Here is a 121,896-nt window from a genome sequence, read left to right as displayed (position 1 = left end):
AAATTTAAATATAATTACTAAGAAATATAATAAGATAATTTAAGATGCTCCACCATCGAGTGTAACATGCCTTGTTCGGTTATACTACAAACGGGTAAGGAGTACAACACTACTTCTCCCTACAATTCACTGATTTGTCAATTGCGATTCTCAATCAAATAACTTAGATACAGATTAAAGATGGTTGTGAATCAGCATAAACAGCGCAAGATGGGAAAAAATCATTCACATTTCACAACAATTAGATTCTGATACTTCCCCAAAATTTGAAGGTCAGCAACCACTTAAAGATTGTTTCAAGCACAGGTTGATTATCAGAGAGGCAATTTTCCATCAGACAGATTAAAGAATACTATTAGTAAATAAAATAAAAACTAATATAAACATTGAAATGACATAGTTTTCCATCGACATTTTGTGCGCTCTGCAAAGATTAACACTGACATGGCAAGAAATCCCAAAAATGATTTACATTTCCCAGCCCTAGCCGCTAAAGAGCTTCGCTTGATGTTCTCCATAAAGCAGTAATGCCTCGTGGTCTAATTCTGATGAGCATGCCATTCCTTGAATTTATTCTAATTCCTAACCACCTGAATCAATCCCCTATCTGGATGGAATTTCAACAAGAAACAATTTTCAGTTATCAAATCTTCGAAAAAAATGTGAAAATTAACAAAATAAAATAAACAGATAAATCAAAACATCATAGCCCATAGGGTGGAATCAAGGAGACAAAATTGTAACAGACATGTACACAATCTGAAGACAGAATGCTGGAATTTCCCGCCAACAGCATCACATTAAACTCTCCGGCTAACCAAATCCAAAACCTTCACTTGCTTCATGAATAGCAAGCAGCAAACGTTCTTGAAGTTGTTCCTTGGAGGTATACTCAGGAAGGTCAAGCTGGTTAAAGCTGAGGAAACCCAAAAAAAAAAAAAAAAAGGATATTCCCACATTAAAGCACTTTCCAGCCGCCAGATTTCCAAAAACAAAAGGACAAATATTTCTAATTGAACACGCATCATTTATTCTGAACCAACCATGTGTGAGCTGAGGGCAACCGCTCAGGAGCTCCATACGCTTTGTGAATCTGAAATCGTTGAGGACCAGAAATACCCTGCAATGCCTTGAAGCCCTCCAATGGAACCTGAAAACCCATAATTTGGTGTCTAGTGTCTTCGATAACCAATTTGATGCATTTTAAATATGAGAAGACTAAACCTAAACCAATTAAAATTTATCAAGTACAACACAGTTGTTAGTAGCAAGTAGGCCTCCACATAAAAACCTACAGAAAAAAAAAATAATAAAACCTACCTGAATTTCATAGAGTTCAACAGTTTTGCAGGTTCAGGTTGAAAAATATTCAAAATTGGATTTCTTGGGTGGTTTTGATTTAAAGGTCTAAGAACCTGTAATAACCCAAACTGATATGAGAAGTAAAGCTTACTTATATTTCTACACTTCTCTGAAGGTTACAGACACATGTATAAATAGGGAGACACCCTACTTTTATCCTAAAACAATACTTTCTTTCCAGTTTCCACCTGTAGTCCTTGATTATCAAATCATCCTAATTTATCTGCTCGATCTTCAGAAGCTTGCAGCTCAATCAATCTCCTTAAGCCTCCCCATCTGCTCTAATACTCATTTCCTCAACCACCCTCTTCACATGTATGAAGAAACTATCAACACCAGTCACCAGTAAACCACTTTTGCATGTACGGACTAGGGGGGGAAACTATCATATTAAAAATGATGCAACTATAAGAACTCGTCTTCTCTCTATCTATAGGTTTACACTGAAATACCATGGCTAGTTGGCCCATACATTTTCTTTCCCATTTTTCCATTTCATCTCTCACTTCTGTCTTCTACAGTTCTTCCCCTTCATAAAATGCATATCTACAAGAGATATTGATTGCAAGCTCAATTTGCACACCTTCAATTTATGAAATTGATTTTTCCTCGTGATAATGTTCTTGATTTGTTAATTTGGCTTTTAAATTTTAGTTATATTTGGCCTTCTTTATGATGAAGATACCTGATTGCTATTTCAGGTTCAAATTCCCAACTCGAAATTATTAATAAACCAATGAACTTGATTATGTTGGGTTAGCAATTTTCTTTTAAAGTCGATTAGGGACATAAATACTAATAATAATAAAAGCTGTCCAGTCAAGCAAATATACCTCAATAAATCCAACTGGACCCATGAACACCCCTAGACTAGTAAGGTGCATAGCTCAACAAATTACCTTTGATGTTCCAGTAACAAATTGTAGCAGTCTTGCCATGTCTTCCTTGTTAAAACCTCTAACAACCTCCCAAAACCATTGAACAACACTAGATGCTGCAGTATACCCAGTGTACTCAGTGCTGGCTTTTAGATCATCCACTGCAACGAGAATGATATCATTCAGATACTTGCAAAGAAAACCAAGCAAGCTACACATCCAAAACAAGAAAATAAAGCCAACTCACAATCAATTTCAGGAAGCCCACTTATTAGAAGCTCAAGCTCTTTATCATTAAAAATGGAAATAAGCTCCCCAGGGATCAATTCATTGAACCCTTCCAAGAAGGAATTGATTTGAGGACGAATAGCATTTGTCAAGATATGATCAGCAACAAGGTCTACATACTCATGCTTTGTTTCTTCTGTAACCCTTATATTTCTTCCTCCAGGTTTAAGCTCATAATCAGTAACCTTTTCCAAGCAAATAATGCAAACAAATATTAGCTCAGGGACCAGATAAAACTTGAGAAAAGAAAAATCATGTTTAATGGAAATATTAATCTCTTATTAGCCACAAACACACATGCACAAACCAAAGAACATTAAATAGTTAACATATTTAGAATACCTCAGTTTTCTCATAAAGAATGTGCTTTTCTTCATCAGCATCCATGCTGAATGTCAAGTCAGGTATATCACTCACATCATTCTGAAACAAATTACATACAGAAAGAGATAAAAAGTGTCACTCCTCAAAGAGAACACAAATACTTGCTGGTGGTTAAAATGATGGCATAAGAGCAAGAAAGGTATCAGAGGAGAAGACCATAAAAAATTATACTTACCTCCAACATCCATTTCAAATTCTTGTAATAATCAGGATCAACAGCCTCTATGTCATGATAAGTCACCTTTACTCCAAGAATGTGCTTGTAGAAAGATCGTGTAAAATAAACATCCAAAAGTTGCCCATCAAATAGTGCCTTTGCAACCTACACAAATGACCATAGCATCAACTTCAAAAAAGAAAAAAAAAATCTAACATCACACCTCATGAAAAGGGGAAAAAAAAGATCAAAAAAAAAAAAAAAGATACACAGAGAGTTCAGATATCTTAAATGTTGGAGAATTACCACACGACCCACAAACTTGAAGTAAGAAAGATGTTCAGTCTGATAGACAGAATTAGGGTTTGGCTGGAAAGTCGCATTATTCCCCACAGTTGTGAAAAGCAATGCTCCCTTGTCAAATATAACCCTTGACAATAGTTGATACCATTCTCTTGTCAAACCTCCAGCATCAATACCCTCTTCACCTTGGAATTGTACATTCAACCGTCCCTTCAGATCCTGACTAGGTCGCATCCTCAACTGATTGTATGAATCCTCCAAAACATATGCCCGCCGGACACTTATCCGCAAAGGACCAGAGAGTTGTTGTTCATGCTGTTGCCTTATTCTTGATCGGAAATATGCCCTTTTGTTGTCAAAATCTATCAGTCTTGGTGCTTTCAACATCATAGAAAGTGATTTCTCTAACAAGCCAGGATTCTGTCTTATAAAAGTATTCAATAGCCGGCGATGCTTCTCAGCAAACCTGGCAAATGTGACAGCACCACCAACCCTTCTCTGAGAATCTTCACTGCAAGATACAGTCAAGGAAGCAGAACCACCAGCAGACTCCTTCACTTCTCTTGCAGTTACAATGGCATGGTCTTGCTGCATGATGGAAATGTTTGCTTGTAGTTTTTCACACAAAACAAAGAATGCTTCAATGAAAGGTAGTAATCTCTGGGTTCCAGGAGGAAGAGGAGAAGAAGTCCCATGCACATGCTCCCCCATATTTATGTTGGACATAGTTTGACTAAATGAGCCCTGACCCAGCTGTGTCTCAGTCACGCTAATGCATTCACTTAGTTCTCGCCACAAAGGTTCAAGTGCAACATTTAAGTGCCACATTGTGGCCTGCTCCTCCTGTTCTCCATCACTCTCGAGCCCTGTATTCTCATTAACACTGGATGAGGTGAGTGAGCTGAGTGCTTGCAACACACGTAAGATTGCTGCCCCAGCCATGGAACCAGCACTAAGACCCAGCATCTGTGTATTACTCAGGGTGACAAGCTCACTGACGGCTGAATTGCTCAAGCCATGAGCCAATTCTGAAAGCTCTGAACTGAAGAACTTCCGATGGGATGCAACAACTGAGGCCAACTTCTTCAGCACTTCTCCAGCTAGCATATAAACTTTATCTGACAACCTGAATTAGTTAATGGAAAAGGTTAGTGATTTATTGATTACTTATTGCATCAGTAAAAAACAATGTGAGACAAAGTGCAGAGGACAATGGGAGATAACTGTAGAAAGGAAGCAGACACATTAAGTTAAATCGCTGATGACAAATTGACTAACGTAGCATGCAAGCAAAGTAAGAACACAAGTCAGAACATTCAGATATAAGGAAAAATGCTCGAATAATACCCCTCACGACCAAGAAGGCAGCACAGATTGCGCAAATCAGGTAATGGCAGATGGAGGAATACGTTGCTTGTACTAAAGCTCCTGTTCCCATCTGCAGTGGATAACTCAGCATTGGTTAACTTATCTTCTTGACTAGATTCTTGTTCTGGTTCGAGTGAAGGATCAATATCACCTGAAGCTTCATTCACAGTTTGCTTTTCAGATTTTGCTGTTGTCGGTCCAGATAGGGCATGGCATTCTAATCTTGATGCAGCTGTGTAAATTACTACTTGAAGCAATCCCATAACCTGCAAGATAAAGAATTTATTACAAATAAAAAAACTAGTATAGGAAAACAAGCAAAGTACAATTTTAGTCAAAGCTGTAAGAAATATACAACTCAAAATATTATCCAAGCCACTACTTGAACACAAATTAAATTAAGAAATGGCCAGGAGAATTTAAAAACCACTTCAATGGAAGATTAGTTATACCTGCTCAAGGTGTGCATTGCTGCGTAAAAAAAGAGGTCGATTCAAGAGCTTTAGGAACAGTATCAAAGGAACGTCATCTGCATTTACCAAAGGTTTTGATGGATCACCACCACCTTCAATTTTCTCCTTCCCCTTATCCATCTTAGCTTCCAAATAGTTTGGACTTAAATGCTCTGGGACTATTGAGGGATCCAAATAGAACAACATATTTGCTATAGATGAATGATTTGTAGCCAAATATGTCAAAATTTCAAGAATTCGATGCAAAACCAAGGGAGGAAGTCCTGTAGGGTAACAACATCAATGATTAGTTGAATTTAAAACAGTGAGAGAATAGTGAACACAAAAGGCCATTGAAATACCATCCAACAATTGTGATCGGCCATAAACAACATTTGACTGGCAGCCATAAAGCCTCTGGGAGTTGACCATTGCCAGTCCACTAAATGACCCTTCAGCCTCAGGTTTAATCATATCAAGCATAAGTCGAACTAAAGTTGCCCTTGTAACGCTATGTGCACAGAGGTTTAACAGAAGTCTTTGCAGAAGGCCTTTCCCAAGGGGCTAGTCACAAACAGAGAAAAAAATAGCCATCAAGTTAACACAACATTAAAATGCTCTGGAAACGTAACACTGCCAAGCTAACTGAAAGACCCTTCTTGTTCAGCTACATAACAAACTTCATGAAATTTGTACAGTAACTCCAAGACTCCAAACAAAACAATTCCTCACACATGCACGACTTTATTGATAAAAGAACCATTTAAACATACTCTTAAAAGTAGAATTTTGACTGAAAAAAGAAGTATACTACACCTAATTTTAGACGTGTAAAGTTTCTAATGTACTACTGAACCAGAAATGGGTAAAAATATTGTGCCCCTCCCTTTACTTCCATTCTCATATTTCTTAGTTCATTTCTTTGTGATGTGCTAGACAAGAAGAACTCAACTGTTAAGACTAAAATGCTTAAAACATATGGGCAAGAAGGATTATTTGCCAATGAATCATAATGTAGAAATCACCATTTACCTGAGACAGCCGTAGGAGGCGGATCAAAGCTTTCAATGCATTGGCATCCAGAAGTGGCTCACCTTCAATTTCCTTAACCTTCATGCTATTTGCGATTGCAGAAGCTGTCCTCCTTCCAATGGTCACTCCTACACCCCTGTCCATCACTGTCTGCCTATCAGACCCCAAACCATTTCTACGACTAGTCAATCTGTGGCTGCCTCCAAAAAGGCTGCGAGCATGATAATGACTCATTGCCCGATCCCTTAGCATTTGGGCTTCAGCAAGCAATGGAGAAGGTAATGCTGATAATACAGCTTCTGAAGAAGTCAAAAGTACCTGGGATAAAAGCAAATTACCCAAGGGTTATTACCACTCAATAATTAATGAAAAGAAAAGTTCATAATGCAAACCTCTTCACGCAAATCAGCAGGGAAAGTGGCAATTATTGAAGCATTATCCATGTCAACAGGCTGTCCTTCAGCCTGCTGTGCAATCCTCTGTGCTCTCTGTTGGGCCAAAACTTCTGCTTGAATATCTGGAGGAAGGGCAGCCAAAAACTCAGGATCAATATCATCAACTGGAGGTGGTGTGTAAGTTGGAGGTTGATCAGACTGAGCTTGCTGGGAAGCTAAAACTTCCACCCGTAAATCTTCGGGTAGTGCTTCCAAGAAGGTTGGATCAATTGCATTTGCACCAGAAGCCTCGTTATTTTCACTAACTTGGTCAGCCTGATTAGTTTCCTGAGCAACCACTGTATCTTGCCTGGACGATGGCTCATCCACAGCTTGCTCAGAAGCATGAATTGGTTGCTCCGACTGATCTCCTTCAGCATCAGTACCATTCATATCAACATCAACATTTGAAGAATCTAGATTACCCATTACAAAACCAGAATCCATGAACACATGATTATTGGACGGACCATCGTTTCTTGCATGGCCATCACAACCCACAGCTTGAACAGGCACATCATGGAGACTTGCAGGTGCTTCTGCAACTCCTTCACATTGCAGAGCAGTATAATGTTCTGCAGATGAGTTAACAGGCTCTGGTATTGTCTCTACTTGATCAATTGCAGTTCCAATGCCTTCCCCAATTTCCATGTTATCATGACCATTTGGTGTACTATTCAGCGAAATTGTTTGAACTGACATTGGCTCATGAACCAGCAGACACACACTTGCGCCTTCAACTGGTGATGAGAGATTGACTTGCTCTTGGCCAGAAACAATTTCAACTGTAGGATTAAGCTGATGTGTCGCTTCATTACCACTTTCTTGTTGCTGAACTTCAGTTTGCTGGCTGCTAGTGTTATCACCTCCCAATACTACTTGGCCATCATTAGATGGAGGGTCATTAGATGGTTGACTCTCTAGTGCTCCTGAATGATGGGACTGCCTTTCAGCATGACCACTGACTGGAGTGAGACTGCGCAAGTGAGACAGGAAGGTTTCCTCTATTGCTTGTGCAATTACAGCACCCTGGGTACTTGCCTGTGGCTGACCATCATCAGTCCACCGACCATCCCCTGGACCTCTTCGGCCCTGTATCTGCAATGAGTCCATACCTACTGAATAATCAGTCAATGGTGGGGGTGCTGCACTACCCAAACGATCACCAAAGAAACTACTTGGCACATGATCATATGGAAGAACAGGAGCATCAAACATGTAAAAGTGAGCTACATCAGAACTACCAGCTGAAAGGGCTTCTAAATCCCTCGACGAATGTCCACCTGATGACCACATAGAAACTAGATCCCCTGATTGTGATGGCCTTAGGAGAAGTGGATGTTGAAATCCATTAGATTCGGAAACAGATCGCTCAAAGGATGACCTACCACTCTGACGCCGGCGCTCAAAACCCAGAGGCCTGCGAAGACCAAAAAGGTCATCTACATTCACCCCTTCAAAAGGCTCAGCTGCAACATCAATTAGACTGCTTGCAGCTCCAGGTTGGCCAAGTACCTGTAAATGATCTAGCCCATCAAAGGCTTCCCTCCACCTTACCTCTATGACACGATGCTCATGAAAATCATCATCTTCATCAATCATCTCATCATTGTAGTCATCCCCCAAACCAGTATCATCATGGTCTTCCACATCAGTATCTGCTAGAGACATCATGCCAGTACCATCTTCAGCAATATCCTCATCCTCATCCTCTCCATCATCATCATCTTCATCCTCCTCACCCTCATCTCCCATGTCATCATCTTCATCACCCATATCATCATCTGCCCTATTCTCAACCCGAAATGTCATATCAATTTGGTCAGTGTTCTGTAAAACACCACCTTCTTCCATTTCTTCATGCATGAAATCCATCCCAATCTCCATAGGTGGGTTGCTGGCCATTGTCTCTTCCACTTCTATCCTCATATCTTGTGGAGCAGACTGATTTGGATGTGCATCAAGATTACCCTCACTACCCTCACTTTGATTAGGAACTTGGCTTTGTTCTTCAGTCTCCTCTCCATTTGGAACTTCTGCTGTTCCACTGCTATTCTGATTATGTTCTACCACCTCAGAAGCTGATATAGTTGTCTGATCGATTTGTCTTCCATTTGATGCAATTGTTTTCTTCTTGTTCAAACCCTCAGATTTAAGAACTTGCTCACTGGCATTTGCAGCTCTTGTGAGGCTTTCCAAAGCCTTGAGTAGTAGATTAACAATCTTGGGAGCATCAGGATGGTCCAAATCAATTACCTGGAGAATACCTGTTAGACATTGCACCATGCCCCCATCTATCATGCTTTTTGCAATATCCGGTGAACATCCAGAACCAGGTAAGTTGCTAGAGGATGCATTTTTTGACAAAATAGAATACAACAAATCAGCAAATGCAAAAACTTTTTTATCAGGCACTAGCATGCTTTTACTTGAATTGCTCTCCAAGTTTGAGAATGACGAAATAGCTTTAACAAGTTCAATAATCACTCGCCTCCGCCCTTCCCCAGATCGGCCACATAGAACCACCAGGAACCATGAAGCCCTTTCAGACAACTTGTCCCTCCATTCATCAGGCCGTGCAGATTTGTCAGTGGATATTGGAAGCAGCTGATGCAAGACATGATAAAGTATCCCACCATGCCCTGGCCTATCTGTTTGACTAGATCCACGGAGTTGACACAATTCTGAATCCCGCTTCAGAATCACCCCAACTGCATGCGCATACATAAGAAGAATTTCACTCAACAACTTGAGAACAAAAGTCACCTTGGCCATACCAGCAGATCTTTCTGATTCAGATTCCACTTTCCTTGTTTCATCAACCTTGGATTTGCCCTTCACCTTGGTAGCAGGTTCATCCACCTCCATAGAAGTTGAGTCACTTGTACAACCTTCCTCATTTTTCGGCAAAGGATATTTCAAGACAATGTCCAGAAGCTGATCAATTACTTGAGTAAGATTGGCAGGAATCTTTTTATGGCCTTTGGCACATTTACCTAAACCATCATGTACCTTGTTTTCAGAAATCCGGACAGATTCTTCCGCACCTGATGCTTTTGATTTGTCCTTTTCCTTCTCTTTTTCTTTTGATAACACCACAAGGGTCCTCCCCCCTGATGATTCCAACTGACAAACTGCGGCTGCAGCTTTCATAAACACCACAGGATCTCTAGAAATAACAGGTGCCATTGTTGTCAAAAATGTCCGTGCGTTAGTACGCCCCACATGCCTGTTTCCACTCAAAGTTTGCCTTATCTCCAATTCCATAGCAGTTTGCAGACTCTGAGGATCTTCAATGAGATGTCGAATGATAGCAGAAGCAACTCCAGGGAAAAAGCAACTCCATGGAATATTAAAAAGAGCTGCTAAGCCTCCATTTTCAAGAAACTGCAGTGCCAAAGCATGAGTTTTTGTCAAGCGAGCACATACCTGCAAAGCAGCCTGCATTATGACAGCGGGAACATGTTGCTTCATCAAGTCACAAGCAAGTAGGAGCACCTTATGACTCTCTTCAATCGTCAAATAACCAGTAGACTTTCCCAATATTTTCTCAAATGCTGCGCCAGTTTCTTTCACAGGAACATTTGAAGTCATTTTTCCTTCTAGGATTGATGCAGGAACTGAAGAATCTGGCAGAGATCCTGTCTGAGTTCCTTCCAGAGCTTCAGAAGAGATTCTAGGCCTGAACTGCAACATATTGTCCAAGATAAGCAGTAAAGCACTAATGCATTTTGGGACAAGAATCTCACTAGTTGATGCATTGCTAGCCTTGAAATTTGTCAGGATATCTATTGTTGCAGGTATGATACCATTCTCTGCAGCAATTTCACGTATGGTTCCATCCTCAAAAAGAAGCAGTGCTAAAATATGTGATATCATACACAATGCACTAGAATCCTTTGAAAAATCCAATGGACAAAGTTTTAGCTGCTGAATAAGATAAGATGCCACCTTTGGACGATCTTCTCCTTTGTTCCTGTTGCAAAGGGTCACCAGCAAATCTGTCAATGAGAATGCCATTGTATCACTACTCTGAAATAACTTCACTGATGCTGCAAGAATATCATCAACGGGAGGTGCCTTCATTTGTGCTTCTTCTGTCAGTAGATCTATTGGCCTATCTACATTGTCAACTTTAGATCCTTCTGACGAGCTCCCTAGTGACAAAGCAAGTGCCCGAGCCAGTTCATCATCCTCCTGCACAGGATCCTCAGTGTGACTAAAAAGCCACTCCATGGCCATTTCAACACTATTTGTTTCTACCCGCCTCAATGCTTCCTCAGCTCTTGCCCTTGAAAAACCCATTTCTACAATGGTTGCAATGGTTCCCTCATCAGGAGGAGGTGGCATGAACCTTTGATTCGTGCTTCCTGCAACACCACTGCGATTCTTTTTTACATCTCCAACACCAGAGTAAATGTGTGTAACAACTGAAACAATAGAAGCAATGAATCCTGGACTACAATTTGGAAACATGGGATGGTTCCAGACAGGTAGTATCACATCCAGAACCTGAGATTGCAACATGCGAACAAAGACATCAGGATCCCTTGGAACAGGAAACAGACCAATTGATAAACCAACTGCAACTGGTTGGACAAGCAGCTGGGCCTGGGAAGTAGAGGTTGCAGATAAGAGTAAAGAGGAATTGACAAAGTACTCAAGCACACGACAATAGCTTTGTAATGTGTCAAGCAGCCATGAACTGTGAGAGAATTTATTTCCTTCACCTCCCTTCTCATGATCTGCAGTAGGCATTGGAAAAGGGTATGGTAGAGTCCACAATAATTGACTTGTGGCTTCAAATGTGGTGAGCAGCTCCCTAAAGGTTCCATGTACATAAAAATTATTAACCATTGCTGTGTAGCAAGTTCGACGCCTACTGTCAAATGTGAGAGTTGCCATATCATCCACAATCTTTCCAAGATATCTACATTTCACTGACAGTGACATATCAAGCCCAGAGGTAGAATACCCAGAGAAACTGAAAGCCTCAAGAAATATTTTTGCCAGGGCAGTTCCAAGGGTTTTTGATGCTGAACTCAATGATCCAACATCAGCTCTACGACGGTTAGGTGATGTAAATCCTTTGACAAGAGCTGTGAAGAAAGAGCGTAAAGTGGATGCCAACTTGTTCAGAATTTCCAGGACAAGAACATCTGGACTTATCTTTTTCACATCCTGTGATGATGTCTCTGGTACATTTGTTGGAACTTCAGAATCGATGTTTAAAGCATCCAGGTGGCGACCAGTTCTCCCACCACGTATGCGTGCCAATCCATGTCGACTACGACGGTGTAAGCCTTCTCCTGATCGAAGAACTGAAAGAAACTCCCGCTCTCCACTCCACAGGGACTGCGAACCATTCCTAATAGAAACTGGGTTCATGTATCTTACAACTGGAATATTTGCATCATCATCACTATCTCTTCCAGCAACATTAGAGGAAGTTGCATCTGAATTCTCAGTTTCTTGATCCATATGCCTCTTCTCATCCACTTTGGAGATATTACACAAAGAAATTTGCCAAATTATTTGCCTGTATGTCTTCCCAAGATCCTTCAAAACATCAGCATCTGCAGAGCCTAACTCAGAGACAATAGTACTAGTCCCCTTCAACAAAAAATGGGACAGAGAGAGTATACCCTCAAGGCTGGAAAAATATCTCAAAATTTTTGTCTGGTTAGCAGATTCAACCGCAGCAAGCTGAGTTCCTCCAACTGAAACTAAAAGCTCATTTATGCATTTCAGATGTTCTCTCAAGAATGAGCATACTGCCCGAGCCAAAGAAGCAGAATGCTGCTGTGAGAAGTTCTTGAAGGCAATAGAGATACTCTGACCAATAGATGCTGAAAGGGGCATTAGAGGCAAGTTAAATAATTGCAGAACAGCATCAATCCCCTTCTTCTCAATAAATATACGGCATGTGTCAGCATTCTGAAGAATTGTTTCAAGAAGACGTGCAGCATTGCTTACGCAATCAGGAAGGAATGATTCAATATTCACTATTGTAGCATCGGAAGTCAATTCAGTGGGATGCTCTGAATTATCCGTTCTGATAGATTCCCTATCATCTGATGGAACCGAACACTTTTCTTCAGCATCAGTTTCCATAGGAACAGGAGTAGAGCAGCAAGGAGGATCTAAGGATGAGCAAGGAGCATCACCTCCATACCCAATTTTTGAAATGGCATTCAAGATTTCAATAAGCATATCCACTCCAGGTCCACGCAAAGAAGAAGCATGGCGCATTAGTTCATCCAGTCCAGTAGACAAGGACCCTGGCGTCTCACCAGCGAGGGCACGCAAATGTGTTCTAGATGTAAATATTTTCACAAAGCAACTCAAAGCATTACGATCTTTTACTGCCTGCAGACCATTATTGTTCAAGCACAAGGCATCCAAACATTGAGGTATGCACATTATGGCTTCTGCAGAGCAGAGAACACCATCCATTATAGCATCTAGGAATGCAGAAGGAAGACCAGCAGCATCTAGTACAGAAAAACAGGTAGGATCTTTGTGAATTAGATCACTCATAACAGTTGCTGCAAGTGAAAACACCCCACCGCCAAAATCTTTTGCTCTTCTAAAGATTATGCATAGGCATTGCGGCAACAAACTCTCTTCAGATCCATAGACACGAGAAGTGTTACCAGGGGCATATGTTCCAAGGGATATAGCACGCAATAAATTTTTCATAAGTACCCGCCGATGATATGACACCAGTGCCCCAGAATACAGAGGGTGCATATTATCTAGCTCAGAGGAAGCAACTGAAACTGCTTGCAGACTTCTCACCCTCAAATCAGAATCTTCACCTTGTTGCTTTGAACTATTTTCTACATATGCAACTTCTACCTTCAAGCGAGAGATGGTATCATCTAAACCACCCAACTCTCTGAACAGTGCAGCAGCTGGGTTACTGAAATCCATGAAAGTTTCTAGAATATGCACTGCTGTGCCAACCAAATGCAAGTGTTGAGGATCTGTATCCTTAAGCAGAGGCAGAAGAGTAGGAATAAACCCTGCTTCACGCATGGCTGAGCAACCTGATGATGATGAGACCAAAACAGTGACAAGAGACAATAAAGCCTCAGCAAAAACAACAGACCATTTTGATGTACCACTGATAACAGAGTCAATGGCTTTCTGCATTAGGCTAGATAAGATGCCGCGATGCCCACCAGATGTGACAGCAGCTAATGCAGTTGGCTGGCGGGACCGATCTTGAGAAAGAGCAACCAACGATAGGAGACATAAGATTCTAATTTTCTCAGGAACTGCATCTTCATAACTCAGCAGCGAAACTAACTCATTTACAAATTCTGGCTCAGAGTTAAAAAAGGAAACTAGGTCATCAGCATCACTACTTGCTTGAACAAGAACAATGAAGGCATACAGTCGAATGCATGTATACTGTTGGCGAGAAGCTAAAGAGCCAAAAGCCCTTGCAAACCGCAATCTTGTCAACAGTGAGAATCTTAAACTGGGTGGTACTTTGTACTCTGCAACTAACTTATTCAAAAGCTCTAGATCTGTTTCTGGACGAGTATTAACATTCAGTAAATGAATGATTTGTAGACCTCGATTTGACTGATCTTCAGTGTGGTTCTCACTTAATGACTCATCCAGCGCATAGAACTCAAAATGGAGTGTGCAACCTAACTCATATGCAACAGGATCGCACCCATTTTGCACAGTACATGCAATCAATCCAAGACCCTCTTCCTTTCCACCCCAGCCTTGCGCCAGAGAAAATAGCTTTGCATTCAGAAAAGAATCTCGAATGGAATATTTTCCAATAGTTTTTCTCAGAAATGCAGCCAAAGTCTGCAGGCAAGCCTCTATCACATCTGCATCTGTGGAAGCAAGAAGGAAAGAAAGATGCTGCTGCAACAACAAGAAGAGCAGGAAACCAAAAATGTTAAGGAATGGGGACAAATAGAAAGAGAATAGCTTAGAAGTACTTGATACTTGTTTATAAAACAACTCAATGAGGACTACAAACAGAAAACAAGATATCATATAAATAATACAGCTCATTATAATAAAAATAGTTACCCATTTACCAAGTGCAAAACACAAAGGAAGTACTCCAAAGAGAAAAGAATCTACCTCATAAGAACTATAAAAATGCTTATTTGTGCAATTCTCCAAAATTATTCTGATAACACGGAGAATTTGAAGAACAGCTTCTCTAGGAAAGGGAGGATCAGATTCCAAAAAATTGTCCTCAACCTGCAGATCTTTTCTTTGTTTTATGTGCTTCTCAAAAAATGAATCAAAATGGTTAAAAAGATCAACCCAATGATGAAAATCTCCCTGCATCAACAAGAAATACGCATAAATAGAACAGCCCATTGACAAAAACTGTGCAACAACTAATAACAATTGATTCTTTAACAGATAAAGGCTATAAAATCACCTTATCGAACTCCCATACAAAACTTTTTAGGGGTTCTTCTATATTCTCGAGTGGAGCAGTGGTAACACTGTTGATGAAGGACTTAATTTTGGAAGGCTGATATAAATAACAGAAAAAAGAACAGTTACAGGACTTGAAGGGATCAAAATATCTTGGGAAATCAAATTCCAAAAAAAAAAAAAGCAAAAATATAAAAATGCAACCCAAAGCCAACTGAATAACGGATAAAAAACCATCTTGCACTTCCAAAACCTTATTCATTTCCTTTCCAATTGTCTAAAAAGAGTTCTTCAATTTAAACAATACCATGAAGAAAAAGATTCCACTGCTTAAAATTTATAAATTAGCAAGAAAAAACAAGCATTGGATTGGTATGCACAACGTATAGACAAAATGGATTAAGAAAACTAGCTACAAACAATAACTAAAAAGTACTCCAACTATAGAAATAATCATAATTCAGCAATCCAATCCCCAAAAAAATAAAAGTATTTAAAGAAATAGAGAGAAACAACTAAAAAAATAACCTTTATATCAACTTTATTATTACCAAACAATCAAAGTTCAATACCAACCACTTAAAAACCAAATAGAACATTGAAAAATAGCACAAACCCTTTAACTAACAAAGTGAACACAATTTACAGCTCAATAAAAAGTACTACAGGAACCTAACATATACATAATATTGGCAAGTACACTGACCACTTCCAAAGGCCGCCTCCGCTTGAGCTTCATCTTGAATCAAAAAGCATTGCAGGAGCAAAAAGAAAGCGATCGAGAATCGACCAATTCTCCAAAATCGAGAATCGATCGATGTACCAAAAGGGAACAAAATTAGCAACAAATAGTAGGCAATATCAAATTTCAACTACAAAAGTAGGGTTTTTCATTCACTTTTCACAGTGATCGGATCCCACTAAAAAACCATAAAGAGGAAAAATAAATAAGCGATGATTAGAGATTAAATATAAAGAAGGATTGATTTTGCAATAAAAATTAGGGGTTTTCTATAAAGATCGAGTATGTGTTTTGTGTATATATAATCTATATTATAGAGAGAGAATTGTAAAGATAGAATGACAAAATAGAGGCTTAGAGAGAAGTGGAGAAGAATTCTAACTAAGAAGAAAGCTAAGGAGTGTTGTCCTTATATCAGAGAAAAGAAAAGCAAGGGAAAATCCAGCACCAGGAAAGAAAAAATTAAAATTAAAAAAAAAAAAAGTTATTTTGTAATAAAAAATATTATATTTATTTTCTTAATATAAAAGTTTTTATTTTATTAAATGTGGATTTTATAGTTAGATTATTTAAAATAAAGTAAAAATTAAATTTTATAGTTTTCTGATATTTTATAAATTATATGTATATTTTTATAACATAATTAATTAATAAAAATAATTACACTTTATAAAATATAAAAAATAATAAATGAAATTATTCTTTAGTTATTAAAAATAAATAATTTAATTCGTTGTTTGTTTATATAATATTTTATTATATTTATTTATTAAAAAATTAAATGTACTCATATTTTTGAAATATATTAATATTTTATTAAAATAATTATTTCATAAAAATTACATAATATTTTACTTAACATTTATGAGATAAAATGTAAAAATTTCTTAAGTTTGAGATTTCTTATGTAAAGTAATTTCATTTTATTTAAAATATATTAACCATCAAAGCCACCACTTCTAAATAATAAAACCAGTTCTCATTTTATATATAAAAATAAAGTATTAAAATTAAAATAAACATAAAAAAAATAGAATTTATGAATGACTAATAATTTTTATAAATAGAATAATTTTATATACAAAAAAAAATAACTAAAATAGAATATGTAGATCATAATTTCAAAGCTCATAGTATGTTTTTATAATTTTTTTTCATCACATATTCAATATGATAATTTTAAATCAATTAAAATAATAACTTAATTACTAAAATATTTATAAATTATTTAAAAACTATTAATGCATATATATTTTTTTATTCAATCGTCATTTGTTTACATTATAAATTGATCTGCTTTTGTTATAAAGTTGAAAAGGATTTATTTTATTTTTATAGTTTGGACAATGAAAAAAAAAAAAAAAAGAATTCCAAACTTTGGGTGACTTGTTTGGAAGGAAGCGTGTGATTTGGTGGGAGTTTCTTGGTGAGGAAGAATATAAAAGAGCTTTGCGTTGCAGCTTTTATTCCATGCACATTAACAATCGGTAGACTAATAATAGTACGAGAAAGTTTTTATGAGCATTGACTTGCAATAAAAATTAAAATATAAGAAAATTTGAGATTATTATTGATTAATCTCCAAATAAAAAAAGTTTACAGGCTCATGTACAAATTTAATCATATGATATGAATTTAGCTTTTATTTAGTAGATCGTAATACCATAAAATAATCTCAAAAGAAAAAATTTAATTGCATTATATTGAGACTTAACATTTATTAAAGTTTCAAAAAACATAAAAAGGGGGGTTAAAGTTAGTAAAATTTCCCTTTATCATTACCCTTAATCACTATTAGCATAAGCCAGTGACAGGCATGTTAAAGTCTCAAATATGTTCGTGTGGAAGTTTCTTAATCAAAGGGTAACAGATCCCATGAAAAGAAACGATAATTTCTCCTTAGTCACGGTGGATACCGGAAAAAGGTTCAAGGAAGAGAAGGGATGGCATTTAAAGTAGATGATTCCTTACTTTGGCTCCAATTAATATTTAACCACTCACGTGCACAGGGTTGCTACCATGAACCTAGCCCGTTAGGCATCATTGCTTTGAGCTAAAACAAGAGCATCCAAGAAATTTTCATTTTATTTTATTTTTTTAAAATAAGGAAGAAGAAATATTCATTTCATTGTTCAAATTTAATAATTAAAGGACCCAAAAAAGCTATTTTATTTTATTTTATTTCACCAAAAAAAAGCTATCTAAGATACATGAGCATTTGAAATGTGATAGGCGAGGGTTACTCTCCCAAAATAGATACCCATAATGTACAGTCTACAACCCAAAGCCTGCTCTCAGTACTACCAACTCCCCCAATGGTAATGACTCACCAAATTATACCAATAAAAATGGAGAATTGTAATAATTTTAGATATTGAAAAGAGTCGGCAAACTCCCGTGAAGCAGTCATCTGGAAGGCTATAGAATAATCTGTCCTGCAAATCCAACAGCAAGACCTAAATCAGTCAACATTGCAATTAATGGTTTCTACTTCGGTCCTTTTTTATTATAAGAGAAATTTTGCAGGAAACAACCTAATAAACACTCTAAAAATCCCCCCCGCAATCATGCTTCAAACACATGGAAAAACTGTTCCTTGTTCGTCACATGGCACGCTTGAAATGGACACACAATTCCCCTTGGTTATAGGATGTCTCAAATGGTCTAATACTTGCAGGGCTACTTCAGTAATCAAAGCTTGAAAGCACAAAACCTCATGCAAAAAGTGAGAAAGTTGGATCATAAGGGAGCACATCATTCCTTAATTACCTTTACATTTTGCCTGGGGAAGATCCAGGCATTAATGCACCATTGAACATCAAAATACCGTTGCATGTCATTTTTGGTTTTTTGCTGCTGCAGCCTGTTTAAAAGCAGAGAATCGTCATTAGAAAGTCAGGAATATGAAAAATGAAAGAAAGTGCACATTAAAGAATTTAATCATGGCAAGATAATATGGTTTCTTTCCTCCTGTTCCACAATGACACAGCATACTCAGAAAAATGGTTATCTGCTGCCACATAAATGACGATCTAGCTTTATTGCGCATAAAAATAACAATCTAATCCTGTCATGTCAAACTTCAGCAGTAATGCTAATCCTTCTTCACCACAAACACTGATACCAATTATCACTTTATCATGCAGAGCATCTCATTTTGCAAGCCATGAAAATTCATCTTAAGAAAGAAGCAAATAAACAGGCTTATAGAGCTTCTAGACATATTAGGCACAAATATCATAATGTTAACTTTGAAAATGCATAGCTTCCCAAAATTAATCAATATGTACCCATGGCTTAAATATCATTAAATCGTAGAGAAAATTTGGCACCTATGAAATGACTTCCCTAACTTCACTTAGAAGCCACACAACTTTCAACAATTCTACCAACAAAATTAATGAAAAACTGTAAAAGAGGGAAAGTAGATTGCCCAAAATAGAGAGCTGTGCAGGGTTGTCCTAATTAATAAAAGCTAGAAAAATATCCTAAAGCCATATCTAGCCAAAAAGGTAAGTTCACAATTATTAGTTTTTTTTTCTTAACATCCTGGCATCTCAATCTTCTTGGCCTTTCCTTCCTAACCATAAACTTGAATCAAATCACTCATCCATATGGAAGTATTTACAAAAACTTTGTTATGTGCAAGCCACTTAGCCACCCTTCCTTTTATCGTTGCATCTTAAATTTTACACAGATGCATTAATTGATTTGCTGAATCATATATAAACTGAACTGCAATTGTGCAAAAAAAAGCCATCATCTAATGCAGAGAAGCTGCTAGCTATCATAACTACGCTAATAACTATTACAACCTACATATGTACACGCCATGAAGTAGACTACAGCAGATGGCAAAGCAAAAATCCAAGACAACAGGGAAAAAAAAAAGGCAATTTGAATTATAATTCAATGATAGAATCTAAGATCCTCTCAAGAAAAGAAACAAATAAAATAACAACAGGAGTTATAACAATGATCTGACCTTTTGGAGTTTCTCTAAGACGGAATCTTCATATGCTTTATAACCAGTGCCAACCAAATTATTTAGGCGAGCAGATTCAGCGGACTGCTGCACACTTGAAAGCTCTGTTGCAGTAGCTGGTTTAACAGGTACAATTAGAAGAGGATTAGATAGATTGCCAGAGACAGTTCCCATAGCAGCAATCTATCAAGAAAAAACACCCATTAACTAATTAGAAAGATGCCAAAAGTGCAGATGAGAAAAATACACAAGTATAATAATGTCGTAGTGATATACTTACAGCTGCTTCTATAGTTGCCATTTGAACAAGTGCAGAGCGCTTTTTCTTAGAACTGCTGATTACCACATCTTCAACCTCACCAAACCTTGAAAACAACTCTTTCAACCTTTCTGAAGTATAATCCTCACCACCTTTGTCCCAAGAAACCTTAAGCATCTTCTCCCTATCTACATTACTCGCACCCTCCTTCGTCACTCCTGCTGTCTCTTTCTTTAAAGCCGATGCTGCAGGTGCTCTTTTATTTGCATGCATTGCACGTATTCTTGCTATCTCTTCTTTAAGCTTCCTAGTGATCCTATCCTCTTCCTCCCGAGCCCTGGCAGCAGGGTCTGGTGCAAAGGCAGCCCGCTCTCTTTCTTCAAGATCAGAAACCATCTTTTGCCTCTTTGCATCCTTTTGAGATGCGCGAACATACCTCTCCCGCTTAACTCGGAGGAGATCATCAAATAATTTGCGCGCTTTCTCATCCTTGAGAATCTCATATGACGACTTGAGCTTTTGAAAATTGGCATGGGCATTTGGGTCATCTGGTCTCTTATCTGGGTGCAACTCTAAAGCCTTCAGCTTGTATGCTTTTGATATTTCCTTTTCTGTAAGCTTAGCCCCCTCCTCCCCGGAAGGTAGCCCTAAAACATTATAATGATCAATATCGACATCCATATTCTCTGCCACAAAAAATATACCTGAGATTCAAAAGCCAATTATGAATTTATTTATCAGATTCAATCAAAAAATTTTAAGAACATAATATGAAAATTTATGAATGTTGAACTGAACAATTCAAGAATAAAATTTGGGAAATCAAATTCAAAAGAACAATAAAAGACACAAAAAACCAACTGATAAAGGACATAAATCCATCTAGCACTGGCAACACCTTATAGATTTCCTTTCCACGTGAAGGCAACTACATTGTCTTGCAAATGAACTTCAATTCTTCAATTTGAGTATCCCCATGATGAAGCAGATTGAGTAGACCCATCAAAATACAAATGGCATATATGAAACTTCATAAGCAGTATGAAAATGAGTAAATAAGCAATTCTAGGGTTTATATTCGTATAAATGTGTGAAGCACCCATTCCACAGTATTTCAAATATAGTTAATGCTCTTTGTTTAATTTTGGACAAAAGAAAAAACCAAATGCAACAGATAAAAATGGATAGAGGTAGTATAATGTTAGGGATATGGAATAATCTAGAAGAAATTATAACAGAAAGGACAGCTGGAAAGAATGGGGAACCTGAGCAGCATGAGAAGGCCAGCTGGAAAGGAGAAAGAGGGGAATATAAATAGAGGAAGATAATGGAAGCAGGGGATGTTTTTGATAGCTGGAATTTCTCTATTGTAGGAAGACACCTGAATCCTTTACTCGACACTACGGGTGGCCAATGGGTCAGAACCAGTAATTCCGGTTCAAGGTTCAGGGGGGCCAGAACTGGAATCGTAGGGTCTCCCTCGGTGCTGGTTCTGATCAAATCCAACAGTTGAAAATTTTTTTTCCAAATTTAAAAAAAAAGAAAAAAGAAAAATAGGTTAACCGAATTGAACTGGACAATTTCAATCTGGTTCAAGAATGGTTTTGGTCAAACTATTTTCGTCTGGTTTTGTTTCCAGATTGGACTGGTCCAGTTCCAGTTCCAGTTCCAAACAAGACCATGGCCTCGCCTTTGACCTAAAATTTCCCTATTCATTTACTATGATTTCAATTCTAATGTAATCAATCTATACACAACTGAAAAATTCAACAATCACATGATTCACTGCACATAGCTGATCCCTCAACTGAGAAGAGTAATAAGTCAATAGTTCAACAGCCAAGACAAAAACCACTCCAACAGCTCCAGAAACCTATTTTATCAGGTTGAATGGGTTGGATGTGGCTCTATTAAATTTCGGGTTACACTAACTACCCTCAAGTGTAAACCATTCTACGTGAAAACATTAGCATAAACATGAACAAAGTTCTCCATTTCAAAAGGAATAGAAATGCAATCAAGGGTAAGAACATTTGCAAAACAAAAAAGTAACAAAAGGAACAAAATAGAAACAGATGGAGCAGCAATTTTGTTTCCCTACAAATACAATAAATCAGACCCTATGTCCTCATATATTCATAATTAATACAAATACCTTCAATTAATTGTAAAGTCACAAGCAATAAAAAGACCTTCAAATTGAAATTCGCAGAATCCTTTCTGCAAAAAGTGGATTTTATATGACTATTGCGTACCTGAAACAAAGATTGCAGAAGTAGATATTCAACTTGTTTGAGCTACTATAGAGCTCCAATTGAGGCCCTGATTACAGGATTGAGAAACCGAGAGGCAGAAGGAGAGGACAAAGAAACTAGGGTTTCAAAGAATAAGGGCTAGTTATTTTTTGGGGGGAGGGGGGAACGTTCGCTTATTACAGCTTCGATGATGCTAAGGCGAGTACACAAAACGGTGGCGCTTCAGCATTTTACTCCTTCGGAACGGGTCGGGTTCAGGTGGTTTTGGATATTTGAAACCTAAGCCGGCCCAATCCGATTAAACCGGTACCTGAGCGAGCCGCTAAATAGCGCCAATCATCCGCTTTGCTGCTCTCAATAGTTAACAATGGCGCACGTGCTTTCCCTCCATCTTTATCTCTCTGCAGATACCCGTAAAAATGCTCTTTCTATGCCACTCAAGTTCTCCAAGAGAACCAACAAACCCAACAAATCGATTTCTGCTCTTAGAAAACGTGAGTTGTTTGTTTGTTTGCTTAGAAAATGTAGAAAGAAAAAATTTTTAGCTTCTTGGTGGGAAGAATGTATTTTCTGGTTATCTCAGTCTTTTGTTATTGTTATATGTTTTCTTAAGGATTAGAATTTCTTCTCCTGTCACAATTTTGTGACGCTTGTGACTGTGAATTTTGGAATTTTGGTTTATTTGATGATAGTTCGCCGTTGCTGTGTTTGAAGAGAAGTATAATTTTTCAGGTCCTCTCAGTCCCTCGCACAAAACCCAGAAACTGAATTTGGAGGTCTCTCCTCATAGAGCTGGTATTTACGTCCTCTCTCTCCCTCTCTTTCTCTCTCAATGCAAGTCTTTAGAACTGAAATTTACTGCTCACTTTATTCTTCTTGAAGGTTAGTTAATCAGTTAAATTTTGCTTATCTTCGTACTACATTTCACCCCGTGCGTGCGTCTTTTTTGTTTCTTCTTCTGAGGAATGGATTGTAGGGCTTGTCGTACTTTATCCTTTTCGTGCATTTATGTGGATCCTTCTATGGTTTTTACAGTGTCTGCTGTGAGATTGATGAGAATAGAGATGGGTGGTGCATTTGCTGATCTCTTGAATGAGAAAGGAAAAGGTTCTGGTGATAATGAGATGGGGTATGTTGAAAGAACTCTTGGGTTTCGAACCAAGGATTTGGATGATCGTGATCTTAGATTGGTAATCGTTTACTTTGTTTCAATTTTTAATATTTTTGTTTTGAAGGCACTTGCTGTAAAATTTAGAACAAATTTCTAGGTTTTCTTCCTTTCTTCTTTTTTTTCTTAGCCATGTGATGTAGATGTGATTTAGTAAGCTCTTGGATTTTCTCTTCTTTATTCCTTCACTTTTAAGACTACGTAGGTCACAGAAATTGTTGGAGGCACCATTCGTTGGAGAAGATATCTTGATCATTTAATTTGTTCATTATGCCATGATGAGAACACGTTTAGGAGCATGGAACCTCTTCTCTTGCAGGTGCTTTAGCGTTGCTCGTTTATTTTATTTTTTAAATGTTTCTTATGGGGAGGCATGGAATGTAATATAATTGCTTTGTCATTTTGTTCTGTCTGATATATATTTCTCAACCTTCTTTGTGTGTGAAATTTCCAAATGTTGATTTATAATCTTTTTGTATTTGATGGTTTTTCTGGATTGGAGGCTAAACAAGTGATATTTATGCTTTTGATGGCATCAAAATGGGCTGTGTTGATAGCTGTGTTTTCTGTATATGTGTTTGATATCCATTTAGCAGTATGTAGGCTCATTGTCCCCTTTTTACTGATATTTAGTTGTTCTTTGTTGTGGAGACATTGTAGAAGTTATGAATATGATGAATTAAACTGTTTGACTATTTTATTTGTAGAAATGCTTGAAGAGAAATTAACAATAATATAGATATTGGGACCTAATTTTCTTACATTTTTCCCCTATGTTCTTAGATAATCCGAATTGGTTCTTATGAGATTGTCAAGCTTGACATGCCACCATATGCTGTTGTGGATGAGGTAAATTCATTAGCACTTTTTGTTGGGGTCTTTTAGTCTGTAGTTCTATATATTTTGATGAAACTAATATATTTGAGAGAAATTTTTGTATTTTTCATATCTTTCAATGATTTTGTACATATGCCTATTTATACACAAAATTCCTATCTTTACAAGGAAACCTAATCTAATGGAAACTAATACAAATAGGAAACAAGATATACATAAGGAGAAAGAAATAATAATCCCTTTAATGTAGGGATTGAGATTCCAACACTCCGCTTCAAGTTGGTTCATGTATATTACACATGCCCAACTTGCAAACTAGAGGATGAAATATTTTGCTGCTGAGTCCCTTGGTGAATACATTGGCTAACTAATCTTTAGAAGTCACATGAAAGACACTCAACGATCTATCAATAATTTTCTTCTTTATAAAGGAGGAGCTATGACCTAATATTAGCAAATACCTACTTTTAAAAAAGAGAGTCACATTTAGTGACTTCAAAAAGTGGGCAACATAGAAGCTACTTCTATCTCTCTCAATCAATTTGGTTTCATATCTTTTCATTAGAAGCTTGATGGAGAAATATAGAGATGGGAAAGAGAGATCTACATGTTTTTTTATTTTTTTGAGAAGGAATATGATAGTGTTCCAAGAGAGATCTTATGGAATGTGTTAGAAAAAAAGAGGGTATCTATTAGGTACATACAAGTATTGAAAGATATCAGTGATTTTCCGATCTCAATTGGATTACGATGTTAAAGGTGATGAGTGGCCATATTAGACTAGATAAAGCCTTAACTTGGAGGAGAGTAGTACAACATTATAAAGTATCGATCAATTTCTACATGTTTGGTTCGATCGTGCTGTACTGGATTGTGGACCATACTGATAAAAGCTTTGTTATCACAAAACAAGTATAAACTATTTGTTTTTTATAGTTTCAGTTCTTCTATTAACTTTCATAAGCACAACAATTTACATATACCTTGAGCCATAGCTCTATATTCAGCTTCTACACTGGATCTAGCATTCACACTTTGTTTCTTCTCCAAGTGACTAGGTTACCACCAATAAAAGTACAATAACCCGTTGTTGACCTTTTATCATCAAGAGATTCAGCCCAATCTACATCTATAAAGGCTTTTATTTGAAGATGTCCATGCTTTGAGAAAAGAAGTCCTCTACTAAGAGCAGATTTCAAATATCTTAGAAAGCGAAAAACAGCTTCTAAATGAAATTCACGAGGATCATGTATATTGACTCACCGGACTTACTGCAAACGCTATATCTGGTCTAGTGTGTGAAAGATAGATCAATCTGCCAACTAATCTCTGTTATCTCCCTAAATCCACTAACTTCTCAACTTCAGCTTGCAATCTATGATTTGACTCGGTGAGAAACTCTGCTGGTTTACGGCCCAACATACCTGTTTCTTCCAAAAGATCTAATATGTACTTCCTCTGAAAAATAAAGATCCCTTTATCTAATTTGCCAGCCTCTATTCGAAGAAAGTACCTCAATTTTCTCAAGTCCTTAATCTCAAACTCCTATGCTAGACGTTGCTTCAGATTTGCAATTTCTTCCTCATCATCTCCTGTCACTACTATATCATCCACATAAACAATAAGTAATGTGATCTTACTTTTACAATGTTTTACAAATGAAGTGTGATCAGCATTATTCTGACAGAAGTCAAAAGAGATCACATCCTTGTTGAATGTGTCAAACCATGTCCTAGGAGATTGCTTTAGGCCATACAAAACCTTTTTGAATTTGCAAACCTTCCCTTTGGTTTTTTCATCTACAAATCCTGAAAGTATTTCCATATATACTTCTTCCTCTAAGTCTCCATGCAAAAAATCATTTTTGATATTGAACTGCTATAATTCCTATCAAAATTTGCTATACAAGACAATAAAATCCTGATGGTGTTTATATTTGCAATAAGGGCAAAAGTTTCCTAATAATCTACCCCATATGTCTGTGTGAATCCCTTTGTTACCAGTCTAACTTTGTTTCTCTCAATTGAGCCATCTGCTTTGTACTTTACAGTGAACACCTACTTGCATCCAACTGGTTTTTTTCCATCAGGGAGACTAAAAAGATCCCATGTCCCATTTTGTCAGAGCCTTCATCTCCTCAACCATAAAAGTCTTCCATTTTGGATCAAGACATGCTTCCTTCTAACCCTGTGGTATAGAAACAGAAAAAAATAGACAAGACATAAGCTTTATGGGAAGGAGACAAGGAGTCATAGGAAATAAAATTAGAAATAGGATGATTAGTACAAATCCTGACTCCTTTTCTGAGAGCAATAGGAACATCAAGATCATCAATAGCAGAATTCAAATCAGAAATAGAATTAGGATCATTAGGAAGTAAAGGAGACTCACCACATTCTTCAGGAATTGATTGCAGAGATGCTGGTTGATCAGGTGTATCAAGCTCAATGGCTGTATCCGTCTTATTCTGAAGAATATAGGTTCTCAAATCCAATCTACTCAATCTCCCTGAGGTTTGAGGAAGGGGTTGGTCCTGATTAGATGGCTCATTACTAAGGTGTGACCCAAGCCTAATAACCTGGTTAGGAAAAAATACCTCTTCCTTTTCCTCCTTATACTCCCCCTGAAGAGATGATTTAACAAGGAAATAAGGCTCAAATTCTCTAAAGGTAACATCCATACTGTCAAAATATTTTCTAGTAGGAGGATGATAACATTTATAGCCCTTTTAAGTATTAGAATAACCTACAAACACACATTTAAGAGCTCTAGGTTTTAACTTCTCAACATTTATTTTGTGAACAAAACAGAAACATCTAAAAATTTTTGGGAGAATAGTATAAGAATTGTGATCTTATAAAACCTCTAAAGGGCTCTTAAAGTTCAATGTTCTTAGAGGCATTCTATTGATAAGATATATTGCAGCAAGAATTGCATTCCCCCAATAAGGTGTAGGTAGATTCATAGTAAACATAAGAGATCGAGCCACCTCTAATAAGTGTCTATTTTTTCTTTTAGACATCCCATTTTGCTCACTAGTCTTGACGCTACTAGTTTGATGCACTATACCATTTGAATCCAAATAAGCACGAAAAATGTCATTAACATATTTTGTGCCATTATCAGTTCTTAAAATTTTAACCTTAGCATCAAACTGTGTGTAAATCATTTTGTAAAACTGTTGAAAGCAAGAAAATACTTTACTTTTTTCTCTCATCAAATAAACCCATGTCAGCTTGGTGTAATAATCAATAAAAGTGAAAAATCATCTATATCCAAATAAAGAAGTAGTTTGGGTAGGTCCCCATACATCAGAATGAATAGTCATAAAAGGGACCAAACTTCTATTATCTGTTGAAGGAGAAGATTGTCTTGTATGTTTAGTAAATTTACAAGCATCACAAACTAGTAATTTCGAGTTACAACTTCTAAATAAATTATGATATAACCTTTTTAAAGTAGAAAAAGATGGATATCCTAATCTCCTAAGCTACTAGATAATCTCCTCATTAGTACTCATAGTCTGTCCTAACAAAGCCTGGTTTGCTTCGAGATTTGAGGAACTACAACCGTCATCTAGAAAATACGGACCATCTCACAATCTACCACTACCAATCATTTTCCCTGTTTTCAAATCCTGAAATATGCAATGAATAGGAAAAAATTCAATTTTGTAATTAAGAGCTTAAGTAATGGAACTGATAGATAAAAGATTAATAAGAAAACTAGGAATACGAAGAACTAAAGTGAGATTTATATTGGGAGTGCATGTAATAGAACCTTTACTAGAAATGTTGTTAAGGAACCGTCCGCTGTACGGACTTTTTCTTTTCTTGAGTATGGAGAATAGGTAGAAAATTTATTTGAAGAGCTCGTCATATGTTTGTTTACTTCAGAATTTATAACCCAACAAGATTTGTCAAGATAAACATTACTTGATTTCAGTGTTATTAAAGGCGTGAGAGGCGCCCAGGCGAAGCGCCTCTCTGCCGCCTCGACTGGATCACCCCTCTTGGCACCACTAGAGTCGACGCCTCAGGCTGGCGAGGTGAGGCGAAGCACCAGGCAAGCTAGAGGCGTCGCATCTTTCAAGCCAAGTAGAACCCCTTTTTTTATTTTTTAAGACAAAAATATAAAACCCTACTTACCTGTTGCCGACAAAAAAAAAAAGAGTTGCATTCTCCAGGAGCTGTTGCGTCAAGTCTGTCTTGTCCAGGTATGTCTCTCTCTCTCTCTCAACTTCTTCTTCCTCCTCTGTTTCCGTTATCTTCTTCCTCCTCTCCTATTCTTATCTTGGGAAAGCAGCAGCACTGTAGTAGTTTTTTTTTTTTCCCCTTTCCTTTTCCTTCTTCTTCTCCTTCTCCCTTGTTGGCTTTTTCCTCCTCTATTTGCCCTATTATGCTGTCAGTACTCAGTTACAGCAGTTTTGCTTTTTTTTCTTTTTTTTTTTCCTTTCCTTCTCCTTCTCTCTGGTTTGGTTGGATTTTATTAATTAGTTAATTATTTGCTATTAATTTAATTGTTTTACCTTTTATTTTTATTAATTAATTGTTTAAATTTTATGGATATTATTGAATTAATTATTTTACTTGTTAATTAGTTGATTATTTAACATGGGTATTGTTAAATTAATTATTTTACTTATTGATTGGTTGATTATTTGATATGGGTATTGTTAATTTAATGGTAATTAATTTATCTTTTACTTATTATTATTGTTAATTTGATTAGTTTTGCTTTTTATGTTGTTAATTAGACATTAGGTCTCATTAGTTGTTTATTTTATGTAGTAATTATTATTTTATTGTTAATTTGATAATTTTACTTTTTGTTCTTATTAATTAATTAATATGAGTATTGTTAATTTATTTGTAATTAGTTTACTTTTTAATTGTTATTCTTGTTAATTTAATTAGTTTTGCTTTTTGTCTTGTTAATTAGTTATTTATTTTATATAGGAATTATTAATTTATTGTTAATTTGATTATTTTACTTTTTGTTCTTGTTAATTAATTGTTTAATTAATATGAGTATTGTTTATTTGTTTGTAATTAGTTTACTTTTTAATTGTTATTCTTATTAATTTAATTAGTTTTGCTTTTTGTCTTATTAATTAGTTGTTTATTTTATATAAGAATTATTAATTTATTATTAATTTGATTATTTTACTTTTTGTTTTTGCTAATTAATTGTTTAATTTATATAGGCATTGTTAATTTGTTGTTAATTAATTTACTTGTTACTTGTTATTCTTGTTAATTAGTTGTTAGTTCGATTAGTTTTACTTTCTTTTCTTGTTTTTAATTAGTTGTTAAATTTATATGGGTATAATTTGATTACTTTACTTTTTATTCTTGTTAAATAATTGTTTAATTTGTTTTTTATTTTTGTTAATTTTTTCAATTTCTCTTTTACATATAGATAGAGCGTAAATAATGTTTTTTTTCTTTTTAATATGCTTTTTTCCTTATCAACTATTTAAAAGTATGAATTTTTATGTTATAAGCACACACACACACACACACACACATATATATAATTTAGGCAATTAAGGTTATGGCGCCTTGCTTCAAAAAGGGCCTCCCCTCTCGCCTAAGGTCATAGGGTACTCTATCGCCTTAGTATCGCTTTTCGCCTTAATAACACTATCTGATTTGATAAAATTGAAAGAGCCAATTGTGAAAAATTGAGATTCAAGTTGAGACAACAAACGCTTTAGAGATTGAACTTTTTTATTAGAAAAAATGTCAATATCATTTGTTCTTTTAGAGTAATCCACTGTTTCAGGCATATTCACTTGTGGTCAGATCAAGGACAATGGTTGGGTAGAAGCGCAACACATGAGGAACAATTGAAAAAGTTGGAGGTCTATGTGCTGTGAACAATGCCGATGATCAGTACCCTTGAATAGTGCACGTAAACAATACACGTAAACAGTACTAAACCTACCCTAATGAATCGAAAGCTCTAATATCATGATGAAACTAATGTATTTGAGAGAAATTTCTGTATTTTTCATATGTTTCAATGACTTTGTACATATGCTTATTTATATACAAGATTCCTACCTTTACAAGGAAACCTTATTTAATGGAAACTAATACAAATAGGAAACAAGATATACGTAAGGAGAAAGAAATAATAATCCCTTTAATGTAGGGATTGAGATTCCAACATATATATATATATATATATATATATATATATATATATATATATATTGTGAGGCATAAAAAATGCTTTTACCTTGTCTTAACATTTTACGTTTATAAAAGATTACTCTGCACAAAATTTAACTGCCAGTTGGAAGTTTAATAATCATTGGCCAATTTATGATTCTATATTATTCATGTATTTCAGTGATTTGAAGAAGAATTATACTGGTGCATGTTGCATTTGCTACAATGGCATAACCTATATTTGACTTCTAGGAACTCAGAATTTTGAGTTTGGGAATTCTGTATGTGCAAGTTGTAAGTCGGTTAGTTTTGGGCTAGGCCATATTCTGGCTTTAGTATTCATTTGGTCCTTCTTTTAAATGGTCTCTTGCCAATGCAATCATATGCCAGGGAGTTTATCTATTTGGTTGCATGTTTTTACTTCAGAATGTGAGACTTGCAAAAGTTGCCCTTAGACCTGGCGCTGGTAACATGGTCAATGGGATTCTGCGGAAGCTAGTGCTGCTTAAGGTGTGCTATCTTGTATAACTGATCTCACTAAAGGGAAAAGAGAATGTTGTTTTATCTTCATATATGGTAAATCAAGTGGCGAGGTTCAAGAATTAGGAATGACACTTTTTGTTTTTGCAGGACAATAACACACTCCCTCTCCCAAAACTGGAAGGTGATGATCGTGCACAAGCACGTGCCCTTGCCACTCTTTATTCTCACCCTGTGGTGAGTTTATAGTTGCTATTTGATAACATTTACTTTTCCTTTTCTTTTTTTTTTTAAGAATATACTTGATAACATTTATAAGATAATCTGAAATAGCCACAGTTATAGCTGATGCAATTTGAACATCACAATTTATACGTAGACCCATCATCAAAGAGATGCTTGACCATCATAATGTCTCCTTAGAAACTGATTCTGTCAGATTTTTGTGGATTTGAGTGGAAATTCAAGGAAAAATTTTCTATTTACAGAATGAACAAAATGCTGAAGTTGGGAAACTTTCATCACTTGGCATTATTACTTTAAGCTTGGGTAAGTTTTGAGAACTTCATTAGTGCTCAGGCAAGTTGCTAGGTTTCAGCTGAACATAAAGCTAAAAATATGTTTCTAAATCCTTATTCATGTACACATGTTCATATGATTAGGGCCTTGGAGTCAAAATCCATGCTAGAGTCCATCCATCTAACATCCCTGTTTTATGTGATAAGTTGATTGGCTCTGAAAGGTAAATGAATTTATGCTTCATATGCTATGTTAAATAGTGAAGAAGCATCCTGTTTGATATGCATTTAAAGTATAAAGCATGCCTTTGTTTTGAGTTTTCTCTCTCTCTCTCTCTCTCTCTCTCTCTCTCTCTGTGACAAGATGAAGATAAATATCATGCTAGTCACCTAGATTAACAGGATAATAAATATGGACCATGTGCTTTTCATGCTTATGTTTCTCCTTATTATTTCTTATAGTGGATGGTAAGGCGTTGGACAAAGTATCATGGGCAAGAAGAAGCAATTATGTTGATGGAGTGGAACAACAGTGAACCCAGTTTCAATTTGAGGTTTTCAGCTAAAAGTTCCCTTTTTTTCTTCGTAAAACTATGTCATATTGTTCTCATAGCTTCTTCTTTCAACACTGATCTCAGGGCAAACAGTGGGAAAGGAGTGACTAGAGATGACCTTGTAATGCAGCTTAATTTGTTGAAGGTGATTGTGATAAGCATATTCACGTGCACTCACATAATATTTTAATGCTTTGAAGATGAGTAAGTTGCTTTCTCATTTAGTCTGTAGGAGAGGAGAATAATAGCATTCTTTGGCAATTGTGTAGTGGGATTGCTTTTGCCTAAAAATTGGGAGTATGATACCATGCACATGAACACACGGCACACGCACACAAAACACGTGCATATGTAGATGCAGACACTGAAGAAATATTCCCTGTTTTATCTATGTCTTCCAGCTCAATAATTATTTTCAATCATTTATTTTCTTCTCTTTTCTTGAATGCCAGGTTCCTTGTGAGCTTTCTTTGCATTTGGATTATTTTGTCCGCATTAAAAAAGGAATGCAGGTATTTCATGATGTTCTCAGTCATAAATCTTCTTCTTATACTTTGTCCGTATCAATGAAACTGTTGTCACAGCTTTTGGTTACTTCTGTGCAACCTTAAGGTGCATACTTTGTGGTTTTCCAATTGGAATGGAACACATAAAGATATGTGCACATGTCATGCAGACATGTCAGCATGTGCACACAAATATCCTTTCTTTAGCCAAATTACAAGGCTTCTAAATCTAAAGAAAGGGAACAGCAGTGATGCGCGCCTGTAGTTGTTTTATATCAAGTTTCTACATTGCTTTTTGATGATGTTCAGTTTCCTGCTTGCTTTTACTGATTTCAGATTGTTATACAAGCTGGATTGCTGAAACAAGGCCTCTGTTCTGTTCAGGATGAGAGTGCAGGTTGATATTTGTTCTCCCTTTCATATATAGATGGATCAGAAACGGGTTTTGTGGGGGGGGCCGTGTGGGTATTGTGGTTGGTTTGAAATGCAAGCTTGAGACTGTATGGTTGGCGGAGAGTAGGATATGATACTATAAGATCTCAAAAATTTGACATTTTCTGCATGTTGTACTTGTGCCTGACCTGAAACTAATAGAAGCTAAAATGAACTCTGATTGCAGCTTAATAAAACCACCCCCGAAAAGGGGGGTGGGGAGCCAGAAGATAAAAAGCATCAATATTCATTTCTTTGTACTTTCTTTTTTCTAGTTTTGCTCACTATGTAGTTGTAATGGAATTTTGAAAGTTCTGGCCTTGTTCATTGCAGGTCTAGTAGTTTCTGTCGTGAATCCTCAACCTGGTGAAAGCATTATTGATTGTTGTGCTGCTCCTGGAGGAAAGACACTTTACATGGCATCTCTAATGGATGGCCAAGGTATTTTTAAGAGTTGCTGCTCTCTTTTCTGGTATACTTCCAAGCTTCCTTAGCTAGCTGTGCTTGGCTTGTTGGTCATATGCCTATGTCCTTTGATTGTAAATTATTACTTTTTATACTCTTGTCACTGTATTCATCAAACTCTCATCAATATGGATATGGTGTTGAATGCTCAAGTAAGTGGCCACCTAGGATGGTTGATGTGGAACAGTTAGTATGGATTCTTGCAACTTAACCTATTATTCCACATCTTGGTAGTTAATCAAGTGTTTCTGCCAAGTCATAAAATTTTCCAATGGCAGCATTTTCTTTTTTTGAACTTGGTGTGTAAGCTCTCTCTCCTTCTGTTTCTCCCTGCTGACCAAGATTATATCTCTCTTTATGAAGATTGTTTTGCATTTTGACAAAACTGTTTGATAACACGAAGCTTTCTCCTTATCACCAAGCTTTTTGTCCAGCCAAATTTTTTCTTTCTTGACTAAATTATTATTATTATGTTCTTATTCATTGATTTCTGGTTGATCAATTTTATATAGTGCGGTGATACCTTTTTGGGTTATAGGCATGGTATATGCAATTGATGTAAACAAAGGCCGGTTGAGAATCCTTCGAGAGACAGCCAAGATACACCAAGTTGATGCTGTCATCACCACGATCCCTGCTGATCTTCGTGTCTTTGCTGTGAGTTCACTACTCTGTAAAAAGCTGAAACTCGTACGAAGAAGTCCTAAATGGATTATTCCCTTTTGTCAAACTTCTTAGGAAAAATATCCAATGAAGTCTGACAAAGTTTTGTTGGATGCTCCTTGTTCTGGGCTTGGTGTTCTCTCCAAGGTAATTGTCTGTAGATCTATTTAGTAGAATGATCAGTTGAAAATTTTGATGATATTAGGGAATTTTATATATTTTGCTGTTTTAAATATTTGATATTTGCCTCTTTCTTTTTTTTTCAATGGCTGAAAACATAAATTGCCCCTTGTACTTCCACTGAAAAGTCTGGTAGCACTCCATACTTTTATTTTGATCTACTGATCACCTCAATTATATTTTTGTATCTATTAAACACTAATTTATTTAATCAACGAGTTATGTAAATGAACACAGATAAGGACAAGTGAAATTACTATAATAATGCTAATGTGAAGTTTTGATAATGTTGTTATCTGTAAGAGTTGCCAATTGAAATACAGAGAAAGAGAGGGGAAAAAAAGGCGGATGATGAGTGAAAAAGTGAAAAAAAAAAAAAAAATGAAAGTGATATCAATATTCTTAATTTTTACTGTATCAACCTGTGTGTGATAAATGTACCAATTATTTGTTCAACTAAGTATCTATCGGTTATAAAAATAAAACTATAAGGGATAGGTCACAATAAAAGTTGGGGGGTCATCAAAATTTTAAGGTAAAATTCAGGTGTTAGTTTATGTATTCAGACTTTTTTTTAATTGAGAATACAAGATCCACTTATTGATTATCTTTTCCTATTCAAGAAAGCGGACTTGCGTTGGAATAGAAGTTTGGAGGATTTTGAGGAACTAAAAAATTTGCAGGATGAGCTCCTGAATGCAGCTTCCACGTGAGATCTCAAAATTTCCTCTTTCTCTTATTATATGCTCTTTCGCACACACAAACACAACATGAGCATATGTTTTTGTTTAAACTAATACAACATGGTTTCTGGGGAAGAATCTGTCGACACTTTTTATTTTTTCATAGTAGATGCAATGTAAAATGCAGTAGCTACCAAGGAAGCTAAGACCTTATTCCTTGATTAAGCACATTATTTCTAATGTGTTTTGCCTTATGAAGTATATTTTTCATTTGCAGACTGGTAAAGCCTGGTGGAATTTTAGTATACAGTACCTGTTCCATAGATCCTGAGGAGAATGAAGAGAGGGTGGATGCATTTCTTCTCAGGCATCCCGTAAGACTATTGCTCATTGTTTTTAATGTCTATTAGTGTTTTAAGCTAACACGATTTGAAATATGCAATGTCCTTAAGCTAACTAAAAGATCATATTTTTTCTAATTTTCTTTTTTTTTACCATTTCTAACTCTAATGATGAGCATTGAGAATTATTTAAGCATCAAACTGGTGTAGTAAACATCTTATTCTTTTGTCTGTTGTGTCAGGAATTTCAAATAGATCCTGTTGACGGATATGTGCCACCTGATTTTGTGACGGAGCGTGGTTTTTATTTCTCTTTCCCAGTAAAACATTCAATTGATGGAGCCTTTGCTGCTCGTCTGGTTAAGACCTAATGAAGGACTGACTATGCACACATTTCTCTTGAAAGCCACTGCTACCCTTCCTGTGACCACACTCCATGACTGCTAGAAGCCTTTTCAGATCCTAATTTTTGTCAAATATGTTGAAGGATGAGAGGAATGCAAGTATAGTGACTGACTATGTAATTTCAACTTTTGTTTTCAAAAGGCCACTTTAGCTCCTCAAAGTTCATTTGTTTTGGGATCTCCCCCAGAAAGCAAGTTATGCCCGCTTGACATTTCACACTTCACATGGAGGCCTTCATGTGATGCTTGGAGACTCTCTGACGGTTGCTTCACCATTGGGATCGGCTGACCTGTAATGTATATATATATTTTTTATTTCAATTGATTTTAATTAAGACTCAAACTCAAGTATTTATAATTTTAAAGACGATTTTAATATTGCTGCTGAACTAAGCTTATTGGTTGAAATGTAATCATTTTTATTATGAAAATAGGAAAGAATCGAATTATATTGGTGATTAGCTTAACTGGGTTTGTGACCAACCCTAAATATTTTAGTTTGTAATAATCCTCCCAACTGAATTATTTATATCAATAGATTTTAATTTAATTATTAATTAAAATTTTAATTTATAAATTAATATATTATTAATTTATCATTTTTATTTTATGATTCCCCTCAAAAAAATTATACATGTATTATTAGTTTATAACAATAATATATATCTTGTTATTTATTAAATTGTTATCCCAAAAGCATAAAACCAAACGACTGCGTTTAACCAGCCGTGTCATCATCTTCGACCTCTAAACCCCTGGGCAAACTCCACGCCATGCTCACAAGATGACCAGACAATGGCCCCTTAGGGCTTTTTCTGGTGCGCTATCACGTGCATACTCCTCTTCCTCATCTTCGCCGTTCCCTCTGAAGCACGTGGCCAAATTGAACTTCGAATCCGCATTCTGCGAGCTCAAAAGCCATGTTGGAGCCGCCGATTTCGTGGCCATCGATCTGGAGATGACCGGCGTCACCAGCGCTCCCTGGCGAGAGTCCTTCGAATATGACCGATACGACGTTCGCTACCTCAAGGTCAAAGATTCCGCTGAAAAGTTCGCTATCCTTCAGTTCGGCGTCTGTCCTTTTCGCTGGGACGCCCACCACCAATCCTTCATTGCTCATCCGTCGGTGCTTCCTCCTCCTCTCTTTCTCTCTCTCAATGTTGATTTGGTTGCTTAGTCGAATGTCTCATTTAACAGGCACAATTTCTACATATTTCCCCGTCAAGAGCTAGCAGCTGATGGTACCTCTTATGAGTTCCTCTGCCAAACCACGTCCATGGATTTCTTAGCTAAATATCAGTTCGATTTCAATGCCTGCATACACGAAGGTACTCTCTCTTCATAATTGACAATTAGATATGGCAAAATTATTTTCTTTGGGGAATTCACACTCTTGGTTAATTTTAGGAGTTTCTTATCTATCCAGACGGCAGGAAGAGGAAGCATTAAAACGTTTGAATTTGCGATATGAGGATAACGGTTTATTAGATAAAGTGAATGAATTTAGAGACGTGCCATTGGCCAGAGTGACCGATGTTCTTTTCAGTGAAAGAATGAAGAACAGATTGAGTGAATGGCGTGATGGGTTATTGAGGAGTGGAAATGGGGTGCCTCAGTTCCAAGGGATTTCAAATCACTCGAGGCAACAGATGCAAACTATTTTCTACAAAATGAGGCCGGCTCTAAGTCTGAATGGTTTCACTGCTCATCAGCTTAAATTGATTCAGTTGGTAATATGCTGTTTCGTCTTACTTTGTTTCAGCTAAGAAAATGTTTCATATTTGGCAGAGTTTTTGTCATCTTTTCTTGTACTCAAGGAATTGAACATGAATATTGATGAAAATGAAAATATGCAGGTCACTAATAAGCATTTTAAAGATCTTGCTTATGTTCGTTTCAACAGTGAAACTTCTTGTTCACAGCAGATAGTTGTATATATGGACTCCAAGAGTGACAAGGACCTATTTATGGTAAAGTGGCATATATTGTCTGCTGATAATATTATTCTTAAACCTCTAATTTGAAAATCTTCTCTTAATATGAAAGACTATTTCATGTGTGGATTTGAACAGAATAGTATTTCTTACTCTTTGAAAGTGGTTCACTTGAGCTTATGGTTTCGTGCATCTATGACTTAATGGTTTGCAGAAAGAAGTGAAGGATGATTATCTTAAGGAAGCAGACATGAAGATCAAAGCTGCAATTGGATTTCGCCATGTTATTGACCTTCTTTCTTCTGCACAGAAGTTGATTGTTGGTCATAATTGCTTCTTGGGTATGCATTTATTCTTGTAGTTCTAAGGATCTTATGTTGATCAATAAAATTATTCCTGATGTTTTCTTCTCTGGCACAGATATTGCACACATATACAGCAAATTCTTTGGCCCCCTTCCCCAAACTGCTGAAGGATTCGTTTCCTCTTTTCACACATACTTTCCGCACATTGTTGATACCAAAGTACTCTTGAATTCCAATAGTGTACTCCCTCAAAGGATGAGGAAATCAAACACATCACTCTCATCAGCCTTTTCATTACTCTGTCCACAAATGGCTGTGAATTCTAATAAAATTTCTGATTTGGCTTTCCGTCCATTTGTGAATGTGGAGGTTCAAGTGGATGATACGAGGTTTGCTTCTCTTATTTTCTGTTTTTAAATTATAAATTGGCTGTGCTGATTCATTTGATTGTAACATCACCTTCTCTTCACTTTTAATTGAATTGGCTTAATATACATGGATATTGTTTGATCATGTAAAAGATGGGAACTGTAGATGAATCCTGTATGCACATCATGAAATTCCATGCAGTTTTTTATTTGAATCTATGTGATTCATTATGTGATCTGAAATTCACAAATAATTCCTCCCCCTTCACCACAGGCCCCTTCGAGAGACACCTCACTCTAGTACCTGATCATCTGAATTACACTTTAACACGATTTTGTTTTGTTGGAATAGATGACCCTCTAAGTTATGTCTCTTATGAGATCCAACTACTTTGTGCCCATGTCTTACCTTGTACAGCTATCTTCTGGTCAAGATACATGATAAATTGTTAAAAAAAAATTTGAAAACAAAAAGGTTACTTTGTTAGGCATGCTGTCATCTCATATAGCAAAAAGAAAGAATTGATTGCTCATTGTTTTTGATCTCGAAGCTGATGAGCCATCATCTCAGAAGCCTCGCTTTTAATCGAAATTGATTATCTATTTTCAGGTCTTCCAACTGGAGTTCTGGAATCAAACATGAAGCTGGATATGATGCTTTTATGACAGGTTGTGTATTTGCCCAGGCATGCAGTCATCTGGGCATTGATTTTAAACTCCATTCGTCCTCCTCCGAGAATTTGGCCCAAAATGAAAAACTCCAGAAGTACATCAACCTTCTATATCTCAGTTGGATTCATGGGGACATTATTGATCTAAGAACTGGGAATATGATTGCAGAGTCTTCAGGATCTAATAAATTCAGAAAGCAGCATCCTAAGATTTTGTTTGAGAATGTAGTTTTAATCTGGAGATTTCCACTGAGACTCAAGGCAACGGAGATAAGAGAATGCATCTCTAAAGTCTTTGGCCCATGCTCTGTTACATCCATCTATCATGTGGATGAAACTGCAGTTTTTGTTCAGTTCAGCAAGGCAGAGCTGGTATTTGAATTTCTAGTGTTGAAAGAATCCTTGGAGAGAAGTAATGATGCCATCTCTGTTTTGCATCCTCTATCAAAACTGCTGGAAGGTGGAAACACTTGTGCTGCTGGTTATGAAACTTATAAAGAGATCTGCAGTTCACCCATCTCCAAAGTTCTCTTTGCAGATCAGGCAGATGCAGTTGGTATCAGATGGAAGACCAGGTTGGTAGAATCCAAATTAGAGGCACAATCCCAAAAGCAAGAAAGTTTTTGTGAAGAAAATGTAGCAACTACTACATCAATATCTGTTGAAAAAAGCAAGACAGGCAAACAACATGTGATAGATGATTTGCTGAGTCGCAGATCAAAATGTGATGAGGTTATTGATTCTTTTTTTACTGCAGAAGTAAGACAGGTTAGAGCTACTAATTAGTGATTCTGGACTGATTTGTATTTTTTAAGCCTTAGGGCCTGATTGGTTTAACTGTTAAATACAGCTGATAACTATTAGCTGACAGCTGATTTATGTTAAATGTTTGATAAAATTATATTTAACTATTACAATTAATATGTGAAATGACTAATAAGGGTATATATTAGATAATTTATTTTATTATTGAAATAAGTATAAAATTATAAATTTATTGTGTTATATTATTTACTTTATTATTAAATTAAATATATAATTATTAAATTAATATATTATATCATTTATTATATTATTAAAATAAATATATAATTATTAATATATTATATTATATCATTTATTTTATTATTAAAACTTAACTCAACTAAGCTTTTATCCCAAAAATTTGGGATCGGCTATATGGATTCGCTTTCTCCACTCTAAACGATTTTGGGTTAAATCCTTTGAAATGTGTAATGCTTCTAGGTCATGTTGTACTACTCTCCTCCAAGTCAATTTAGGTCTACCCCTTTTTTTCTTTCTATCCTCTAACCTAATGTGCTCTACTTATCTAACTAGAGTCTCCGTATGTCTACCCTTCACATGACCAAACCACCTCAATCCCCTTCCCTCAACTTATCTTCAATTGGTACCACTCTTACCTTTTCTCTAATACTCTCATTACGGACTTTATCTAGTCTAGTATGGTCACTCATCCACCTTAACATTCTCATCTCTGCAACTCTTATCTTAGACGCATACGACTCTTTCAGTGCTCAACACTCACTACCATATAACATAGCCGGTCGTATGGCTATATGGTAAAATTTTCCTTTCAACTTATTGGGAATCTTACGATCACATAAAACTCCCGTGGCACGTCTCCACTTCAACCATCCAGCTTTAATCCTATGACTAACATCCTTCTCATATCCCTCTCATATCCCTCTCATATCCCTCATCTACTTGAAGGACTGAGCCTAGATATTTAAAGTGATTACTTTGGGACAGTACCACTCCATTCAAACTAACTCATTCCCTATCACCAGTTTGGCCTTCACTGAACTTGCAATGCATGTATTCTACTTAACTTAAAACCCTTTGACTCTAGAGTACTTCTCTAAAACTCTAGCTTTCTATTGACTCCTTCTTGTGTCTCATCTGTCAGAACAATATCATCCGCAAACATCATGCGCCAAGTAATACTCTCTTGTATACTCACTACCATATAACATAGCCGGTCGTATGGCTATATGGTAAAATTTTCCTTTCAACTTATTGGGAATCTTACGATCACATAAAACTCCCGTGGCACGTCTCCACTTCAACCATCCAGCTTTAATCCTATGACTAACATCCTCCTCATATCCCTCTCATATCCCTCATCTACTTGAAGGACTGAGCCTAGATATTTAAAGTGATTACTTTGGGACAGTACCACTCCATTCAAACTAACTCATTCCCTATCACCAGTTTGGCCTTCACTGAACTTGCAATGCATGTATTCTGTCTTCGTTCTACTTAACTTAAAACCCTTTGACTCTAGAGTACTTCTCTAAAACTCTAGCTTTCTATTGACTCCTTCTTGTGTCTCATCTATCAGAACAATATCATCCGCAAACATCATGCACCAAGTAATACTCTCTTGTATATGTTTCGTCAATTCATCTAAAACTTATGTAAAAAGGTAAGGGCTTATAACTGATCCTTGATGTAATCCAACTGAGATCGAAAAATCTCTTGTGTCCCCTCCCACTGTGCTCACAATAGTAGTTGCTCCTTCATACATATCTTTCAACACTTGTATATACCTAATAGATACCCTCTTTTGTTCTAACACATTTCATAAGACATCTCTTGGAACACTATCATAAGCCTTCTCCAAATTAATAAAAACCATGTGTAGATCTTTATTCACATCTCTATATTTCTCTATCAAGCTTCTAATGAGAAAGATCGCTTCCATAGTTGAACGACCGGGCATAAAACCAAATTGATTGGGAGAGATAGAAGTATCGTGACGTAGTCGATGCTCTTCAACTCTCTCCCACAACTTCATAGTATGACTCATGAGTTTAATTCCCCTATAGTTTGAGCAACTCTGTATGTCTCCCTTATTTTTAAAAATAAATACTAAAATACTCCTCCTTCATTCATCAGGCCTTTTCTTTGAGTTTAGAATCTTATTAAATAATTTAGTTAACCATGCCACTCCCATATCTCCCAAACACTTACATACTTCAATTGATATTTCATCGGGTTCACAGGCTTTATCCACTTTCATTCTCTTAAGTGCTTTCTTTACTTCTAAAGATCTAATCCTTCTAGTATAATTCAAATTCTTTTCTATTGTTCTATAGTCTATATTCACGCTATTACCATTTTGACTATTATTAAAGAGATCATTAAAATAATTTCTCCATCTTTCTTTAATGTCCTCATCTTTCACTAACACTTTTCCTTCTTTATCCTTAATGCACTTAACTTGATTAAGATCTTGACATTTCCTTTCTCTCCTCCTTGCTAATTTATAAATATCTTTCTCCTCTTCTTTAGTTCCAAGTTTCTCATATAACTTTTCAAAGGCCTGTGCTCTTGCTTGACTAACTTCCTTTTTTGCCTCTTTCTTTACTATCTTGTACTGTTCATATGCCTCATTATTATCACATTTAGGTAATTTCTTATACCATTCCTTTTTTTTCTTCACTGCCTTTTGTACTTCCTCATTCCACCACCATTTCTCTTTTGAGGGTGGTCCATGTCCTTTGGACTCTCCAAGTACTTTTCTAGCTACTTCTCTAATCTTTGATGCCATATGTATCCACATATCATTAGCCTCCATACCTAGCTTCCATACTTCGGATTCGAGAAGCTCATTTTTGAACTTCACATGCTTTACTCCTTTGAACTCCCACCACTTTGCTCGAGCTACACTACTTCTTCTGACCTTACTTGAATTGTTTTTAAACTTGACATCCAAGACCACCAACCGATGTTGACTTGTTAAAGCCTCTCCTGGAATGACCTTGCAATCCTTGCATAGAGCTCTATTTGTCTTCCTAGTTAAGAGAAAGTCGATTTGGCTTCTATGTTGCTCACTTTTGAAAGTCACTAAATGTGACTCTCTTTTTATAAAGTAGGTATTTGTTAGTATTAGGTCGTATGCCATAGCAAAATCCATTATGCTTTTTCCCTCTTCATTTCGACTGCCAAAACCAAAACCTCCATGAACATTCTTATAACCTTGTCTATCACTTCCTACATGTCCATTCAAATCTCCACTAATGAAAACAATCTCTTCATTCGGTATGCTTTGCATTAAATCATCTATATCTTCCCAAAACTTTTGTTTACTCTCACTGTCTAGTCCTATTTGTGGGGCATAAGCACTAACTATGTTTATTGTTTCTCCTTCTAGTACTAGCTTTACTAATATAATTCTATCTCCTACTCTTTTCACAGCTATTACTGCGTCTTTCAATGTCTTGTCTATGATTATGCCCACTCTATTCTTGTTTCTCTCCTTTCCGGTAAATCACAATTTGTACCCTGAATTACCCACTTCCTTACTTTTCTCTCCTACCCATTTAGTCTCCTGAATGCAAGCAATATTCACCCTTCTCCTTTCCAAAGTATCCACAAGCTCCATTAATTTTCCTGTAAGTGATCCAACATTCCAAGTACCAACCCTGATCCTCCTCCTATCCTGCTCCTTCCTAATTGGTCTCCTTCTATGATATCTTCTATTGTTTTCTATATCTATCTTGTGTTCTGTTTCACTATCTGTTCTACTATCTATCCTATGGACTAACTTCTTTACCCACACCCATCCATGATGTGAGAACCCTTGCTCACTTAACACCACACCCGGGCGTCGGCATGGCGCGTCGCTTTCGGTGAACGCCCTACACCCTTGCATATTTCTCACTATACTCGGGCTCCGATGTAGCGCGTCGTTAGTAGAAGACGCCGCAACGTTTATATCATTTGAATCCATATCATAAGGTGTGACGAAATTTTTACGCTAGTTGTCACCTACCGCAACCCTCCTCTTTTATCCGGGCTTGGGACCGGTTAAGCGCAAACTATTTAGACAGAGTTCATTTATTTTATTATTAAAATAAGAAAATAATTATTTTTTTTAAATAATTAAATAACTTTAAAAATATAGATAAAATAATAAAGTAATTATTATTGTTGATAAAGAAAAAGCTTATAGTTAATTTTAAGTTTTTAGATATAAATAAATATTTTATATTTTATGTTATTAATAAAAAATATTTTAACAAAGTTGAAATGCGTTAATTAAAATGTTAAAATTATAAATGAAAAATATAAAAGTATTAATAATATTAATTTTCGAGTTAAATAAAAAAAATTAATATGGTCAAAATAAAATCAAATCAGCTATCAACTGATGAGAAACAGCTCTAAAAATAGAGCTGATACAAATTGCAATTGATCTATCCATCAGCTATCAAATTTATTTTTTTAAACTTATAAAATACTACACTTCACCTGTTTGGGTGTCTATCAGCTATCAGCTGTAATCAACAGGTGAATCAAACACCCCTTTATTCTGATCAAGTCATAACATGCGTTTTCAAGGACGAAGTATAATGGGAAGAAAAATGTTATTGAGATTTTTGCATACCAAATGTTAGATTGTAGTAGAACAGAAGAAATTAAATTGGAGATGGATATCATGTTGACTTGTTTACAGCTAAATGGCTTTTTGGCATATGAGCAATTGTAATTTCTGGGCAAAAGCCCACCACAAATATCGTGTAAATAAAAATTCAAAGTAAGAATGCCCATCATTTCAGATAAAAAATAAAGATGGAATATCTATTTTGACAACCTATTCTGTTGTTTTATTCTCAACCATGTCTGACATATTTTTTACATTACTCTTTGGAGATAAAAAGATGGATGTTGAAGAGAAAGATTTGCCTTAGAAATGGCTGATTCTTTCCTTTGAGTTCGTGTCCCTCCCAAGAAAGTTGGTCTCCTGGCAAGGGTTAGTGGGAGAGTCCTTCCCATTGATTCTATTTCTATTTGGAATTTGCAGGACGCTATATTTATTTATACATAATAAAAAGTATAGGAGAGAATTTTTTCTGTCGTTCATCGACAGGGAAACTTTTCTCTCGATCTCCAATTTTTTAAGAGCCTCGTCAATGACCAGTTGAAGCAATGGTTAAAAAAATAGTTTTCTTTTGGAAAAAAAATCCATGGTGCGTACCAGTCCGTTGCAGACCAGGCAATCTGTCACATATGTTTCTTCAGCAATTTAAATTTTTGTTGGTACGTTGATTATCTCTAATTATTGAAAAATTATGTGATGAATGCAAAAGCCTGCTCTTGTTTAGTTGGCTTCTTGTGTGAAGAAATTCTTTAGAAACTGAGTCGATTAAAGGACAATTTAATCGAGTCCCTTGATGCAAAATAGCAAACCAAAGCATTAATTGATAATTAATAATTAATTGAAACAGATTCTTCAAGAAAAGAAATCAAAATGCCTAATTAATTACATCAACAAATAGAGAATGGCCACCACAACCCCAAGAGCAGTCAGCAAATAAGATGAAAGAGGTAAATTAACCGTAGAATTCCGGGGAGGAGGGCCCCAGCTAAAGGCATCCCACCCATCTCCACCATCCGATTCATTGCCTTTGCTGCCATTTTCATTTGAAGGTACAGAAACAGCAGAACCACTAGGAGTCAGCATTACACGTACAACCATCTTTTGGCCAGCTTCACAGTGACCAGACTCTCCACTGATGAAGTAGAATAACCCATATCGATCAAGTTCAAAAACTGTGTCTCCATCATCAAATTTGGAAATGGGGTTTGACGCATTGCAGCTCTCGTAACCTTTGGAGTTCACCACTAACACTGAGTCCCTTTGGTACCTGAAATCTGAAAGGAACCAAACATTTCTATTCCTAAAACTTTGATCATGAATAATGAATGACAATTAACTGCACATAACCCAAAGGGGATGTTTAGAGCAGTGGACAGACTTTTGATATTAGAAAGAAAAATGTGAGATGAACTTACGCAGAGAATCACCAATGTGGAAACTATTTTTTGTGGACCAGTCATTATAAGAATGAGTCTGATTTGCAGGAGGTTTAGTCCAACCAACTTGGAACTGATACGACCTCACTAACACAGCAAATCTTGACACCATAATTACAGAAATAATAAACCCTAAGTTATGGACTGAAACAGAAGCCATTGTATCAAAACTTGGAAATTAGCTTACTGATTGAGAGCAAGAAAGAAAAGCAAGCAAAGGTTTTATTATTATTTTCATTTTTTTTGGCAGGAATAAAACTGCTTAGCTTAATTAATTTTTGGTTGAAAAGGAAAATAAGTAGTACAGTGGTGCAGTTAGTGGGATGAATCGTGAGGCGGTTAATTTAAACCTTTGAGCACGCACGTTCTATCATGGGCTTGTGCAACGAACGTGCAGGCTGCTTTAGCCATTTCGTTGACTTGGCCAATTAAGCAATTTTTTTTTTTTTTTTTTTATAAAGGAATGTTTGATTTAGCTATTGAGTGTACTTAACATTTATATAGGTGAAAGGAAGTATTTAGTAACTTTAAAAAAAATAAAATTAATAGTTAATAGATAATTGATATGATATATATCGACCGTAATTTATATTAATTCTAAAAATTGAGTTATTTTTCATTAACTTATATCTCATTTGATTTTATTTTTTATTTAGATAATATTATTTTTTTTCATGTAGTTTGAAAATTTAATATTATTAATGTTATTTATCTTTATTTTTTTTAATTTATAATCTTAACATCTCAATATTTTTTTATTAATAACATAAAATATAAAATACTTATTTATGAAAAAAATATATTTTTTTCTAAAAACTTTAAATTATAAGATTTTCTTTCTTTATCAACAATAAATTACTTTATTATTCTATAATTACATTTTTAAAATTATTTAATTATTTTCTTTTTTTTAAGAATTTAATTATTTTTTGTTTCAATAATAAAATAAAATAATATAATATAATATAATAAATAGTTAATTATATTTTTATTTTAATAATAAAAAATAATATAATAAATTTATAATTTTTTATTTATGTCAATAATAAAATAAATTATATTATATATCTCATTATTTTACATATTAGCAAAAATAACTAAATATAATTTTACTAAACACTTAACATAAATCAGCTATCATCAGCTACCAGTTATCAGCTGTATCTAACAGTTAAACTAAATTTGTCTAGAATATGGAAACACGAGCCAAATCATGTGTACAATCCATTGATTTTTTGATAATATAAGTTGTTTTAATAATTGTGAACTGTTTTAATAACCGTTAATTTTTTTAATAATTATTAATAGTTAGATGTTAATTGTTAGTAGTTAAATATTTATATAATAATTTAAAACAGAAGTATTCAATAAAAGTACCTATTAGATTAGTTGTTAAATATAAAAATAGTAGTATATTCTTTTTTACCATAGTTAAAACACTCATTCAATTTACGAGAGTAATTTTTCATGAATTATTCTCTCAATATCTAAATGCTAATATAAATATTATACCACCAAATAATATATAATAAAAGAAATAGTATTTAAACTATGATCTAAATATTAAATACTATTTTAAAAAATATTGTCGAATAAGAATAAAAAGATTATATTTTAATACCATATCAGAAATCAAAATCTAAAATTAAAATCTATAAGCAGCCTGTGAAACAAAGATTTGTAATGCAAGAAAAATTTTAAAAAAAAAATGTTGGAGGAAATTCCCTCAAAACAAATTCCAAGTTTCAAAATCCAACCGAAGAGAAAATGAAAACAGAATTGGGACCACTCAAGATACCTACATTGCATGCGTGCGACGTGGTATATTCTCTCAGAGTTTTATCATCGAAGCCTCACGGCCCGCGTGATGCATTTCACTCTCACGTGCCTCGTCAGACTCTGACCCTTTCTCGGATCCACCTACCATAGCCGGTCACCATCCATCTCCTGCTTATACGGTTTCTTCTACTACCTTACTTGGCAATCTTAAATGCAAATCCTTTTTAGAAAATTTTCTACTTCTTCCAATAATAAATGTGACAGTGAATTTTTTGTTTTTTTAAATAATAATAAATTGCAAATTTAATAACGTAAGTAATTCACAACAAATGTTTAATCCAACTTTAAATTTTGAGGACCACCTTCACCCCTTCGCCGGTGACCAAGCCCCTATAAAAGGGCTATTAGGGATACAGCCATCTCGCTCACCCTGGTATGGAGAGTTCTTATCTTGGACGTCTCTTCCCCAACCTTAATTTTCCTGTTTCTCATGAATGGCTTTGCGAATGGAGCTGTGGTTTTGTTTTTATTCTATTGTTACGTGCGTAGATGGATGTACTTATGATTGTATTGTATGCATGTTTCATTCGTTCTTCAATCTAAGAAGTGTGTGTTTTATTTGATGACAGTGACGATATGTGATCGATCTATGAAGAGAAACTGCGTGAGAGAGATGAAGCAATGTTGACAGAAGAGAGAGAGCACAACCCGCCATTTTTAAAGAGAGTCTTTACTTTTGTTGGGAGTGTGCTCTCTCCTCTTCTGTCATCATCACCAATCCTTTCTTTGATGTTTTACACATCAGACCAACATATACAGATTCTCTCCAAACTCCACTGTAAGCTCTTCGTCTCCTCTCCCCTCTAAATTTAAGTTCAAACAGTAAAAGGAATCAGTCAATTGATGGAAGCCATTTTCTATGTTACATCAATTGATTTTCTATGTTACACGCAGCTCCTTAAGCCAGTCCTTGTTTTATCATTTACAAGGATACTGTTTCAGGTATATATAAATGCGTGTAATTAAGGCTCATTTCCTTGTTATCATTTACAAGGATACTGTTGTATAATAAGAATAAATGTGTCTCATATATGAAACCACCATTTAACTTTAATCCAATTTATTGCTGTTTCATGGCCGAAAGCTTTTTATGTAGTAGTTTCTCTTATGTCTGTTTGATAGGGTTAGAGTACAAGTCAAATTAGAATTAGGAAGTATAATTAGTTTAGAAAGTTTAGTAGAATTTAAATTATAAAGTTTAATAATTAGAATTTTAAAAAAATTAGTTTTTAGTGGCCTATGTATATGTAGTTAATTGGTCATTGTATTATATTGTAGAAAGAGCTCACGAAGTAGAGAGGTATATTGAATTCTACGAGTTTTGTTAAAATAATTTTGAGGGTGAGAAAAATAATTAGTAGTTGTATAATTATTTTTTTTCTTTGATAGTGAATTTGTTTGATGAAGTAGATTTACGCTTCTTTAATTTGTGTGAGTGTGATTTTCACAACAGATAGTATAATAATTCTTTATTTGAACCAGAGACCTTAGGTTAGAAATCTTGAAGTTTTGTTGTTGGTGAAATTCCTTTAATTTAGAGACTAGTTGAGTTTTTCAAATCTTGCATATTTTCCTGCCTACCGATGAAGGGAAGTGAGTGATGGAAAAAAAATTGTTCTAATTTCTATATTGTAAAAGTTGCTTTCGATGAAGCAATGATTCTGCATACTTGTGGGCAAAAACATCTGGTGATCATGCAAAGGAAGCAAAATGCACAGGCAAGTATGAAAGGAATATAGGGCAACAGCCTGTGGGAGGCTTAAAATGGAACAACATTGCACACAGAAAAGTGGAGATGAGTCCATAAAAAGGCAAAGCATTAACAGATTTGGCAATGGAGGACCCAACACACGTCAAAAAGAAACATGAAGTTGCAGGAAACAATTTTGCAAATTTGGGAAATCGACTTTGACGTGAAATGCTTACCATGCCATCACTTTACCCCTAAAGCCCACTGAACTGTTCTCGCTGACTACAGTTTCCTGACGCTTCAGTGTGAAATGTACCTGCCTTTGGCCATTGCCTTGCTCTCATTATCAATACAAATAAGCTGCAGTAGTGGTCATCCATGCACCCAGAGAAGGGATTTACAGCAACTCCACAGCATTATTGTTATTATTATTATTAAAGCACAAGATGTTATTGATAATATATGTAAAAATACAAATTAGAGATGAATTTGTGAAAGGAAAAAAAAATTTAATTTTTATTACTTATAATGTTAGAAAGTTTAATGCCAAAAAATATAATTAAGCTAAAAATTAAGAAAAGAAAGAAAATTACCAATCCCAGGTTCAAACAACAGGGGGAAAAAGTCCTTTTTTTCTACTTCATTATCCTATATCTTAATTTGACGAGTGGCTACTATAAATATATTTTAATTATATTAATATAAAATATGTCCTAACGTCAAATGAAAAAAAAAAAAAGCTCCACTTTGCTAATGGTTTCATTTTGGTTATTATATTTTAATTTATTTTAATAAAATCATTTATCATTTTTTTTTTTTACTAACAGTCACTTAGATTAAAATTCCATAAAATTTTCAATAAAATTTTTATATGGTGTATTTTACACGGCTTTAAATCTTAAAAAAATTAGATCTTTATCAAAGTAGATTAATTTTTTTATTTGTGTTTTTTTAGGTCTAAACAAAGAGGTTAATAAATATAATAAATAACATTGAGATAATTTTTTTTTTAATCTGACTTGGTAATAAAATAAAATTTTTTATGATTTAGACGAATTTTAAGGAAATTTTATCAAATTTTGATACGAGTGATTACTAATTAAAAAAAAGTAAAATATGAGTGATTTTATTTTAACAAATTAATATATAATGATTGAAATAAAATAATTAACTGACCACTGAGGAAATTAATCCAAAAAGTGGACCATCCGTAATAATAACATCTGTAGACCTTGAATTATTTCTTGTGGCAGCTGCTGCACTTGAGCCATCATCCATGCATTTAGAAGCTAAGGTTCTGCACCAGAGTGGATCGATGTTGGTGTGATCACCATATCAACACGACCTCACATCACTGCAGGCGGCCTGGCGTTGTTTGCGACCACATTGGCAGTGCCGTCAAGATATCGCCACCTCTCTACTGCACTAACGGATCAAATATTCGAAAACTCAAATTTTCAAATCTTATCCGGCTTAATCTTGGTAGAATTCGAGTCATTGGGAGCACTTCTTTGAATTTGTAAGTGGAAATGGGCCACCGTGGATGCAAGAGAGATCAACGTGTGTGATCGATGATAATTAAGGCAGAATTGATGTGGTGTCTTCTGTTCAAGTATGTCTACTGCACACGAGTCTTGGACTTTGGTTACTGCAATAGAAGGCTTATTTTGTTTTCCACCATATGTATTTCCCAGTCTATTAATTAGGCCTGCATCTTTGATCCATTCAAGGACTTTCCTTTCCTTCCTATATAGATAACAAATAGACAAGCTACTGGATCAATGAATTGATAGTGATATCTGAAATACGCTTACAGAAAGGGATATCTGAAGTCACAAACATACAACCAGAAATTTGTTAAACTACATCGCCAAAATGTGTATAGAAATCTATCTAAATGAGTCTACACATAAATTATAGGCTAGAAGAAGATGCAATAGAGGAAAAAACTTGTTAATTGAATATTTGTGAAGATCAAATGCACATTGAATTTGTTAAGAAACTGATCTATCTATCTGCAGGTAGTTCAATAGAACGGTATTGAACTAAGGACAATGAATCGTTCTTCACAAATAACTAAACTACAATCTGAAGTACAAAAATGTGAAAGAATCAAACAATCAGGAAGCATGGCCGAAGAAAACCTTAAAAGGCTACTCCAGACAGCTATAAAGTGGGGAATCTTGCATCATTCACAATCAGAAACAATGTCCTCAAGAGTCAAAGACAAGCCGGCAGAGAACGTGAGAGTTGGTTTCACCTTTGGCACAATCATAGGCTCAGCCTCACCATTAAGTATTTGCAGGACTCTTCTCATTGTAGGTCTCTCCATGCTATCTGGATTAGCACAGCTCAAGCCTACAAGCAACAGCCTCCTCATTTCCTCCTCCTTGAACTCCCCATTCAGCCTTTTATCAGCCGCTTCAATGATCTTTCCCTGACCATGCAATGCCCACACCCAGTCAACCAAATTAACCATTTTTTGGCTTTCTGATTCTCTCTCAATTGGCCTTCTGCCACAAGCCACTTCAAGCATAACCACACCATAACTAAAAACATCAGTTCTCTCTGTTGCTTTCCCATAGTGAAGATACTCAGGAGCTAAATACCCCATTGTTCCAGCAGTAAGTGTAGAAACAGGACTCTTATCATGATCCATTAGCCTCGCCAATCCAAAGTCACCCAGCCTCGCATTGAAATTCCCATCCAGCATTACATTACTCGTCTTTATGTCTCTGTGAATGACTTGCTGCTCACATTCTTGATGCAAATATGTCAATGCAGAGGCCAAACCAATGGCAACATTTTGCCGATGAGACCAAGTTAAAAATGGACCATTCTCAGGCTCTTGGTATATTATCTTATCAAGGCTTCCATAAGGCATAAACTCGTAAACAAGCAACAACTCATCCTTCTCAACACACCAACCCTGTAGTTGAACCAAATTCTTGTGCCTCAAACAAGCAATTATAGACAATTCAGCAATGAAGTCAGCTTTACCTTCATGGGAATGCTTCGATCTTTTAACCGCTGCAATGGTGCCTGAAGACATAAAATAAGCTTTATACACATTCCCAAATGAGCCTCTGCCTATCATTCTGCTTGAATGAAAACCTTTAGTGGCTGAACTCAGCTCTTTGTAACTGTATTCCCTTGGCCCTGCCACTAGCTCTGCTTTTAGGCTGTTCACTATTTTAATTTTCTGCCACTTTTTGACAGTTATGTACCCAAAAATCACCAGGAACACACAAAAGAAAGCCGGACCGGCAATCCCAAGACCCAAGCCAAGCCCTTTGTGATGCTTCTCTGCAGACCTCCAAATGGGAGTTGTTACTGTCACAGAGGTGTCAGACACATTATGAGGATGTGATTTTGGCCTCACAGGAAGGAAGCCGGAGGTTTCAAAGCTCCAACTCTCAATCAAGTGGAGCTCGGTGCTCCCTTCTGTAGAACCGGAAAACCCCACATACATAGCTTCTTTAAGATACCCAGAGAGATCTACATCTACAGTCAATAATGGCGTAGCAGGCATCAAACTTGAATAACTCAAGAAAACATTCAAGACCCTCAAATCATTCTTGTAATTGATCCAAGCTGTAATTGAATTCCCACTCTTTAAATCAATATTTTGTGAGCTTGGATTAGCAGACTTGATTGAATCAAGGCTATCAATATCTAAACCAACATGGTTCTCATTTGGATCATTGAAATGGGCATCAAGCCTGGTGTCAAACTCAATAGCCACAAATTTGTTCTTGGTCAATTGAGAGGAATTAACAAGACCTAAGAACCCGCCCGGGCTACCAAGAGTTTGGTTATCTTGTGAAAGAAAAAAGGTGAAACCATCCCCAAAAGAGCTTGGATTGACATTATCAATGGAAAAAGTGAACCTTGTTGAAAAAGAAGCTGTAATATTAGATTCTGCGTCGAAGAAGGAAACCGGAATATTGTAGATTACAGTGCCTGAGCTCGAAGAAGGGACAGTAACATCGCGTGTGAGGCCAACGACACCATTCCGTAGATAGGAATCGCCAAGAAGAGTGAGGTTCCGGAGAGTTAAAGAAGAGAAATCGAAACTGACATTATTGGCCAAGACAAGAAAAGGGTCTATGAAGTTGAAGAGAACGAAGAGAAAGAAGAAAACAAGAAGCTTTCTTGGAGGCATAGTCATTGAATCTTGATGGTAACAAATGGGTTTGTTTCAGAGAGTTAATGATGAAAAAGACTAAAGAGTTAAATTCTTGAGAAAGAGAGAGGGGATAAGGGAGGTTGGTGGGAATCTTTTGGGTGGGAAAATGAGGTTTAAACGGTTGGAAGACATGGGCGCGTGGGATTGAAAAAAGAAATTATGCATATAACGGTTACTACACCAGGATTTTCTCTCTCCCTCTCTGTGGTCGCTTGAAAACGACAGCGTTTAGAGGTTCTTGATGGACTGAGTCAAATTGACAATGAGGTAAGGTGTGGGTCTCACTTGGGTCAGGATGCCCGCAAAGCAATTTTCAAAACAAAGCGTTTTTAAGATGCTTCCAATTATTGATCTGTGAGAGGCATGTGACTTTCGTCCTTTGATCATGTGCTCGTGTTTCATGAGAAACGTTTGCATTGACCCACTACTGTTCTAATGTTTAAAGTTTAAACGAGTGTTAAGGGCTTTATGTATGGTTCAAAGATTGATGAATATATTTTATATTATATTTATGCCAGACCAGAGCAGGGCAACAATGGATTTTTTGTTTTTCAAAATCAGTTTCACACTTGTATATGATTATAAACCTCCTCAGAAAAATGATAAATCCTTTGGAGGCACTAAATTCCACGAACTTGCACTTTATGTTTCACTTTTTCATTAAAGTTGGAATATTTTTAGCAGAAAGGGATTAGATGTGTTTTTGAATATCATTTTATTCTGGGCAATGGCATAGGTTTAAAATAGATTTGGAAATCCAAACAGCAATTTGTATGGAAAGCTTTGAAGAAAGAGTTGCAGACAAAACTAAAAATAAATTCTCAAGGATTCCATAATGGCGGAGGCCATCATGTGAGTCATGGGCCCAGGTTAACTAATTCAAATGAAAAATTGTACTAGTACACGTCATTTAGCCGTTAGAAGAATGAAAATACTGCTCTGCTCACCTTCCTCTTATTGTTAAAATCCAAGAATACTTCCAAGCCATGAAAGAGTTTGGACTTTTGGATGATGATAGACCAAGTAGATAATTTCGAATGAGAACCAGCTTGGCCTTACAAAACGGTCTAACTTCATGAGGATAACTGTCGTTGCGAGTTGCCAACCAAGAGACATTATGAAATATACCAAACTCAGAACTCCATGGAACTAGTGTTGAAGACCCTATGACAAGACGCATTTAGTTCCCGAGAATGATGGATATTGCACGAAGATCACATCTATCTCGATGTTTTCTACCTAAAATTCCAATTCACTACACGAATTTGAACAACTAAAGAATCCTGTTATTTATGGATAAAGACAAGTTTACCTTCATTTATATATAAACTCTCTTCTCAACTAAGTTGCTTCAGCCTTCAGCCAGTTAACAAATCAAATGTGCCTTAGTAGGTCATCGACTAGATATTTTGTTCAAGTATGCTTACTCTGCTAAAGATCTAATCTACATAAGAATGTACATTATTATAAATTTACAATCTTAAGCTATAAAATGTGCTAAATGGAGATCACCTGCTCCTGAATTTTCTGCAAAATGGTCTTTCAGAATCTGTGACATAAAACAATGCAACCCAATTACATCCAGTTTTATGGGATAGATGAAATAAACAAGTTTGGCATCCTGATATCTAATGGTTCATCATGACCAAAATTGTGGGTTAAAGAAAATAGTAGAATCATCGCCACCTATCAAATTTCAATTTGAAATCGAGAATTATAGAACCAATAATGCCACAAATCAAAATTGAATGACTTATGATAAATGACTCCTGGCCTAGAAGACATGGGTTTTAGCAAACCCACCACCAGTGCCTGTGCATGTGCACATGGCTATGTTAATGTGTAAGATGGGTTTCTTTCTCATTTTTCCCCTTCATTAATTTCAACCAAGGGAAAACTAGTCTTACAGATGAATGATTTGATTGCACCAAGCTGCCACAATGAATGGTCTCAGGTTAATGTATCTAAGTAAATGCCTATGGCAATGTGGAAACACATTCTCTCACTAGAAGGAAATAACAAGAAAAGGTGATAAAAAATAAAAAGAACAAAGAAACAGAGGGAAGCAAACCTTTTTGTGAACACAAAGGTGGTAGAACCAACTACTGAAGAGCCAAGATAATGCAAATATAATGTTGTCCAAATTTATCACCATGCCCACTACTTTAGCTGAAGCTTTCTAGGCAAGAGAACTACAAAAGAGTAATTATATTTCAGAACAGAAATTGATAATAGATCCATGATGCCATACCATACAGTAAGATTACCTTCAGCAATACTACAAAAGCTATCATGGGGGAAAATTGATTCTGGATATCGTGGCTGGGATGAAACAACCGGGGCTAGGTGACTTTTACTGAAGAAAAAAGCAGACACTGATTATTGAATGTTCCATTAAGGCATGCAGAAAGACATTTTTGTCTCAAAAGACAACAAAAGATAAGCTTTTAGCAGATGCTGTCTCGCTGGGAAAAAGAAGAGCAAGAAAGTTTCACTGTCATCACTCCAACTGAACTCAATCTTAGATTAAGGACGAAGCAAGAAACAACATAAGAGAACTGCACGACAGTATATGCATGTGTGGTGTTTTATGTCAAATAAGTTAGGAGCAATGTCAACATGTAGCATACTAGCATTCAAGATGATAAATTTGAGTCACACCTGGCCCATGAAGGAACAAATTTACTGTTTGGTATATTGTCATCTTCCTCCTCGTCTTCATCATCTGAAACTTTATATGGAGAAATTTCATATGATTGTTCTTGACTTACATTAGAAAGTAAGCTGACACTCTCCTTGCAAATGTAGCCCATTACCTGAATATTTAAGGCAGCCTAGGCATTAGCATATACATGCAAAGATATAAAGAGAACATATGGAATTCATAAGATAACAAACTATTAGATGGTGAATAAGAAAGAGACCTCTTCCAATTATGGCCAAAAATTCCATGCAAACTGTGGTTATGCAAATGTTCCATTCTAAAACTACGAACTTTCTTCCCCTTAGAGTGAAAAAAAGTCAAGAGAAATAGTTTTTGCATGTGCAAGTTCAGAGGACTCACCACTTAAAGACTCCTTGTCTATGACAACATTAAATAGAAGTGGACTACATAAGGTCTTGAAATCAAAAGAACAGCAAGCACTTCTCTTTCCAGATACCAAGGGAGCAAATGGATTTGTTTGTCACCCAAGTTGCACAAGGATTTATTTATAACTTTGAAATAATTTTAGCCAAAACAAAATTAACGGACAGTATGATTGATACAAAACAAAAATGATGCTAATGAGCTTATACCTTTGAGTTATCTCCACAATTACTCAAAGCCTCGGAATCTTCAGGAATGATGCTTGCATTTATGGTGTCAATTATTGAAACCTTGGTAGTTGTAGGTTCAGTGTCAGGCATTGTCTGAAGATTGTGGCCTTCCTCTGCTTTTTCAAACTTCTCATGCTTTCCTAATCTGTACTTAGATTCCTTCCTCCCGTTTGCTCTTCCATCCTAAAATGGACATCCACATAATTATAATATTCCTAAAATAGGAAACTCAAATATCATACAAGAGCAGAAGAGATCATACTGGAGCTTGGAAATTTACTTCTTTTTGTTCTTTCTCAACATGCAACTTTTTCTCGTGCACTAGCTGGTGTCTCTTTGCTTCCTCAACACGCTTTCTTTTTCTTTCTCTCTCCTTCCTTTCTTCTTTTTCTTCCCTTTGCCTTTTCTTCGCTGCTGTATCAGCCTCTTTTTTCTTCTTTTCTTCTTCTTTCTTTTTCTTCTTTAGCTCCAATTGCCTCAAATTTTGTTTTTCCAACCTTGCTCGCTCAAGCTTCAAGGCTTCCTTCCTCATCTTCCGTTCGTTCTCCTTCTTTTCTGCAAGACGCTTTGCAGCCTCAGCAGCCTCCAAGGCCTTCACTTTAATGTCCCGCTTTCCTATAAGGAACCATAAAGAGATCAAATACACATTATTAAATACTAATCGAGACAAAGAGGATGGCACAATGTTCAAATACTCATACACCATTTTTACAATTAAACAAGCAACATGATAATGTTGTGCTCAAGTTCTCAGGCAAGGAGGATTTCAACTCTTTCACCTGAAATAGAACCACAGAAGAAAGTTCAAGGCTCCAGCAAATTAATGTGTGGAATACTGGAATCCTTAGTGTGTTACTGTTAAATCATTCACCATCTCTCTGACCTACAAGAAATAAGTGTGCAGATCATCCTGCCAAAGCCATGGGGCCTCATTGTTCTCTTTAAAATGCATGATTCGAAGTTTACATCACCATAAATTACATGATTATACTGAGTTTTAACAAAAATCCATCTGAATACAACAACATTGGATTTCAGCTCTTCTCCTTAAAATGTATTAACAACCTTGCTTGAGTCAACATCATAAACAATAAAACAATGGCCTAAATGTTGTAATCTTTTCAAATAAACTAAAGCACAAGCAGCCAAAAAGCATCAAATCATTACAACTCGATAAAAAATTAAGAGATAAGCAGTGAGACTTTGGAAATTGGAGTAGTGAAGACTGAAGGTTAGGGAAGTAGAGTCATATTTTCAATTAACCTTAATGAATCCTTGAAAAATCACCAGCAAATTACTAAATATGAGACTGAATCTGGTAAGACATTAATTTCAGGCACCTAGAATCATGCTGACATTCCAAAATTCAGAAAAAGCCAAGTTGAACTGAATGATAGCCCAAAGAAGAAAAGGGAAAAGATTCTGCGTAGCTAATTATTTACAAGGCAAAGGTGAAGATTTGGAAGTTACCAGTGATGACTGCAGCAGCTTGTTTCTGTTGCACGAATGGAATAAAGGAAGCAACATTTGACACAATATTGGTACACTTAGACTCCTTCTCCTTCTCTGACAGACCCAGACCTCCTTTTACCAAATCAGTTTTTCCAGATAATTTCAGCTTACTGAATCTGCCATGGAGTGATCCATTGCCTCGTTTGAGACCATCTCCTTCTAGTGGTAAATTCTGATTCTCCTTGTCCTCGCTAGTAAATCTTCTTTTGTTTTTGTTCTGGTTTCCCAACTTCTGTCTGGCCCTATCACAAGTGCCACTGAAGCTGAATTCTGTATTCAAAGAAGCAAAACTATGTCCATCATCATTTATCTCTGCTTCACAAACTGATACTAAAGGATTTGAATTTTTTGTGATGTCAGCAGGCGGCTCTCTTGTGACTGAGCTAATCATCACTTCTGGACCAACAACTTCCAGAAATATATCAATTACGCCTTCTGTAATCTCACTTTCTTCACTGATGCAGGGAAGCTCCGGAATTGAGCTCACTCGCTTCCCAGAACTACTAGACTTTGGTGGGATTCCATCCCAAAGCTTCCCAACTGGAGACACACAAGGTTTCCTAATGTCCCAGGCAGATTGAGCATTAGAAAGTGGCAGTGAGAGAGAATGGGACCTTCCATGAAGTGCATGGTTGACTTCCTGGTTCAAGCAACTGAAACTGCTACCAAGTTGCTCATTGTCACCATTCATATGAAGGGTGCTCCTCAGTTCAATGCTCTCTAAAAGCCCATTAGGGATGGACTGGTGTAAATTTAGTGCTTCATGTAATTTATATGTTGCTGAAAAATGGGAAATCGATGTATCCAGGCAAGTGGACTTGCAAAGCCGCTCTAGAACACTTGCATGTCCTAGTCCTGTAGGTGGAATGTCCAACTTGTCAAAGTAGATTACCTCCTTGGAGGTGCAGGGCTGTTCATTATCTGTTTCCATAACAAAACCCTCAAAATCAGGCATTATTTGATCAGTACAAATCACTGATTGACTGTGAGAACCAGATGAACAATATGACAAGTCCTTTCTGTCCAGATGATGTTTCATGGTGTCTTCAGTATAATTCAAAACTTCAGCACCCCCCACCTCTAATTTATCTTCAAGTTGAAATAAAACTTTCTCTTCTGCAGTGTGCTGCCCTGTCACCTTTTCACCGGCCAGTTTTTCCAAACTTGAGACTGAAGGTGCTCCTTGTTCAAGCATCAAATTAAATGCTGTACTTGCACTTCTACCCCTCCCTTCTGAGCTGATTTCAATCTGCAAAACACAAAATAATTAGACATATATTCTGCTTCAGCCAATAAGTAACACCATCAGCAAAGCAGCCTCAGCAATGCACCCAAAAACTGATCTTTTTCAAACCAGAAGGCACTATTTTTTCATGAATATCTGTGAATTGGATCCATGAAGCAAATTAGCATATTCACCTATCAAAGATGTTCACAAATACATGTATAGAAACCATTTTCATTTCTCAGTTATCGTAGGAAAAGTTGGACATGCACAACTAAACCAACTTAAACTCAATCCCTATTAAATTTATCATCATCATAAGTCAAACAAAGTAACAGCTGATGCAAGATTATGATTTAGTTCACAAAAGAATATCATATGTTTTTCTTAAATAACCAAATTTAAGAAACAAAAATTTTTCATTACTAAGATATGCTGATTAAGGGGTTAATCACATAGTGAATTATGCCACTGAATTCCAAAGAGATAACAGAAAGTTTGAAAGAGATGCTTCTAGTTGTTTAGTGGAAACTGCATGGGATATAAGCCATTAGAGTTTCCTTGTCCATGCTATTACACTCATGATGTTAGCACTTGAAAATTGTTATCATCTGCCTAGCCCATTATTTTTTCGGCAATTGCATCAAAGACATATCACATTCTGCAGCATCCTCCTTGAATGGATGCAAAGTTATCTACCTTGTATTCTACTTTGAAATTTAAACAATAAAATAATAGAAAATATATGCCATATATTTACACATAATTGCTGACCTGATGCAAATCAAACTAACAACTTTCAGAATCCACACTTGGGAAAGATATACCTCTTCTACTGGCAGCTTAGATGATGAAACTTCATATTCCTCTGTCTTTTGGTGTTCCATATTCCAATGCACGTCTTTAAGTGGACTCCTTTCAACAACTGATTGCACTGCATCACCTACCTGACATACAGAAAGTGTTCAGCTTTTCAAATTATATTCAGATCGTCTCCCACAGAATTCATGCATGTACCTACAGAATACATGTGAAAATTCCAACAAGGCATTACCTTCAAGATTGGAGAAGCAGAAAAGGCATCAGTAACTTGACCCTCTATCTTTCTTCGCTTATGCCAAGGCCATGAACCCATAATGTAGGAATCTGCATTTTGATTTTGAGAAATGAACACGTCCATTTTCTCCTGCACAGGGTAAACAGTACTTTCATCTACCAAATCAGCACTATCCTTCATATGAGCTTCAGATGAAACCTTCCAAGGTTTCTCTTCTTTGATAGACAATTCCTGCTCCAGCAATGGCATCTCAATAGAGGGGCTAGGCTTTTCTTGTTTATTCTCCACTGCAGGACTGGAAGTTTCAAGCAAACTGCTCTGTTCCACATTATCAAAATTAAGTTGCTTGGGCTTGACAGGCATAACACATTCACTGGGTGGCCTTAATTCTAAAACTTCAACTCCACATCTACCACCATCTGAGTTATATTCAGACGAAACAGAACAAGCCAAAACTAGCCCATCATAATCTATAAGAGTGTCAGCAGGAATTCTATCAGTACAAGGCACAACATTTGGCTGAGAAATGGACAGAACCTGAAGGTTAATTCTTCCTTCAACAAAACTTGATTGTTGAGGTAGTTTTGAAGATTTTCCAAATGATTGTGCAAGTATACCATCACCATCCTTTATAACATCAGAACAAAGATCCACTTTAGGGAACTCACTAATATTACATACATCAGTAGAGGAAGAGCTTGTTATTCTATGGCAACAAGTATCACTTGATGCATCAACATTCTGGCAGTTCCTCACTTTTGCTTTCAACCCAGGACTTTTGTAAGTGATACCTATAGGATTGACAAAATCCCTTAAGCCATCATCATGGTTGAATAGCTGCTTTGGTTTGCTAACACCCTCTTCCTTGCCATTACAACTAGAGTTATCAATCTCCAAACATTCATTCACACAATTAGTTTGTCGACTAGAACTTCTAGATCTTGTTATTCTCCCAACAGAAATGCTGCTTCCCTTGTCCTTGATCAACTTATCCCTTGCTTTTGCTTTACTTGAACCATAACTTCCGCAAGAGATTGCAGATGAAGGCTTGACCAATTTCAATAACTCACTAACAGAATTAGGATGCTTTGCTGATTTGTCAACAGACTCTCTATGTACACCATCTTCATCAGCGACAGAAGAAGAGCTATCAGAGACAACATTGTTATTCATTTGAAGTGCTGGCTCCTTTGAAGTGCTGGCTTGGGAGATAGAACTGCTAGATCTTGTAATTCTATCAGAGACAACATTGTTATTCATTTCATTACCCCTGCAATCAACCACATTTGCTTCTTCTGTCATACAATTTGCCTTAGGAAGAACAGAAGGGTTGACCTGTTCCGGTAATTCATTGACAGGTTTTTCTGTTGATTCATTCATACACTTTTTGAGCCCATCATCATCTTTGGCAACATGAGAAGAGTTGCCATCATTCCCAGGCTCATTCACAGTGGTGATATTTGGGCTAGAACTTCCCCATTTAATAGTTCTGCCACTATTCTTTGCCCCATATTCACCTATTTTTGCTGCTGCTTCTTCACAATCTTCAGTATTTGTATCAACAGGTTTAACCAACTCTAATTCATCAACATGATCAAGCTGTATTGAATTAATGCCAGACCCTATACCTTGACTAGTATAAATAGTAGCATTATTTTCATCACATGAATGCGATTTAGTTGCTTTCGCACTATTGCGAAGCTCCAGAGCCCTTTGCCTTGACTTTGATCTTTGAATCTTCACTAATGATTGAGAGTGATCAGAACAGTTGTCTGATATTCTTGCATCTACACAAACTTGAGGAGATGTAACACTACAATCTGGCTCAGGAACACCATTGAAGGTACATTGAGTATCAGCAGTAGGAAACAGAGACAAAATAGACATCCCATCACCTGCATCAGTACCAATATTTGAAGCATGAACTTCAGTGCATGAAGCATTTGGTAACCCCGTGTTACCAGCAGTAATGGCCTTCTGGTATAGAGAGTAGTGACTACTGGAGTATAGGTTTGCATGTTGAGGACGTGGAAGCAACAGTCCTGGTATAAGCTCCTCTTTCTTCAACTCTGTGACTACAGTTTGGAGAGAAGACAACATAGAACACTATTATGCAAAAGCATCAATTCAAGATAGTTATCCTAATTCCTAAACAATACCTCGAACACTGAATCATCATAACACCATTTTTTTCAGATCGTACTTTTGTTGCTAGAACAACCACAATTAGCTTTTATTTGCTTAAATTAAAAAGAACAAAATGTAAATGCTGACTAGAGGATCCCCTACTATTTCTATACCATCAAATCTCTTAAAAACATAAAGAATTAAGACCTCAGGCGCCTAATATAATTAACTCCAAATAGTACAAGAACTATTTCATTGCATTAGAGAGCCAAAATTATTTATTTTTAAAAAATCTTGGAACTCATGAGCACACATGAGGAAAAAAAATTGAAGGCATTGGACTTAAAAGACAAATAAAATTAGGGGGAAAGAATAAATGAAATTGAATGAGAAAGTTGAACAACCAATCAACAAAATACTGTTAATCAAAAACACTTCTTGTGCTATTAATAGCCAAATTCGATCCAATTTTTTGCTTTCAGAAGAAAACTGCTACAATTAGACCAAAAAGAAAATATCTAAATTCCTGCATTGAAACGATAGGGTGAAATTATTGTACGAACACTAAGAGACATATAATTAAGCATTCGGTTTTCGAAGCTAAAATGGTTCAATTTTCTCTATGAACAAAGACTTATGAGAGAGAGAGAGAGAGAGAGAGAGAGAGAGGATGCACCATTTCGATCTGAGGAAAATGAAGGGAAAGAAGGGGACCAGAGCCAGGAAGGAGGAGCAATTCCGTCGAGAATGCATTTAGAAGCGAGGTGTTGGTCGAATAGATCGGTCTGCTGCTTGACTTGCTCGATTATCCTCTTCTTCCTCTCGAAGATTTGCACGAACAGCTTCTCAATCGTCGTCATTTCCCTCCCTTTTTCCTCGGTTTCACAACGTAGCCGCCATTAATTGTTCAATCTGCTGAGTTCTAGGGAGAAAATGAAAATTTCTAGGCGAAGGGAGAATGGAATATCTGTTCCATTGTGTATGGAAGAGAGACAGCGAAGTTACGAGTACGAAATCGGGACTTCTTGATGGACGGCGGAGATTCGTTTAATATGAGCGCGGATCAGATTTCAAAATTGGGAAAGGTTCACCCTTCACGCACCATGAAATTACAAAAAAATATGTGCATAATTTTGGCCTTCTTGTGAAATTATTTATTTAATATTTGAAATACTTAAAAAATAAATAATTGAACTTATCAATTGCTATTTAGTATGAACGGTTTATCATTTTATTAGGTTGATACAATATAAATAGGATTAACTTTAATTCAATATGTTGAAATACCTGTGAAATTTTAAAAAAGAAATAAATGAATTTATCAAGCGAAAAATTAAATCACATTTTTTAAAATATTTTTTAAAAATAATATTTATTAAAAATATCTTTTATATATAAATTTTTTTTATAAAATAAATGAAACTTTATTAATAAAAAAATAAAAACAAACAAAATAAATAAAAAATAAAATAAGTATAAAAACTCAAAATAAAACAGTAAAATACTAAATTTGGGGATTTTATTTTTTTTATTTTCTTTTGGTGCTTCTTATAATTATTTAATTTTTATTTATTTTTATATTTTTAATATTAAGAAATGTATTTTTTAAATTATAAAATTTTGATCAAATTTTTTTTAGAAGTGCTGGAACAAGAATATATATAGTTCTGATTCCAATTCTTAAACTAATATATAATTTTGATTTTGATTCAATTTTTCAATATCTTGATTTTAATTTAATTTTTAATATTTCGATTATAATTTAAATTTCAATTATTAAAAATTATATTATATAATTAATATCATGAGAATCGAATCTAAATTACTGTTTGATTCTAAATTTAGTTATTATTATATAATATATTACAATATATTTTTATTTATTTATTAATTATTTAACTACAAAAGTAAATATATAACTAATAATTAAAATATATTATATAACATATCAATATACTTATAATTAAAAATTATGAAGTAATTTAATGCATTTATTTATTTATTATTTTTATTATTTTATTAAAAATATATAATATATTTAAAATTATAAAAAAAACATATACACAAAACTGAATCTTTGATTTAATTTTTTTAGTAAAAAATTAAAATTAAACTAAATTAATAAAATAAATTCAATTTAATATAATCTTTCAATTCAATTTAAAACCCAAAAAAACCACACACACCCATATTTTTTGTTTTTATTTGGTCAAAAAATTCCCAAATATCTAAATGCATGCTTATTGAAACTTTGACCCATTTGAGATTGTTGTTATCAGATAAAAAAACAATTTTTTTAAAAATTTTAAATAAAATATTTAGTTATTTTAAAATTATTATTAAATATATCAAATTTTTTTAAGTAAAAACATATTAAATTTAATTTTAATGTCTTTAATTTTCTTTTATCTAATATATTTAATGAAAGTGTAAGTCTCTCGTCTCATAAACTTCATTCAAAATAAATTATTTATAAAATAATAATTTAATTGAATTATTATACAATAATATTTATTTTTTATTTTTTTAGCTAAAAAAACTCCGCTTAAGTAGTTTGAGCTTAGCCGGTCCCAAGCCCGGATAAAGGAGGAGGGATGCGGTAGGTGACAACCAGCGTAAAAATTTCGTCACACCTTATGATATGGATTCAAATGATATAAACGTTGGGGCGTCCTCTACTAACGACGCACCCATCTGAGCCCGTGCGTGAGAAATATGCAAGGGTGTAGGGCGTTCAGCGCACCATGCCGCGCGCCAGTGTAGTGTTAAGTGAGCAACGGTTCCCACATGATGGACGGGTGTGGGTAAAGAAGTTAGTCTATAGGACAGATAGTAGAACAGATAGTGGAACAGAATACAAGATAGACATAGAAAACAATAAAAGATATTATAGAAATAGACCAATTAGGAAGGAGCAGGTTAGGAGGAGAATCAGGGTTGGTACTTGGAATGTTGGATCACTTACAGGAAAATTAATGGAGCTTGTGGATACCTTGAAAAGGAGAAGAGTGAATATTGCTTGCATTCAGGAGACTAAATGGGTAGGAGAGAAAAGTAAGGAAGTGGGTAATTCAGAGTACAAACTATGATTTACCGGAAAGGAGAGAAATAAGAACGGAGTGGGCATAATCATAGACAAGACATTGAAAGACGCAGTAATAGCTGTGAAAAGAGTAGGAGATAGAATTATACTAGTAAAGCTAGTACTAGAAGAAGAAACAATAAATATAGTTAGTGCTTATGCCCCACAAATAGGACTAGACAGTGAGAGTAAACAAAGGTTTTGGGAAGATATGGATGATTTAATACAAAGCATACCGAATGAAGAGAATGTTTTCATTGGTGGAGATTTGAATGGACATGTAGGAAGTGATAGACCAGGTTATGAGAATGTTCATGGAGGTTTTGGTTTTGGAAGTTGAAATGAGGAGGGAAAAAGCATCATGGATTTTGCTATGGCATACGACCTAATACTAGCAAATACCTACTTTATAAAAAGAGAGTCACATTTAGTGACTTTTAAAAGTGGGCAACATAAAAGCCAAATCGACTTCCTCTTAACCAGGAAGACAAATAGAGCTTTATGCAAGGATTGCAAGGTCATTTCAGGAGAGGCTTTAACAAGTCAACATTGGTTGGTGGTCTTAGATGTCAAGTTTAGGAACAATTCAAGTAAGGTCAGAAGAAATAGTGTAGCTCGAACAAAGTGATGGGAGTTTAAAGGAGTAAAGCAAGTGAAGTTCAAAAATGAGCTTCTCGAGTCTGAAGTATGGAAGCTGGATATGGAGGCCAATGATATGTGGATACAGATGGCATCAAAGATTAGAGAAGTAGCTAGAAAAGTACTTGGAGAGTCTAAAGGACATGGACCACCCTCAAAAGAGAGATGATGGTGGAATGAGGAAGTACAAAAGGCAGTGAAGAGAAAAAGGGAATGGTATAAGAAATTACTTAAATGTGATAATAATTAGGCATATGAACAGTACAATATAGCAAAGAAAGAGGCAAAAAAGGCAGTTAGTCAAGCAAGAGCATAGGCCTTTAAAAAGTTATATGAGAAACTTGAAACTAAAGAAGGGAAGAAAGATATTTATAGATTAGCAAGGAGAAGAGAAAGGAAATGTCAAGATCTCAATCAAGTTAGGTGCATTAAGGATAAAGAAGGAAAAGTGTTGGTGAAAGATGAGGACATTAAAGAAAGATGGAAAAATTATTTTAATGATCTCTTTAATAATAATCAAAATGATAATAGCATGAATATAGATTATAGAACAATAGAAAAGAATGTGAATTATACTAGAAGGATTAGATCTTTAGAAGTAAAGGAAACACTTAAGAGAATGAAAGTGGGTAAAGCCTGTGGATCCAATGAAATACCAATTGAAGTGTGGAAGTGTTTGGGAGATATGGGAGTGACATGGTTAACTAAATTATTTAATAAAATTTTAAACTCAAAGAAAATGCCTGATGAATGGAGGAGGAGTATCTTAGTACCTATTTTTAAAAATAAGGGAGACATACAGAGTTGCTCAAACTATAGGGGAATTAAACTCATGAGCCATACTATGAAATTGTGGGAGAGAGTTGTGGAGCATCGACTATGTCATAATACTTCTATCTCTCTCAATCAATTTGGTTTCATGCCCGGTCGTTCAACTATGGAAGCGATTTTTCTCATTAGAAGCTTGATGGAGAAATATAGAGATGTGAAGAAAGATCTGCACATGGTTTTTATTGATTTGGAGAAGGCTTATGATAGTGTTCCAAGAGATGTCTTATGGAATGTGTTAGAACAAAAGAGGGTGTCTATTAGGTACATACAAGTGTTGAAAGATATGTATGAAGGAGCAACTACTATTATGCGCACGGTGTGAGGGGACACAAGAGATTTTCCGATCTCAATTGGATTACACCAACGATCAACCATAAGCCCTTACCTTTTTACATTAGTTTTAGATGAATTGACGAAACATATACAAGAGAATATTCATTGGTGCATGATGTTTGCGGATGGTATTATTCTAATAGATGAGACACGAGAAGGAGTCAATAGAAAGCTAGAGTTTTGGAGAAGTGCTCTAGAGTCAAAGGGTTTTAAGTTAAGTAGAACGAAGACAGAATACATGCATTGCAAGTTCAGTAAAGCCAAACTGGTGATAGGAAAGTTGTTAGTTTGAATGGAGTGGTACTGTCCCAAAGTAATCACTTTAAATATCTAGGCTCAGTCCTTCAAGTAGATGGGGGATGTGAGGAAGATGTTAGTCATAGGATTAAAGCCGGATGGTTGAAGTGGAGACATGCCACGGGAGTTTTATGTGATCGTAAGATTCCCAATATGTTGAAAGTAAAATTTTACCGTACAGCCATACGACCGGCTATGTTATATGATAGTGAGTGTTGGGCACTGAAAGAGTCATGTGCGTCTAAAATAAGAGTTGCAGAGATGAGAATGTTAAGGTGGTTGAGTGGTCATACTATACTAGATAAAGTCCGTAATGAGAGTATTAGAGAAAAGGTAGAAGTGGTGTCAATTGAAGATAAGTTGAGAGAAAGGAGATTGAGGTGGTTTGGTCATGTGAAGAGTAGAAATACGGAGGCTCCAGTCAGACAAGTAGAGCACATTAGGTTAGAGGATAGAAAGAAAAAAAGGGGTAGACCTAAATTGACTTGGAGGATAGTAGTACCACATGACCTAGAAGCATTACACATTTCTGAGGATTTAACCCAAAATCGTTTAGAGTGGAGAAAGCGAATCCATATAGCCGACCCCAAACTTTTGGGATAAAGGCTTAGTTGAGTTGAGTATTTTTTTAGCTAAAAAAATTAATTCCTTAACTTTAAATATAAAAATTGATAAAAAAATAATTAAATTAAATTAAATTTTAAGAAAAATTCTAGTTTCCTATTAGGATAGAAAAGGTGGAATAATTTTTGAAAAAAAAACTATTAGCATAATTTATGATCATTTAAAATTTCAAGTTAATAATTTTACTTTTAAAATTTAAAAATTTCAATAAACTGATGGCCTACGAGGAAATAGGTGAAGTTGCTCGAGACCCATCCATGCTTGCCGTACGCCAAATTATTAAAATTAAAAAAAAAATTGTATTATTTAGTCATTTTATTTGAATAAAATTAATTATTTAATTTTTTTATATTTTAAAATTTTATTATTTAATATTTATGTTTTACTCCAATTAAATTACTTAATTCTCTATTAATTAAAAATTTAATGATAATTAAACTATTATGTAAACTATATATTTTAGTAAAATTAATTAATTAATTTATATATTTTAAAAAGTATATTCATCCGTTTAATTTAGTTTCGTTAATTTTTTAGTTCATCAAATTATTTTTTACATTCAATGTCACGATCCGATCCCACGAGCTAGATCGGCACTAAGATCTGCGCCTACATAATGCTCCCGAGACCTGTAGTAAGCCTTACCAATCTCAAATCTATAACCAATACCCAAAACTGAGGCCTAACATGCAAATAAAATAAAATATTATATTTTTATTCGGGCCAATTTAACCTGATAACCATAAAAAATTAAAGTGAGGGAAGCTCAGCTCAACCTTGATACCATCATTTATAAACTAGTTAAATACCATAAAAATTTTCATTTATTAATACCAAAAATTTAAATTAATACTGTCCCTAACAAAATTCATGCTACTGTTAACATATACGGAGTTCTAGATTTTAAATTTAGAAAATAATAATACAAATAACTAATTGTTAATAAACCTGTAATGAATGAAGTAGGTTACTAAGAAAAATAACTCCTCTTGTAGCCTGAAAAAATATGGTAAATAGAAGTGAGTGTTCGACTCATAGAATAAGATATTGATTTTACATACAATTTCTATAACTATCTAAGTCTAGTGCATCCTTAAAAATAAAATGCAATATATTCACACAATTCAAACAAGTCAAATCATAATCACCCCAAAGGCAATCTGGAGCACTCACACACCCTGTGTGTCAAATTCATACTCATACATATATATATGGGAGCTAATCCCCTGTACAGCTCTTTTAGTTTCAATCCCTGTGAGAGAGATCAACTCAAAGTCGGAATTTCTCTTAATATCAAAATGCAGGGGCCAGCGAGATCGATTTGAGCCGTGCCTACCCCGACTTATCAATAATAAATTCGAGTCCCAGCGAGTCAAGCTTTAGCCGCGTTTACCCATCATACCCATGTCCATATACATACCACATACACTAAACTCACGCACGCAACTCCAAATTGCCATAAAACAACATATACAGCAAGTCATCAATTACATATGCAATATAAGGCGTGCCAAATAATTAACTATGTACATATATTTATAAGTAATGCATGAGCATATCTTGAATATATAATAATATTAAAATTATAAATAAAATCAATATCTACTCACCAATTGATCAGAAACTACTGTGATGGCTGAGGGGAAAAGGATGGCTGACCCTGATCACATTGACAATTATATTATAAATTTATCGGTACTAATTCAAAATAATACTCTAAATAGATAAAAGATGGCCTAATTTAGGCTGAAAATCTGGTAGAGTTTTCTCTATACCTAGAACCTATCCAACTTGTAAAATGATTCAAGTAACACTTCTAAAATCACAAGTCTCATATTCACAGACCACCAACATCATACTCGTTCAATCAGACATTTCAACTATAAGGCTTAAAACTAATATCTTTCAAAAATCATCCAAACTAACTTTAAAAATTTTATAAACTTGCCTCGCAATCCTCAACAATATTATAAGGTTATCGCAAAAGGAATTACAATTTTTTGATCACTCATGAATATTTTTTGAATTTTATTCTAAACTCGGTATTAGGTGAAAATTGAGCAACTTGGAGTTCGGGTTTACCTATGCCAAATCTGACACCTGTAACGCTTCCAGAACGTCTGAAAATGTTAGGATTAACTGTAAATACGACCTCTTTCCGGGACAGCTCATCGAACACCTAGACATGGTCAAAAACTCAGTCCCAAGGCCAGTGAGCCATCACTAATCTGATCACACATAAATTAAGCTCAAAAATTATTAATAATTATCATAAAATTATTTTTAATTTTTAAAAATTTAAAAAATCCTAAAATCTCACAAAGTGATCTGGATCGTCCGATGATCGTTTTTTTTAAACGGTGTCTGATCGGAGTGAAGCCAATCCCATCTCAAAGGTTTCGTCGCCCTGAGTCCATCGATGGTCTCGAATCTCCAATCCAATGGTCGCCTCGTAGGAAAAGTGATAAAAAAAACCTTGAAAAAAAAATCTATTTTCTCTCTCATCATTTTGCATGATTTCTGCAACCACTAGAGCCACTGCTGGTTGGAAAGAGGGAGAGGGGCGTGAGAGGGGTTGAACGGCACTTGCCTCGCCATCGCTGGTCGTCAAAAACGGCTCAGATGGCCGTGGAAGTTTGCGTCACACCTCCCTTTTCCTCACATTTTCCCTTGCCACTGCTACTTTACATCGCCGTCCAGACATGGGGATTGGGAGGAGTGGCACCGATGATGGTCAGTTGTAGGTCACTAGCAAAAATGGAGGAGGGAAGTAGAGGGTGATGGGAGAGATGAGAGAGGGGAGGGGGGTGTTGTGCACTGTGTTTTGAAGTTTTTTTTCTTTAACTTTTAATTATATTTTCAATTTCTGAACTTTTTGAATTCATTTAAATAAGTTTAAAATTCTTTTTCAATTAAGTCCCAAATGCAATTATGTGTTTAGTTAAATAATAATAATAATAATAATTTGAATCAAACCTTAAAACTAAGATTGAAAATAATGAAATAATTCTTGTATTTTGATAATTGATTTAACATTAATTTATAAAACTAACCATTCCAATTTAATTTATAAAACCAACCATTCCAATTTAAATAGGGCTATTAAATAATTTATAAGACATGTTTAGAAATAACATTAATTTAAATTTTTAAATAATAGTAATTTTATTAAAATAGCATTCAATTAAAATATCTTATTAAAAATAATATTTTAAATTTAAAAAATAAAATTTATGAAAAATTGGGTTATTACATCCAAATTATTATAATCCTCTCTCTTTTATTTTTATAAAAATTAGTACAAATTATGAGTAAAAAGATTGGTCAATTCTTATGCAACTCTAATAATAAGTGATAATCTAAAAAAAATTATTTTCTAATAAAGTAAATATAAAAATAAAAATATTTAAACAATTTTAAAAAATATGAATATTCACAATTTAGTGTTTACACAATAAAAATTTTATTTTCATTGAGAAATATATATTTTTAAAATATAAATATTAATTAATTAATTTTATTAAAATAATAAAAATAATAATAATTTAATATACATTAACTGATAAAATTTGATGATAGAACAAATAGTTAAACGAAATTAAAATATAAATATTAAATAATATACTTTTTCAAAAAATATTAAATAATTAATTTTTTTTAGAATATTGAGATTAAATAGCAATTTTTCCTAAAACTCAATGCTTCGCGGAACTTGCAGGCAGCGGCACTTCGAAGCTCTGCAAGCGACGGTCGGCAACCGTAAGCTCCGCAAACAACGTCAGTTGAAGGTGCTTTGCTTTTCTTTTCTTTTTTTCCCTTTTATTTTGATCATAAACTGTGACGCTAAACGGTGGCAGCGAAGATTTCTGGAATAAAAGAATTTTATTTTCCGTTTTCCTTTGAATGCGCAATTTTTCCGAGTGTTAATGTGTGGAAATTCTTATATTGAATTGATCTACTAAACTCTAATCTCATTTTATTGGGCTGAAAATGAAATCGAAACAAATTCAGTTTTAGGGAAGAGCATAGTCAAAGAGGGAAAGCATGGTTACTTGGGTTCTTTTTTTTTTTTGCACTTGTAATCTTACCGGAATCTGCCCTCATGATAACTTGCAAAAGTTTAATGCTTTAAGCATGAAATTAATAAATTTAGAACTTCCTGATAGAATTAACCGTATAATTGTTTCATCAATGATCATTTGAATTGCAAACCGCTCCTTTGATTAGAATGGCAGTTAAATTATACTTGTGATCTCTCTCTCTCTCTCTCTCTCTCTCTCTCTCTCTCTCTCTGAGTTTCTTGCTGCTAACTCACAAGCACTTCTATGTTTGTCTGGAGAAATATTTGAAATAGTAAATGAATTGCCTCTGTTACTCCTTCTACAGGTGCCATGGATCTCGAACTGCCAATGGACAAAGTATCTCTTGGATCGAATAACACACCGTGATTTCTCCTTACCCTTCTTTCCATCTGAAATTTGATAACTTTCAATGCTTTCTGTTCTACTTTAATTCCTTTCAAGCTGTATATCAGGTTTACTTATCTATTCATTGTGAAACAGGGATGATAGCAAGATAAATGTAGTTCTTGTAGCTACCGGTAGTTTCAATCCTCCAACTTTTATGCACTTGAGAATGTTTGGTAAGCTTCTTGAACATTTTGATTTGCTGAACTTCAATTTGGATTAGTACTTAGTTAATTTTGCTTTTGAATATTGTATTTGAAATATTGCTTTGCATTTGATGAAAGTTTTACAATAAATGCTGTGCCTAAGTGCTATGTCCACATGTACGTGACTGAATTTGGTGGAACGAATTACTAGGTTTATTGCACATGATAAGTATGTAAATCGGATTTGATCAGTTCTTCTTTTATGATTAGAGCTGGCGAGGGATGCTTTGCATTCAGAGGGCTACCATGTTGTTGCGGCCTACATGTCACCTGTTAGTGATGCATATAAAAAGCAGGTACATATGTTCTTTCGTTATGTCCATCATGGACTGTTAGCATTCTAGGCCGATTCTGATTCTACTCTTACTACTTCATGCTTTAGCTATCATGGATTTGCCTATATAATAGTAAAGTATTACAAGATATGATTTGCCTCTTGATTTTTTTTTTTCAAATCCCTATATAGAAATAATTAAGTAGAGAAGTAACTTGACTGCTTGGTTATTTAGAGCCTCATATCTGGTGAACATCGCTTGCGGATGTGTAATTTAGCATCTGAAAGTTCCGATTTCATAATGGTTGATCCATGGGAGGTATTTGTCTCCAGTTTCCAAGCTTCATTCTGCTAATTATTTCAAACTCTAAGCTGCTACATTATGATTCTTCATTGTTTTGATTTATTTGATGCCCACTTGTTACCATTTATGTTATGCTTTTCATCTTAACATTCTTCTGCAACTGCAATTGATTTAATATTTTAAACTTTTTTACAGGCAAACCAAAGTACCTACCAACGCACTTTGACTATCTTGAAAAGAATTGAGAGTTACTTTATTGATAATAAACGACTGATATCCAGGGGTAAGATTTAACTTTATTTACTGGCGTTAACATATAACAAATATTTTTTTATCCAAAGGTTTTATGACACCATCTCTATTATTGCTTTATTCAAAACCTGTTTTATCTAATATTTAATATTGAGGGCAATTCTAATGTTTCCACTCTTGTTCTTCTTGTAGAATTCCTCAGGGTCATGCTTGTTTGTGGTTCTGATTTACTCCAATCATTTAGCATACCTGGATTTTGGATTACTGAGCAGGTATGTTCTTGGTGCCTTGTATTTCTGTATGCTAGAGGTGCTCATATGAATAAAAAGAAAAAGGTCTAATGGTGGAATTCATTTTGGTTTCTCATTTTTATATAGTGGGTATTGGAATGTTGCTTTCAGATTCTATTTGTTATCAGAAAATCACAGTGCCTATCACTATATGTGTGTTGGAATCTTTTAATAAATTATGAGTAAAATCACAGTTCACATCAAATGGTGACGTTGTATTATGTTAAGTGACAGGTTTTATGTCCTTCAAAGCATGTTGTTTGGATGGAAGGTGCTGATTTATTACGTTTGGCATCTGCTAATTGACAATTAAGTTAACCTTTTCATTTTTCATAGGTAAGGACTATATGCAGAGAATATGGCGTGGTTTGCATTTGCAGAGAAGGTCAGGATGTTGAGAAAATCATATCTGATAATGAAATCCTGAATGAAAACAGGGTGAGTACTAACTTTGAATATGCAACCATTTTATCATGATTTATGCCTGAAAATTACTCAAACCGTGTCTAGTTCTATGTTTATTTGTACCGTCCATAACAACCATCGAAACCAAGGTCTTCATTCCCTCTCTCTCTTTTTTTTTTTGGGAGCCTGGGTTGTCATTCTTGCTTATATCTACTGATATTCTAATTTAGTAGTTTCCTGGTCAAATTTACTCAACACTGAACATTTGGTTTTCAAAGGGTTGAAATTAGTGTAAAGTTCAAAATTTTAAATAGTTGACAAAGGACTTAAGAACTTAGACAATCGCCACTTTGTAGGAATTTGTTAAGTGGCATCAGTCAAATAGCTTCAACAAATAGTTGTTCGTTACTTAGTTCTGAGTCTCTCCCTATGAACTTCATCAATTTAATGTTCTTGGCTTCTTGCAGAGTAACATCAAAGTAGTGGATGAACTTGTATCAAACTCAATCAGCTCAACAAGATTGAGGTATATATTATATATTTTTTGACAAAATAAAAGATGCTATTGAACAACTAATTTACATTAATGCCTCTGTTTTGTTTTTGTTTTTCAGGTATTGCATTTCTAGAGGGTTGTCAATAAAATATTTAACTATAGATGGGGTGATAGAATACATTAGAGAACATCGATTGTACATGAACTCAATTGAGAAATGATGATGTCTTTACTTATTCTATTGGAACAGTATATATTAATTATCAATCATATGAACAAAGTAATATTAACTCTATGGGGAAGCAATGCTTAATTAAAACAATAGATTGTGGATGTCATTTGAATCATTCCTACAAATCAAGGAGCCGCTGATTAGGTATTGTTATTTAAATGCGAACCCTCGAGAAAGATTTCATGTTCAATTTCATCTGATTCAGATAAGAGCAGATAAAAGTATGGTAAAGAAGCATCATTGTTTTGATTGAAAATAAGAGCAGATAAAACCTACTAATTTGGCAGTTCGAAAAGAAGAAAGGTACAAAGTAAGACAAGGCACAGGAGAAATCTTGCTTCTCCATCTCATCTGTGCCATGCATGCTATATTCTTCTTCAATTAGTTTTATAATATCCCTTTTATTCCTTGTAGTCCTAGCACTTTCTTGTCTATCATTCATGTCGTCACTTAAACTGAGCAAATGGATCAAAGTTGGCGAGGGAATTTGAATCAGAGGAACCACCAATGCCGGCAGCAGAATCAGATGTATCCTTGTAGTACCCACCCATCATTGCACCATCAAAAATTCCCTGCGGAGGAGGCCCCCTGGGATAACTTGGTATGTAAGGAGGCATCCCTAGACTTTCATATTCCACAACTCCAACGCTACTGCGCTTCAGGATGGGATCACGTATATAGCTACGCTCATTCTCCGTTTCACGGTAGCGGTTGAGGAACACTGTGAGAGGTTCAACATAGTCATCAAAACCCAGCTTTCCCATAGCCCAAAGCACGTCCTCAGCAGTGATAGTCTTGCGTTGCTCCCGCTGACAACGTTCATTGGCCTCTCCAGTGATGAAGCTTATGTACTCGGAGACGCATTCCTGGATAGTTTCCTTAGCATCATCAGAGATTTTAGCATGAGCTGGAAGGATGCGACGCATGATGCGAATCACATTAGCTATTGGCATATACTGGTCTTGTTCGCGGACCGTAACAGGTTGGGGATGAGCGGCTTGCGCTGCAGTCGACGAGTTGCTCTCCACGTTGGCCTTGTTAGGGCTGATCGTGCTGGAGGGATTGGCGTTTGCTTGCAGGAAACTCATGTCTGTTGGAACTATAATGAAAAGAAAAATGAAACCAGTTTAGCATAAATGCCACCTCGGACGGGCCATGTGCCACCACAGAGAGTAAATGCAGTAGGAGCAATGGGTCCCAGATGACACCGTAAAGCGTGTATGTGGGGCACATCCAACCAGGCCAACTTTCAATTTCAGTTATGTGTTTGGTCCAAAGTCAAAGCCTTTTTACTCTTCCCTACGTTTTTATCTTTCATCGTAAATGAAATCCATGAACAAGAAAACTAGAAAAATTTTCCTTCATTTTAGATCAAAAGAAAATTATTATAACAGAGATTATTGTATGCTGTTGAAATAAAAATATTCTTAAACTTTATAAATGGAAGAAAAAAATACAAACATAACAAATATTTTCTTTTAAAATATGATCGATAAATGAAAATTATATTGTTTTAAATCCTTTCTTTGGGCCACAGTAATTTTTTTTTTTAAATTATAGAAAAATAATAGCATCGATTTCAAAGATAATACAAATTAACCATTTAATAAAAAAGAAAAGAAACAATGCATGCATGAAAACTTTGAATTCTTTTGTTCTCCTTAATTAAAACAGAAGAGACTCCATTGGCGGAGTTACTGAGTGAGTCAGCAGCTATTGCATGCATGCATGCCACGTTATTAAGTGAATTAGCAAAATACATGCAAGAAAATACAGCAATCTACCAACATGAAAAAATATAATTTAATTCTTTTTTTTTTCCATAAAATTAAAAACAAAAAAAAAATTGAAAAAAAAGAGAGTTGAGCCTGAAAAGATGTGTATTTGCATGTTATTTAAGGTTAAAAAAAAATCCAAAATTCTAAGAAGCATTGAAATGAATTTTTCAAGAAGAAAAATCAGTCATGCATGTGGTCTATATAACTACACAACTCAAGAACAAAGAAACCCAGCAATAATCTTAGATACATATATATAGATGCATAATTCATTTCTTTTTTCTTTCAAAATATCAATAGTAAAAATGCCACAAAAACATGGGTATTCAAATCATTAAAAAAATTGAAAAGAAAAGGAAAGACCCGCAAATCATTACTCGAAACTTTACCGGAGCTGGTGCTAGAGCTCGCTGCTGGTTGTTTTGCATGCCTGCGATAGCGAGGAAACCTGCCTCCACGTTCCATAATTTTTTTAAAAAAATTATCTTTCCCTAGCTATCTAAAACTATATATATATAATTTTTTTTTTCTTTTTTGTCTCTTCAATGGGCATTAGAACACTCTCCTCCTCTGAGACGATACTTATTTATAGGTCCTCAAGAGGTGAAACTACACTTGGCGAACTGGCGATTCTATCGAGCAACCCAGTGTAGCCGGTGGAAACCCTTCTCTGATTGGCTACGAGGGGTTCTCTTTACCAGAAGAAACAGGTGGCCAGTCAGCCAACCTCAGGTTTTTCTTGCCCCTGGAAAAACCACTAGCCTAGACCTTGATTGCGAGATCATAATTAATTGTTAATGCTCTTAATAATTCATTAATTACCTCTAACTAACCATGGAGAATTCCCAAGATACTAATCCATTTTCAAACAAAATATACCAATAACAATGTTATAAAAGATTTCTTAAAGAAAATCTTATAAGAAAAAAAATCAGTTTTCTGTTGTTTCTTCTATATCATTTTCTTAAAAAAATAATAAAATAAAATGTTTATTTTTGGTATTCTAACATTTCAAGAACAAATAATAAATTTTCTCCTAATTAACTATTCAAATAAATAACTTTGGGAAGCTTATAGAGTCTTTATAATATATAGTTTTTTTATTCAAAAACTATATATGTGAAATATGCGATATCATATTTTGATGTGAGTCTTTTAATGAAATTATCAATATATTTTTAATTTTAATAATTACAATTCTTTCACATGATTTACTAATAATAATAAAATTATCTAGGTAGTTTATTGGGTAAATTAGACTGGAATTAACCTGACACTTTTTAGTTTTTAAAGGATGACTTCTTGTGATGAGGTAAATACAATAAATTACAAAATGGAGGGAGTATTAATTAGATTTAATTAATTAATTAATCAAACATGGTAATTTTCATGGTGATGATGTACACACCAAAATTAGCAATCATAATGACCAAAACATGGAGAGATTACGCCGAATCCAAAAGTCCATTTGGTAAGATATCCTCTTAATGACTTAAGCCCAACTTTAATTTATTAAAGTAATCCTCTTAAAAAATCCACAGTTTTCAGAGCTCTGACATTACACATCCCTCTTTAAAAATGAAAATTTGACAAAATCTGATCTATAGATTCTTCATATGTTGCAATTAGTAACCCAGTGAAGTCTTTATTTTATAAGATACAGAAATTCAAAATTTTATATTCTCCTCTTTTTATCAAAATTTGATAAAAAAATTCAATTTTCCAAAATTTGATGGCGTCATGTTCACTGTATACCAGTAGTTAGTAAAACGTCAATGTTTGAAAAATTAAAAGGCTGAATTTTTCGTTTAACTTTTAATTGAGAAGTCACTTGACGCTCTCACCTCTCGCCTTTAATCATATGCACACATGCTTTGACCTTTCATTATACTTTTATAAAATTTTGAAGATGCACTTAACTAACAGTAGGATTGCCAAACGACGTTTGAGGGCTAAAAGATAAACATCACCAACACAAAGTAGTAAAATAAGCAATTTTCATTCCTTTTCCACTCCAATGTCCAATGTAAGCTTGAGAAACACTAACAGCTCTACAAAAGCCCACTATGGAATTCTTCATTTTCCTTTTTTTGAGTAGGTGAAGTATAGAACACTAATCATCTCAAAATTTGTCACTTGCCTTGCGTGGCTGGGGAGACTGAGTGTGCGGAGACTGAGTGTAATATCTAACAAAATTCACTCAGTTACTACTCACTAGCACTACATATTATGCTTTCTATGAGTTACAACAAATACCAAGGTATATATACAATCCAATGCAAGCCCCAGTCTTTAAAATCTTGATTTCCGCTTCCGACCTTTTGATCGTTTTCGAGATGTCACAGTACCATTCATACTTCCTTTTGCTCTTTGCCCATCATTATTCAAAGAATCAGATTCAAACGCTTTGATGTTAGTTACAATAGCATGGACTGTGAACTCAGTTTTTGAAGCTAAAATTTTCTTTCTTTCAATCACTGCATTCTGACCACAACCAAAATCCTGAATCGCCTTCTCTCTCAGATCTTGCATTGCAGCGTCCTTATCAAGCTTAAAACAGTCATTTAAAACCTGCACATCAACAAGGTATGATTTCCTTAGACCACCAATAAACAGCAAGGCAGCTATTGAGCTATATGTAAAAAATTTGAAAATATACTAGTCAGATTTTCAGTTCAGCCAGAGCATATTGACAAAAAAAGGCAAATTAAGCCGTAAACCATGCGATGCACACTTCCTCCATACACACATGACAGCTCCCCATTGCAAACTATCTACCTGATTCTACCAGGCTTGGGCAATTTACAATGTTGAACATCTTAAGAATTGAATAAGAGGAATATTATTGACAACAACCATCAAGAAAAGGGAAATTTTGCTCAAAATCAATGGAAAAGACAGGTATCTCTATTCACATTATAGCATCATGCCAAGCCTTGTGCTTAAGTTCTTTCAGATAACTCAAAATTTTTGCCACTAATTGGAAAATCTTTGATGAAATTAACAGCACATTTACCAATTAAAAGAATTTTCAAAATTTATAAGCATAGTGGCAAGTATTAACGAACTCCATCAGTTGCAATTAACAACTTTGTGGTCAACTTCAAAACCAAAATCAGAGTTTCTCGGACCTTCTTTTCTTTTTAATATATTCATAATGACTTCCTATTGTAAACTTGTAATTTTTTAAGAAAAAAGTATTAGTTGATTTTTTTTCATTGTTATTCTTTTCTGAAAAAGTAATTAAATGAAAGTTGTACAGGTTACACAAAAGATTGGCATTTTCTGGTAGCAGGTTGCAATTTTCCACTAGAGAGATGAGATTTTTCAACAGTCTAAGAACTAATAGAAAGCTATCGGTTCACAGATATAAAATTCGAAACTAACATAAAAAATCTGTAGTAACTCAACAGGTACATGAAATGAATACAGAAGCAAATTTGTCCTCTTCTTACCTTAAAACCAAAAGGGATATTGATTTGGGTGCACAGACAACCACAGCCATCACTGAAGTCAAGTTTCAACAAAATTTCAAATGTTTCTGTTGTCACAGTTCTCCTGATGCAAACAAATAAAGGAATAATGAGGACATTATCAGCAATAGAACAATTGTTAAGAAATTGGAAATTCAACTCCACAAGTGTGACTTGGATTACATAATCTCATGGGTTCAACTGAATCCATATCTTGTTTATACATGGCCAAGCAAACCCACCAAAAAATCCTAATTATATCTGAAGGCCATACAAGTGCAGAATGGGACAAACCGTTTCAGGTTAAAAGGCTGCTCATGTAGAATTGCTGCTTTATATTTTTGTGCATCCGAGAAGGAAACCTGGGAGTAAAGCAGAAAGTATTGTAGAGAAGGACAGATACCCACATGGTAATTTGGTAATATATTATTTCTCTTAAAATGTGACTCTGAATGGGCAGTGACTAACTTACTATGTGGTGTCATAAAGCATATCTAAGTTAGGGAACAGTTTATCAGAAGGGGGCTTGCCCCAAATGGTAAAACAGAATGAAATTTAAGTTCACCTCAATGGACTTTATGAATGGCAATGGTGCTTTCAGTGCATGTACACTTGCTACACGGAGGGTCCAGTTCACAAATTTTTTATCTGCCAAGTGGATGGACTACATCAGAAAATTAAAGAACCAAGACCCAGATGCCTAATAAAAACTATAAATGAATTTCTAGTAGATGTTTCAGACGAGGCCTCTAGCAAAATGCTTAGCTGATTTCATTTTCAAGACAGAAGTGCATAAGTTAAAGGTGTAGATGCATCTTGTCTATCAAAAATAATAATAACAAGGCAACTTTGTTATGATATAGTAAACACATCCAGCACAAATAAAATTGAAAAACTTCACACCATGTTGTCAAAGAAGGCATAAAATGCAGGCTTGTCAAAGTCAAACAGGCAAGTGTCAAGCTTCTTTTGCATCTGGTGAACCAAGAATTTTCTTCCAGGCCATAGAAAGTAGATAAGGTTGCTGGGAAGAAAATGCACATACAGGCGTTGCATTATAAATGCTGGGAAAAGGTTATATGACAGGCACAAATCTACAGGAAGTTACCTGCACTCAATGACTGAGTTATGATGATCTGGACAAGATCAATCCTGACATATGGAGGGATTCGTATGCTAAGCAAATCCATGACTCCTACAATAACCTGTTCTTGTTCAAATCAATAGATAACATAGAGCAAATAACAAATATATGTCAGTATGTAATCCTATGTGTGCTAATGAGAAAATACACACACACACATATAGAAAATACACACACACACATATAGAAAATACACACACACACATACAAATCCATGAAGTATGTAGTGTACATGCTGATAAATCCCAGAAACAATAATATAAATGTTATCCAACACCAAATTATACCTTCAATATTTGATCCAAGAAATCCAAGTTTGTGCAATATGAGGTAGTAAGGCACATTAAAGAATTAAGGCCAATCTCATAAAATAAGAGAAAACAAGGGGGGAGAAAAAGGAAAGGAAGTGGATCGAATAGAAAAAAAAAATATATATATATCCGCAAGTATGAATGTGGAAATACAACTACCTTATCTACAAACCCATGGATCACCAAACTTGCATTCTTGTCCTTTGGAGTTTTCTGTAAAGTGGAATAGAACAATCACATAATGTGCAGGCATAAATGAAAGATGTGAGTGATAATATATTAAACCAGCAGCACAGAAACAGTGACTAATCAAATATGAACCATATTTGGCGTCTTCAACAAGCTATATTATCCTCATGATTGTTCCATATTATTGGCATACATACATGCATAAATACATACATGAATCATTCTTGATAGTAGAAAGATATTCATCTCTCACCATCATAAAGGTGGCCACCCATGGCCTATTTTTACAAGCTCCACTGGTAACAATTTCCCTTGAACTCCATCTTCTGCTAAGATATTGATAACCTACTAGGAAATTTATGTTTCAAAGCTGGAATTCAAAGGGAAGAACCCCATATAGATTATCTATTTTCTACATCTAAAGGACAGTCCAGTTAAATGAAATATGGCTAACGACTATATGGTTCCACAAGGACCACAACTAACACCAAATGAAAGCAGCAAAAGAACCATTCAAAGAAAACATAACGCATTTGATGGCTCAGCAATGTGCTTCCCTTCCACAAAGAACAGGATAGCATGAATCAGACAAATATCACTTTTACGGTTTGGTACTGAATCATAACAGTATATTCGAGGTGATATCTTTTTCTGGTGCTTTTCTGAATTTTTTTCTAGGAAGGAGATTTGGTGCTCTACTAACCCACCCACAACCAACTGGCCCTTTCACTCTGGCAGCCACATCATACGTGATTTTGGCTACAAACAGACTATCTTCTCCTTTTTTTTTTTTTTTTTTATGGATGATTGCAGATGTGGGGAGAGGGGAGGAGAGGGGGTGCCAGGACAGGTCTCTATTGGCTGATGACAAATGCTGCACTCTGTAAACAGAACAGATAATTGTTAAATCAATTCAAAGCAAAGGACACGCCCACTATGCTTACTATAGTATAAAAGGGAATTCCAGAAAAAATGGAATCAGTTGCGGCAGTGGCAGAGCTAAAAATATATTATTTTCTGCAGGCTCCACTTATTTGGGTGGAGTTATCTAATTCTTCTTTTGCAACTAGCTTTTATAAATCCTTAAACACTAATTATTTGTTTCTCCTTCATATTTTGGTTTTGTCCAAGGAAGCCTCTCTTACATATGTCCTGTATACTTGAGATTCACCTCCAATTAAACCACTACATATTTCATATTAGCAAAAATTTACTTCCAACTAAAAAGAATGAGGAAAACTCCGCCTAAGTAATTTGCGCTTAGCCGATCCCAAGCTCGGATAAAGAAGGAGGGTTGCGGTAGGTGACAACCAGCGTAAAAATTTTGTCACACCTTATGGTATAGATTTAAATGATACAAACGTTTGGGCGTCCTCTACTTACGACACGTTACTTTGGAGCCTGGGTATAGTGAGAAATGTGCAAGGGTGTAGGGCGTTCACCGAAAGCGACGCGCCATACTAGCATCCTGGTGTGGTATTAAATGAGCAAGGGTTCCCACATCATGGACGGGTGTGGATAAAGAAGTTAGTCCATAGGAAAGATAGTAGAACAGATAGTGGAATAGAACACAAGATAGGCATACAGAACAATAAAAGATATCATAGAAGTAGATCAATTAGGAAAGAACAGGATGGGAGAAGAATTAGGGTTGGTACTTGGAATGTTGGATCACTTATAGGAAAATTAACGGAGCTTGTGGATACTTTGGAAAGGAGAAGGATGAATATTGCTTGCATTCAGGAGACTAAATGGGTAGGAGAGAATCAAGGAAGTGGATAATTCAGGGTACAAACTGTGATTTACCGAAAAGAAGAGAAATAAAAACGGAGGGGGCATAATCATAGACAGGATATTGAAAGATGCTGTAAAAGTTGTGAAAAGAGTACGAAATAGAATTATACTAGTAAAACTAGTAATAAAAGGAGAAACAATAAATGTCGTTAGTGGTTATGCCTAACAAATAGGACTAGATAGTGAGAGTAAACAAAGGTTTTGAAAAGATATGGATGATCTAATGCAAAGCATACCGAATGAAGAGAATGTTTTCATCGGTGGAGATTTGAATGGACTTGTAGAAAGTATAGGTAAGGTTATGAGAATGTTCATAGAGGTTTTGGTTTTGACAACCGAACTGAGGAGGAAAAAAGCATCCTGGATTTTGCTATGGCATACGACCTAATACTAGCAAATACCTACTTTATAAAAAGAGTCACATTTAGTGACTTTCAAAAGTGGGCAACATAAAAGCCAAATTGATTTCCTCTTAATCAGGAAGACAAATAGAACTCTATGCAAGGATTGCAAGGTCATTCCGGGAGAGGCTTTAACAAGTCAACATCGGTTAGTGTTCTTGGATGTCAAGTTTAGGAACAATTTAAGCAACGTTAGAAGAAATAGTATAGCTCGAACAAAGTGGTAGGAGTTCAAAGGAGTAAAGCAAGTGAAGTTCAAAAATGAGCTTCTCAAGTCCGAAGCATGGAAGCTGGATATGAAGACCAATGGTATGTGGATACAGATGGCATCAAAAATTAGAGAAGTAGCCAGAAAAGTATTTGGAGAGTCTAGAGGACATGGACCATACTCAAAAGAGAGATGGTGGTGGAATGAGGAAATACAAAAGGCAATGAAGAGAAATAAGGAATGGTGTAAGAAATTACCTAAGTATGATAATAATGAGGCATATGAACAGTACAAGATAGAAAATAAAAAATAAAAAAAGGCAGTTAGTCAAGTAAGGGCGCAGGCCTTTGAAAAGTTATATGAGAAACTTGAAACTAAAGAAGGAGAGAAAGATATTTATAGATTAGCAAGGAAGAGAGAAAAAAAATGTCAAGATCTCAATCAAGTTAGGTGCATTAAGGATAAAGAAGGAAAAGCGTTGGTGAGAGATGAAGACATTAAAGAAAGATGGAGAAATTATTTTGATGATCTCTTTAATAATAGTCAAAATGGTAATAGCGTGAATATAGACTACAGAGCAATAAAAAAGAATGTGAATTATACTAGAAGGATTAGATCTTTAGAAGTAAAGGAAACACTTAAGAGAATGAAAGTAAGTAAAGCCCGTGGACCCGATAGAATACCAATTGAAGTGTGGAAGTGTTTGGGAGATATGGGAGTGGCATGGTTAACTAAATTGTTTAATAAGATTCTAAAATCAAAGAAAATGCCGGATGAATGGAGGAGTAATATTTTAGTACCTATTTTTAAAAATAAGGGAGACATACAGAGTTGCTCAAACTATAGAGAAATTAAACTCATGAGCCACATTATGAAGTTGTGAGAGAGAGTTGTGGATTATCGACTACGTCATGATACTTCTATCTCTCCTAATTAATTTGGCTTCATGTCCAGTCGTTCAACCATGGAAGCGATCTTTCTCATTAGAAGCTTGATGGAGAAATATAGAGATGTTAAGCAAGATCTACACATGGTTTTTATTGATTTGAAGAAGGCTTATGATAGTGTTCCAAAAGATGTCTTATGGAAAGTGTTAGAATAAAAAAGGGTATCTATTAGGTACATACAAGTGTTGCAAGATATGTATGAAGGAGCAACTACTATTGTGCGCACAGTGGGAGAGGACACGAGAGATTTTCCTATCTCAGTTGAATTACACCAAGGTTCAGCTGTAAGCCCTTACCTTTTTACATTAGTTTTAGATGAATTGATAAAACATATACAACAGAGTATCCCTTGGTGCATGATGTTTGCGGATGATATAGTTCTGATAGATGAGACACGAGAAGGAGTCAATAGAAAGCTAGAGCTTTGGAGAAGTACTCTAAAGTCAAAGGACTTCAAGTTAAGTAGAACGAAGACAAAATACATGCATTGCAAGTTCAGTGAAGGCCGAATTGGTGATAGAGAAGGAGTTAGTTTGGATGGAGTGATACTGTACCAAAGTAATCACTTTAAATATCTCGGCTCAGTCTTTCAAGTAGATGAGGGATGTGAGAAGGATGTTAGTCATAAGATTAACGCTGGATGATTGAAGTGGAGACGTATCACGGGAGTTTTATGTGATCGCAAGATTCCCAATAAGTTAAAAGGAAAATTTTACCATACAGCCATACGACCGACCATGTTATATGGTAGTGAATGTTAGGCACTGAAGGAGTCGTATGTGTCTAAGATAAGAGTTGCAGAGATGAGAATGTTAAGGTTGAAGAGTAGCCATACTAGACTAGATAAAGTCCGTAATGAGAGTATTAGAGAAAAAGTAGCAGTAGTGCCAATTGATGATAAGTTGAGAGAAGGGAGATTGAGATGATTTAGTCATGTAACGCGTAGACATACGGAGGCTCCAGTTAGACAAGTAGGGCACATTAGGTTAGAGGATAGAAAGAAAAGAAGGGGTAGACCTAAACTGACTTAGAGGAGAGTAGTACAACATAACTTAGAAACATTACACATTCCCGAGAATTTAACCCAAAATCGTTTAGAGTGGAGAAAGAAAATCCATATAGCCGACCCCAAATTTTTTGGGATAAAGGTTGAGTTGAGTTGAGTTGAGTTAAAAAGAATGAGGAAACAAACTATTATAAGAAAAACACAATTCACTTAGAAAATAACAAAAGTCATACTTAATATTAATCAAAATTTAAGACTAGTGACAACAATTAAAAATCTTGGCAGAACAGTGATAAAAAGAACTATGTAGATATAAAGTTATCAATCAACTTTCATTAATAGCTTTCTGAAAAGAAATGTCAAGATCGAGTCCTTAGATTTTATCAAATTGTAACTTTGATCTAGCAGAGAATTGAGCTCTAAATGCAATTTCACTTAAAAAGCTATAAGCATGAGCAAGTCAAATATGCATATAAAGAGGAAATACCTGAAGATTCACAATTACAATCTTTCCCCCACCACGGAGACATTTCAGGGGCAGGTTGCATGCAGGAGTGATCTGCAAACTGCCATGGTAGTCATGTCATCGCATTAAAAGGAAACATGCAGTAGAGAAGAAGGTACCATATAAATACAAACAAGAATCTGCAGTTCAGTTGGACAGATTTGAGCAACATACACATTTGTTGGCTAACAATTTAAGTTTTAAATAGCACTCATAAGCAGGAGGCCAGATTTAAAATTGCTTGTTCACAGAATATGGAACATATACTGGATCCTATATTCCGATTACTTCTCTTCCTCCTACATATGGCTTTAGCATTTTAACCTTGTTTTCTTAATTATTATATTTTATATTATGGGTGGTAGTTTCACCAACACAAGGCTCAAATCCTTCTGAAGCTTAGCATACACACCCCACCCACCCTCCCCAACCAAACAACACCCTGGCCCTTTTTTATTCTCATAATTAAATTGGAAGTCATGGTGCTAGTGTAGTTGCCCTTGCCTGCCTAGTACTGAAATGTATAAAGTAGGCCCAGGTTTTTTGTTTTATAAAGATCTTGTGGTAAACTAAAGGTAGTCTGAACTGCTTATTGGATTGAACCGAAGCTTATACAGCAAACAAGTATCAGGGACTTGTTCAACAACACAAGTGGACCTCTCAAAGGCATTACCTTATATTACTCTCACTTTACTACTTTTCTTCTATTGTTTATGCACCCATATTTCATACTTCAAATAAATTTCACTGTGCGTGTGTGTGTGTGTGAGAGAGAGAGAGAAGCTTGCTAGGGTGGTTGATGAAAGATAGCAAAAATAACATTGGAGATTGAGGATCCACAAATAGCATTTTTCTATAGCTTCATCGTGAGAAATGACCAGCAACCTAGTTTGCTTTTCAGAGCAACACACCAAGGTATATCTCAAGGATATCTTTCAGGATTAGGGGTTTGGTTTTGTTAAGAAACTGAACAAGAATCAACTTATTGTTTATCAGTCAAAAAGTTTTGAAATGTTACATGCATAATTTCTTTCTTAATTAACAGAAGATAAAACATTAAAGAAGCATCTCCAAGTAGTTGGGCAGGTTATTGTTATGATTAAAATGGTTTACCATACTAATTAAAAAACCAAATTAAACTAAATTAGTACATAATTTGGAAACACAAGACTGCATTAGGAAATGTTACTGTCAATTAGTAAGCCTATATTACCTTGTCCCTAAACATAACACAAGTTCAGCCATCCTGCAGTGCTTCTCAGCTGGAAGCATCTCTTTTGGAGGCAGCGTATCCTGCAGAGAGAGAGAGAGAATTTCTGAGTAACATTTGATTTTCAATAAAATTCAGAGAGCAAAAGAGAAAAAAGCAAGTAATCAGTATCAAAATAGTCCCTAGGTTTTTCAGTCCCAATCAAGAGACAGTGAATTTGATTACATGGTCATTATCATTTTTAGGAATTCGTTATAACTTGAGGCATTCTTTAGAAGATTTATTATAAAATAAAATAAAAAAATTATCCCTCATATGAGCAGTAGCACCAAAGAACACGTTTTCAATTTTCATTACATTTTGTAGCTGAACTCGACATGTTCAATACATAAATTTGCTGAAAGTTGCATTCACATGGATCCCTACAAAATCCAAAACCTTCACCAAATTTTCTCAGTGAAACTCATGTTTGCATACATATTTAATCCCACATTACATTCCATGACAGCAAACTCCTCCATCTTGTACCATCAAAAAACTTGCAGTTTGCTTAATATGACCTCAGAATTACACAAATGGACGCAAACTAAGGGAAGGAAATAAAACATGAATAACCAAGGCAGATACTAATTTCACTTCACTCACTGGAGAGGGAAAAAAAATTGAGCAGCCGAAAATAGAGAAGTTAACAATAATTGATCTAGAGTTCAGACCACAAAATTTTTTGTTATGCCAATATTTCCATGTTGTTGGAAGCTATCTACATGGATTTTTTCGTGTATCTTAAGTACCAAGTAATGCCTTTCATGATAATATATTGCATATTCATTAGCAGAACTAGTTTAAAATGTCATTACATACAAACAGATAGCTCTGAAATGATAACAGATCACTAATATACACTCCTTGAGCCTCCATTGATTGCAACAAGAAAATAGAGTAATACCTCCCAGTCAAGAACTGTATCCCTTAGTTTTGTTCCACATTTCACATCAGCACAGCGGCGTGATGTCTCCTTCAACCCAATAGTTTCCACCTCAAAATCCCTCAAATACCTTCACAGGTTTAATAATGACACTAAATATTGTATAAGAGAGACTACTAAATATTTTATAAGAAAGACAAACTTACTAGAAATATAATTATACAAACAAGCAACTGTTCTGTAAAACCACAACAGTGCTAGCAACCACACCCCAAAAATGAAAAAATTTTACAAAAGGTCACATATAACAAGAAGAACAAAGACTGCCATGGAGATCATGTCTTACTCAGCTCCACATGAAGGGCAAGCTTCCATGAAGGAGTTCCCATGCAATTCAGCAAGTTTCTCCCTTGGTATTCCAGACCGAAGATGGAGACCATCAACATTCTGGCATAAAAAGTAATAAGTAGGGGGAAAGGGTCAGAAGGGTGGTGGTGGGGGGGAGGGGAAGCATGTTCACTTGCTTCCAAAGAAGAAGAATAATTGACTCATATGGAGATGAAGGCTGAATGACAAAAAGCATATAAAAGTCACCACCTATTGGTTGAGTCTAGCAGGATTATACAACAAATGATAGTCATCATTATGGATTGGAAAAAAGCCTAGAAAGCAAAATGGTGCTAGGAACATATGTAAATGTGTTTCAAATATCCCACATAAGCAATCGAGCAATAAGAATAAATGTGGGCCTCCAATGTCTAACTGTTAGATCAGCAGCAGAACAAATACTTGAACACACTTCTCTCTCTCTCTCTCTCTCTCTCTCAAGTCTCAACAGTCCTCCATATTCACCCTCCACCGCCCACCCACAACTCTCCACAAGAGACGTGCATATAATGTAATGAGTAAGAACTCATCACGAGCTCGAGAAGCAGGAATCACAAGGATGCTAATGAATTTAACAGATGCAGCAAATATGTGACACGCAAAAAGAATGAAAGAATGAAGTCCTACCTGACTAATTACAAACTTTAGAATTCCAGCCTTCTCAAGTTCAACCAAAGCCATATGAGTCATACTTGGCATTGCTCGATGAAATGGCAAAGATGCTTCAGGTAAAGGTTTGCCCTCATGCTGCAAACAACCAATGAGAATTAAAGTAATCATTCAAAGAAACTCAGGTATGATTAGTTTGTTTACATATAAGGTAGGCCACCATAAGAAGCACAAAGCAAGAGAGAATGTTAAAAACACACATACTGTAGTAATTTGGTTGAAAAGAAAAGCGAAGCGAGTCATTCAATGATAACAAAAATGCCTTCCTGCAACATTTTACAGGTCTCAAGGAAAGTGGAAGATAATTAGTGGCACGTGGGTGGGCAATTAAGCTCTTCCTCACATTTCCTAATCATTATATAAAGGGGCACATTTGGTTCTTTTAATAAACTTAAATACTTGTCCTCTCCATCATACTATTTTTGGCAGACAATAGTAGAGTAATTCCACTGCAAATATGTTTTTAACCATTTGGGATTAAAATCTGGGCTGAAGATGCTATAATGATTCAAATATGATCTTCAATGGCTTAGAGGTAAAATTCCACGAAAAAGGGAAATTAACCTTAAACATGTAAAACATCAGAGTAAAAAAGTTTCAAATAGATCTCAAAGGTTAAAAAAGCCCACTGTCAACTCTCTTGATTTGAACAGTCCATGATAATAAGTTCATCAAAAGTTGTTCAAGAAGGGGAAAAAGAAGGGATATCGCTAGATCCCTGACCACCAAATTGGATTGAGAATTTAAACCTGTAGTGTCCAGATTCCCTTGGGGCCTCGAAAATCAGGTATGCCACATGAAGTTGATATTCCTGCACCTGTAAACACCACTAGATGCTTACTCTGCAAGTACAAACAGAAAACTTGAAGATGGCTGATTGGATTAAATTGCATAAATTTTATTGTACCATTAATAAAATGAGAGAATTTTATAGGTTCAAACCTTTTGTATCATCTTGGCAAGGCGTTCAATCTGCCAATTCAAAATCAAACAATTTTGAAATTAGCAAGCAAAACATCAGAAAATCTAACATGTATTTGGAGTGACATCCACACATGAATCCAGAGTTGCACGGAATGCAGAATCCATCCAAGATTCAGATGCAAAAGGTAATATTGTTGGTGTGAAATATCATATTAACTAAAGATTTGACCATATTTAACTCAGTTCATGGATGGTAACAAAACTAATCATATTCAGACACTCAAAATAATCCACTCCTATAGTTTTGCACTTGTGACAGACAAAATCCATTGAATGCCATAAAATAATAAAAGCCTACATAAAAGTTGAAAGAAGGCTATATCACAAACCCAAAATTCTCTATTCTCCTCTCCCTTCTGTGATTTCGGAGAGAGCAAAGTAAATTAAAAAGAACTTTAACCATTAGGAATGAAAAATCCATTGATGATTAATATTCTCTACCTTCTCCTCCACTTGTTCCACCCTCTAAACCCATTAAAAATTCATTTTTTCAATGTTATCTAAATACATGAGGTTGCCTTTATTTGATAGTAACATTGCCCTATTGTGCCCTGGAGGGCACAGCTGCAATCAACAGAAACAACACATTAATGGCTGCATAATAACCCTCTTTAGATCCTGCAATGCAGAAGCTTCATGCACTAAGACACTGTTTCTATAATCCAAATGCAGCATGATGGCATGACATTATTCACCTATTAGAATAAGACTTGCACTATTACCCAAGCTAGAAATGTCAAAATTAAGCCTAGTGTCTTCCCAACTAAAATTGTTGAGTCCCCATATAAATCTTAAATGAATTCTTATAGGCATCATACTGTTGGGCATGGTCTCAAAAAGTCCTAACTTACTATAAATTAATAAATAAGTGGAATAAAACTCAGAACACTTGAGATTCATTTGGTTACCAAGCAGAAGAGACATGAGAATGGCCTTCATTCCCATTCGTTTCTCTCTTTTGGCATCCAAGTGGGTATAAAAAAACCAAATAATCAAAGCCTTCTCGTTATAGGTCCCTGAAACCTATTTTTCCCTGTGTTTCAACTTTCAAGTTGAGTAGTTGACAAGCATCGCAAGGAGTTGGAATTAAAGCCAGAACCACACCCCTAGTCTCTCATTACCTATAGCTGAAAAGCAGAAGCCTTACTACACATAAAAATGCTCCTTTGAACCGATTAATAAAAAATTTTCAGCAAAAAAAAGAAAAAAGTGCTGAAGAATATGAGAGTATATCAGAAGTCACAGCCTAGCTGCATTGCAGTATAAATTCAATCTGAAGCAAGCCAAACAACCTATTTCCATATAGCAATGTAATTCACTCCATCAGTTGCCTATTCACATTAACATGCATGTCGATGATTTAACATCAGTACATTTAGTAAACAATAATTGAAACTTAAAACAGTACATTTAATTATACAATCACTAACAGCCTCGCAAAACCCAGCTCAAAAGCTTACGAAACAAGCAACCCCCAATTCTGAAGATACAAAATGCAAGTACCCAGAAACGGGATCTCATCAAAGAAACACTGTACAATACTCCAAACAAAGTTCAGAAGCAAACTACGGGTATCCCTCCCCGAACTTTCACCGAGTTTTAACAAAAAAAGAATCTAAAGCAATTCCAATAGTGGCAAGGTTTCAGGTGATCATCGAAGGCAATTAACTAGAGAGCAAGAAGAAAATAACCCATTTTATAGCAAGTGAGAATGAGAGAGAAAGGCTTACTTTTTCTTGCAAAACAATGGATGGGTCGAAGAATTCAGTCATTCCAACTTTACCCACATCTTCTATGAAGGAGAGCTGCTCTGCATAGCCCAGAGACATGACTAATAACTTTCTCTCTCTAAAACCCTATATTTCTCTCACTAGAAAGTTTAACAAAAGATGGCAAGTGATTAGAGAAGCCTTTTCTTCTTTTCTTTCTTCTGCTCTATTGCCCAAAAGCATCAGAGAAGCATTTGCTTCTTTTAAGGAGCTTTGTAAAAGCCAAAGTAGGAGCTTTGTAAAAGCCAAAGTAGGAGCTTTGCTCCTCGCTTGCAATTTTCCATTCACCACATAATTACATCAATGCCCTCTCTTTTTGCAAGAGAATCAAACCCTCTGCTTAGACCCGGCCAGGGCTGGTTCGAACCGTGAACCGGACGGGACCAGACTGAATCAACAGTTCTAATTCATGAATTGACTCGGAACTGAAGTATACGGGCCAATTTCAGTTCCTTCCTTGAATTGCACGGGCCAATTTCAGATCCTTCGTTGAACTTGAATTGAAATTGATGCAATTCAAAAAATTATTATTTTTTCTTTACTTAATTTATATTAGATTTATATTTGAATCTTTTTTTTTTTTATCTAGGAATGGTTGGAGAATTTCAAACTTATTATTGGGTAATTGAAAATACGGCGAAATTAGTGCGAAATGCATAAAGGAAGTGGATAGAAGCCTGCTAAGGATGCATAACTTTCTCAGGAAAATCATGATAGAAAATAAATATTTGACTTTGAATGTCAACCAATTTGGAAAAAAAAATTATTACCTTCAAAATACCATCAATCAAGGATAATGCCCATGACGATACAACAGCTTCTCGACTATGGATTTCCGCCCAATTCAATTTATTAATGTCATTTTTCTGATTGGAGTTCAACTATCTCATTTTTCTGATTACCCATGATTCTTGAACTCAAAACCTATAATATAAAAGTATTTTATCCTTAATTTGCAATAAAAAAAATTATAATTTCAATTAAAATAACATAAAAATACTATAATAGCCAAATCTTAGATTATGTTTATGTGGCAGTTTCTTTACTCTTCGTTCTTCTTTGTCTTTTCTTCTTCTTCTTCTTCATATTTTTTTCCAAATTATTTTTCTACTTCGTTAAATTTTATTTTTCATGCGAATGTTTGTTTTGAAACACATGAATTAATTAGCACATATAAAAAACTGATTTAGACTTTATTTAATTATAAATATGGAGAAAGAAAAAGATTAAAATTAAAATTTATATTAAAACAATTCATTTAATAATTTTTCATATTTTTTTATTGGTACAATTATTTTTATTAAAATTTAAAATAGAAATTTTATAGCATTGAAAATAAATTTGATGCCTCAAACTTTAATTCAACACGACTTAAAACTTAATTTTATCCTTATCTTAATTGAGAAAATTTAAGCCCTTAGTGTAAGCCTAACCATTCCTCAACCCAACTCTAAGGCCCATTTGGGCCCAATTTCAAGAATTCAACCGGACAGAGTCCGGCCATAAAATGGACCTTTTAATGGAGAGTTTTTGACTCACCCGACCTGTAAACACAAAATATAATCAATTTGGGAATTCAGCTCACCCTTCACATATTCATAATAACATAAAGTCAAATGTGAGCTCAGCTCCCTCATCCAGTCCAACATACATGCATATAATAAGTTTACAGGTCCAACATGGCAAATTATATTACAGACCCAAATCAAATAAATATTTCTAATACATGCAGAAATTCAAGGGGTTAACAGAATTATACAAACATTAATAAACGACCTGCGAAGAAGAAAAGTAGGTTAACCACAATAATAATCCTCCTATAGCCTGAAAAAATAATGAACAGGAGTGAGTTTTCGACTCAGAGAGTAAAATATCAATTTTAACCATAATCTCTATAGCTATCTAAAGCTAATGCACCCTGTAGAGTGAAATGCAACATCGTCAATATTTTCACATCATAACAGCAAAATGGTAATCTGGAGCACTCACACACCCGATAAGGTCAAATAATACATATATGGGAGCTGATCCCCTATACAGCCCTCTTAATCCAACCTGTGCCAGCGAAGAACTCAAGCCGGACTTTCGCTTAATAAACCAAATCGGGGTCCCAGCGAAGAACTCAAGCCGTGTCTACCCCGAAGGACCGAGTCCCAGCGAAGATCTCAAGCCGTGTCTACCCGTCCTGTCCATAGCCAACACCATACCACACGCACGCCAACTCACGCACACTGCTCTAAATTACCACAACAACATCCATGGCACTTTAACAGTTGTGAATGCAACATAAAACGTGCTTAGAGTTTAACTACATAGATACATATTTATAAATGATGTATGGGCATGTTTGAACATATAATAATATCGAAATTACAATTAAAATTAATATTTTACTCACAGACTTAATCGCAGTCACTGTGGCAGCTGGGTGGAGGAGGAAGGCTGTCCCTGCTCACCTGACAATTTTATTATAATTATTTAGTACATTTGACTCAATACAAGCTAAGAAAAGAACAAAGATATCCTAAGTCGTGCCAAAAATTCGGCAGAGTCTCCCCTATACCTAGGACCTACCCAACCTGCAAATGGTTTTAAAACGTACTTTTATATCCATAAACCATATATCCACAACTCAATCACATCACACAGCCCCTCCTAGGCCCATCCAAACAGTAATCAATCATAATATGTAAAATTATAGTTTAGTCCTTATAATTGACCATTTTGCAAAAACTATTCAAATGAGCTCTAAAAATTCTAAAACTTTGCCCCGCAGTCCTTAGCAATATTACTAAGCTAATGCAAAAGGAATCATAATTTTCTGAGCTACCACGAATATTTTATGGATTTTTAATCCCATTCAAGCACTAGAAAATTATGAAAAAGTAAGGTTCGGGTTTACCTATGCCGATTCCGACTCTGGGGATGCACTCGAGACGTCTGACAATGATAGGGTAGCTAAAATCTCAATCCAATTTCAAGAACTTTTCAGTAGCCTGTCTGTCTAGCTAGAAATTCACAAACTCGGGCAACCGTCGAATTTCCTTGAATTGAAGGTACTTACACAAAGCCCACAACACGGGAGTTAGTATATAATTTTTACGGAATTTTCTAAGCTCATTTAATGCTCGGAAAAATACTACGAAGTTTCGTGGGACCTACTTAAAAACGGTGTCGGAAAATTTTAAAATTTATACTGCCTCGAAGCTCTCGATAAGTGGAGCACTCTGGTACTCTCGGTTTTCTCGTGGGGTTCACGGTTTGCGATAAATCTAGCTCAAAAGTCGAAATGGGCTAAAACTTCCCAGACAAAAATTGAGCAAATCGCTTGATAGATTTTGGTGTTCTTGGTGTTTATGGAAAGCTCTCGAGGTGTAAATACTATTTGACACAAGACTCGGCCCAATCGATGGCTGAATCGATCGGATTTCGACCGGGAAGCCGAAATTGCGCGCTGCACTAGTTTTCAACCGTCTCGAAGGCCCGCTGGCGATAGGGGAAGGCTGGGGTGGCGTGCCTGCGAGGTGGGGAGGCTTGGGCGGTGGCTGGCCAGCGTGGGGAGGAGGGAGGAGAGAGAAAACGGGAGAGAAAGGAAGAGAGATGGGACTCGCTGTAACACCCCCGTTGTATAGCCTGGTATATTTCACTGTTCCGGTGACCGGTGTCGATCCGGACAATTAATGGGATTAGGGCCACACTTAAGACAATTTGAGAAGCCATAAACACAAATAATTAGTAATGTTTAATTAGTTAACTATAAATAAGAAAAACAGAACATAAGAGGTTAAACGAGCCGAGAGTCACAGCGATGAGTGACCTCCTCGGGAATGACTGCAAAGTCATTCTAAACTCAAATTTCGAACCGTAAAAAGTGACGCTGCGGTCCTTAGGACCCTTATGAACACAGTGGAAAAGAGAAAACCACGAAAAAGAATCGTTAAGCTACCAAATAATTAGGTCAGGGAGCCGGAAGAAATATTGGATTATTTGCAAACCGGGATGAACCGGCGAGGGGCAATTTGGTCAATTGATCCGAGAGCTGACTCCTGACCTAACTGTCAAATAAAATCGGAGAAAAGAAAATTTCGGAATCGAGAATAAAATTAAAGAACTAATAGAGAAACAAATAGAAAAAAAAAAAAAGGAAAGAGGTTGGAAAAGTCAAAGTTGATGACATCATTAATGATGTCATAAACAAATTTATTAAATATTTATTAAATTTGATATTTATGGTCTTCCATAGCAAAATAAATAAAAGAAACAAAAGAAAAAAAAAAAATTCATCATCTTAAAAAGGAAAAACGTGACTCACTCTTCCCTCTCACTTATTTCATCTTCCACCATGGATAAGTCTAACCAAGCTTTTGAAACCCTAAATTAAACATGCTTTCCCTAAAATTCTCCACATGAATTTCATTATTGCATCTTGAAGAGTATAGAAGAAGCATAAGAAAGCAAGAAGAAGAAGGAAGAAGAAGAACAAAAAGTGAAGATTTAAGGTTCACCTAAGGTTAGTATGCTAAACTCTTCATTTATCCATTCATATGCACATGTGATGGTTGAAAGTGAGCTTAGAACTTGATTTAAATGAAACAAATATGGGGGAAGAATTAAACTGAAATTTTGGGCAGCTTGAGAGGAATATGATTTGCATGGATATGATACATTTGAATGAGTTTAGAAACCTTTCTTGGTTGAATGATTAGTATTAAAACCATTAAGTGTGATTAATTGCAACAAAGTAGTGAAATTGATGAGTTAGGGTTTTAAATGCTAGGGTTGTGATTAATTGCAACAAAGTAGTGAAATTGATGAGTTAGGGTTTTAAATGCTAGGGTTGTGAACCAAATTTTGGGAAAAATGCATAAATGGCATGTTGGACTTATTGTGAAGTGAAATAATGGTCAATTATGACCAAATAAGTTGTGTGGGAATTGTTGGAATAAAAATCAAATTCGTAGGTCAATGGTCATGCTGCTGGCAGCATGACCAAACCCACTTTGAAGGACCAAAACTCAAATTTTACAAGTCCAATTGATATGCCACCAATTGGAGATGAAAATAGACATAAAAGAGCACAATTTTCATTAAGGAACCATGACCAAAAACTGACCAAAACTTGGTGAAACAATTGACCAAAGTGGATTGATTGCAGGCTGCCACTGCACTAAACTGACCAAATGAACAGTAACTGTTCATTTGGTCATAACTCGAGCTAGGTAGGTCAAATTGACCTGAAATTTTACCAGCAATTAGATATGATATAGACCTAAAACTTTCATGAAGAACACCAACCCAAATTAGGCCATTAACCCTTTCAAAATCATTGAGCAAAATTAAATTACTATACTGAGATTCTGCAGAATTTTCATTGAGCAGCAATGTTTGAATGGCTATAACTCTCTCTAGAAAACTCGGATTTAGGCGATTCTTGAACCGATGGAAACCTAAGACATAGTACAACATTTCATATGAATAAAGTGAGACCAAATTATGAACTTAACTTGGTCAAATTATTAACCAAAGTTGGACCAAAAATCTGCCAAACACTAAAATCTCGGTATGAACAAAGACATGTGAACAGTAAACTTATTTTGGCCATAACTTGAGCTACAAAACTCCGATTGGGGTGATCCAAAAATGAGAATACACTTAAGACAATAAGAAACATTTTCTATGAAGGAAGTTTTGTCAAATTCCAACAGTAGATCGACCAATGGAACAGTACAACTTCGGAGAACCAAAACCAAAAATTGGCAATTTTGCCAAAATGACCTAAGCTTTAAACAAATGACCAAAACCAACAAGTTTGGTGACCAAAATGTGGTATGTGGATGAAGTTGGAGTTCCCATACCCATTAAGCCTTAGAAAGTCAATAATTTGACTTGAATAGTGCAGTGAATAGTAACCCGAAATACAAAATTTCGAGAACGTCGAATTTAACACGTTAGAGCTAGGTAAATGTGAAGTTAAGTTTATTTTGGATTTATTTTAAGTTTTAGTACTGAAACATTGGAAAATTTCGTGTTTCAGTGGAAAAGAATACCGGGACAGAACCGAGGAGTCGATACAAGGCCAACAGGCGACTCGTTTGAGGTTTGTGCACAACATATACTTTTATAATCATCTTTTGCATAATGTTTTGAATAATGTGAAATATTGGATTATAGCATTTTTATGATGTTTGATTTAAATTGTGAAAGTTATTGTGTATATTTGAAATGACAATGTTTAGCAAATTGTTAAGATAAGTTTTGAAACCACAGTGTCATGACCATATATTTGAACACCTCACTAGCACGACTAGTGGGGGTAATTAGTTTCGAATTTTGATTCCTTCTCTGGAGAAGTGTTGAGGTGTGCCAGTAGAAGAGGATGTGAATGGATATCCATATATTTGAGCTAGCTAGCCTTGTGATATGATTTCTCTTTAGCCTCTGGCTATTGAGATTCATGTGATTTCTTTTTAGCCTCTGGCTATTGAGATTCTATTTGTTTCGAATGGCGTGATCTAACTGTGGGTTTTATGAAATGTGTTTTGATACTTTGAAATGAACTTGGTTTATATGTAAAATCTTACAATGCATGATTGTATTTAATTTTCATGTTTAGCCAAATTTTTGAATGAATGTGCTTTAAGTTTTGCATAAAGATTATTTTAGTATATTGTGCACCACTGAGTCATAGTACTCAGCGATAGCTTTATTATTGCCGCAGATCTGAGAGACTAAAGGAGCGTGCAGACCGAGTCACGAGGTGTGTGAAGTCATCACTTGAAGCATTCGGGTATAATTTATACCCTAATCAGAATACTTATTTTGATGTATATATTGCACATAAATGTATGGACATGTAAAAATGGGTCTTGAGCAGCTTGTACACAAATTTGTACGAAGTTTGTAATAAAGTTTAGTTTGTGTTTCTTTTGATATAAATTTGTAAGGTTGTGTATAAATTATTTTGTTTTAAATGAAATAAATTGTTTATCTTGAATGGAATATGAATAAATGATATTGATGGACAGTATTTTGAAGCAATTATTGAACTTGTGAATTTGAGAAATTGATTGAGATTGAGTATGAATTTGAAGCAGTGGTTAGAAAATTATTGGAAGTGCTTTTATTTCAGGTATTTGAAGAACTGGTTTCTCAAAATACAGAGGAAACTCTGTCAAAATTTTTATAAAATTTGCGTAAAAATAAAATGGGCCAAAAATATTAACTAGTTTTAATTTAACTAAATGTTTTAAGTACTTATTAGACAATGCTCACCACTTATCAAAAATAAGAAAATTGTTTTAAAATCCCTTGTAGGGTACTTAATGAGTTATCGGTAGGTGAAGTTCGGTAGTTCATTAGGTATTCTACGGGATCATGTTATGCCTTACAGAGGGGTAAGGTGTGACATATTTTAGTGGTATCAGAGCAAATTTTTGAAGTATGTTTTAACATATAAATTTGTGTCTTTCTTGTTAAGTACAACTGCTCAATGTCCATAATTGTTACATACAGTGCATTACATCATGAATATGAACTAACGGAGGGAAATCTCCATGTGTTACTTGTTCAGGAGATACCCTAACCTCGTGATCAAATGGAAGAAGGATCGCTCGATTGAGCGATCTGTTGAAGCCGAGGCACAAGGGGAAGCCCCACTTTGCGAGAATGTTAGTGGGTCAACAAAGACTAGCCCACAAATGCCGCAGATTTCTGCCAGATTCGCCGCAGATGGTCGCGATGTTTCAACAAATGGTCAGCATGCCCGTTCAATCTCCACCCCAACCACCTGTGGCACAACCACTGCCTCCAGCCAGACAATATGATAAATTATTGAAGTATGGGGCTGCAGAATTTAAGGGTACAGTAGACCCACTTGAGGCAGAGCAATGGCTTGAAAGAATGGACAGAGTATTTAAGAAGCTGCACTGCCAAGATGAATTGAAGTTTGAATATTACGTGGTCGCCATCGCAAGGATGCGTATGATTGGTGGAAGACCATCCCCACGCCTTGGTTGAACCACGATCTTGACACAGGATGACTGGATGACTTCATTAGAGAGTTCAGACAGAAATACATCCCAGACGCATATGTTGATCAGAAGTTGCAAGAATTTTTGAGTTTGAAACAAGGGAATAGATCAGTGGCAGAGTATGAGAGGGAGTTCTCCCGCCTGAGTCACTATGCGGAGAGTCTCCTTACTACCAGTAAAGCAAGATGCAAGAGATTTGAGACGGGTTTGAAGCCCAGCATACGGATGCAAGTTGTAGGATTTCGACACAGCAACTTCTCAAAGCTTATGTCTCAAGCACTTGAACTGGAGAGAGTTGAAGCAGAAGCAAACCCAGTGAAGGAAAAAGTCGAGAAATTAGAAAAAGACAAGGGGGAAAAATCAGTTGAGCAGAGTTCTGGTGCTACCTCCGGAAAGAAAAAGAAGTTTAGTGGACCCAGCAGGGGTCGAGGTGGCAGATTTGGCAGAGGCAGATTTTCTGGTCAGAGACCCCCTAGGTCTAGTCGTGATCAGCGAGGGTTCACATTCTGCCCGCCCCTGTGAGACTTGTGGCAAGATTCATGGGGGGGAATGCTATTGGGCCACTGGAGCCTGCTTTAACTGTGGAGGCAAGGGCCATATGGCTAAAGATTGTACTAGTGCTCCGAGATATGGTCCAGCTCCTACTACTGCCGAGGGATCTATTCAGAGTCCTGCTCCTAGAGGTTCACATCTGCTGGGCAGAGGAAGAGGCGAGGTAGAGGCACCGCTTGTGCAATGGCACAGTTGGTCAGTCTGCACAAGGAAGTGCGTCAGCCAGAGTCTACACGATGAGACAGCGAGAAGAGGCTGAGACTTCCGATGTGGTAGCTGGTACATTCTCTATCTCTGGTCAAGATGTATTTGTGTTGTTTGATCCGGGTTCAACCCATTCATATGTTAGTGCTAGCATAGTCAGTTCACTTGCTGTTCCATGTGTGCAAATGGGTTTTGAAGTGCTAGTAACTAGTCCGTTAGGACAAGAGGTCCGGGTCAACAGAATCTATAGAGACTGTCCTTTGGTGATCCAAGGACATGTTTTCCTGTCAGACTTGATTGAAATGCCCTTCAGAGAGTATGATATCATCTTGGGCATGGATTGGTTAGCCAGGCATCACGCCATGATTGACTGTAGACTGAAGACAGTCACTTTTGGTCTCCCTTTGTATGGTGATGTGGTAATATACGGGGAGAGGCATTTACTGCCATCAAACATCATTTCGGCTGCACTAGCCAGAAGAATGATCAGAAAGGGGTGTGAAGCATACTTGGCACATGTAATAGACACCCAAGTGGGGAGTCCAGCATTGAAGGACATCCCTACTGTATGTGACTTTCCGGATGTGTTTCCTGATGAACTGCCAGGATTACCTCCAGAAAGAGAAGTGCAGTTTGAGATTAATGTTATGCCTGGTGTGGACCCAATCTCCATAACGCCATATAGAATGGCACCTGCAGAATTGAAAGAGTTGAAAGTGCAGTTGCAAGAATTGCTTGACAAGGGCTTTATCCGCCCTAGTGTGTCACCTTGGGGAGCGCCAGTGTTGTTTGTAAAGAAGAAAGATGGCACTCTCCGCTTGTGTATTGATTATCGACAGTTGAATAAGGTGACAATAAAGAATAGATATCCATTGCCCCGCATTGATGACTTATTTGATCAGTTGAGGGGTATAGTTGTGTTCTCCAAAATTGACCTGAGATCAGGTTATTATCAGCTGAAAGTACAAGAGCGAGTATTGCTAAAGCGCCTCGTAACCCACTATGGCCATTATGAGTTTTTGGTTATGCCATTCGGGTTAACTAATGCTCCGGCTGCTTTTATGGATCTGATGAACACTATCTTCAGACCATACCTCAACCAGTTTGTTGTGGTATTCATAGATGATATATTGGTCTATTCGAGGAATGCAGAAGAGCATGATAAACATCCATGATTATGCATAGACTTTGAGGAGAAAGCGACTATATGCCAAATTGTCGAAGTGTGAATTTTGGTGAAGGAAATATCTTTCTTGGGGCATGTAGTATCGAAGAGGGCATTAAGGTAGATCCAAGTAAGATTGAAGTCATCCTTAATTGGAGGCCACCTGAAATGTCACGAGAAATTCATAGTTTTCTGGTTTAGCCGATACTACCGTAGATTTGTGAAGGGATTCTCCATGTTGGCATCTCCATTGACCAAGCTGCTTAGAAAAGATGTAAAATTTCAGTGGACGGATAAATGCCAGCAGAGTTTTGATGAATTGAAGAGATGTTTGACTGAAGCTCCAGTCCTAACTTTACCCACACCGAGTAAAGAATATACAGTTTACAGCGATGCTTCTCACAACGGGATAGGTTGTGTGTTGATGCAAGATCGAAATGTCATTGCCTATGCATCACGCCAGCTGAAACCGCATGAGAGGAATTATCCAACACATGATTTGGAGCTTGCAGCCATTGTGTTTGCTCTTAAGATCTGGAGACATTATTTATATGGGGAAAAGTGTTACATCTACACAGATCATAAGAGTTTGAAGTATTTGGGCACCCAAAAAGAGCTGAATTTGAGACAGAGGAGATGGTTAGAGTTGATAAAAGACTACGATTGTCTGATAGACTATCAGCCAGGGAAAGCTAATGTGGTGGCTGACGCCTTAAGTCGTAAGACTATGGCAAATCTACAAGTTACTCCTTTGTCTTTGGTACATGAGTTGAGATCATTACATGCCAGTTTAGAGATTAATGATGATGGGCAAACAACAATTGCATGGCATATACAGCCAGTGTTGGTTGATCAGATTAGAATGGTCGCTCGTAATGATCGAAGTATCGTGGCGATGGAAGAAGTCAGCAGGCAAGAAACCGTAATTCTCAATCGGAGATGATGGTCATCTTGCTACACTGAGGCGTAATGTGTGTTCCTAATGATGTTGATTTGAGGCAGATCATTTTGAAGGAAGCACATGAGTCTCCTTTTGCCATGCACCCTGGTGGAACAAAAATGTATAGAGGGCTAAAGGAGCATTACTGGTGGATGGGTATGAAAAGGGATGTGGCAGAATTTGTATCCAAATGCCTAACTTGTCAGCAAGTAAAGGCAGAGCATCAAGTACCCGCTGGGTTGTTACATCCACTACCAGTGCCAGAGGGGAAATGGGAGAGAATAACGATGGATTTTGTGATGGGACTTCCGAGGACACAGAAGAGTCATGATGCAGTTTGGGTCATTGTTGACAGATTGACTAAATCTGCCCATTTTCTGCCAGTCCGGATGGATTACAGTTTAGAAAGATTGGCCAAGTTATACATCGATGAGATTGTGAGACTGCATGGAGTGCCAGTATCTATTGTGTCAGACAGAGATCCTAGGTTCACTTCTAGATTCTGGGGTAGTCTTCAGAGAGCCCTAGGAACTAGATTGAACTTTAGTACTGCATTCCACCCACAGACAGATGGCCAGTCTGAGAGGGTAATTCAGATTTTGGAGGACATGCTACGGGCTTGTGTGATTGAGTTTGAGGGTAGTTGGGATACACACTTGCCTTTGATTGAGTTTGCTTACAACAACAACTACCAATCAAGCATTGGGATGCCTCCATATGAAGCTTTGTATGGCAGGAAATGTAGAACCCCGTTGTGTTTGGATGACGTGGGTGAAAGAAAAATGATTGGACCCGAAATTGTTCAACAAACTGAAGAGAAAATCGGGGTGATTCGAGATCGACTTAAGATCGCATCGCATCGTCGAAGTCCTACATTGATCGAAGAGAAGGGATATTGAGTATGCAGTGGGTGAGAAAGTTTTCCTCAAAGTTTCTCCTTGGAAGATAATTATGAGATTCGGCAGAAAGGGGAAACTGAGTCCTCGTTTTATCGGGCCATATGAGGTTCTAGAAAGAGTGGGTCCTTTGGCATATCGGTTGGCACTACCTCCAGAGTTGGAGAAGATACATAATGTCTTCCATGTGTCCATGTTGAGGAGGTACCGATCAGACCCATCTCATGTACTACCAGTAGAAGAAATAGAAGTGAATCCAGACCTCACATATGAAGAAGAACCCATAAAGATTCTGGTTTATGAGGTGAAGCAGCTACGGAATAAGCAGATACCGTTGGTAAAAGTGCTGTGGAACTATCATTCGGGCCAAGAAGCTACTTGGGAACGAGAGGAGGACATGAGGAGACAACGCCCACAGCTGTTTAGAGATTGATACCAGGTAAAAATTTCGAGACGAAATTTATTTAAGGGGGGGAGAATTGTAACACCCCCGTTGTATAGCCTGGTATATTTCACTGTTCCGGTGACCGGTGTCGATCCGGACAATTAATGGGATTAGGGCCACACTTAAGACAATTTGAGAAGCCATAAACACAAATAATTAGTAATGTTTAATTAGTTAACTATAAATAAGAAAAACAGAACATAAGAGGTTAAACGAGCCGAGAGTCACAGCGATGAGTGACCTCCTCGGGAATGACTGCAAAGTCATTCTAAACTCAAATTTCGAACCGTAAAAAGTGACGTTGCGGTCCTTAGGACCCTTATGAACACAGTGGAAAAGAGAAAACCACGAAAAAGAACTGTTAAGCCAGTCAAATAATTAGGTCAGGGAGCCGGAAGAAATATTGGATTATTTGCAAACCGGGATGAACCGGCGAGGGGCAATTTGGTCAATTGATCCGAGAGCTGACTCCTGACCTAACTGTCAAATAAAATCGGAGAAAAGAAAATTTCGGAATCGAGAATAAAATTAAAGAACCAATAGAGAAACAAATAGAAAAAAAAAAAAGGAAAGAGGTTGGAAAAGTCAAAGTTGATGACATCATTAATGATGTCATAAACAAATTTATTAAATATTTATTAAATTTGATATTTATGGTCTTCCATAGCAAAATAAATAAAAGAAACAAAAGAAAAAAAAAATAAATTCATCATCTTCAAAAGGAAAAACGTGACTCACTCTTCCCTCTCACTTATTTCATCTTCCACCATGGATAAGTCTAACCAAGCTTTTGAAACCCTAAATTAAACATGCTTTCCCTAAAATTCTCCACATGAATTTCATTATTGCATCTTGAAGAGTATAGAAGAAGCATAAGAAAGCAAGAAGAAGAAGGAAGAAGAAGAACAAAAAGTGAAGATTTAAGGTTCACCTAAGGTTAGTATGCTAAACTCTTCATTTATCCATTCATATGCACATGTGATGGTTGAAAGTGAGCTTAGAACTTGATTTAAATGAAACAAATATGGGGGAAGAATTAAACTGAAATTTTGGGCAGCTTGAGAGGAATATGATTTGCATGGATATGATACATTTGAATGAGTTTAGAAACCTTTCTTGGTTGAATGATTAGTATTAAAACCATTAAGTGTGATTAATTGCAACAAAGTAGTGAAATTGATGAGTTAGGGTTTTAAATGCTAGGGTTGTGAACCAAATTTTGGGAAAAATACATAAATGGCATGTTGGACTTATTTTGAAGTGAAATAATGGTCAATTATGACCAAATAAGTTGTGTGGGAATTGTTGGAATAAAAATTAAATTCGTAGGTCAATGGTCATGCTGCTGGCAGCATGACCAAACCCACTTTGAAGGACCAAAACTCAAATTTTACAAGTCCAATTGATATGCCACCAATTGGAGATGAAAATAGACATAAAAGAGCACAATTTTCATTAAGGAACCATGGCCACAAACTGACCAAAACTTGGTGAAACAATTGACCAAAGTGGATTGATTGCAGGCTGCCATCACTAAACTGACCAAATGAACAGTAACTGTTCATTTGGTCATAACTCGAGCTAGGTAGGTCAAATTGACCTGAAATTTTACCAGCAATTAGATATGATATAGACCTAAAACTTTCATGAAGAACACCAACCCAAATTAGGCCATTAACCCTTTCAAAATCATTGAGCAAAATTAAATTACTATACTGAGATTCTGCAGAATTTTCATTGAGCAGCAATGTTTGGATGGCTATAACTCTCTCTAGAAAACTCGGATTTAGGCGATTCTTGAACCGATGGAAACCTAAGACATAGTACAACATTTCATATGAATAAAGTGAGACCAAATTATGAACTTAACTTGGTCAAATTATTAACCAAAGTTGGACCAAAAATCTGCCAGCACTAAAATCTCAGTATGAACAGTACATGTGAACAGTAAACTTATTTTGGCCATAACTTGAGCTACAAAACTCCGATTGGGGTGATCCAAAAATGAGAATACACTTAAGACAATAAGGAACATTTTCTATGAAGGAAGTTTTGTCAAATTCCAACAGTAGATCGACCAATGGAACAGTACAACTTCGGAGAACCAAAACCGAAAATTGGCAATTTTGCCAAAATGACCTAAGCTTTAAACAAATGACCAAAACCAACAAGTTTGGTGACCAAAATGTGGTATGTGGGTGAAGTTGGAGTTCCCATACCCATTAAGCCTTAGAAAGTCAATAATTTGACTTGAATAGTGCAGTGAATAGTAACCCGAAACACAAAATTTCGAGAACGTCGAATTTAACACGTTAGAGCTAGGTAAATGTGAAGTTAAGTTTATTTTGGATTTATTTTAAGTTTTAGTACTGAAACATTGGAAAATTTCGTGTTTCAGTGGAAAAGAATACCGGGACAGAACCCGAGGAGTCGAGTCAAGGCCAACAGGCGACTCGTTTGAGGTTTGTGCACAACATATACTTTTATAATCATCTTTTGCATAATGTTTTGAATAATGTGAAATATTGGATTATAGCATTTTTATGATGTTTGATTTAAATTGTGAAAGTTATTGTGTATATTTGAAATGACAATGTTTAGCAAATTGTTAAGATAAGTTTTGAAACCACAGTGTCATGACCATATATTTGAACACCTCACTAGCACGACTAGTGGGGGTAATTAGTTTCGAATTTTGATTCCTTCTCTGGAGAAGTGTTGAGGTGTGCCAGTAGAAGAGGATGTGAATGGATATCCATATATTTGAGCTAGCTAGCCTTGTGATATGATTTCTCTTTAGCCTCGGCTATTGAGATTCATGTGATTTCTCTTTAGCCTCGGCTATTGAGATTCTATTTGTTTCGAATGGCGTGATCTAACTGTGGGTTTTATGAAATGTGTTTTGATACTTTGAAATGAACTTGGTTTACATGTAAAATCTTACAATGCATGATTGTATTTAATTTTCATGTTTAGCCAAATTTTTGAATGAATGTGCTTTAAGTTTTGCATAAAGATTATTTTAGTATATTGTGCACCACTGAGTCATAGTACTCGTGATAGCTTTATTCTTTGTCGCAGATACAGAGACTAAAGGAAGCGTGAGCGAAATTTCGAGGTGTGTGAAGTCATCACTTGAAGCATTCGGGTATAATTTATACCTAAGCGTAAATACTTCTTTTGATGTATATATTGCACATAAATATATGGACATGTAAAAATGGGTCTTGAGCAGCTTGTACACAAATTTGTACGAAGTTTGTAATAAAGTTTAGTTTGTGTTTCTTTTGATATAAATTTGTAAGGTTGTGTATAAATTATTTTGTTTTAAATGAAATAAATTGTTTATCTTGAATGGAATATGAATAAATGATATTGATGGACAGTATTTTGAAGCAATTATTGAACTTGTGAATTTGAGAAATTGATTGAGATTGAGTATGAATTTGAAGCAGTGGTTAGAAAATTATTGGAAGTGCTTTTATTTCAGGTATTTGAAGAACTGGTTTCTCAAAATACAGAGGAAACTCTGTCAAAATTTTTATAAAATTTGCGTAAAAATAAAATGGGCCGAAAATATTAACTAGTTTTAATTTAACTAAATGTTTTAAGTACTTATTAGACAATGCTCACCACTTGTCAAAAATAAAAAAATCGTTTTAAAATCCCTTGTAGGGTACTTAATGAGTTATCGGTAGGTGAAGTTCGGTAGTTCATTAGGTATTCTACGGGATCATGTTATGCCTTACAGAGGGGTAAGGTGTGACACTCGCGTGGGGAAGAAAGAAAAGGAAGAAAGAGGACGGTCTGATTCGACCGGTCCTATCCGGTCCGGTTCGATTCTGACGGTTCGATTCATGATACAAAATTTTAAATTTTTACTCTGCCTTGGGATAGAAAACGAAGCCCAAAATTTTCAAAAAAAATTTAGAAAATTTAAAAAAATTCTTAGAGTTCAAATATATTTTTAGTTTTGCCACATAGTCTTTAAATTAATTTTTAAAAATCATTAAAGTTTCATAATTTCAAAAAATCGAACCCGATTTCTAAAATCCTAAAAATTTCAAATAATTCCCTAAAATTTAAATAATTTAAAATATTAATATTTTCCTCATAAAATAATAAATTTAAAATTAGGGGTGTTACAACTTAAAACTTAATTTTATCCTTATCTTAATTGAGAAAATTTAATTTAGTTAATTTTTAATTTTATATTTAAATTATTTTAAAATTTTAAATTTAAATTTAATTTAATTTAAAAATAAAATAATAAAGTTATCAAAAAAATAAAAAAAATTAACTCAAAAATAAAAAAATTTAACGTATTTTTTATTTAAATCAAAATATTTCAACTATAAATTTCTATTTTTGAGATGAATCAATTTTTAAATAAATAAATTAAATTAAACTTTTTTAATAAATATAAATTCAACACCTTCAGCAGTAGTCCCTTTGTTATCATGTGGGCTTGGGTTACTTGATTGTCGGCTTAACTCTGTATATATATATATATACTTATTTACTCTTTATATTTTTTTGAAGTAAAAATTTCCTCTATTTTATACTCTTTTCTCTTTTTATAATTTCCCTCCCACTACATTTCTTGGTTCTCTTTTTTCAACAAATAATAATAAATTTTGTTTTGATTAAAAAAAACTTTTTCTTTATATTCATTCTCTCTCTCTCTCTCTCTCTCTCTCTCTCTCTCTCTCTCTCTCTCTATATATATATATATATATATATATATATATATATATTAGTCAATTGAGTCAATTTAATCAATTAATTATGTATAATATTATATTTATCATATATATTTGACAATTATCATTTAATTGATTTAATTAAATATATATTTAAGTTAATAAATTTGAATATGTAACATGTCACATTAATTATATTTGAGTCAATTGAGTTTTTAATTGAATAAATTGAATTAATCGACTATTTGTAATGTCATATAAATCATATATATTAAAGTCAATTATGACGATTATCATTTAAATAATTTAATTAAATATATATTTTGATCAATTAAATCAATCAAGTATGTGATAAGTCACATTGATCATACATTTTAACAAATTTAACCTTTAATCGAGTTAATTTAATCAATTGATAATATGCAATATCACATTAACTATATATATATATATGAGTCATTTATAACAATTATCATTTAATTGATTCTATTAGATATGTATTTAAATCAATTTAAGTATGTGCAATACCACTTAATTATATATTTTAGTCAATGGAATCAAATAATTATATACAATATTGTCACATTGATCCTGTATATCTAAGTTAATTGTGAAAATTATTATTTAATTGATTCAATTGAATATGTATATGAGTTAATTGAATCAATTGATTATGTGCAATGTGACATTGATCATGTATCAATTGTATAATTTTCATTTAATTGACTCAATTGAATATAAATTTGAGTCGATTAAATCATTTTAAACATGTAACATGTCACATTGATCATATATATTTGAATCAATTATAATAATTATTAATTGATTTAATTGAATAAATTTAAACATGTGACATGCCACATTGATTATAAATTTTAGTCAAGTAAATTGAGTAAAAAAACATTATTTATTTATACAAAATAAATTCCTTTTTAGTTAATTGAGTCCATTGAATTCATTTGAAATTATAATATTTATTATTTATTATTATCACATATACATTAATTAAGTGAAATTAATAAATTTAAATTCATATTAATAACTTTTTTAAATATAATAAAGTAACACATTGTATTATTTTTTAATATTAATCAACACGTTTAAATAAAAATATATTATTTTCACACACACATGTGCATATGAATTCTAAGATTAAATTGAAAAAAAAAGTATACATGATTTATTATCGCTAATTGTCACACCTTACCCCTCTGTAAGGTATAACATGATCCCGTAGTATACCTAATGAATTACTAAACATCGCCTACCAATAACCCATTAAATACACTACAAAAGATTTTAAACAAATTCAATTCATTTTAAGATGTAAAGTGATGTTAAAACATTATTAAAAAGCCATTAATTGGAGTTTAGGTTATGAGTTAAATTTTTAATTATGATTTAACATCACTTTACGTCTTAAAATGAATTGAATTTGTTTAAAATCCCTTGTCGTATATTTAATAGGTTATCGACAGGCGAAGTTCGGTAATTCATTAGATATACTACGAGATCATATAATGTCTTACAAAGGAGTAAGGTATAACATATTTTAGTGATATCAGGGCCATGTTTTGAATAAGTTTTGAACTATGCATTTGAATTAATTTCTTGATAAGTATAACTGCTCAAGTGTTCTTATTGATACATATGAAACATTTAAATCACGAATATGAACTAATGGAGGGAAATCTCCCGGTGTTGTTTGTTCAGGAGATAAAATATTCTCTCATTGAATATGGAAGAAGGAGACCGCTCTGTTGAGCAATCAGTTGAAACTGAGGCATAAAAGGAAGTCCCAGCTTTACAGAATGCTAGTGGGTTAGCTACACTAGCTCCACCTATGCCACAGTTTCTTGCTCAGTTCGCTCAGCAAATGGTTGCATTATTTTAACAAATGGCTGGAAGTATACCCACTCAAGTCTCAACACAAACACTAGTAGTGCAACCTCAGCCTTCAACCAAACAGTATGATAAGTTGATAAAGTATGGGGCTACTGAATTCAAGGAAACTGTGGATCCGCTAGAAGCTGAGCAGTGGTTAGAAAGAATGGAAAGGGTGTTTAAGAACCTACACCGTACAGAAGAATTAAAGTTCAAGTACCCTGTTTCTTTGCTGCAAGGGGATGCATATGAGTGGTAGAAGACCATCCCCCACAGTCTAGTGGAGCTCCCAGTCCTCACATGGTTGGATTTTCTGAGGGAGTTTCGATAGAAATGGGTCCCTAAAGCATATGTTGACATGAAGTTGCAAGAATTTATGAGGCTGAAGCAAGGGGACAGAAAAGTAGCAGAGTATGAAAGGGATTTTTTTCAGGCTGAGTCACTATGTAGGAAGCTTGCTTGCCACTGCTAGAGATAGATGTAAACGTTTTGAGATCGGGTTAACGCCTAGCTTGAGAATGCAAGTAGTGGGGTTCAGACATTAAAATTTTTCGAAACTAATTTTGCAAGCTCTAGAGCTGGAAAGAATTAAAATGGAAGGAACAGTTAAAAAGGGGACTGAAGAGAAAGAAAAAAGTGGAAAGACTACTGGTCAAGCTCTTGATAGTGGATCAGGAAAGAGAAAAAAATTTGGAGGATCCAGTTCACGTAAGTCTGGTAGAGGTAGATCTTTTAGACAAAGACCACCCAAATCCGGTCAACAAACCCCTCAGACACCCAGGGATGCGCTGTCGGTTCGACTTTGTCAAACTTGTGGTAAGACACATAGTGGGTTATGCTATAAAGCCACAAGAACATGTTTTAACTGTGGAGGGACTAGTCATTTTGCTAAGGATTGTATGAGTACCTGCCGTTTTAGACCACCTGCTACGTCATAGGGATCAGACCAAGCTTCAACCCCCAGAGGTTCACCATCAGTTAGCAGAGGCAGAGGTAGAGGTAGGGGTAGTACACCTGATAGCCATAGTACAGTGAACCAGCCAAAACAGGAGGGTACTTCAGCCAGAGTGTATATTATGAAACAAAGAGAAGAGGCCGAGACTTTCGACATAATTGCTGGTACTTTCTCAATCTTTAACCAAGATGTGTATGTATTGTTTGAACAAGGGTCTACACACTCTTATGTCAGTGCCAGTATTGCTTGCTTTACTGTTATTCCTTGTATGAAAATGGATTTTGAGATGTTAGTGACTAGTCCTTTGGGATAAGAGGTTAGGATAAACAGGATGTATAAGGATTGACTTTTGGTGATCCAAGGATATACTTTTTTGTCAGATTTGATATAAATGCCCTTCAGAGATTATGACATCATCTTGGGCTTGGATTGGTTAGCTAGACATCATGCTATGATTGACTGTAGACTAAAGACAGTCACTTTTGGTCTCCCTTAGTATGGTGATATGGTAATACATGGGAAGAGATAGTTATTGCCATTAAATCTCATTTCAGCTACACTAGCTAAAAAAAATGATTCGAAAAGAGTGTGAGGTATATTTGGCCCATGTGAGAGACACCCAGGTAGGGAGTCCAACAGTGAGGAATATTCCTCCTGTATGTGACCTTTTGGATGTGTTTCCTGAAGAATTACTAGGGTTTTAGAAGCGCAGTTTGAAATAGAGGTTATGCCTGGTGTGGACCCAATCTCCATTACTCTGTATAAAATGGCACCTGCTGAATTAAAGGAGTTGAAGGTGCAGTTGCAAGAATTGCTTGACAAGAGCTTCATCCGCCCTAGTGTGTCACCTTAAGGAGCACCAGTGTTATTTGTTAAAAAGAAGGATGGTACTCTCCATCTGTGTATTGACTACATACAGTTAAATAAGGTGACAATAAAGAACAGATATCTGTTGCCTTGCATAGATGATTTGTTTGATCAGTTGAAAGGGGCAGTTTTTTTCTCCAAAATTGACTTAAGATCGGGCTATTATCAGTTAATGGTGCAAGGGCAGAGTATCTCAAAAACTACTTTCAGAATTCGATATGACCACTATGAGTTTCTGGTTATGCCATTCGAGTTAATTAATGCTCTAGCTGCTTTTATGGACCTGATGAACAATATCTTCAGGCCATACCTAAATTAGTTTATTGTGGTATTTATTGACGGCATCTTGGTGTATTCCAAGGATACAGAAAAGCATGACAGGCACCTGAGGATTGTGCTACAGACTTTAAGGGAGAAACAGTTGTATGCCAAGCTATCGAAGTGTGAATTTTGGCTGAAGGAAATTTCTTTCTTGGGGCACATTGTATCAGTTGAAGGTATAAAGGTAGATCCCACCAAGGTTGAAGCTATCCTTAATTAGAAGTCACCCAGGAATGTTACAGAAGTTTGCAGTTTTCTGGGTTTAGTTGGTTACTACAGCCATTTTGTGAAGGGATTTTCTATGTTAGCATCTCCACTGACCAAACTACTTCAAAAAGATGTAAAATTTAAGTGGACTGATAAATGCCAACAGGGTTTTGATGAGTTGAAGAAATGTTTGACCGAAGCTCCAGTCCTGACTTTACCTACTCCGGGTAAAGAATACATTATTTATAGTGATGCTTCTCACAATGAGTTAGGTTGTGTACTGATGCAAGACCAAAATGTCTTATGCATCATGTCAGTTGAAGCCACATGAGAGAAACTACCCTACACATGACTTGGAGCTAGCAGCAATTATATTTGCTCTGAAGACCTAGAGACATTATTTGTATGGGAAAAAGTGTTATATCTACACAAATCATAAGAGCTTGAAATATTTGGGTACACAAAATGGGTTGAATTTGAGATAGAGGAGATGGCTAGAACTGATTAAAAACTGTGACTACTTAATAGACTATCAGCCAGGAAAAGCAAATGTAGTAGCAGATGCCTTAAGTCGTAAGACTATGGCTAGTTTATGGGTTTCTCTTTTGTCTATGGTGCATGAGTTGAGGGCACTACATGCAAATCTAGAGATAGATGAGGAGGGGCAGATGATAGTTGCTTGGCAAGTGAAGCCAATGTTAATTGATCAAGTAAAAATAGCTGCACAGAATGATGAAAAGTATCAGAAATTGATGGAAGAGACTCGAAATGGTAAAAAGCTAGATGTTACAGTGAATGATGATGGCTTACTGTTATACCAGGGCAGAATGTGCGACCCAAATAACGTGAAATTGAAGCAAGTCATTATGAAGGAAGCACATGATTCTCCTTTTGCTATGCACCCTGGTGGCACTAAAATGTACGGAACGGTGAAAGAATATTATGGGCGGATGGGATAAAAAAGGACATAGCAGGGTATGTGACCAAGTGCTTAACTTGTCAGCAAGTGAAGGCAGAGCATCAAGTGCCAACTACTTTGCTACATCCACTGCCAGTACCCAAGTGGAAATGGGAAAGAATCACGATAGATTTTGTGATGGGACTTTCAAGAATACAAAGAATCATGATGCAGTATGGGTCATTGTGGACAGATTAACCAAATCTGCTCACTTTCTGCCTGTGAGGATGGATTATAGCTTGGACAGATTGGCTAAACTGTACCTGGATGAGATAGTGAGACTTCGTGGAGTGCCCGTATCGATTGTGTCAAACAGAGATCCAAGGTTCACTTCTAGGTTATGGGGTAGTTTGCAAAAAGCCCTAGGAACTAGAATGAACTTCAGTATAGCATTCCATCCACAGACAGACGACCAGTCTGAGAGGAAATTCAAATATTGGAGGATATGCTATGAGCTTGTGTAATTTAGTTTGAAGATGGTTGGGAAACACACTTGCCTCTGATTGAGTTCGCTTACAACAACAACTATCAATCAAGCATAGGAATGCCCCCTTATGAAGCTCTATATGATAGGAAGTATAGAACTCCTCTGTGTTGGGATGAAGTGGGTGAAAGGAAACTAATTGGCCCAGAAATTGTTCAGCAGACAGAGGAGAAGATTAAGCTTATCAGAGATCAACTCAAAGCTGCATCAGATTACCAGAAGTCCTATGTTAATTTAAAAGAAAAGACATTGAGTATACAGTGGGTGACAAGGTATTCCTCCAGGTTTTTCCTTGGAAGACGATTATGAGATTTGGCAGAAAGGGGAAACTGAGTCCTCGCTTTATTGTGCCATATGAGGTTCTGGAAAGAGTGGGTCCTCTGGTATACCGATTAGTACTACCTTCAAAGTTAGAAAAGATACATAATGTCTTTTATGTATCTATGTTAAGGAGGTATCGATCAGACCCCTCGCATGTTCTACCAGTAGAAGAGATTGTAGTGAAACCAGACCTTACTTATGAGGAAGAACCCATAGAGATTATGGCATATGAGGTGAAGCAGCTAAGGAACAAGCAGATATCACTGGTTAAGGTGCTATGAAACCATCATTCAGGCCAGGAGATTAATTGGGAACGTGAGGAGGACATGGGGAGACAGCACCCACAGCTGTTCAGAGACTAACACTAGTTAAAAATTTCGAGACGAAATTTATTTTAAGGGAGGGAGAATTGTAACAACCCTATATTAAGTAGTCTATACATTCTACTGTTCCGGTGACTAGTATCTGTCTGGACAGTCAGGATGTCTAGAATTATGTTTAAATCATAAAAAAAAAAGTCATAAATAAAACTTAATAGAAATTATATGAAAGTAAAATGGAAATAAGAAAAACAAAGTATGATCAGTTAAATGAGCCAAGGTCCCAGCGATGGGTGACTGCTAGCTTAGTTACTGCCCTAATTTCATGTGGGACCCTATGGCAACCCAGGCTTAATGATTTTTGTGAAGGTAATGGTATTGTGAAAACTACATAAAAGAATAGATAACCAACTCAAATAATTGAATCAGAATTCCGGAAGCAATTTAATGCTATTGGAAAAACATATTAGACCAGTACGGGGCAAAATGGTCAATTCACTCTTAGAGGTGACTCTTGGCCTAAATGTCCATTAAAAAGTAGGAAATTAAAATTATGAAAAATAGATTTAAATTGAAGAGGTGAATGGAAGAAAATGAAACAAAAGAAAATAAATTCAAAAATTAAAAGCTTTTATGACATCATGCATGACCTCGTAAATTTATAATTTTAATTATTGAAAATTTGGGGGATAATTATAAGAGAAAATAAGACAAAATTTTAAAAGGACCAAAAATCATCTTCTTCCTTCCTAAGGGCCGGCCACACACTCTCTCTCTCTCTCTTTCCTTTCTTCTTTCCTCCATTAAAGAGCACTAAGCTCTAAAATCACCCAAATTTCCCTATAATTTCCATAGCTTCTTGAGAGAAAAAATTATTTTGAGTCTTAAAAGTGAGATTGGAAGTGAGAGGAAGGGGAAAACTTGAAGAAATTGAAGCTTTGAAATTGGTCAATTGAGGTAATTCTCTCTCTTCTTATTTAAAATGGTTTATGCTTATGGAAATGGTGTTATGTTAGTGAAAAGTTATTGGAAAAGTGAAAAATCATGCATGAAAAATGTTGTATGGAATTGGGCCACCTTGAGAAGGATTAGGGTTTGATGGTAATTGATGGTATTAAACATGTTTTATGATAGTTATGAAGTGTTGGATTTGATTAATGTAGTGAAATTTACATGAATTAACTTGGCAATTGGGAAATTAGGGGAAATTTAGGGATTTTAGTGAATTGATGCCCAATTGACATTATTGATACTTAAATTGGTCAATTGGTATGCTTATAAGTGTGATTGAATGCATGAAATTGAATTGAAGTGTTAATGTGGTAATATCCAAATCTGGACGGCTTAATCCTTGCTCATTCACATGGCTATAACTGAAATTATGTTACTCCAATTTGTATGAGGCAAATTGGAGATGAAAATTAAGACTCAAAGCAACAATTTTTATGTAGAAATCTTGCCCTAAAACAGACCACAAGTTAGTATAAAATTTGGTTAAATCCGGATTAGATACCCTGCCACTAGACAAAACTAACTATATGAATAGTACATGTTCAAACGGTCATAACTTGATGTAAAAAGATCCAAATGACCTGATTTTTGTACCATTGGAAAATTTAGACATAGTAGAACAACTTTCATGAAGAACACAAACCCAAATTCTGTCCATAACCTAGTCAAATTGCCAACCAAACTTAGGTCACCAAATATGTCAGACCTAAATTTGCCCATAATTTATGGGTTTTGACTAATCCGGCCAGTCTTAGTAAAAATGGCATAACTTGAGTTACAAAACTCTAAATGAAGTGATTCAAAAGGGGAAATAAACTAAATATATTAAGGAACAACTTTGATGAAGAAAAATTGGCCAAAGTTTTACTGTAGATAGGTCTAATAGAATAGTAAACCCAAGTGACTAAAATTAAAATTTTGGAATTTCTCTTATGGTATTTTGAATTTCAATTGGCAATCAATGACAAGACAATTGTAACTCAAAATGGGATATGTGAGTGTAATTAGAACTAGTATACATATTAAGTATAAAAAAGTCAATATTTACCTAATTAATCAAATAAATAGTAATCACCATAATAAAAAACATAAAGAACTTGACTTATGAAACCTTATAGGTGAAATTAGTATATAAGAATTTAATTGTTGGACTTATTGTTAGAAATAATTTAGATAAATCTTGAAACACTTAATTTTGTGTTTCAGTAGGAAAAAAGTCTTCCGAAGAAGGAAATAAATGGCAGTGAATTAAGGAAAAGTTAATATACGAGGTTTGTGCATAATAATTTTTTATTTCTTATTGCTACTTAAAAATTTATTTGAATATGTATAGTAAACAATTTGTGCTTATTATGACTTTGAGAAATGCTGTGTTGCCTATTTTACAATGAAAATTTGGAATGAAAAATGTTTAGTGCTTTACATGGAATATTTGAACAATATGATTTTGAATTTGGTTTTGAATTCACATTTAGCATGGCAATATTATTGTGTTCCTCCTCCATTCATGGGGTTGAGATTGATTATGTTCCTCCCTCTCTGGCTTGCCATTTTGAGGTTAATATTTGATGAGTACTCATTAGCTAGCGAGCCACCTCTCTCATTAATTTTGATTAGTGGGGTTGAAATTGCTTTGTCGTGGTATACAACATGACATTAATTGAAAATTTTGTATCATGACCTAAGTTGTGTTATTGATTGGCAACACTATGATTTATAAATTATTTTGATAAAATTGTATTATAAATGTTAACATCAATTTTGTGATATGTGATTGTGAAAGGTTATAAATTTTTGTTTATCTATGAATGCTTTTATTTTCAGTAACTTTAAAATTTTTATTGTGCACCAATGAGTAAAATTGCTCAGCGATGACTTTTTATTGCTGTCGCAGATAGGGGAAATGATAAAGCATTAGAGTGAGCTGCTATAATGGCAAAGAAGCACCTTTTGAGGACTTGTTACCGGTATAATATTTTATACCCTTGTAATTTCTTTTGATATAAATATTTTTATTCATATCTATCTATTGAACTAGTCGAGCAGTTGTACCTTAAAGTTTGTATTAATAATTTTTTTGTTTTCTTTTATGTCAAATGAGAGTTTTATATGTAAATTGAGTTAAAATTAATGATGATGATATTTATTGAAAAGGTGTTGCATTGTATTAATTGAAATGAGTTGGATTGTTGAGATTAATTAGAGTTGTGGTTGATAACTTTATTAGAAGTGTTTTTAACAGGTTTTTGAAGAACTGTTTTCTCAAATTACAGCCGATACTCTGCCAAAATTTTTATAAAATTTACGGAAATAATGAATTAATTAAAAATTTAACTCATAACCTAAACTCCAATCAATGGATTTTTAATAATGATTTAACATCACTTTACATCTTAAAATGAATTGAATTTGTTTAAAATCCCTTTGTAGTGTATTTAATGGGTTATCGATAGGTGAAGTTCAGTAATTCATTAGGTATACTACGAGATCATGTTATGTGTTATAGAGGAATAATGTGTGACATGTTTTAGGGCTCTGATACCAAAGGTCCCTTAGGCAAATCCCACATTGGTAAAGCACGGAGATGGTATTGGGTTCAAAAAGTAACGATTTATAAAATGAAAAAACTAATCACTAGAGGTGCCTTTTTGTAGAATGGCCTTGGGAGTTGGAAGAGCTCTAGGGTTAAGCATGTTCGCTTGAGAGAAATCCTAGGATGGGTGACCTCCTGGGAAATTCTTCATTCCACTTATAGGACAAAACCGTGAGGCTATGTCCAAAGTGGACCATTTCTCTAATGGTTGGAGCCCAACTGTTACACTAATAAAAAATTATGATTAAAAATTAATTATAATATGATGATTTGCATGAAAAATAATTAAATGACAGTTTTGAATTAAAAAAAAAATACGTAAGAGATTTTTATATTGAGACTTGTTGGAGTTTCTATTCTAAGTATTTTTTTATTTACATGATTTTTTTTTCTAAATTTAATTTACATGAATAAATAGTTTTTTTTTATGAAGGTAAAATGAAATAAAATAATTAGACATATATGGGAACTTGTGATATATTTGTATTGAGATTTATAATTTATATTAAAGCTTAAAATTACAATAAATACAAAAAAAATAATTTAAAATTTAAATTTCAAGCCTTTAAATTATTACATGAAAATAGTATAAAGGGTATTCTAATAAAGCAATTTAATTTTTATGTATTAAATAACTTCATTATCCCCACTAATCTATATTTATTATAGATCTAGTTGATTGCTCAAATATTTTATATATATATATTATTCATTGAAGGGCCAACTTGGGGCGCAGTGACAGTACACCTCATTGGCTTCAATAATCTCTCTCCCCGATGTGGCACCATCATCATCGTAATTGTACGAAACAAAATTAAAATTCTACGAAAGTCCCAAAATGCCCTTACAGATCCAATACTATGTTTTTTTCTTTAAAAAAAAATATAATCCAATGTGCATAAGCATGCTCTTTATTTTTTTTAAATGCAAAAAATAAATAAAGTTTTTCAAGTATGGCAGTCACTCTCTCGTAGTCTCAAGATCGGTGATTAAACAGTTTTATTTATCATTAATATAACTCACTTTATATAAAGATTTATTATGAAATTTGAGTCAAGTTCTAATAAATGAATATAAAATAATTTATTGCTAATTTATTTATATTTTTTAATAAAAAGCTTATTTAATAATATTATTAAAATTATTATTGAAAAAATTATTATTTTTTAAATATATTAATTAAAAAATATTAAAAAATAATTTAAAATTAAATTTAATAAATTTTAGTTATAATAATACTAAAATTATAAAATTATTTTTTAAAATTATTTTTTTCAATAATATTTGAAATGAAACTTTTATTTAGAAAATAATTTTGATCTTCCAATCTCAATACTAAAAGACACAAAGATAATATTTAACCATTACGCTTAACAGTAACATGCCCTTTATTAACTTGGCTTCTCCTCCACAGTAGATGTAGGTGTGCTCACTAACTCATTAGAAAAGCATTATACATCTAATTAATAAAAAAATTATTATTTAATTTTTATAATAAAATAAAAAAATTATTTGATATCTAAATATTAAAAATATATATATTATTTAATTATTATATTTTATTTTTATTAAATTTAGTACCTTCAATCAATACCAATTAAATTATTATTTAGTTTTTCTATTTTAGTGAAACTAATTAATTAGTTACTATATTTTGAAAAACATAAAAAGGTTATTCAAGGTTTAGATAGTAATTAGTTACTTAAAATATAGTTCTAAATAGTAGTTTGATTAGTAATGACTATCAAAAAAATTTAACAAGAATTAAATAGTTCAATGAAAATAAAATAAAATA

General features: G+C 35.2%; 10 protein-coding genes and 1 long non-coding RNA gene across 26 annotated transcripts; 4 read left to right on the top strand and 7 right to left on the bottom strand.

Annotated features, from left to right (window-relative positions):
- Window positions 1–355: 355 nt before the first annotated feature.
- Window positions 356–16,219, bottom strand: LOC110671677 (E3 ubiquitin-protein ligase UPL1). 3 transcript variants are annotated; one of them, XR_009144373.1, is made up of 16 exons: window positions 15,792–16,219; window positions 15,087–15,182; window positions 14,777–14,983; window positions 6,617–14,551; window positions 6,225–6,542; window positions 5,555–5,756; window positions 5,193–5,476; window positions 4,720–5,006; window positions 3,376–4,498; window positions 3,088–3,234; window positions 2,871–2,951; window positions 2,488–2,713; window positions 2,262–2,401; window positions 1,044–1,150; window positions 749–916; window positions 356–607 (listed from the first exon to the last, which is right to left on the bottom strand). XR_009144373.1 is itself a non-coding variant. In XM_058137224.1 (15 exons), exons 1-15 carry the CDS (start codon window positions 15,822–15,824, stop codon window positions 814–816), a joined length of 11,289 nt encoding a protein of 3,762 aa, XP_057993207.1. In that variant the 5' UTR covers window positions 15,825–16,219; the 3' UTR covers window positions 356–813. The 3 variants fall into 3 exon arrangements, 1 of the variants encoding a protein (XP_057993207.1); XR_009144374.1 differs by having other exon boundaries at window positions 6,617–14,548; XM_058137224.1 differs by having other exon boundaries at window positions 356–916.
- A 1,753-nt stretch (window positions 16,220–17,972) lies between these two features.
- LOC110671657 (uncharacterized) lies at window positions 17,973–22,540 on the bottom strand. 3 transcript variants are annotated; one of them, XR_009144202.1, is made up of 5 exons: window positions 22,327–22,539; window positions 20,093–20,775; window positions 19,813–19,995; window positions 18,597–18,690; window positions 17,973–18,262 (listed from the first exon to the last, which is right to left on the bottom strand). XR_009144202.1 is itself a non-coding variant. In XM_021834188.2 (4 exons), exons 2-4 carry the CDS (start codon window positions 20,750–20,752, stop codon window positions 18,664–18,666), a joined length of 870 nt encoding a protein of 289 aa, XP_021689880.2. In that variant the 5' UTR covers window positions 20,753–20,775; window positions 22,327–22,539; the 3' UTR covers window positions 17,973–18,663. The 3 variants fall into 3 exon arrangements, 1 of the variants encoding a protein (XP_021689880.2); XM_021834188.2 differs by having other exon boundaries at window positions 17,973–18,690; XR_009144203.1 differs by lacking the exon at window positions 17,973–18,262 and having other exon boundaries at window positions 18,299–18,690; window positions 19,813–19,928; window positions 22,327–22,540.
- A 132-nt stretch (window positions 22,541–22,672) lies between these two features.
- On the top strand, window positions 22,673–36,197 carry LOC110671654 (uncharacterized). Of its 3 annotated transcripts, none has more exons than XM_058136570.1 (17): window positions 22,673–22,820; window positions 23,059–23,121; window positions 23,362–23,516; window positions 23,700–23,813; window positions 24,278–24,343; window positions 30,937–31,020; window positions 31,141–31,227; window positions 31,971–32,062; window positions 32,147–32,207; window positions 32,515–32,574; window positions 32,905–32,965; window positions 33,334–33,441; window positions 34,004–34,122; window positions 34,204–34,275; window positions 34,932–35,017; window positions 35,269–35,365; window positions 35,575–36,197. In XM_058136570.1, exons 1-17 carry the CDS (start codon window positions 22,694–22,696, stop codon window positions 35,701–35,703), a joined length of 1,581 nt encoding a protein of 526 aa, XP_057992553.1. In that variant the 5' UTR covers window positions 22,673–22,693; the 3' UTR covers window positions 35,704–36,197. The 3 variants fall into 3 exon arrangements, with proteins under 3 accessions (XP_057992553.1, XP_057992552.1, XP_057992554.1); XM_058136569.1 differs by having other exon boundaries at window positions 30,901–31,020; XM_058136571.1 differs by lacking the exon at window positions 35,575–36,197 and having other exon boundaries at window positions 30,901–31,020; window positions 34,939–35,017; window positions 35,269–35,369.
- A 226-nt stretch (window positions 36,198–36,423) lies between these two features.
- Window positions 36,424–39,922, top strand: LOC110671653 (poly(A)-specific ribonuclease PARN). The gene is made up of 7 exons (XM_058136568.1): window positions 36,424–36,858; window positions 36,934–37,064; window positions 37,144–37,466; window positions 37,593–37,706; window positions 37,885–38,011; window positions 38,091–38,364; window positions 38,954–39,922. Exons 1-7 carry the CDS (start codon window positions 36,521–36,523, stop codon window positions 39,798–39,800), a joined length of 2,154 nt encoding a protein of 717 aa, XP_057992551.1. The 5' UTR covers window positions 36,424–36,520; the 3' UTR covers window positions 39,801–39,922.
- Window positions 39,923–45,178: 5,256 nt separating this feature from the next.
- Window positions 45,179–46,086, bottom strand: LOC110656967 (early nodulin-like protein 21). Its single transcript, XM_021813981.2, has 2 exons — window positions 45,837–46,086; window positions 45,179–45,695 (listed from the first exon to the last, which is right to left on the bottom strand). Exons 1-2 carry the CDS (start codon window positions 46,015–46,017, stop codon window positions 45,304–45,306), a joined length of 573 nt encoding a protein of 190 aa, XP_021669673.2. The 5' UTR covers window positions 46,018–46,086; the 3' UTR covers window positions 45,179–45,303.
- Window positions 46,087–48,065: 1,979 nt separating this feature from the next.
- LOC131173812 (uncharacterized) lies at window positions 48,066–49,905 on the top strand. Its single transcript, XR_009144145.1, has 2 exons — window positions 48,066–48,177; window positions 48,266–49,905. It is a non-coding gene; the product is annotated as an uncharacterized LOC131173812 (long non-coding RNA).
- A 1,413-nt stretch (window positions 49,906–51,318) lies between these two features.
- On the bottom strand, window positions 51,319–54,718 carry LOC110656996 (probable L-type lectin-domain containing receptor kinase S.7). The gene has a single exon (XM_021814022.2). The coding sequence runs from the start codon at window positions 53,555–53,557 to the stop codon at window positions 51,575–51,577; it is 1,983 nt and encodes a 660-aa protein (XP_021669714.2). The 5' UTR covers window positions 53,558–54,718; the 3' UTR covers window positions 51,319–51,574.
- A 223-nt stretch (window positions 54,719–54,941) lies between these two features.
- Window positions 54,942–63,872, bottom strand: LOC110656968 (uncharacterized). 3 transcript variants are annotated; one of them, XM_058136329.1, is made up of 10 exons: window positions 63,491–63,871; window positions 60,685–62,762; window positions 60,458–60,577; window positions 58,364–59,654; window positions 57,156–57,508; window positions 56,873–57,076; window positions 56,237–56,391; window positions 55,843–55,931; window positions 55,647–55,767; window positions 54,942–55,124 (listed from the first exon to the last, which is right to left on the bottom strand). In XM_058136329.1, the coding sequence occupies exons 1-9, from the start codon at window positions 63,672–63,674 to the stop codon at window positions 55,736–55,738; spliced, it is 4,506 nt and encodes a 1,501-aa protein (XP_057992312.1). In that variant the 5' UTR covers window positions 63,675–63,871; the 3' UTR covers window positions 54,942–55,124; window positions 55,647–55,735. The 3 variants fall into 3 exon arrangements, with proteins under 3 accessions (XP_057992312.1, XP_057992313.1, XP_057992314.1); XM_058136330.1 differs by having other exon boundaries at window positions 57,174–57,508; XM_058136331.1 differs by lacking the exon at window positions 55,843–55,931 and having other exon boundaries at window positions 63,491–63,872.
- An 8,389-nt stretch (window positions 63,873–72,261) lies between these two features.
- LOC110656997 (nicotinamide/nicotinic acid mononucleotide adenylyltransferase) lies at window positions 72,262–75,608 on the top strand. Of its 4 annotated transcripts, XM_058136680.1 has the most exons (11): window positions 72,262–72,408; window positions 73,007–73,064; window positions 73,183–73,262; window positions 73,503–73,588; window positions 73,802–73,885; window positions 74,066–74,153; window positions 74,325–74,394; window positions 74,647–74,683; window positions 74,749–74,850; window positions 75,285–75,343; window positions 75,432–75,608. In XM_058136680.1, the coding sequence occupies exons 2-11, from the start codon at window positions 73,012–73,014 to the stop codon at window positions 75,532–75,534; spliced, it is 762 nt and encodes a 253-aa protein (XP_057992663.1). In that variant the 5' UTR covers window positions 72,262–72,408; window positions 73,007–73,011; the 3' UTR covers window positions 75,535–75,608. The 4 variants fall into 4 exon arrangements, with proteins under 4 accessions (XP_057992663.1, XP_057992664.1, XP_021669715.2 ...); XM_058136681.1 differs by lacking the exon at window positions 73,802–73,885; XM_021814023.2 differs by lacking the exon at window positions 74,647–74,683 and having other exon boundaries at window positions 72,263–72,408; window positions 74,315–74,394.
- Window positions 75,609–75,767: 159 nt separating this feature from the next.
- On the bottom strand, window positions 75,768–78,033 carry LOC110656998 (nuclear transcription factor Y subunit B-9). Of its 2 annotated transcripts, none has more exons than XM_021814025.2 (2): window positions 77,701–78,033; window positions 75,768–76,644 (listed from the first exon to the last, which is right to left on the bottom strand). In XM_021814025.2, the coding sequence occupies exons 1-2, from the start codon at window positions 77,786–77,788 to the stop codon at window positions 75,992–75,994; spliced, it is 741 nt and encodes a 246-aa protein (XP_021669717.2). In that variant the 5' UTR covers window positions 77,789–78,033; the 3' UTR covers window positions 75,768–75,991. The 2 variants fall into 2 exon arrangements, with proteins under 2 accessions (XP_021669717.2, XP_057992665.1); XM_058136682.1 differs by having other exon boundaries at window positions 77,713–78,022.
- A 1,274-nt stretch (window positions 78,034–79,307) lies between these two features.
- Window positions 79,308–93,452, bottom strand: LOC110656999 (NAD-dependent protein deacetylase SRT1). Of its 4 annotated transcripts, XM_021814028.2 has the most exons (15): window positions 93,207–93,448; window positions 92,385–92,603; window positions 91,435–91,464; window positions 91,242–91,334; window positions 90,451–90,570; window positions 89,783–89,883; window positions 89,458–89,566; window positions 88,515–88,594; window positions 87,284–87,362; window positions 82,411–82,464; window positions 81,905–82,001; window positions 81,362–81,444; window positions 81,091–81,158; window positions 80,779–80,881; window positions 79,308–79,894 (listed from the first exon to the last, which is right to left on the bottom strand). In XM_021814028.2, exons 3-15 carry the CDS (start codon window positions 91,444–91,446, stop codon window positions 79,616–79,618), a joined length of 1,278 nt encoding a protein of 425 aa, XP_021669720.2. In that variant the 5' UTR covers window positions 91,447–91,464; window positions 92,385–92,603; window positions 93,207–93,448; the 3' UTR covers window positions 79,308–79,615. The 4 variants fall into 4 exon arrangements, with proteins under 4 accessions (XP_021669720.2, XP_021669718.2, XP_021669721.2 ...); XM_021814026.2 differs by lacking the exon at window positions 92,385–92,603 and having other exon boundaries at window positions 93,207–93,452; XM_021814029.2 differs by lacking the exon at window positions 92,385–92,603 and having other exon boundaries at window positions 91,435–91,518.
- Window positions 93,453–121,896: the final 28,444 nt, after the last annotated feature.

The sequence above is a fragment of the Hevea brasiliensis genome, chromosome 15 (genome assembly GCF_030052815.1).
Source record: "Hevea brasiliensis isolate MT/VB/25A 57/8 chromosome 15, ASM3005281v1, whole genome shotgun sequence".
Lineage (NCBI taxonomy): Eukaryota > Viridiplantae > Streptophyta > Magnoliopsida > Malpighiales > Euphorbiaceae > Hevea > Hevea brasiliensis.
Note: the sequence above shows the minus strand (reverse complement) of the source record. Positions and strands in the feature narration are given on the sequence as shown.

Excerpts from the sequence above, each read along its gene's own strand:
- LOC110671677 (XM_058137224.1), bottom strand. The coding sequence starts at position 15,824 with ATGAAGCTCAAGCGGAGGCGGCCTTTGGAAGTG. Across the intron at positions 4,499-4,719 it reads TGCCTTCTTGGTCGTGAGGG|GTTGTCAGATAAAGTTTATA; the intron begins GTATTATTCGAG and ends TAACTAATTCAG. Across the intron at positions 2,714-2,870 it reads TTCTTTATGAGAAAACTGAG|GTTACTGATTATGAGCTTAA; the intron begins GTATTCTAAATA and ends TGCTTGGAAAAG.
- LOC110671657 (XM_021834188.2), bottom strand. The coding sequence starts at position 20,752 with ATGGATGTCGATATTGATCATTATAATGTTTTAGGGCTACCTTCCGGG. Across the intron at positions 19,996-20,092 it reads TGGCAACTATAGAAGCAGCT|ATTGCTGCTATGGGAACTGT; the intron begins GTAAGTATATCA and ends TTTTCTTGATAG. Across the intron at positions 18,691-19,812 it reads TCTTAGAGAAACTCCAAAAG|GCTGCAGCAGCAAAAAACCA; the intron begins GTCAGATCATTG and ends GCTTTTAAACAG.
- LOC110671654 (XM_058136569.1), top strand. The coding sequence starts at position 22,694 with ATGGCGCACGTGCTTTCCCTCCATCTTTATCTCTCTGCAGATACCCGT. Across the intron at positions 23,122-23,361 it reads GGTCTCTCCTCATAGAGCTG|TGTCTGCTGTGAGATTGATG; the intron begins GTATTTACGTCC and ends TGGTTTTTACAG. Across the intron at positions 34,123-34,203 it reads CTGATCTTCGTGTCTTTGCT|GAAAAATATCCAATGAAGTC; the intron begins GTGAGTTCACTA and ends CAAACTTCTTAG.
- LOC110671653 (XM_058136568.1), top strand. The coding sequence starts at position 36,521 with ATGACCAGACAATGGCCCCTTAGGGCTTTTTCTGGTGCGCTATCACGT. Across the intron at positions 37,707-37,884 it reads GTGACAAGGACCTATTTATG|AAAGAAGTGAAGGATGATTA; the intron begins GTAAAGTGGCAT and ends AATGGTTTGCAG. Across the intron at positions 38,365-38,953 it reads GTTCAAGTGGATGATACGAG|GTCTTCCAACTGGAGTTCTG; the intron begins GTTTGCTTCTCT and ends ATCTATTTTCAG.
- LOC110656967 (XM_021813981.2), bottom strand. The coding sequence starts at position 46,017 with ATGGCTTCTGTTTCAGTCCATAACTTAGGGTTTATTATTTCTGTAATT. Across the intron at positions 45,696-45,836 it reads CCACATTGGTGATTCTCTGC|ATTTCAGGTACCAAAGGGAC; the intron begins GTAAGTTCATCT and ends GGTTCCTTTCAG.
- LOC110656996 (XM_021814022.2), bottom strand. The coding sequence starts at position 53,557 with ATGACTATGCCTCCAAGAAAGCTTCTTGTTTTCTTCTTTCTCTTCGTT.
- LOC110656968 (XM_058136329.1), bottom strand. The coding sequence starts at position 63,674 with ATGACGACGATTGAGAAGCTGTTCGTGCAAATCTTCGAGAGGAAGAAG. Across the intron at positions 60,578-60,684 it reads CTGCTTCTCCAATCTTGAAG|GTAGGTGATGCAGTGCAATC; the intron begins GTAATGCCTTGT and ends TCTGTATGTCAG. Across the intron at positions 57,077-57,155 it reads AAGTAAATTTCCAAGCTCCA|GATGGAAGAGCAAACGGGAG; the intron begins GTATGATCTCTT and ends TGTCCATTTTAG.
- LOC110656997 (XM_058136680.1), top strand. The coding sequence starts at position 73,012 with ATGGATCTCGAACTGCCAATGGACAAAGTATCTCTTGGATCGAATAAC. Across the intron at positions 74,154-74,324 it reads TAAACGACTGATATCCAGGG|GGTCATGCTTGTTTGTGGTT; the intron begins GTAAGATTTAAC and ends AGAATTCCTCAG. Across the intron at positions 74,851-75,284 it reads AAATCCTGAATGAAAACAGG|AGTAACATCAAAGTAGTGGA; the intron begins GTGAGTACTAAC and ends GGCTTCTTGCAG.
- LOC110656998 (XM_021814025.2), bottom strand. The coding sequence starts at position 77,788 with ATGGAACGTGGAGGCAGGTTTCCTCGCTATCGCAGGCATGCAAAACAA. Across the intron at positions 76,645-77,700 it reads CAGCTCCGGTAAAGTTTCGA|TTCCAACAGACATGAGTTTC; the intron begins GTAATGATTTGC and ends TTTTCATTATAG.
- LOC110656999 (XM_021814026.2), bottom strand. The coding sequence starts at position 93,305 with ATGTCTCTGGGCTATGCAGAGCAGCTCTCCTTCATAGAAGATGTGGGT. Across the intron at positions 91,465-93,206 it reads CCATTGTTTTGCAAGAAAAA|ATTGAACGCCTTGCCAAGAT; the intron begins GTAAGCCTTTCT and ends TTGAATTGGCAG. Across the intron at positions 87,363-88,514 it reads GTGTTATGTTTAGGGACAAG|TTTGCAGATCACTCCTGCAT; the intron begins GTAATATAGGCT and ends CTACCATGGCAG.